Here is a 125,878-nt window from a genome sequence, read left to right as displayed (position 1 = left end):
CAGGACGTGATTCACCTGCTCCCGAGCAGCCAGCGCGGCGCTACCTGTGCCCATAGCACATCGGGATGCAAACAGTGTTCTACTTTTATTAATTTTTTTAAGCTGGGTATTTCTGCGTGTGCTTCGTGAGCGTGCATGCATGCATGCATCCGTGCGCGCGCGCCCGCATCTGTATCTGTAAGCACAACGTGACTGCGGACAGCATACTGCTTGCTGCGAGATTAAATACTGCCGCCGCCTTGGCAGCTCTGCCGTTTTGTGTCATGACCGTGCTTCTATCAGGTGAGGAGATACTAGTGCTCAGTTAATCTGCTTTCTCTGCAGTTACCACATAGGAAAAGAAGGAGTAGGGGCAAGATTACAGGGCTGCTAGGTCTTTTCCTCTGTGGAAAAGGCTCTGGAGAGATGAAGTCATCGAGAAGTTCTTTTTATGGAGACGTAGAGGTTTGGCCTGTTTCCTGGTGGGAGAAGAAAGGAAGGGCTTTCCCTTGCAGCACACAAGTGTCGGGAGGATACACGCCCCTCCGTTGCTCCTGGGTTAGCTCTTCCTCTGGCTCCGTCAGTGTACTCTGTCATCACAGGAGTGAGGCATAAAAAAACAGCTTAAAATTGTTAGCTTTTTCTGCAGTTTCTCCACTGCAATTGGGAGGGTGAATCCTCCTTCATGCCTGTCCTCTCTCTGCCCAACTTGTACCCCCCCCCCCCCAGGCCCACTGCAGCCGACTTATTTATCTTCTGAAAAGAGCAGGGTTTGCCCAGTAAAAATTCTACAACACATTGCTACACAGAGACCGGATCTTGTATTGTCTTGTGCAAAAACCAAACTTGGTTCAGAGTGAGTTTTATCAGATTAAAGCAGAAATAAAAAGGCTCCCCCAAAATCCATGAGAAGGTCAGTTTTTCATCTGGTGTTTATAGATCAGTTTCTATCCTAATTTCTTAGTGTAAGATTTGGGGTGGAAAAAAAAGAATTAAAATCTAATACAAGTTGCACCTAACTTAAAGATATTAAGACTTTTTCTGACCTTAAATGGTGTTATTTTTCATGACATGGCTGAGTATGGGTTCAGCTGTAGCACACAGCCTAACATCATTTTGTATTAAAGACAAAAGTTACTTCTATTGACCTACAAACAAATTACTGTGACAAATACCAGTATTCTGAGCATCTGGTTGTATGCTCTGCATAACCCATTTCAGTGGATGAACTTAAATGCCCGAAGAAGAGAGCTGGGAAACAGAAAGAGGTGAAGTTGCATGTGTGTAAGCTCTGCCTGTAGACCTGCTCCCGTTCCGAGCCCTGGGGCTTGTTTAGCCGCAGGATGTACTTCTGCTTTTCTTGGAGGTATTTACAGCAGTCTCTGCTACCGTGACAAGTGATTATTTCACCATTTTACCAACTTTATAGCAGACTGGTAATTAGCGGTGAAATTTTTCATCCTTGCAGATCAGCCTGGTGGAAAAGAAACACCTTTTTTAAAAGAACCACATCATCACAGCTTTTAATCAAGTAATATTAATTTTATCCACTTCATTTTATGATGGTGTTGATAAAGGAATGTCTGCAAAACAGATTACTCTTTCAGAAAGCCATTAATTTTTTTTTAACTGTTAGAGGCCATTGGTCATGTGTGGTAAGAGCCAGTAACAGTGTTTTTTTTAATCCACTAACTTGCACTTGCCAAAATCGGTGGAAGGAGAATTGAATCCCTCTAGATGCTCTTTAAGGAAGAGCTGTACTCCATGCAAATACTAATGGGGCAAACACATCAGAAATTAATTTCACCAGCGATGAAAATGAGCCAATTTGCTTAAGTGACTGACTAAACGCACTGTTGTTAATCTGTAGCTGCAAAAGAAACATCCAAGTGTGTTGCATAACTACCTAGAATGAAAATGAAGGCTATATATGAAACGGAAAAGACCAGAAACCATTCAGTCACCTTGACAGTTCTTTCTACCTGAAGGATTGTAAATTAATCCCCACAAAGGATTCCTGGGGAGGCATGTCCAGCCAGAGACTTGCCCGCTGGCAAAGCAGAGTGAAGGCGCTCCAATTTCAGAATTTCTTCCTTCCATTTTGCATGAGAGGCGTAAAATGTGGTTACACACAAATTATGTCATTGAAAGGGTCTGTGCAATACGGATTTTTAAGTGATGGCATTTTTGTGCATGTGAAGCACTGACAGAGAGCCTTCTGCTGCTTACCGGTCAAATTGTTACCTAAAGGTGTCAGTGAGTGGGTTCCATACCAGAGCCACTGGGTCCCAGAGCCAAAGGTTTGTAGTCGGTGAGATGTATTCTACTGAACCAATTCATTTGTACGCGCATACATGGTGCTTGCTACATTCTGTAGCACACGATATTGTGTTGTATCATTATCTCATCATAATATAAATACAAATTTTTATGCCTTCTTGTTGTGGTTTTCGGGTTTTTTTAACTTTTCACCATTTGTTTTGTGTGTATAGCGTTTCTTCTCTTTGCAAATCTTTACATATAGGCTTAATGACTATTTCTTAAGGCACTCACTGAATTTTAGCAATTCAAATTAATAGTAGGGTAGGAAGGCGGGAGTGCTATCTAAAGTTCTTTTATATATGTTGGCCCAATGCAACCCCAATAGTCATTAACGTTATTTGTCTCTAACCATGGGTGCTGTATAAATTTCCACTATTACATTTCTCAAATCAAACCAACCTGTAAAACAAAGTGCAAATTGAAATGCATTAGTGTCTGTTCTAAGTAATTATACTTGAAATCATTCCAGCTCTGTACAAGATAGGAAAAAAAAAGCGTTAAAAGGCAGCCTACAAGTTCTGCATGTGTATTTTGTTGAATATGAAAGTCACATCACAAGTGATGTACAGCCAGACAAAAATGAGCATTTTAGTTTGTTACTAGGAGAGATGAGAGGAAGGACAGAACTGAAATGCTTTTGCAAATTGCATCGTTATACTCTCAACTGTAATGTGTGACATCCACTGGTTTTTGTTTCAGTTTGTCATGCGTGTTGCACTTAAATACAGCGATGCCTTAAAAAATATAGAAATAGTAGTTTTAAGCTGAAATCGTGGCAAGTAGCTTGTCGATTTGTTTATGTTTGATTCAGATAAGCTGAGCTGCTTAATCAGTAAAAATATTCATGCACAAAGCAAATTATTTTTTTTATCACGGCTTTCTTTGAAATTACTACTATCACAGAATAAGCATAAAATACAATCCAGCACATTACTAACTTATTAGAAATTAATCTCCAACAGGAAAAAAGCTGTAATAAACTTTTAGCAGTGCTATATTTGGGGACAGCACCACTTTTCTGAGCACAAGAAAGAATTGCATGGGGTAATAGAATTATGACAAATGCAGTGGCACTATTTTTGTAAAACCTGTACAGTTGATGACCTGTACAGCTTCTTTTATGACATTTTTAATGTTGTGATTTGTTTATAAGAAAAGTAAGTTTCCCCATTTTGCTAATGATAGATGTTTCAAATTTAATATTAGAACTCCAGAAGCTTGCCTTGCCTATCAGGATGAAAATGTTTTGTCAAAGCCTATTTAAATGGAAAAGAGCCTTGAATTATAACTAAATTCAAGATGATATAACCATCAGCTTCCTCTAGAAGAGGTAGTTTAAAGTGGTTTCAATGGCAAAGTTCTCAGTTATTATTATTCTAGAAACCATGAATTACCCAGTGTTTTTAAGGACCATGGCATGGCAAGAAAGGTATGATTATGGTGTGGCGGACGGCAGAGCAATGGAGGGCTGGCATTACTGCTGTCAGAAGAGCTGTGTTTGGAAGAGCGGAGATTGCTGCTGGTAGGAGGCCAATTTCCTTTTGCCCGCTATGATTTTACGCTCCCCAGGCTGAGGAGGCAGCTCTGTAAAAGCCCCCCGAATGGTTGGTCTCCTGTGTCACTGCGGTGCAAAGGAACCACTGCCCCGCTGGGGAGGAGCCGGTGGGAGATTGATGGGAGAGGGGGAGCAGAGCAAGGAAGCGGGAGGGATCAGGCTGGTCCTTCACAGTCCCTGCCGATGCCCCTGCTGAGTCCTAGCGTACATTCCCACACTAAGGTTCAATTTCTTACGAACAAAACCCATTTGCCAACAGCCAGGCTGATCAGCCCCGCTCGGGGTTTTAATCCAGAATAGGGTCATAGGACTAGACATACAATTTTCTAGGAAAAAAATAACCTTGTGCATCATTGTGTCTTAATACGTTAGTAGTTAGCCCAAACACGTAGGCGCTTCTTTTATATTTATGGCATTGAATCCAACAAAGCTGAAGAAAACTAATCACTTTGACCTGCTTTTCTGGGAATACAAGGTCTCAGAATGAAATCTACTGTTCCTCTAGAGAGAAGATACATGTGCTTGTGAGAGAAAGCAAGCTGGTGCCAAATTCCTGTCTTCTAACTTAGTTATAATAAAAGTTCACATGGCACTTTAAAAGCTGTGCTTAATTCAGAATATAAATTTGCTTAAAGCAATGAATTACCTTTTAGGACAAGGTGTTTCCAAAGAGTGGTTGCTACTCCAGCAATCTGCAGCAGGGACCACTAACATCCTGCTGCTGCTAGCAGATGTGCAGTATGATGCAAAATGAAAAACCTTCTATACAGTTACAGTTCACCACCTAAAAACTTATTTCTGTGTCTTCTCGTGTGTTTTTTTTTTTCCACACAACAAAACAAAACCAAACCAAACCCTAAAGCAGTAATAAGCAAACCATTTTTATAAGAGGTTTTTACCTGCAGATGTATCCCAGTGGGAGGGTTTATACTGGCCAGCTGCAATGCCTATATGGTGGCAACTGCACGCCTTAGCTGTTTTTTACAGCCTTGGCCAATGGGTAACCGACAGCTTCTCTCTGAGGTATCAGTCACAACAACATCATATTTTGCAGTGGAACAAACGCAACATGGCATTGATGGAATAGTGCAGAGCTTGCAGACATCTTTCCAGAAACATCCATGTCTTAATCTGCTGGAATCCACCATAAAACGGCTTGTAAAGGCAACATGCTATCTAAGCAACCTCTCCGGTTCTCAGACACAGATGCAAAACAACTGCTCCTAGAATGGAAAAAAAGGGTAAGGTAAGCCTTTAATTATGTTTTGACTAAACACAACCAAGAAAAAATGAATCGGAGAAAAACAATCTTGATCCATAAGGAACTGCAAAAGCAAACACTGAAGCACATGGGGCTGCAGTTGGGTGGGGAAAGGGGCTGTAAGAAATTTCAAAGATATGTTTGCAGCTCGTTTGTAGGGGAAGGCTGTTGTTTAATCTCTGCCCTTAAAGCCGATCGATGGTCTAACAAATGAAAATTTGTTTCACATTAGAGGCTTGTTCTTTCAAAATAAGAGTTTTAAGTGCACAATGTTCTGCCCTAAAATATTTCAATTCTAGCCTGAATTCCTATGCCAGCGGGGATTATGAGATCATACTGTCTGTCAACTCCTCTTTCGTCCATCTGTTCCCCTCCTCCTTTCCTTGATAACTTTTGAACCTTCAGGCTAATTTTCACCAAATTTGACAAAGCAGAGATAGGATGGAGGCTGCAACAATAATCCGTGGTGAAAACTTCCAGGAAAATTCCATGTCTGAGTAGAAAGAGAAATAAATTATTTCCTGCACTGCCCATGCCCAAAGGCTGGTCCAGTTGAGCTCTTCACTGTTTTTGAGCAGTGGCTACTGGCCAGCACGCATGTAGCTCCAAACCAGCTACAGGATGAGCATATAGTCCTGCTTGCCCAGCTAAACAGATGGGGATGTAGGTTTTGTGAAAGGCCACGAGGGAGGTGGGACATCGTATGCGTGTGAGTCTGCAAAGAGAGAGAGGAACCGGTCACACAGGGAACTGAAGGCATTAGTTGCAGCAATCCAGATAGACAATTTGATAGCCAAAAGACAGACAATCTTTTATCAGATGTGTCTTCTTTCGCCTAGGATGAGTTGCTCTCAGGACAGGAGAATTTTAGAAAGTTTTCTAGGTGTTTAAAATTTGCTTTTACTCAGGTTTTTTTTTACATGAGTAACACTGATATTTATGAAATTTGAAAAAAACAATACTGTGAAGCACAAGCCTCCAAAATACTACTGTAGGACAAGTTGATTTTAGTAACTGACTGAACTGAAACAGCATAGTCTTATGAAATAAGCTAGTGAATGCTTTTGTTCCTTCCTCATCGGAAAGACGCAATGAACTTTATCTGCAAGGTGATTTGAAAACTTCAGCTAGCCAAAATTGCAGCTGCATATCAGGCTGTAATCTGATGGGGAGGAATTCAACACTACAGCCTTTTTACCCATGAGAACCCACTGCCAGGTCAGGGTTTAATTTAAAAGTGTCTTGCACAGACCACATTATACGAGAAATCAACATAATGCACTTTGCAGGCCATACAGGTGCTGATTTTGATCTAGAAAACCTTATGTGAGTTAGTCTTAGCTGTGCTGAGCTGCAAGGTTGCTCATTTCCCCGTGTTGATTCATTTCAACAATTGCATTAAGTGAGATTAGAGAAGCTGCACATTTAGGACGTGTAGTAGGAGGGCTCAGCCACCCACATACAGACTGGGTCAATGTCTCATCAGGGTGAAATGTGCAGATAACATTTCTGGATGCAATAAATGATTTCTTTCTAGAATAACTGGCCTTAGAAACCACAAGAAAAAAAACGCCATTCTGAATTTAGTCTTCAGCAGTGCAGAGGATCTAATTCAAGAGCTATTAGTGGGTGAGCTGCTCCATAGTGGCAACCACAATATAATTAAGCTTAACACTGTAAGAAGAGAGCAAGACAAATAAAGCAAATGGATACTCAGTTTAAAGAAAATGACCTATGCAAAAATGGGGAAAAATGCCTGAAAACTTAAAATGAGCAGTTCAAAAGCAAGAAGCCTACAAACACCCAGAAGGCTTAAAAAACAGCGTACTAGAAGCCCAGGTAAAATGTCTGGCACAAATAGAAAATGGTGGCCCAAACCTCCCCCCTGCACAACTCAATGAGAAAGTTAAGGAGGCTATCACAAGGCAAGTAAGGAAGCCCAGAAAAACGTGGCACGCAAAGCATAAACAGGAAACGAAGACGGCTAAACTTGAGGAGCGGCTGATAAAGGATGCTCAAAGCCTTAAGTGAAAAGTTTACATGATGCTCGACCCAGAACCAGTCCTCGCAATGTGGAAGAGGTCCCGCAATCATTGCCGAGAGCTTTCTGGTGGCTCCGTGGGCACCAGCAGCCACCAAACAGCCAAGAAAACAGGGAGCATCGTAAGGAAAGGCGTTAGAAAGAAGGGTTTTGTAGAAAACCTTGAGGTCCATGTGCAGTCTTGTCTCGGCACCTTAAGCAAGGCGCGGCGATGGTACAGAGGAGGGCAACTGAAATCGTTGAGGGAACGGAGCGCTTGCTTTAGAGGCCAAATTTTGGAGCTCTCCAAACTGGGGAAGACAAAGCTGGAGGGAAATGTACTGGTGGTTTCTAAATTGCTATGAAGGCCACAGGTAAGGTAAATGCAGAGGTGGTATTCAGCAAATCCTGCAATGCTAGAGCTCGGGGTCATTTGATGGGATTAGGAGAGGGTTAAAAAACAACTAAGAAAGTGCTTTTTTAAGCAGCAGCTAGTGATGTTTTGGAATTTGTTGCCTTGAGAAGTTTTGGGGAGTTATGAGCAGGTTCAAAAAGGCATTAGGCAAATTCATGGACATAAAGTCCATGAGAAAATACTAAAAGGACTAAGCAGTGATGAATCACGAATACAGCAACTGTGGACACAGGACTGGTAGAAGTGGCCACCATTAGCCCCGTCTCTCAGCTTCGGGGAGGCCGGTGGCCACACGCATCTGAGTCCCGGTTTTGGTCAAAGCTACGTCAAATCGTAGTCAGGTCTCCCCCACCCTCTCCCTCCCGGGAGCAACGGGCCCCAGAAAAATGACAGGCTACGGCGGAGGGGAGCGGAGGGAAGGCAAGAACTCGGGACCACCGCGCCTCAGCCGACCGACCCTGAGGTGAGGGACGACCCTGAGGTGAGGGACGGCCCTGAGCTGAGGGACGGCCCCGCCGCCCAGACCCCGCCCCCGCTCCCAGTGCAGAGCCCCGCCCCGCCTCGCCGCTGGTCGCCCGCCCGAGTGACGTCACTGGTCAGCGGGCCGGCGCCGGCCAACCTCCCCCCCCCCGCCCCCCGCGCAGGCCCCCTCGTCCCCTGTTAGCGCGAGGCGGGCGCCTCTGCGGGAGGAGGGAGGGGCGAGGAGCACGCGCGCAGGCGCAGTCGGCGGGCGAGCGGCGGCGGCGGCGGCGCTGTGCGGCGGGGAGGCCGCGCGAGAGTAGCGCGTGGCGGGCGTTTCGAGCCGTTGGCGCCCTAACGGCCGGCGGCCCCGCCCCCCTCCGCGCGGGGCTCGGGCCCGGCTCCCTCTCCCTGGGGCGGGAACGCTGCCGACGCGCTTCCTCGGTCTTCCCGCCATTTTCTGCGTCTCTCCCCCTCCCCTCCGAGCAGTGGCTGAGGCAGAGCGCTGTGGTGAGTATCGGGCGGTGTGGGACAGGGGCTCGCCCGCGCCGGGGGCGGAGGGGACAGCCTCTCCCCTCCGTCTCCTCGTCCTGCCCTGTCCTGCTCCGGGGCGGCTCTTGGCCGAGACCCATTTGGGGGGCTGCAGGCAGCAGCCGCCCCGGAGTTGGGACGTGGCCGGCGGGCGTTTGGGCTCATCGGCGCTGGGAGAAAGCCCCCGAGGGCCCCGCTCGTGAGGGCGGGGCGGGATGTGGTGATCGGGCGTCCCCGCGCTGCGGACGGGGATGGCGGGTAGCTCCCTCAGGGGTCCGAAGATGCTGTCGGTGGCGTCTGATGGCGGCTTGAGCGGCAGCGGCAGCGTGCCTTAATGGCCTGCGTACACGTACATAAAGATATGTGCGCTCCCTTTTATTTATTTACTTTGACGACAGCCCTTTTTTAGCATGGAAGGCAGAGGGCAGTTGGAAGGCTGCCTTGTGACATGAAATTTGCATAACAAAGTCTATTCCTTATATAATCTGTAACTCTAAGCTAAATCAAATGCACACAGAATTTTAAAAGGATATGTTTACTTGTTCAGCACACATGCCCTCCAGGCCGGCTGGTAAAGGGGGATGTTCTGGTGGAATGTATGTTCTAGAAACAAAGTATTAAGTAATACTAAACTAAAAAAAAACCCAAACAAACCAACCCTGGGTATTACCAGAGTATTGCAGAGAAGGCCTCCTGGCTTTATTGGTAATTTGTCCCATTTGCTGTCTGTTGCGCACACTTTAGGATCCCAAAGCTGATTATTTGTTTGCTGGGAAACAGCAAAACAGCAAATTCCTTTTTCTTGTAACTTTAAGTTGTGACTATTTTCACAGGAGTATTTACACTGATTGTAACTTAATTTTATTTTTTTATAATCCGTCAAAAATACATGATTATGTTGAGATATTTTTTTGTTAAAGGATTTCTTGTTCCATTTTCAGAGGAAACTTTAAAACTAAGGTTTAGAAGACAAGATTCTGCTTGCTGCTGTGCTGAAGTAAAAAAAATCTTTATAAGCAAGATCTTGAAGTGCAGTGTAACATCACTGTAGTTTTGTGTTTAGGACAAGCTGAAAGCTCCTCTCATTTTGGAGGAATTAAAATGATTGTGGGTGGGTTTTTTTGTTTAATGTGAGGAAAACTGTATAAGTAAATCACTTTTGCAGGCCAATGAAGTGCTCAATATTTATACCTGTTGCTTTTAAATTAATAGTAGTATTCTATTTTATTAGTAAATTTATGTGAATTAAGGAAAAACGTGCTTGCAAAGATAAGGGATTTAATTGGTGTAAAAATACGTGTCCTGATTTGGTGAACAAAATATATTAAGATATCCCTGAAATAAAAATTGTTTTCTAGTCTTTGAATAGCCACTCTAATCCAGAACAGCATTCAGTTTTCTGGTGTGATCTGACACTTCCTTTTTCCTGTGCAGACTCTTTTTGTTAAAATACAGAATATTCATTTAAAATGACAAAAAAATTACAACTGGAATAATACCCCAGATTTTTTCATGTATTTGGATCTTTTCTGCTTACAAAAAATATTTTAACCATGAGCTGTGGAAATGATTTTGTGGAAACTCTTAAGAAAATTGGATATCCAAAAGTTGATGAGCTTAATGGAGAAGATTTTGATTGGCTGTTTGAGTCTTTGGAAGACAATTCATTTCTGGAGTGGTTTTGTGGAAATGTAAATGAACAGCATGTGGTATCTGAAAAAGAACTGCAAGATTTTGATAATCTTCTTCAGTCTGGTAAGCCCATTTTGGAAGGAAATGCACTGGATGAAGTCCTTAAAACGTTGAAGCCCATGGATTCAAAGAACAGTAGCCAAGAGGAGGAGGAGGAACTGAAGAAATTAGAGGATGAGCTTCAAACTCTTCAGAAGTTAAAAAACCTTCAAATTCATCGGCATAATAAGCTTCAAATGATGGTTTCTGCAAACAGCCATATGTTACAAACATTAAAAAGCAGAGAGGAAGCAGCACATAAAGATTTGAAAGAAGGACTAGAAGTGTTTACTGCAGCAAATGCTAAGCTTAATAATGAACTGCTGTCTCTTACGGATGCAGCTGAGAAATTGGCCTCTTCCTTCACTGCTTCAGATTCAGAACAAGGGCCAGGCCTACATCCAGTATTTTTTTCCCAACTTTCTTTGGACAAGTATTTGTCTCAGGAAGAACAAAGCACTGCAGCAGTTACCTCATACATAAAAAACCATTTTTATCAAGGTATGTCTGAATGGGTTGAAAATTCACATGAAGGCAGCTTTCAGCTTGCAGATATAAGCAAGGAAGTTGCTTGTGACAAGACTAATGAAGTTTGCGAAGATAGTCAAGAGATGGCCAGGCTCCAGACAGCATATATTTGTGCTCAACATCAGCTAATTCAGATGCAAGCTAAAGAGGAGAGCATGGATTCGGCTATAAAATGCGCGGAGAGCATGCTGCAGTCCTTAGACAACAAGGTAAGCCACAAAAGGTAGAAGGTAGTAGAGTTTTAAACAGGCAGGTGTGTTCAACTGGATCTAGTAAAAGGAATTGCTGAGTTATTGTTATTTCAACTATTTTTACATAGAGAAATTGTACTTTTATGAAGTTTTAGTCTTGCTCACAAAACTCCTTTTGTGAAGTAGCTCCAGTTTTTATAGTTAGAAATTCTTCAGTATGGCAGAGTATCTTTAATTCTACTTTCCAGAATTCTACTACCTTAAAAAACCTGGAACTTAGTAGTACCTTTCTAGTTTAGTTTAACTTCGAAATTTCGAATTATAACTGGATCTCAGTTCTTTGTACAACAAAAAAAGCTTAACTTCGGTTGAAATTTTGTGGTATTGAGGAGCTAATATGATAAATGTATTCCTGTTTATATTCTGTAGCATAACCTTAAAGTTTTAGTTCACTGACTCTTTTGAAACTCAAGTATTTGTAAATGAATCTGATAGTTGAAGCCCCAGAAATCTCTTAACAAGTGAGTGACAGGCAGATATGGCTACTAGAATTTAAGAATGTGAAGAAATCATAACAGAAGGAAAAATAATAGCTTATGCCAGTCATGGAATAACTTGCGGCATCATGTCAGTTTGTATATTTTCGTTTATGGATGACTAGCATATACGACTTGATTGATTAGAGTCATTTGAAAAAGATTGATTCTGATAGCAGTGTTGATAGTCATCTGACTGAATATATAAAATTATGTTTGCATGTGAGATTTCAGTTAGACATGCTTGAAAGCTGGTTGCTGAGTAGAATACAGCTCTTCTATTTTTAACACAATAAACTGTTTCCTGGCCCTGCAATAGAATGAAATTACTATTTATTCAGACATGTGTATTTGATATCTACTTTACAACATAAGGCAAACACAGATTTACAAACTTCTGTAAAACTGCTTGTGGAGTTTTCATTTAATTTTGTAGATACAAAAGATGCAGTGATTTTAATGTACCATGTATATGTGAATCTTCTGTGAACTGAAGAAATGTGTTAGGGAAGTGGCTTGGCGGAAACCATGAAGAAATTGACAAATACTTTGTTTTATGCAGGATATTGGAAAACAAGAAAACCTTGATGCTAAAATATCTAGTTTAAATTATGAAATTTCAACAATTAAACAAGATATAACTCAGATAAACAATGAAGAGCTCCTTCCCCTTCTGAAAGAGAATGCACGACTTTTGAGCGTGCCAGTGGTGAAAGCGTACCTGGATCATCAGATTGCTCAGCAGGACCATTATGCTTCAAGACAAGATGAAATATGCAGGCATTTGGTAAGACAGAAAGCATCATTTGAACTTATTGAGCTAGCCCATGAAATGGAGTTGAAGAAACATAAGGAGATCTGCTGTCGACTTGAGAATTTGGTAGAATCTCTGAAACAGAGCAATAATGAGTTGCAACAGAGACTACAGGTGATAACTGAGCGAACTCAGCATGCGAAGCCAAGAAACATTATTAGTTCAAAAGATGGTTTCTCTTGCAGGTAAGTGTTATAGTCACTATTGAACTTTGACTTACTTTGAGATAATACTGGGGAGATAAAGGCTTAGCTTGCCTAAGCCTTTTCTGTTGCTAAGTTCTTAGTTACTCACTAAAGCTAGTTAGTATTTTGAATTCTCCAGAACCGAAGCCTTCACGATACGAGACTTGCCTCTTGCTTATCCTTTGAAATTCTTTTCAGGTTTGCCTGAGGAAAAACTGTTCAGTTATCCGTCTTGTTAATATTGCTGAAGCATTCCTAAGCAATATCCAGAATATAATGAACGTTTAAAGCCAAACCTGTCTTATGGTGCCCTGATCTAAGGCCTCTTGAAAGTTATTCTATAACTATAGATGTAGAGAGCTGTTAGTAACAGTGATTTGCCAGATCATATGCATGGCCTCATCAGCTTAGCCTGCAAAATCCCCCGTGTGGTAGAGAAGAGGAATGACTTCTTCAATATATGAAACATGTTTAGCTCATTTTTACTGCTTGATTTGCCATTTGCTTCAGTGTCTTGTCACCCATGTAGAGGTCTGGTTTTTCATCATTTAAGTAATTAAGTCTCCTTGTAGCTCAGATGATACAGTAGGAATGTGTGCTGTGTTGGCTGTCACTTCAAGACTCTACACCTTTTGATGAGGTGTATTGTATAATTATAGGTGTGTTAATGTCAGACTTTTCCTCCTTCTTCAAAATGGTGCTTTAAGTGTTTTTTAATAATTGTTAAGTGGTAGCTGAGTATGGTGTTGCACAGTGAATAACTGCAAGAATTAGGCAGTGTTAATTTCACTCCTGTTGTGTATTTACATTCGCAACTTGTAACATTTTTAAACTCAGTTACTTTTGAAATATAGCTCTTCCTCTTATTAAAGCCAATCTGATTCTATATTGGGGCTCAAAGAAAGATTTTAATATGCAGAGGTGGTAGTAGCAACCGAGCAAAGTTATCTGTAATTGTATGAGACTCTTCCTGATGCAGTGTAAGGGTACAGTTTGGTACAGCGGGTATTGCTGCCTTTTGCATGACTCGTAACTAATTGGAGAATTCTTAGCAGTCTCTTCATAGATAGAAAATGGGAAATGCTCTAGTAAGCTTGAAAAGGTTATAAAGATTGCTCTTCTCATTGGTCATTGAAGTCTGCTGTTTTTCAGCACTTAAAAAAAATTGTATCTTTGCAGTCCTTGAAATGTTGGCAAATAGTTGGCAAAAGCACATTGTCCAATTCTATTTGCACTCATTGTGTACTTGCTAACTGTTACTTTGGTATTTCATTGCTGTTAATTTAATATTGAAATATTTTAGAGTCCTATTAATCACATACCAGCTATATATGGATAGAATCACAAGATCAGTGGGAGATACAGTAGTGTAGTAAGAGTACCCTGAGCAGTACTGTCCTTTACTAGTCCTCTGACTTCTCAACATGAACATCTTCTCTTGATTAATAATAACAGGAGTGCTTAGGAAACTTAAAAATGCTTCTGTGTCTAACTTCATTTGTTACAGGCTATATCAGCTTCTGGAAGGAGAAAATAAAAAACAACAATTGTTTAAAACGTACGAAAGCCTGGAGCAGATGGCTCAGAAGTTAAAGCAGGACTGTGCTACAGTACAAGATCAGATAGCAGCATCTTCTCAAGAACAGTCTCTCCTTTTGTCCAAGCTAAAAAGTGATGTAGATAGCCTTCATGATGTTCTGTATTGTGGAGGAAATCAAATACAGCTCAGTAGTCGGGTAAGCCCTTATCTGGTTATTGCATTAACGTGTGTCATTTTTTTACTGAGAGAAATGTCGTATGAAGGCTGTAGACAGACAAACTGGCTCCCACGTCAGCAACAGATTTATTAGCATAATCATGATGGGCTCAGTATTTACATTGTTCTTAGCAAATGTTAGATTTTATAAATGTTGGCAGGTGATAATTTTTTGTTTCTGAGCAAATCGTTGCATCTAACCTTTAATTTCTTTCAAAGGCATATATAGTCATGTATTACTAGTAAGTTTATGGTGTGGGAAATATGTCATTTGGATATGGTGTCACTGGAAAATTTGCTTAAATTTCCCTTTTTTTGAGACGGGCTTTTTTCCCCATTACCTGTAATACCTGAATAGTACGGTTTGGCCCCTTAAAAAGCCTGGCCATGGGTGGCTCACTTGGACAAAATAAGAATATCAGAATTTTGAAGGACAGTTGTAGTAAGACAGTCCTGCTACAGAGCTCCCAGGTGTTGGGTTTAGAGCCTCTTTTAAATGGGAATAGAGATCGTAAAATGCAATTTGTTATACTTTTAAAATAATTGTATCTCAAAAGTGGATTGAGGGATGTCTTCTGTTACATAATACTTCCTTGGTTAACTACATGAAAATATATTTAACACTTCCATCTGTGAAGTGAATTTGCAACATACAGAAGAGTTTTTAATAAAAATGAAACTTTGTAATTGGAACAATATGTATTTAGGGATTACACGTTATTAAATCATTCAAATAGCTTTCTGTTGATTCTAGTTACCTCTTAAACCATAGTGACATCTCTTTCTATTGCTACTGTTTATCAAGAAAAGTAATTCCTTTAATAAGGAGATAATGTGCAAGTAGATGACTAGCCTGCTTACACTGAACTATCATAGGACTGATAGTTGGGAAGATTGTAGCTGTTAATTAATGATTTAATTTTAAAATTAAATTGGCTTTGTTGTGGTGTTTTTGTTCCCTTTTAAGATTTGACTAGATACGAAAACTTGTAATTGAGTGAAAATGTCATTCAACCGTCTATCTCATTGAGGGCCAGATTTTTATGTTCTTAACTCATCTGGTTTAGTAAACAAGTAAATGAAATTACATTTTCATAACCTGATGCAAGTACCATTACAGGGAGCTCAAAAGTTACATAGGTGGAATGGAGTCACTTATCACCTGTCTTTCTGTTCAAAAGAAACTGGCTTCCAAAAGCAAAAAACTTTTATATTTCTAGTTCAGCTAGTGTATTAACAATATAAAGGTAATAATTTTTTGTCTTGTATTTTTTGTTAGGAACTTACTGAGCAGTTTCATCAACTGGAAGTTGATTTAAATAAACTAAATCAACTCCTTATGGATTTGATTGCTGACGTGAAGTCAAAGAGAAACTTTTTAGAGTCCAATAAGCTGCATCAGATGGAAAGAAACTTGTATGTGTATTTTTTCAAAGATGAAGACCGCTTGAAAGAGATGGTGGAAGAGCTTGAGCAGCAGTCTGAAGCTAAAGCTAGTGGTCTGGAAGATTCGAATTTCACCACCAGTGGAGTTCTTAATGTTTAAACTTCAATGTACTTTTAAGAAAGGAAAGCATGTTAATGTAAACTGTCTACAGGTTTATGGAATGATAAGTATTAGCTTATCAAGGCTAACATTTTTCTATCATTGCAATGTTATGTTTAGCTGCCACGATTACCAAGTTTGGATTGTATGCTGTTCTATGGCTTTTGGCATCTGCCTGGCAAGTTCAAATCTCAGTTTTGTCAAAGTTCTTTGATATGAAGTAATATGTTGGTTATTTGAATGAATTACATTCAGGCTGTTCTTCTGCTAGCCCGTATGTTGATTTCCACTGCACACAGCATAGCACAAAAAGGAACATTTCCTACCCTTGAGATAAGTTTTCTTGCATGCTAAGAACCTTTGATACGTGAACTGAAAAATAAATGTGGAGAAGGCATTCCAGATTTTGGAACATGAATGTAATGTGTTCCTTCTGAAGAGGAGAGTTCTCCAAGGCAGATATTCCGTGATTGTTTCCCTTAGAGTTCTCCAAAGAAGATTTGGTTTTGTTAAAAATTTGTTGGAATATGTACCAGAATCTGTCTCAAGTACGAAGACCATCTGTTTTAAGACCATTCTGGTATCTCTTAATTTAACTTACAGCCTATCTTCTCCTTTGAAACCAGTCTATACTTACACTGCGCTCTTCAAAGAAAAAGAATTTTAAATTTACTGTTTGGACTTCTGAGTTTGCTCTATAATTTATAATGATAGGCATTTCAATTCAGAGTCCTGATGCTTTCATACTTCTGCTTTCATATCTATTGTTATACAGTTTATCAAATTTTTATATAGCTTCCTAATACACCAATGGAACTAAATAGGCTTTTATAGTATGATAACGTCCAGTCTTTTATATTTTGATGGGATCATCTGTGCTTCCTTTCAAGCATTGTACATATGGCTGAAGGTTAATAAATTAGCTTTAACTTCAGTAACAGTAGTGTTAAACCTATTTTAATGGCAGACTTTTAACTTACGTGAGTATAACTTATTTTTAAATGTTTAAATTTTTTTAACTTACTGGTTGGATGTCTTTATATCTGGATTTCATGCTGCTTTACTCTATACTTTGTGTTTATTATTAAATGCCAAACACTGTAAATTCAGTTCAGTGTTGTCAGTATTTATGGTGAATCTGTGTGTTGGTTTTGGGTGTATTCTCATGCATAGTGTCTTGTTTATATTTAGTCTGCTAGGTTCTCATTTTGATATGCCCCTGAGGCTTTAAGGCTGCTGCTTCCCACCTTGAGAAGTCAGGGAGTGTTTTTGCCCTGTGTAGGAAAGAAGCGTTACTCTTAATTATAAAAGTTAGGAGGAGTTGTGCATGGAGAAAGATTATACTTCTGACTCCTGGAATATCAGGGAAAAGAAAGCCATTCTGCCTCTCTCTCCCTTTTGCATGCTTACTATAGAATTTGAGCTAGATAGGTATAGCCAATACTAATGCAGCCTGATGGATGCTCCTCGTTGAATCTGGACACAAATTTTTGTACTTGTAAGTATTCAAACTTGCAATCTGCCTATGGTCTTGAGCTAAGAAAAATATTTCCATCTAAGCGGAGGAAATGAGTTTAACCATCAAGTAAACAATGACTTGAAAGTCTACTCATGCACTGGATTTAGTGGAAGAAGACCAGAGTAACAGGACTCCAGTTATTACCTTGCGTAGGAATAATTTACTTAACACCAGTTTTTGGTAGAGCAATTGACTTGTACAGCTTGAATCCTTTTAAGTGTTTTGAAAATGTTGGTTATTTATCTTGAGTTTGTGGTAAGTTTTATGCATTGTTCTGGTCTCACTACATAAAGTCAACAAAGGCATCAGTATGGACACCGTTGTTTATAATTCTCCCATATGCATTGTATCTAGGGGTTCCCCGAGTATTTTGTACGTATTATAGAATATGGCTACAGGTCAACTGGAAAAGCATCTGCTTTTCAAAAAAGGATGAAATTTAGAACACCAATAGGTGCAGTCAAAGCTTGTTGAGACTTTAGATGTTGCTGACCTGTTTCTTAAATTGACAAACTATACTAACTCTTTTAATGTTGTTAGTATTTAATAGTACTTGAGTACATCAATTATACAAAGTTTAAGGAGTGAAGGTCTTTTATGATATGTATTTTCTGAAACAACACATCACTAATGTTTGTATATCATGGTAGTAATACTTGTTTCTTTCATCTTGTGTTGGCACTATTTTGGTAGTTACTTGAAAGGGTTTTCTCTTGATAAAATCTGAGCACCAATAACAGTAAATGTATGCATATGCTAGATATAGCCTAGTTTAAAGATGTTGAGGGAGGAAGTATTTCAGACATAAAGGATAATTCTTGTTTTATTTGTCAGATTTTTTTATTAGAAGTCAGCTTTACTTAGTAGGACTGCTTAATTTTTTATTAGTGTATTAAAACAGTATTTCAAAGAAGTTTCACTTGGTGGGTTTTGTAAATTACTACAATTCGCTAATTTTTATTTACAATACTTTGATAGGCATGTCAGGAAGGAAATGTAATTTTCTGTCTGGAATGAATGGCTCAATATGTTCACTATATTTTGTCTTTAATTTCAACAGAATCTAAGTGTTGATTGTTCTGTGGCTCTGATATGCACAATTTGTGTGTGTTCTTTGTTTAGGTTTAATCTTAAAAATGGAATGGTACACATCATACATAGGATGTGAGGCTGCTAAAGTACCCTTATCTGATATCGCTCAGAGGATTATGACAGCTTTGCAGTCTATTCCTGTAGAAGTTCAGACTAGCAGAAAGAATTACCAGAGTGAGTAAATGTTAGCATATTTAAGTGTTTCTATTTTCAGTTGAAAAACTGAAACCCAAACAAACAAAACAATATCAAACCTCTAGTCCCTCTTTAAAAAGAAAAAAAAGATGAGAGTTTAAGTTTCCAGGTTTAGAAAAGGAATTAAGCTGTAACTCTGGCATTTGCTGGGACTTTTCAGATTAAATAACTCTATGTGAGTGCAAGGAACTAGGATATTACCAGTACCCTCAATTTAATTGTGGTGTTTTTTTTTTTTATTTCCTGTTCCTGCTATGTAGTATAGAAGTAGATGAGAATTTCAAACTAATTAACCAATACTGTAAATTAAATGTATATGTTAACTTGACTCTGGACTGGTTATTTAAAGATCACTAGAGGTATTGGGAATTTGCCAGAAGGCCTGTGAACTCTCCAGACTCAAGTCTGTCCTTTAAACACATGTTCATTAGCAACTCACTCCTTGTGAAATTCTAGGGGGAAAAGTGAAAACTCCCAGTGGTAGAGCAAATTAGGTAATGTTAAAAGTGCCTCAGCAGATCTTTGACTGTTGAGCAAATCTTAACTCAGAATGTTGTGGATACCAGGGAGGTTTTGCAAGATGGAATTTTTATTGTTAATTCTGTGCATTTCATAGTTTGCCAGTCTTGTAGCTCTGTAAAGAAGCAGATAACGGAGTTTTGCTCAATTTCAGTGGTCTGTTTTTTCCTGAGAACTAGTTCCTGGAACATTATCTGGTTGATGGGATTGAAATCTAGCATTTGTTCTTGTGTGCATGGTGTTTGTTGCAGCCTCAGTTTTGTGTAAATAAGAGTTCAGGCTCTTCTTTCAGTAGTAACGTATTGGATCAGTGGAGCCTTATGGTGTAGCCGTGAAAAGGGTAGTAGTTCATTGCTGTGTAAATCAGTGATTCACATTTGAAGAAATATGGGATGGGTTCATTCTTAAATGGTACATTTGGACCAAACCCCAGATTATTTTAAAGAAAATTGGATCTCTTTTCTGCCTCAGTTTAATTGCCATTCTACTTCTCTTGCTACCTTGTCATTTTCCCTTCCTTAATTTTCCTGTGTAATGTCTTCTGTCTTAGACTGGGGAACTCTGTGCTGTGCAATGTATGTATCATGTTATGTTGTCCACTCTTGATCCATTCACTCTCTGTCAAGCTGTAAAATTACAGATTCTCTTTTTTTTAAAAACACCATGAAGGTACCTGGTATCTTTAGCCAAATGACCTTGCTGTCTTCTTTGTAGTGCTGCTAAATCCTTATTCACTGGGGAGCGAAAGAGCACTATAAGCATTAGTGGTAGCAGGTCACATGACTCACTTTTCTTGCTCTTGTTTTCCATGTAGTAATTACTCACAATTGTTTCTAGTGTACAGGCTTAAGAACAAATTTATTTGAATTGCTTTTAGGAAATTGCTGGTATATATAGCCTTAGCTGGTTAGGGTGGATCTGCAGAGAAGAAAAAGTTTGCCTCCCTTAAAAAAACCAAACCCAAAACCTGTCATGTTAGTTGGTCTGTTTCAAACTGTATTGAACTGTACTTTAGTGATAGAACTCTAAAGACTAAATTGTACTTAATGGAAAAACTGTCTTTAGAAGGTAAATACTGGGTTCAAATAGGACAAATATCTGTGATGTTGAACTAGTGGGTGAAATTCTGTGGTTATCCTGGCAGCAGAACTTGTAATGGTTCTATCTAGCCTTAAGGAGTTTGAAGGCAAGGATGGGTTTCTACTGCCATCTGGTGATACTTTTTCATAAACCAGCAATTTGAGGTTGCATAGCTCTTTACATAGCTGTCATACTGAATACTGTGTGCTGAAGGAGAGAAATGTAATCCTCATCATCATCTCTGAAGGGTGAATTTGTCAAGAAAAAGTATCTAGCTGTGAAACAATTAAAAGCACTGAATGTAAACTCAGTTACTGTCATTCTTAAGTTATAATTCTATTGTTGTAGGAAGTGTCAAGCAAACAAAACCTAAAATGTTTGAAGCTACAAATAGAGCTATGTCATATTTGCTATTGTAACAGCTCAGGTTAGAAGTCTGAGCTGGAGATAAGTAACTGATTGTAGACATACACCAACATGAATCTGCATGTAATACTGTGAAGTAATAAGCTTAGTTTCTTCTGGAGACTAAGCTAGTTAGTCTTTGAAAATGCATTTTTAGTATTTTAAATACAGGGTCCTGGTTTGCCTAGACAAAATTTTTTTAAAACAGTTTCAGTAAATAGAAATAGATCACCTTATGCTTTGTTTGACATTGGTCATCAGCACATTAGATTCAGAAAGTGTCCTGCTGCTGGTAATGCAAATTTCATAGTTAAATAACAGCAACGGAGCGTTGTACTCGGTATAGACCAGGAGTTAGAAGGGGACAAAATACATATTTGGCCCATGAGGTGTCTTTTGGCTGGGCAGTAAAAGAATCTAGAGATAAAGGAATGCTAACTAATTGCAAACTCTGGAGAGACCTGTGCTTCAGTGGAGTTCTCTCTTTCCCTGTTCCTCTTCCTGTTTCCCTACAAACCTACTGCGTTTGTAATTATTGGTAGCCTGTTGCCCCTTGTTCTTTTATTCCAGTCTTCTCTTACTTCTCCTGTTGGGGCTACTGGGCAGTATAGAGGGCAGAAAAGAGAAGGTATGTCCTAACTGTTTCATTTAGCATGGTGCAGAGTCCTGAGGTGCGTTTACAAAACCTTCCTTAAACTGCAGCATCTGTCTGCTTTCAGAGCTTTAGGCAAATACCACTGGTAGTTCAGTGGTGGGCCCCGGCTAATGGCTCTGGGCCTGGCTAGTGGCACAGAGCTCTGTCTTAGACCCAGCACTGACAGCCATCCTGCTTCTTGTGGTGCTACTCATTACCTTACCTTTCTGTCAATTTGATAGGTCTGACTTCTCCTTGCTATCTGTTCTTGTCTGGTCTTACAATACCCGTTCTATCATGAGGATGAACAATGTGAAAAAACCTCTGCAGATGAAGCATGGTCAGTTCTCTGTAGGGCATGATATGCTAAAGCTGTATATGCAAATAGTGTTTTACTGAAGAAAATTATTGTGGAATAATACTGCCTAATTCCAAGAAAACAGTTAAACTGTGTGAAGTGTGTAGAGTTTGGGGTTTTTCTTTGTTTTGTTTCTTTTTTTTTCTTCTCGCCCGTGCCCCCAGCTTTATTTTGACCAAGATGGGATGTGTTTTCGTGAAAGAAGGAAATATGCATATTTATAGTATTATAGTAATACCTCTTCTGAATACCATGCAAAATGTTTGTCTGCTTTTTAGCAAATTTGAATTAATTTTTTCTTAATGCGGACAGAGCATGCTTTTGCATATGCATATTTAGGAATCTGCAGGGCCCTTTTAAGCATGAATGATATTAATTTGAGGAAAATGGTTGTCATGGAAAATTTTATTGCAGTTGTTTTAGGTTTGGTAAAAGTGTCAGTATTGTAACACTGTATGTAACCTAAGTTATGTGTACTGTTCTCAGATTCATTTGTATTGTAAAATGTTTCCCATTCTTTTTTTAAAGGTGTAGAGAAGACAAAGGAAAATAAACTAGGTGATAAGGATGCACATCTGAAAAATGAAAAGGCAAGCGTATTGTAAGATTGAAGATCACTAAAAGCAGTCTTTTTATAGCAGGTTTGAAGTTGTTATAGACTGGCTCTTTCATAACAAGCTTTATCACAATATATTGCATACACTTATAGTTCAGATAACTTTCCTCTGTCTTATTTTGCACTTGGCATCTATTCACCTATGAGGGTCTTGGACCCACTTTCTATAAAAGTTAGACTTTTGTGACAGATTGATCAGAAATAAACGAGGTTGCCATGTTTAGATGGTTACCAGGTTTAAAAATGTTCTCAAACTTCTGTCACTGAACAATCAATCACTAGCACATAATCATAAAGTGAGCTGATTCATATGAAAAATTACTTTGTATTAGGAATTTTAATTTTTGGTTTAATCATCTCTTTGAATTTGGTGTAATGTGCATGTGAGTGAGTGCCAGTGCAAGACTGGAATGGATAACTGTGGCAGCCGCAACTCAGGCTGTGGTTGTAAGATCCATTGAGTTGATCAATGAGTTGTGGATACTGCAAGTGTACTCCTGTCCTAGCTGCATATTTCACAGCCTTCCTTACTCTGACTCTGGTGCATGTTGCACACTTCAGCAAGTCCATTCAGGTTGCTCAAGATTCAGTAAACTGGTTTCTTTTGTGGGGTGGGATAGTTTCCTACAAATTAAATTGGCTCATAGGCATGCAGCTGTGGGTACACATGGATAGTAATGGAACCCCTTTTTGTGATGATGAAGCGCTAATTTTGACTCTCTGCATCTAGTGAAATTTTCCTACATCCACATAAATTTTGAAACTACATCCTGGGAATTGTTTTCTCTACTTCCAGCCATGTCATTACTTCTAGTAGAAGATCAATTCTTCCTGGAAGCTGCTGCTTCTCTCTGTGGTTAGTTGTAGTTCTGACTTGATAATTAAATTGCTTTGTTCTTATTTTTGAACCTTTAAAAGAGAATTGCTTATTCCTGATTCTATAATTACTTGACTATCCTAATTCAAATTCTGCTGTATTAAACAATAAAATTATTTGCAGTTTGACTGGAGAATACACTTGAGTGACTTAGTTGTCTTCCTATGGCTCTTAAACATTTGGGCCTTCTGTGATACTATTTTTCCACTTATGGTAACTTTTTATAGTGTTCATTTTTTGATTAGCATTGCCTAAGTCCAGTTATTTTGTCTTCGTTCAGAACAACCGCCATTCGTTTTGGTAGTAGCAAAAGCTTAATTAGCTCCCTTTTTCCATTTACTTAGAACCCGTTAATTGTACTTTTGCTGTAGAGTTGATCCTGTGAAGTATGATCTCAAGCAGTCTAAGCCTTTTTCATCTTTTGACTCCATAGATCTGAGGTTTGGGAATACAGGAACTGCATTGAGGAATATTGCAAAACCAGGGAGAAAAAAAATCACTAGCTTTGTCGTTCTGGCTTGCTCGATCAATACAGATTGAGTAGAGATGGATGATATCCTTTGATCAATGAAAGTTGTTGTCTTGGGAAATGGATGGGAGCCCTGCACAGCAGTAACTTGTGGTTCTTTTGAAGTGAGAAGGCCTTAGTTTTTGGAATGGTAGTGACTGCAGAGGTACTGAAGGAGACTGGCTGTGCTACAAGAGCAGAAAATGTAGCAATTATGAGAGGCTTCAGTTACTTTTCAATGGAGTGGGTGAATATTATGCTTATGCATGATGCTGAGACTAAAAATTAGGAGACAACTGCGTTGTGGAATGGTTAGAGAACTCGCAAGAGAAATTGGTTTTTATTTGTTTCTGTGTGAGATCAGGTTCAAAATCTTTCTGCTGGAAGATGCTCTGACAGGGTCTATAATCTTTCGAAGGCGTTAAAAGATAGATTAGTCAATACAGGAATGCTTCATTTAAAAAATGGAAATTACATAAAAAGGAAGGAGCTTTTAAAAGAAAATATATGGAATTTCCCCTCCAAAACTGAAACATTTGTGGGTAGTATAGGGATTTATTCAAATCAGAATATTGGATACTTAAAATGAATACTAAAATCTGTCCGGGAAAAAGAAGTATGGCTAAGCAACAGTATGGAGACTACTAAAAAATGTCATCATGCAAAAAGCTGAACTTACCAGAGCGTATTCTTTTATAGTTGCCTCATTTGAGTAAGTTAAATGTCAATATACAATAGTATAGTCCAAATAAACTTTGAGAAACAGCTTGCAAATGCATCACTAATAATACATAATTTTTTTAAATGCCTCAGGAGTCAAAAGCTTGCCAGGTCCTGTAAGACCTGTTGCTGATCAAGGCATAAGAGGAGTATTGAGGGAAGATACAACTCTGTATATCTGTAAATAGTTAAACACACATTTGCCTTGGGGAATCTTGGAAAGGTTGCTGGTTGCCATTCTAGAGTCCTTGTTTATGAAATCAAGACAGAGGATCTATCTCGGCTGAAGAGGTTGTAGAAGAAACTAGCAAAATAAACAGTAAGGAAATACTAGGGCCAGGAGCATATCAAGGAAATTTCTGAAGGAAATCAAGGATGAAGGAGTAGAATCATAACATTACCATGCAACTTCTTGTTTAATGCTATTTAATAGCATGCTGTTGTAAAGGGATCCTGGGACTATCTGGAGTAGGAAAGCTGTTCTGGGCTTAGTGGATTAAACAGAATAGAATATAATACATATTAATACACCTGATAATACTTCAGTGCAACTTTCATATATATTTTTGTTATGTTTTACAATCTTGTAGGTTGTTTGAAGAAAATGGAGAGATCCAGTTAACTTAGTGTACTTTTTTTTCCAAAGCAGTCATTATGGTCCCTTGCCAAAAGTTCTTTAATAAACTAAGCTGTCATAAAAAAGCTCTGAATATTGAAGCTAAAGAGGGAAATGAATGGTCGCTTCTCTCTTCAGACAAAGGTCACTAATAACCTAGTCACTATGGAAGACAGGCTATCGGACTAGATGCATCTTACAGTTGTTAACGTGCCATTTTTAGTGTTGGACTAAGACTACAAAAAACAGTGGTTTTGGATGTAAGCAATATAAATCAACAAAATAATGTTTACTGATAAATACTTGAATTTTGTTTTATGTAATGTTGTTCCCCTAAACTGACTCTGTTTTGTTAGCATCGACATTTTTTTCATAGAATATCACTTCCTTCAAAGCTTATCTAAATTAACTCATGTGCATTTATTTTTATTTCTCCTAATAAGTTGGAACAATTGGTTCACTAAAAAATCTCCAATTTTTCCAGGAGATCCATGATTCCACAATTGCCTTATTAAAAACATCTGCCAGCCCTGAAAAAAGTACTGCTGGTGAGATAGTCAGGACAGTACATACCGATGAAATACTTTGCTGTCAAGATGCCAAAATAGTGAGCGATTACCAGGATTTAGACTTGCCAACATGGGGATATAGAGAAAGAAATCTTTCAGTAGAAGCAAAAAACCTGAAGGATGGTGAAAAGAATATAGCTACTCCCCTTAAAAGAAAGCAAGATGTGCCTACATGTTGTTCAGAGAAAACAAGAAGATTACCTGTAAAGACATATGCTTCTTCACATGAAAGAAGATACAACTGTACTTCTGGACAAACAGAGTCTTCTAAAAATTATCCTTGTGATATCAGGAGTCTGGGATGTGAAGAAAAAAGAGAATTGCTTGCAACTATAGAACAGGCAAAGGCTTTTGTAACTACTATGATATTTCAAGATGGTTCTTCACAGCTCAACTCGGAGCAGGTTAGTGAATGATGTGTTTTGCTTAAGAGTCAGTTTTGTAGAACCATTTGAACTGTGCATATGACTGATAAACACAAAACCATGTTCATTGGGAGCCTAGAACCTGGACCAGTTTTGTGGTAAACGTTAATGCTTCTGACTACGTTTTATTTTTAGTTACCAAGTAAAACTTAAAAAAATGAAACCACTTGGGCTAAACAGGCATTTGTATACTTAAAGTGAGACTGTTTGAATTAGAATATTTTTTCCTGCTTTTTACTATGTCTGTCACTGTGGATTTTTGTTTCAAGGCTGAAACACTTGCATGTTCCTCTACCGTGTTAATGGCGTATGCAATAACTCTAGCGTACATAATAGGTTTCATATTGTAAAATATTTGGGACATTTTCTTTATGGGATTGCATAAAATCTGTCAGAAGAAACACTTGTAATTAACAGGTCTTAACCTCATCAGTAAAAGGAGTTGTTGTGTTACTGAAGAATGGGACTGATCACCCTTGCCCTCCCAGTTACTCTTCAACTGACTATACTTGGAATGCTGCTAATGAAAATGATAAATTAATTTATGTAAAAACTGAATGGTCATCTCTTTGGGAACAAGAACAACAGGACCACAAGAAATTTGCTTGGTAAGAGTATGTAGGAAAAAATACAGTTTTGCTTTACGTATGCTTTTAGCAACAGTGACGTTGGTTACATGCCATAGCCTTAATCTCCTTACATGTCAAGCTCATTGAATTTCGTATTAGCTGTATTAGTTCTGTGTCAAGCCTGGGATTAATATAAACCAAATAAGTATAGTCTATTCCTTTGGGCTCAGCAGATCACTAACTGCAGCCCTGCAGAACTAGGTTGGGATTCTGGTACGAGCTGTTTACATTCACCTAGAAATCCTTTACGAATAGCTTACAGCTATATGGCACCAAAAAATATGATTCATCCAGGTTTATCTTTTTTGTATCTTATCTTCCATTTCCTGAACTGCATTTCTTATCTAGTACGTTTTTGATGGACGTTAATATGGTGAACATCCTTTTTGAGCTCTGCTAATATTTTTAATTTTTTGAGCACATCAGGCTTTTTTAGTGTCTTTTGAGATCCTGAATGAAGTTTTCCTAATATTCAGTAATAATGTTACATGAAAATTACAAGATAATTTTTTAAAGTAAATGCTTTATGTGTCTGTCTAATAGTTGGACTAAATTTAAGAAAAAGTTGGATTATGTTTTAAACTTCCAGTTAGTATAACCAAGATCCTTTTTTATTCCTTACTATTAACTTTGAAATAGTATCCCATTAAGGGAGAAATGAGAACTGAATCTGATTCTTAGATATTAATAGTCGCATGTTAAAACTTCATTAGAATGTTTTACAACTTCCAGTAATAACTGCTTTATTGTAAACTGCTGAGTTTGGGTTATTAAATCACAAAGCATTCATTTTAAAGTTGTTGGACTTGGTTGTTAGTTGCATCTCTGCCACTGCTCCACTGTGACTTGAAACAAATCACTTCACTTACCTGTACTTCTCCAGCTGTAATATCAGTGTTATATGACAACTAGTTTAATAACTAGCTGTTGGTTTGAATACAGGTTGTTCTGAATTGAGAATAACATATCAATAAAGCATGTACATATTAACAGTAAAAATGCAATAATAAACAAGTTGAATAAGTGTATTAGCATTTAGATGAAACCTATAGGTAATTATTTGTTGTAAGAGCGGTGCACTTGTTTAATAGTGGATCTACACTGTATACAATGATACCTTATGATCTACACAACTTCTAATATGTCCAAAAACTTGGTACTGTGGTTTCACACCACCAGAGATAAATGTGAAAGCTCTATAAAAAATTACTATTTTTCTATATTGCCCAAAATAGAGCTTATAAAAAAAAAATGTCACAAATAATTAGTAAAATCTATATACTAATATATGTAATTGGTAAAATCTATTTAAAATCGTATGGATGTGGGAACTATAGAGATTTTCAAAAAGCATGGAAAAATGTGTCAAAGATGAAGCATTCTAGATTTAAATAGCATATTAACACTAGGCGATTATGGCAATTTAGATTGTCTAGTAACTTTTAAATCATGATTTTACAATACTATATTAACTCAGAAGCTTCTGTGGTCTTACTTGGGTATATTAAAGTATTACAGGGATGCCAGTTGCTGTTTTGGATTAAGATTGCATTTAATTTTGAGTGTCACCTAAGGATTTGTTTTCTTTATGAATACATGATAAGGTATATCTGCTAGGATGTTCAGTTTATTACAGAATGAAGCTTCAGGTGTTATTGAATTGACAATTTAATATTCAAATACAGTATTCTATTCTTACAGGAATAAAGAAATGTTAACTGTTTATTTTTAGGTGCTAATTAAATGTATAAAGTAAATAGATTCACTAAATCTAGTAGCAATATATTGTGTGTTAACGAACTACTTTTGTGCAGGCGAGTGTTGTTTCAAATGCTACATTGCAAAGTTCCGATTATTTGCTTCAACGCAAAAGATTTCCTGAGGACTTTACTTCAAGTTTATGGTAATGAAATTAGCTGGAAACAAGGTAACTATCTAATCTAATCTAATCTGTGATCTAATCCTAAAATATCTGTGCTTGTGATGTTTCTGTTAAAATCACTAGGTGTAGAAGTAACTAGATTGGTGGTTAAGTAATATATTGGAAAACAGAGTTTTAGTACCATGCAAAAGAATACCCTTCATGGGGAAGGTTGTGACCAGAGGCTTGGCATGTCAAGATGATGTATTTCTTCTCAGAGTAGGAATCAAATCATTGAATAATTTAAGGATAGCTTCCAGTGGGAACAAAAGCTTTCAACTCAGTCCTGACTATAGCTGAAAAGGTCAAAATGCTTCATGTTTCATGTTCCCTAGAAAAACTTTCTCTGCTCAAGAGAAAAGGCTAAAATAAATTCCCGTGGTGCTCATAGTTGTGAGAATTAGGAATCACTTGAATGGGTCCTTGGTTTTTTGACAGGAACAAATAAGACTCTTTTGTATGGATTTAAAAGCAACTACAAACGGAAGATATAAGATGTAAATGTTTTTTTTTTTCCTTGGTTCTACATATTGGATTATTGCTGAGTGAATTACAAAAATAAGTGTTGACCATTCAGAAAGGACCTCGTCTATGGAGAGTCTTCAGCTTGTGTTCAGCATCTGAAAAGTTTCATGAGTAAATCACAGTAAACTGATGATGATTTAGAACCTGGTGGGAAGATCTACACAAAAGACACTTAGCCCTGGGAATGGGAAGGGGGGGGTGGGGAGAAGCATCGTGATGGTACTGGCACTAGTGACAGTTTTATAACCTGTACACACAGGAAATACTAGATCTAGGTTAGATCCTATCTGATGCATAGGATTTGAATCTGAAGTTGCTAGTATCCAAAAGCATTCTTGTCTAGCTTTTTTTAAACTTTGGAAGTTGATGCTTCCTCACCCATTATTTCTGCTATGGTAAAAACCAAAACAAAACCCTTGCCTTTTTTAATGTAAAAAAAATTACATCATGGTAAATCAAGCAAACGCTGAAATTTCTGTCTATGTCATATTGACTGCAATCACTTGAATGACAGCACTTGTTCTCAAAATAGTGTACTAACCAGTGGAATACATACAGATAAAATAGCCCTGACTAGTAAAATATGGCATGCTTTGCCATTGGGATCCAGTAATGTTTCAGAGTAGAAGGACAGGACTTGAGTACAATTTCACAATCTTGAGGAAAGTATGCTTTTATCAGCACAGATTCTTCACTTCATCCCAGCTTGACCCTGGTTTTGCTTCACTCCTTTCAGCTTTGCTCTGTCTTGGTTCCGTATGTGCTGCCTCCTCAGCTTGAAGGTGTCATCCTTGTTCCAAGACTGAATTGGTGGCTATAACTCATTACTGCTACCCTCACCTTTGGTGAAAATTTTAGTTGGGAAGGAAGGGATGGATGGATGGATGGATGGGGGTTTGATTCTTTATCCTTTTTCAGCTAGAGACTCTCGTGCTTATTGTAAATAGAGATATGAGAAAAGGATCTTTTGAGGTATCTCAGAGACTATTTGGTAACAGGATTCTCTTCTTCCATGTATCCTTGGTAAGATGTAGTTGTTATTACTAGAAAAATCAGTGCTCATTTCATGCAGTCTTCACATGAGCTTGTGAATGTCCAGCATCTCACCAGGCAGAGCCTTCCTGTGGCCTCTGGGCATTTTCCAACAGCCATCAGCTGCCAAGTGTTACTGCCCATCAGTGAGGCTGAGTTGCTTAGTCTCCTCTTCACAATCATTTGAGTTCATGGCAAATATGTCCGTTACAGTTGTCAAAGTTTCATTTAATTCCTGTAGGGATTACTTCCTGCTGAAAGAGCAATGGAAATCCCTTGGACACATCCAAAGTATAGTTTTGGAGTGGATGCGGTTTGTCATACTTTCTTAAGCTGCACAATTCCAAAGCTGAGACTGTCCTTCCAGTCACAGAAAGACTCTCTTAGTAGTACTATCAGGAGGGTATACTTGAGATAATTTCTGAGGCTGTTCCTTAGCATCTGTTAGTTTTTGAGGTGAATAGCTGTTTGCATTCAGAGAAAAGGATGGCAAGCTACGTAAAATCCTGGTATGAGACCACGCAGAGGAAGTATCCTTCAGTTATCTGGCCACTCCAGCAGAGCTCAAGCTGATTCAGGGACAAGATGCGTCCTTCCCTAACATCTGTTGAGCAGACACATGAAGCTCTTTTCAGCACCCGTTATATCAGTGGAAGTTAACAAGCCTGGTTCTCTTTAGAATAGTCCTGCAGCTGTAATTTGCATTAGGGACGTTAAAGTTTGCTTCCAGGTAACTGAGCCTGTAAGGTTGCATAGCATGGAGTTCTCTATAAATATACCTGTGGATTGTCATTTGAACTTACTTGGGGGTTACTGAAGAGGATACTTAGATCTGTCTTTGAATACATCACAAAGCATTCTAGTTACTAGTTTCTCTCTCCTCTTCTTTGTAGTACTACAGTACATATGTTGAGACTGTAGTTAAAAGGGAAAAAACCCAGCACTAGGCTTGCTCCATCCTATGTATCTATGTGAACATGAGAGAAAGTGCAGTGTAAGCACATATGATCCTATAGGACAAAAAGTTCTGATTTTGGGGAACAGTGCATTGTGTACCCATATGTGAATTCATATATACATTAAGGATCTCAGAAGTCTGATTGTGAGGAAGTAAATCTTCTCTCCCCTGACCCCCAATAGCGATCTTGTGCATATCAATCAAGTTAACAGCAACAACAAAACTGTACCAGAGGGAGACACTCACAAGAAAAACTTCAGTTTGAAATTTTCCAGTGATAAAAAAGAGAGGCCTTTACAGTCGATCTTAAGAATCAAAGGTTTACTTACGTTTTGAAACTTGGGGAAAAAAACGCCACAAACAAACCCAAAAAACAAACCCACAAAAAAGCCCTGTTCAAAAATATTCAGTATTGAACTTACTCCTATGTAGTCATGATACTGACCATTTGTTACAGCTGTGAATTCAATGTTTAACATTTTCATAGGGTAAATGCTTGTCTATTTATGATGTGCATCTACAGGAAAGATGGGCAAAACGTTAGAGATATTTCTCAGCATGGGAGATAATTTAAATATTTTGATTGTCAGAAATAACTTATTTTTGTAGTTGCTGATAGTGTTGTGTTAGATCCAAGGATTGCAGCGTGGCTGATAAACCCCAGCGACACAGTTCCCTCTTTTGAATGTTTAATACAGAAGTATTTTGAAAAGCCTTTTTCTGTGGGAACAATAAATGCAGATACAGACACTTTGAGAAATGCATCAGTAAGTAGTTTGTTTTAAATTGTTTCTGGTTGGGTTAAAAGGGGAAGGAAATGATGAAAGAATTGCTTTTGCTTACAAAATATTGCAAAAAAAAGACAGATAATGCTTTTCTGATGGAAGAAAATTATTATATTAATACTGCTTTTTGGAAATTGAATTTTAAAGAAAGGGGAGAAGGGAAGGGTTCACTGCATTCTACCAAGATGGGATCATATTCTCCAGGAACAGTTGAAAAATTGTGCTTCAAAACTGTAAAGTTCAGTAACAATATTAATTAATGTATAATCTTTGTGTATAATCTAATGTATAATCTGATCTTTTTTCTTTCCACCTCCCTGCAAACTGATTTCCAGCTTTCCTTTCCAAAATGTCTAGTGCCTTTTTCTCTAATTCCTGTGAACTTGTAGCCTGTATTTAGTTAATTATTATAAACAATTTTGCTGAATTTCACAGCTGGTAAGGATACCACATCATAGGCTGAGGAACATTAGGGAGTCAAATGTGAATCTTCAAGCATGTGTATAAAAAAATCTGTGAATTTTTATTCTCGGTAAGAGAGAATGTCTGATGAACTTCTTGAGACGTTATTCCCAGCACTATAGAAATGTCTTACTGTCTGTTGAAACTTATTTACTGAATGTTACAAAATTTTGGTATTTGTATTTTGGGGCATGGTGATCTACTCTGGACACAGCCTTCAGAAGTTGTTTGAATGATAAAAATAGGTGTGCAGCAACCTAAATGATGGCTTTTTTGGAAACCTTGAACTTTTCAGAGGCCTTGCTTGTTCAGACACAAGTATTGTAGCGTGATTGTAATAGGGCTTCTAGGATACAAATCCACAGATGTCAAGTGGGCTTAGAGCATGGGCAGAGGTCAGTAGTATCAGCACATACCCATCAGCATAGACGTTTCTGAGAAAACCAGAGTCAGTTTCCTTTAAAACACTAGCTGTAAACTGCAGTTGTTCAGAAGCTACTTCATGAATTAAGCTGTTAGTGTAGGGAATGGACAGGCAAACAGGCAGAAGCTATAAACTTGTTGGTTATTTCTATATGTGATATCCCCTCCTGTGAGTCAGCATCCTTAATCTTCTCTCTTTCCTTAGCTTGACTCTGCCTTTTGTTCTTCATATATCATATTCTTAGTTACCATTTCTCAATTTTGTCATCCTGACTCCCAGCTCCCAGTTAAATATTGAAGTCTTACTTCCTTCCTGCCCTACTTCAGGTCTAGTTTGCTTCCTTGCCCAAACCATCTCCAGTGCCTTTATGCTGACTTGTTCACCCAAGTCCTGGTTAATGGCTCCCTCTAACATCCTGTGATTATTCCCCTCCATTCCTTATGCAATTAATTTGTTCTCTGGACTCTCCCACTTTCTTTTTGGCTTCTCTGTTTGCTCAGTGAGTCCCAGTTCTTCCTAAGAGTCCTAGATCTTTGCCAGATTTCTCTCTTCAGCCTTCTTTCTCTGACTTTACTGGTAGGTTCCTAACAGTTGTCTGTACTCCCAGAGGGATCCATGCCAGGTGATCTATCATGTCTTGTGCCCCACTACTTCAGTTAAGCTCCCTCTGTATCGTACTAGTCTTGTCCACCTGGCCTAGTACTTAGAAGAATGATTGCTATTTTATTCTGTAGCCCACCTCTCACCCACACACCTCTCTAGCACAGAATATACACTACTTGCTGCTTGTCTGTGTATTTGATGCTGTGCCAAAAGGCTCAGTAAAAGGGGTCACAGTCCATATACCTTGAAACCTTTGCCGAAAGAAACAGGTGCTAAACATTGTACTGCCTTGTTGTTGCTGCATTTGCTGATGAGGAATCTTGGTGTCAATTGAAGCCTGTCGTTGGGCTTACTTCCACCTCCAGAATGGGATCAAGTAAGCTGTCTGTTGCTGAAAGTGTAGTATTTCACAGACAGCTCATTTGTTCCAGAACCAGTGGGTATGGACGAGGTTTCTTGGAGACAGGTTGATGGCTTTTCACTGGAGTATGGGCCTGCTTAAATTAATCTGTCTGGGGTAGAGGGAAGTCCTCACTGATAGGACTAGACTGTTATAAAAGAAGGACGACTACCAGTGGATCTAGATACTTCAGCTTTGAAGAGAGCCCTCTGCATCCTACCTTCAAGGGCCTACTGTTTCTCAGTCTTGCAGTCTTCAAGTCTGCTGTAGGCCGAGGGGAAGCCTGTACAGTAGGTGTCCGTATTGTCTACTCACAAATGACCAACACAAACAACGCTGAAGTTGTATAGGCTAATAGCCCTTGAGCAGATGGGGAATCTGCATGGGCTGTCAGTGGAATTGATTACCCCTTTTAACTCTTTTCTGCTGCTGGGGCTTTGCCAGGACATGCTTCCCACTAACAAACATCAGATTACCTAGAATCTGTTCAGTTTTATCTGCTGTTATCTAGAGTCATATGGTCATTTCAAGATGAAAAGAACTATGGTCCAGGCTTAAGCGCGCTCTGAGTGACTGCAACACTAGTGCCCCTTTGTTTTGTGGTATGTGGTAGGAAAATACGTCTGCAGCAAAGATTATTGCAAAACTCGGGTAATTCTGTTTTTAGCATGAAACATAACTTCTTGTAACTAATAGGTGTCTCCCACGCTTCTGTTATGCTCAGCAATTCTCTTATCTTAAAATTAGTTGGACCAATATGATATAGTTCCCATGATGTTTCTTTCCCAGCTGTGTACCAGAATGCATGCCTGTGTAGCAATAATGTGTTACAATTTGTCCTAATAAAAACTAATTTTCAGTCAGTTCTGGTTCTGTTGTGTTTGTACAGCAACAAGTAATTTGGATTCCTTCTGCATTCTGTTTGGATCAAATAATGGATGAAGCATTGCTTTTGTCAGTCTGCATCTGCTGTAATGCTTTGGTTCCAGACTTCTGTTTTTCTTCAAATAATGGGCCTGTTTTGCAAATAGTAGGCCAAAATTGTGAGTTTTGTGTACAAGGCAGATTTTTATACACTGTTTGGAGGATGGGTTATGTTTACCTGTTGATTTACAGCTGACTTTCACTGTCAGGACACAGGATCAAGTGTTTAGATGTACTGGTGTCTCAGTCCGTGCCTACCCTCACTCCCTAGAAACACAGGCAGGCGGTTCTGAGAGTCATCATGAAGATAAGGAGGAGATAATGGCATCTAGCTCAGGGAGTAATTCCTGCAAAAGACCCTGTTCAGATGGGAAAAGGTGTCCAGAGATACCTTCTCACAAACTCAGAAGGGTCCTTACCTCCCTGAAGAGAGAGGAAGATCCTCCTCTGTCTGTTAATTTTAATATGAATTTAATTTTTTTTTCTTTTAGAAAAATCCTTAATTTGGAGATCTATTTAGACTATATAGAACCTTCTTTAGGAAGGATTTTGAAGATTTCCCAACCACTTTGATTATTCTAACCTGCTTTTGCTTCAAAAGAACTACCGTTCTGGCTGGACATATTAAAAGCCCCAGAGGAATATATTTCTTTTGGAGCAGATTTTTTCTCCCAACTGTAGGTATTTTGTGAGAGCAGTAAGGTAAGAAACCTATAGAATAGCGGCAGGTCTGTAGCAGAAAGAGAGACTTCTGCAGCTCATAGCATGAGACCCCCTCTTGGTGTTCTATCAGCTCCAAGATAGGAATGCAAATAATAAAGTGAGTGTAGAATACTTAGGATTCCTTTAAAATACACATAGGGTGTATGATAAACCTGAAGATAGATTGCCTACAAGATGCCTAAGAAACCTTCTCGGTGCTTTTTCAATTGAGAAGCTTTCCATGTGATTTCACGGCCATTTGGTTTCCTGTCAATATATTCTTTTTTTAAAAAACTTTTTTACTGTTCTTGACAGAAAGATGTAATTCACTTGGGAAGCAGATTTTAAATTTCTTTTCAGCACTACCTATGCGTATTAATTTAGTAGAAATTATCTCGGAATACCCTGTTCACCAAGAATTTAGCCAAATGTAGGTCAGTCTCCAGCAATGTGGCTATTGAGAAAGAAAGAGCGAGTGTTAACAGATCGTCTTCTAAAGTGGTTAGGGTTCTGTTGGCCTCAAAACTGATCTCTGCTCTGATGAGTCCTCCATGTGATGTACATTATAGTCATGTTGTCAAACATAAAATAGTAAGCTTAAGCATCCTGCAGTTCTACTTGCTATTGGGTTTTTTTTGGTTTTTTTTTTGTTTGTTTGTTTTTTTTCCCCAAACTATCATGGACAGAAATCTACAATCTGTACTGCACTCTGTCTGGGATATTTATCTTCTATTCTGGGTTTCTGTGCTTGCTCAAAATTCCATAGTCTTATGGAGTTTAATGAAGGTTTTCCCTGTCAGACTTCTATCATCAGTCTTTCCTTTCAGGGATTTTTTTCCTTCTTTTTTCCTTCCCATTTATTATATAAAACCAGAACTATACTAGAATCTTTCTTAGAAGTCTTAATTACCCTTTAAAATAATGCCTTATGTCAAATGAATCTCATCTACCTTTTTGGATAGTCAGATGCTGAGCTCAGGGTATGGAACTCTAGAGGATCTCACTAAATTGAGCAAGCATGAATTGAAAGTAATGCATGCAGAGTAGTTTCAATTTAAGAAGAGATCTTGGAATTATTGTTGCCAGTTTTATGTTGGTTCAATGTGTAGCAGCTGCCAAAAAGCCAACAAAATATAGGCACCATAAGGAAAGGTATTGATAACAAGAAAAGGAACATGATTTTTTTGCCATAGAAAACCTTGGTGCACCCACGTCTTGCAGACTGTTCAGTTTTGGTCTCTGCGTTTCAAGAAAGGTACAGTGGGATTCTAAATGATCAGAGGATGGAACAGCTGCTTTATAAAGAGGATGTGGAAATATTTGTTGTTATTTAAGATGGAGACGGAAAGACTGAAGGGCACTGTACTAGCAGTTATCTAAATTATTATGAAGACAGTGGATAAAGTGAATGCAGTGGTACTATTTGGCAAATCCTGCAGTACTAGAACTGTGAGTCATTTGATGAAACTAGGAGGAGATGGGGAGATGGTGTTAAAAACTGATAAATTTTTTTTTTTTTAATGTGGTTAGCTATGAAATCTGCAATCTAGAGATAAACAAGAAAATGTTAAACATATTTTTAAAGCAATCAAAACCTGGACTGTCCCTTAGAGATGCTAGTCTTAACTTCATGAAAAAATTTTGTAGTCTGCAGATTAAGCAGGTTCCATTAAGCCAATTGTTCTACACCTAGTGCACATGAAAATAATTTATATAAGATTCTCTTTATAAAAACTTTTATGTTCTCCTCCTGCAACTTAATCAGGTTTATTTAGTTTAGAAGAATAATCTCTTTCTCTGTAGGTCATGTTTTCTAAACTTACTATTATTTTTGGTTCTCCTCTTTAGCCTATGTGACATTTCTTAATGTTTGTCTTGAAGTATTGTGGCCAAGTTCAGAAGTATTTATCAACACAGAGTAAATGCCTCTTTTTACACAAATAACCCTTAGTTTAATTTCACTGGTTTACGTAAAAAACTAAGAACAATCATAACATGTCATACTTAATTCCATGTAACCTGATTTCCTGCCTTCAACACAGACCAGTATGTGATTATTGGGGAAGAGTACATGGACAGGCAAGCGCGTAACTTTAGTCCTCAGGAATGCCGTCCAAGGTTCTATAGTTTGTGGTCCAGGAATTTTATGGGACAGTGCTAGTGTTTTTGCACTTAATGGCTTGGATGTAAAATTCTTCCATAATTTTGATTGTTCAGCCATCATTGAAGACACAGGCTGCAAGAAAGAAAATCTACGTCTGCAGCATTTTTCACATTCCCATCTTTCCTCACAGGAATTTAATAATGAAAAGCAGCATTTTATTGTTTACATTTTGTGTATTAGCCTGATAAACAAATTCAATAGGTTGACATTAAGTTTATTTTTAGTGACCATGTTCTTGGAGCTAAGGATTATATTCTCAGTGTCTGTATGCCTTTCAAAATGGTCTTCTAGCCAACTGAATGAGGTGGCATGGCTCTGTGTAGAACACCACTGGAACAGAAGGGAAGGAACTGAATAGTTCAGGCACAGAAGAGTGGCAGTACTGATAGGAGAAAGAAAATCGGAAGGAATTTTTCCTCATTTTACAAGTAGTAGTAGAATTCTGACTTCAGGTCAAAGGCAGTCTAGTGATACTGTTTCTCCATACTAGGTCTGTGGAAAATGTAAATAAAGGAACAGGTAAAATCTTGAATATTCATGATCTGTACTCCTCTGTTCATGAATTCTGCTTGCCAGAGGTCTAAGAACATTACTCAAATGTTAAATATAATAGGAGACATACAGAAAAATATCTTGATATAGCTTAATCCCTTTTAAAATAGATAGTATTCTGACTATTTTTATGTTAGCATTAAAACTTGTTTGGTTTTTTTTAGATTTATTTATATCAGTATCAAAATGTAGGTGTGAACTTGGAGAAGCTTTATAATGTAATGATGGACCTTGCTCATGACTTACAGGTAAGATATAAAAAATAGTTATTCAGATGTAACTTTGGAAGTATTGTCATGAATTTAAGAGAGTGAATGATGTGCTTCTCATTCAAATCAGAATCTCTACTTGAGTTAAATAGAAGGCTTCAATCCTTAATGGTTTACAGTGCTGGTCAACATTTAAAATAAAGTTGCCCATCAAATTTGCCATTTTTTCCAGAAGGAGGAAATGGTTAGTCTCAAGGTTAATCTTTAGAAGAAGCTTTTCCTCTGCAACAGTTAACCAAATATTTAAATGAAGATTCTAAGAACAGGAAATGTTCAGAATATTATGACTTTTCTTTTAGTATTTTAAAGCTATATGAAACAGTCTAAAAAGTGTTAACAGAGTTAAAACAGAGTGTCACTGGGTTTTTTCAATGTATTCCTTGGGTACAAAAACTCTCAGCATATCTTTTGCTCTAGGCTGTATTAGGCAAACACCAGTCAAAGCCTGGAACAGGCTTCCTAGAGAGGTGATTGATGCCCCAAGCCTGTCAGTGTTTAAGAGGCATTTGGACAATGCCCTTCATAACATGCTTTAACTTTTGGTCAGCCTTGAAGTGGTCAGGCAGTTGGACTAGATGATCGTTGTAGGTCCCTTCCAAGTGATCTAATTTATTCTATTTTAGCCCTTATTGCAGTTCGGAATGCATCTTAAGAAGTCTTTTAGTCTTTTAGTGGTTTTTTGTGTGTGTTTGTTTTCTCCCTGTAATCATATACCTGGAAAAGTGTCAGAATTTAGGGGTATGCTCAGGTTCTGGTGGAAGGTACATCATAGAATCCTAGGAGTTTTCTGTGAAATGGATGGTAGGAAGTGTAGGGCTTAGACCATTAGTTGATGGAGCTGTATTGATCTGGATATCTAAGTGGCCCAGCAGTATGATGAAACAATCTGTGAAGGAAGGCAACAGCGAAACACCAAAGGCACAGAAATACCAAATGCACAGAAACACTGAGAGCCAGCCTACTGGAGGAGTTTTTAGACAAGTGTTGCTGACCGATTGCTTCAGTGGTTAGAGGAAAAAACAGACTTCCTGTTCTTTGTAACTAAATTGGGTACATACCTGTATCATCTTTTATTTTCTTCCTAATGAAAACAAAGTTATGAATTCTGAATGGTTGCTTAATTATTCAAGTGAATAAAGAAAAAGGGATAACTGTATGTCCTGTTATAATGGATCTTGCTCTAAAAAGAAACCATTTAGAAAAGTGAGGTATGTATATTTCTTTATTACTATTCCTGTACAAAATGATTACTATTACAAAATGTGTTACTATTCCCCACAAAATGGAGTGATAATGGGCTACAGTATTTAGTTGCTGTAATTCACACTAAGTAGTATTTCATTCCACGAACAGTGTTGCCATATGAAAAGGGATTATACAGAAAGTGAAATACTGCTTACTGGAAAATAGATCCACGTAATGATACTACTATATGTTTTAAGATTAAAATTGGCTGATACTGAAGAATTTATTTGTATCTTGCTTTACAGGTTCAAGGTTTGTGGAAATTATTTTGCACATTAGAGCTTCCACTTATCAAAATTCTGGCAGGTATGAAAGTTCAGTTCAAAATAAGAATCTTCACTATTTTCACACAGCTACTGACTATGCTCAAGTAGAATGTTATACCTCAGAATAATAAATGTTATCTTAGCCTTGTAACAGCTGTGTGAGTCTAAGTTTCCATTTTACAGTCTATGAAGCATGTAAGATCGAAATTGTCAACTGTAAGTGTTCTCAGTACATAATTGTATTTACAGTGATGGAAACACACAAAATACATGTGAACAAACAAGAACTGAAAAAAACATCAGAGATTCTGGGGGTAAATTTTGTCTTTATTTTTTCTTTTGGAAATTTTATAGCATCATCTTTCTGCTTTTACTGAGGATAAGTGACTAAAAAGAGGAGGAATCTTTTTGTTTTGTCATGTTTTACATAACAGTTTGGCATTTCTAGTATTTTTATTATTATAAATATAACTAGTGATATTTACATTTTAGGATACTTCCATGTTTATTTAGGCAAGCAAAAAAGAGACATTTGCTTCATTAGCCTTGCTGCAGAAATGAGATTGCTTTGCAAAATGCACAGGTCCTTTTGGGTTATGTGTTGTAGAGTAAAAATTGTAATGACTCTTTCTGAATGTACAGTTATCAGTAACCATCCTTCTGAGAAGTGATAGATATTTCTATCTCTCTTTATAAATAAAACAGTCTTTAAGACTTAAGTGTTCTGAGAGTTCTAAGTTTGCCATTTCCCCATTGATAAAAATAGCTACAAGAGAATCCTATTTTGTGGCATAAAATGCGACTAGATAATCATAGTGGTCTGACAGATTATTGATTTACCAGAATAATTTGCACAGCTCTGTTTCTCACAGATCTCTTTAGTCTTCAGTAGCCTAAATTATTTTCCCACAAATTTTGGTACTTTTTAGTATAGTAAATCCCCTTCCCACATCATGAAGAGATATAGATTAAAGAGTATATAAGCAGTCTACTAAACCAGATGTTGATAGCCAGCAATGATTGCACATTATCAAGTACCATATTTTTAAATAGAAGTCCAATATACTCATTAACCTAGGAAGTAGCAGATATTGAAGAAAATAATGATGTAAACAGAATAATTCTGATGTACTAATTTATAGTTGCGACTCAAAGAGCTTGAACAGGAAGCTCATCAAGTTGCTGGAGAACGATTCCTTTTGACCAGCAGTAGTCAGCTCAGAGAGGTAATATTTATACTAGTATTATTATGTAAGTTCTGTAAACTGTTATTGATACAGAAGTATTATGAAGCATATAAAATTGTCCTTACAATTTCAGAATTCTTTTTCTTTGTTATTAATTATCTTATTTTCTGATTTTAATGGAGGACATCTGGCAATGTTGGGTAATCTGTATTTGAATGTATTTATATAAATTATGCATTTGATTTTAGTAAATATACTACTTAATAGCTCAAAAATAAAGATTTGATCTTTTCAATTCTGTGTTAGTTCTCTTTACTACGGTATGCTCTATTTTCCTTGAAATCCATTTTCTTGACTTAAGTTCAGGCACCAAATAATTTTCCTTTCTGTTTCAGCACTTGAAACACTGAAACATTTCTCTTGTGTGTTTTTTCTTACTGTAGGTACTATTTGAAAAGTTAAAACTGCATGCACTGTGTGAGAAAGTTCATAGAACTGAAATACAACAACTTGTGTCCACTTCAGAAGTTGTGGTGAGATGGGGAGGGGTTTAAAAACCATCTGCATGATTTAGCAAAACTCCTAAGATATATTCCAGTGAAATTGTCATTTATCTAAAGTTTTGCTAACAATCTTGATTTATTTTTGTATTGTACTAATCACACTTGATTTTCTTATGCCAGAAATGAAAGTTGCACTCTGTGATGGGGAGAAACAAACTAGCTACTGAAGCTAAACTTTAGCTATAAACTAGGGTTAAAAACTTTAGTACCAGCACGTGTGTATGGCCATCTTCCTCAAAGGAGGGAGGCTTTCTTACTGGTCAGATTTTGATAGCTCAGTATGACTGACTGGTTGGGTGAAAGAGACCACTGGTGAAAGAAAAGAACATTAATGTAAAATCTGCTGGTGAAGGAAATAGCAACCCAGACTTTCTCTTTGCCATCAGGAGATTTGGGGTAAAACCATGTTGTCATCCTTTTATGGACCATTAACTCATTCATTCATGCTAGTTAAACGGGTCTGTAGGAAATTATTTGATACCTGTGGTTTGAATTGGGAGTTGTCACTTTCTTTGTATGGTCCAGTGTTTTACTTGTTGTGTACATGAATTTTCCTCAGGCTTTTTATTTTTCCCTCTGTGGTGGAGATGCTTTTTTCAGTAAGAGCAGTTGCATTTGGAGTCAGATCTGCAAGATCTTGATAGAATCTTGTTCCCTTAGAGCAATAATGACCAAAGAGTTTCGATACTTTGATACATCTGTACAAGAGATGAAACGTATCTTCAGATTCAGTGGAATAAATACTGCACATATGAAGCTTCTCCAGTTCTTCTGTTAGTGTTGGAGCAGATAATTTTCAGCAATGCAGACATTCATGTGTGATCCCACACAAGTGCAGAAACCTGCCAAAAACATTTGTCTAAAAATGACGAAGTCAAGACCAAACTGCAGGCTTCTTGGTAACTTGAGGCAAATATGGAAGCCCCTTCCTTTTCATAGAATAATAGAATCATTTAGGTTAGAAAAGACATTTAAGATCATCAAGTCCAACTGTTAACCTAATGCTGCCAAGCCCACCGCTAAACCATGTCCCTAAGCACCACATCTACATGTCTTTTAAATACCTCCAGGGATGGTGACTCAATCACTTCCCTGGGCAGCCTGTTCCAATGCTTGACAACCCTTTTGGTGAATAATTTTCCCTAATATCCAGTCTAAACCTCCCCTGGCACAACTTGAGGCCATTTGCTCTTGTCCTGTCACTTGTTACTTATGAAAAGAGACCAACACCCACCTCGCTACAACCTCCTTTCAGGAGTAGTTGTAGAGAGCAATAAGGTCTCCCCTCAGCCTCCTTTTCTCCAGACTGAACAACCCCAGTTCCCTCAGCCGCTCCTCACAGGACTTGTTCTCCAGACCCTTCACCAGCTTTGTTGCCTTTCTCTGGACATGCTCCAGCACCTCAATGTCTTTCTTGTTGTGAGGGGCCCAAAACTGAACACAGTATTCAAGATGTGGCCTCACCAGTGCCGAGTACAAAGGGACAATCACTCCCCTAGTCCTGCTGGCCACACGATTTCTGATGCAGGCCAGGATGCTGTTGGCCTTCTTGGCCACCTGGCCACACTGTCAGCTGATATTCAGCTGGCTGTTGACCAACACTCCCAGGTCATTTTCTGCAGGGCAGCTTTCCAGCCACTCTTCCCCAAGCCTGTGGTGTGGCATGGGGTTGCTGTGACCCAAGCGCAGGACCTGGTGCTTGGCCGTGTTGAATCTCGTACGACTGGCCTTGGCCCATCGATCTAGCCATCCAGATCCCTCTGTAGAGCCTTTCTGTCCTCAAGCAGATCAACACTCCCACCCAACTTGGTGTCATCTACAAGCTTACTGAGGGTGCATTCGATCCCCTTGTCCAGATCATCAATAGATCATTTTGTTAAGATAATAATAGTAATGGAATTCCCTCTTAGAAGAGAAGAAGCCTCTGTGTAGCTGCACCAGTTTCTGATTTGGTGCCACAATGGTACTGCTCTAGTTTATATGGGAGTCAAATTAAAGTACACAACTCATTGCTGAGAATGAATACCTCTTGGGAAGATAGAAAGGTAGTATTTTTTTCTCATGTGTGGAAGAGGAAATTCAACTTTTGGGCCAAGTGCTTGAACTACCAGATACAACCTCTGAGGTAATGTCAACAGTATAACCATAAAAATCACACACTACTCAAGGAGAAGGAGGTTTCATAGATCAAATATGTAATATTGAAGAGTGACAGAGAGCCTTGGGAGATGGGAGGGATCAGTGAAATAAGAGTGCATGTCATCTTTTTGTGGGAACATAATAGTTATTGCAGTTATCAAAGCAATGCTTTTATCTAGTCCAGTACTCTCTTTCCAACAACTGCTCTGAGACTTGGTTATTTAGAGAATGGTATGCTGAAACCTTCCAACAGATAAGTACTAGATAATTAATACGTTGTCTCTCCCTGGTAGCAAGAAAAAAACTTATGCTTTTAAATCTCCATTTTGGTACAGTTGTACCTATTTTTTACCCTGAACTGTTGTAGTTCCAGATATTTTTGTTGTACTTATAAATATCCAATCTCTATTTTAATAATGTCATTCTTTTTCTTAACAAAATGTTATGGCAATTTGCAATCAAAATAATTGGAAACGTGCTTTATTTTACTGCTTTTGGATTTGACAATTTCAATTTTTCTGAAAGGTGTCCTGGAACTTGTATTAGGGGATGAACAGGATAAATTTACCTGTTTGGATTTTGTGTGTTTGTGTATAAATATGTATATATGTATTATTTTGTATGCTTTTATCATGTTCTCTCTTGCATTGATGCTGTCTAGCACAAAAAGTAAACAAAGGACCATAAATAAGCACACCCCTCCCCCCCCCCCCCCATGCCCGTGTTTTCAAAGTTGTTGTGGAAAAGTTTTTATGTCTGCATGTCTTTTTGTCCCTGTCTGGGACAGGAAGGGAAATGAAACAGGAAGGGGTAATCTCCAGCCCTCCTGCTGAAAGCAGGAAAGAATGAAGGCTTCATTGGGCCTAGGGTGAGATTGCTTGAAAGACTTTATTCTTTAGCCAGTATTTTGTCCATTTAGCTTGGCAAGAAAATTTCTTCCTCCAAAACTTATTCTGGTAAGATTGTTAAATAATATTACTTAACAGAAAAGGATACCAATAATTCACATTCTTTATTTTGCAGCTAAATAAGTTGCAAGATCTTCATCCTTTGCCTAAGATAATTTTAGAATACCGTCAGGTGAGCTGTTATTTTTCACATAATGTAGTTGCACTGAAGCAAAGTTAGCAAGAAAGATAACCTATTCACAGCTAAATACATTTTAAAAAGTTGGCTCTAATGTAAGTTCATTCAAATATTCATTTACATTTTGAAGTTGTAGGTATTCTTAGGAGGTTTTAGATTTAATATTCTTCTGTTTTGCACTTTGTTAGGTTATAGCTAGCAAACAACTCTTGCAAAAACAATTGAAAAACTTCACTGCTAAATTTGTCTAGTGCTATAAAGCACACTCTTAGGGCAAAACGTTGGGTTTTTGAGTTCTGAAGAAATACTCTGCAGAAAGTGAAGGAGATAACTAGTTATGGGGTTTTTTAGGTGACAAGGCTCCTGAAAATCCAAAATGACCTAGTTAGTCTGCTTTCACACTTAATGTTTGGATTTTCAGTGGATGAGTTTCCAAGATTAAAAAAAAAAAAAAAAAAGTTTGGGGTTTTGTGTGTGTGTGGCTTTTTTGTGTAGTTTATTGACCTGGGGATAAGATGTAAAAGAATAAATTCCAGTAGTTCATTTACTAGTATCTGCAAAGACCTGGCTTTAGGGTATAACTGAGCTCTTACCTAATTTATGCTAATAGGTCAAGCTATTAGTGAGTATACATCCATTACGTACTAAGATAAAAGTGTCTTTTAAAAAAAGTCTACAAAACAAGTTAATATGCATTTGGAAATTAAGGTCTTTAATTTGAAAAGTCTCTTATTTTTATAAATAAGCATTTATTTAAACTTTTATGTAATTTAGGTTCATAAGATGAAATCAACTTACGTGGATGGACTACAAATGTGCATGAGAAAGGTAGAAGTATAAAAAGTAGCCTTTAAAATGTGGTATTTCAAATAAATCATAAAAGGATTTTTACTTTACTTGACTACAGGGATTTATTTCCTCTACATGGAATCAGACAGGAACTGTGACCGGCAGACTTTCAGCCAAACATCCAGTAAGCGAGCCTATTAGAAGAATTATGTTTTAATTAGAATTAAAAATTAATATTGTTTATATAAAATATATAATATTTTTAACACACAAAATGTTGTTTTCATCTAAGTCTAGCAGTTGCCATATTGTATGTAAATGGTGGACAGAAAAAGCTTATTAAATGGGTGGTTTACTCTAGAAGATTTAGTCTTATTAATATTTTCTGTTATCTGTGGATCAGAATTTAATATTATTACCTGAAGTTTACCTGAAGTAGAGGGCTAGAATTGTGAGCCATGCATGAACCCTCTAGACTTCCTGGTGTTCGTGAATCACTCCTTGTAAAAGATTGGTGAGCCCTGGAAGGTACCCTGGGGATTATGGAAAAAAAGGAAGCTCTTTTCTTCCAGAATTTGGCTTCAGGTCTCATAGCAGCAAAGGGCTAAGCTGGCTATGCTGTTGCTCGGAAGTCTTGCCAGATGCTTATATGGCTGTGACACTTGGGCTCTTTGTGCTGCTTCTCTTTTCTTTGGCTATAATGATCTCAATGTACATGCTTGTGGCTGGAATGTGTTTTATTTTACTTTCTGGACTGCTAAAGACTTGGGTGTTTTTTGCCAAAGTGGCCTTTTTAAGGGCATATTTGAATGTATTTTATTATAACATTTTACTTGGGGTTTAGGTAACATACTGACCTTTGACTGTAGGGACTGGTGAGACCTTTTGCGTTCCACTTCTGTCACAGCCTGTAGCTGCGTGGATAAGTGTGCAGGACCTGGTATGGGAGGAGACAGGGTTGCAGACTGCTTCAGGGACTCAAGTCAAGGCATAGGTGGGGGAATAGCAGTAGAAAAGTAGTGACTACCTACCTGTGGAAATGTTCTGTTTGGTTTAATCATGGCCTTTCTTAGCAAAGACCTGACCTCTGGCCCTGTGGGAGAGGGGGAATAGATGCAGAAGTGAGACTTGGTTTATGAAGACTAGAAGGAATCCATGAGGCTGTTGTCCTTTTAACTTGTGCCCAAAAGTATTGTCAGTTCTTATCCATGCATATTTGAGTGCTGTTTATCTCTCCATGTCTCATACTAGCCTTAAGCTTCATGGGTACCAATGTCATTAGAAGCTTTCTGAAGTTTTGGGAGAAAGGCCATGGTCTTCTACAGCTCTATGTAGGAGTAGAGAGGTTAGACAACAGTTATGTTGTGACCACTTTGCATGGGTGGGCTCATGTGGCACCTTGCAAGTCCTGACCGGTATGGTGACTTTTAGAGTTCTGGCAGAAACCTGTCCTGGGAGGTTTTCATCCTCACAATACTGGTGACTTCCTTAGCTCTTCTTTTACTAGTCTTCACAGTTCAGATTTCATTTATATCTTCCTACCCTCATGGTACATATTTCCATACAATTTGTCATCAAACAATTTATAGGAAGTGTTTGTGCTTTTTGTTGAGTTAAAAACAGTGTCTAGGATTCTGAATTAACAATGGGATGGAGGAGTGTTACTGCTGCTCCCGCATCTCATGCACCCGGATGGGGGAAAGTGATGGGAGAGAATGGAAAAGATGATCATGAAGGTCACAGTTTGCTAAATATTCTGGTGGGATGCACAGGCCTTTACAAGTCAGAGCTGAACAGACAGCTGTCTTGAACAACCGTGTACAACACAAGGTGACCTTTGGCTCATCATGCTAAAAATGACACATGAAATCTACTTTTCTTAAAGCTTGTTTTTCTCCAAAATAATGCTGCTAAAGTTAGCATCCAGGGTTGTCTATGGCTGGCTTTTCCTCATAAGGAAAAACATTGACATTGCTTTTTTTGTGCGAAATGTTATGGAACTTATACCATCTGTTTCTGAATCATTTATTGATATGGAATATATACTGCAGTGCCCAGTCACTTTACTAAATGTGAAAGGATTGGGAAGGTTCTTGCCAGAAATCATAAATATTGTAGGTATTTTTGCAGTTATGTCCTGGTTTCGGCAGGGATAGAGTTAATTGTCTTCCTAGTAGCTGGTATAGTGCTATGTTTTGGGTTCAGTGTGAGAAGAATGTTGATAACACACTGATGTTTTCAGTTGTTGCTAAGTAATGTTTAGTCTAAAGCCAGGGATTTTTCAGCTTCTCATGCCCAGCCAGCGAGAAGGCTGGAGGGGCACAAGAAGTTGGGAGGGGACACAGCCAGGACAGCTGACACACACTGGCCAAAGGGGTATTCCAGACCATGTGACATCATGCCCAGTATATGAACTGGGGGGAGTGGGGGGGGGGGGGTTGCCACTCGGGGACTAACTGGGTGTCGGTTGGCAGATGGTGAGTGAGCAATTGCACTGTGCATCACCTGCATATTCCAATCCTTTTATTATTATTGTCATTTCATTAGTGTTATTATTAGCATTGTTAGTTTCTTCCTTTCTGTTCTATTAAACAGAACAAGTTTTACTTTATTTTTTTCTCCGATTTTCTCCCCCATCCCACTGGGTGGGGGGGGGAAGTGAGTGAGCAGCTGCATGGTGCTTAGTTGCTGGCTGGCGTTTAAACCATGACAAGCTACTATGATGTTATATCAAATTTTAGCTGAGTATTTGTTGAGGTAGTTTATTTTTAACTTTGTTTTAAAACACTTCAAGGAGTGATTAAAACAAAAGATAAGTGTAAATCAGATAAAGTGAGAATTCAGATAGGAGGGATTTACTCAGTTTTAAGGGGAAATGACCAGACATTAGGTAAAGAGCAGGATTTCTTTTTCAGATAAACTCTTCTGTGATCTTTCAGACAAATCCACATCTGATGTAAGGATGATGTATATTTTTGGCTTTATGTGGGTTTCTCTCAATAGATAAGCTTATTCACATGAATTTTTATGACTTCTGTGTTGCAGCAACTTAAAGGGGGTTTCTTGGTAGAACTTTACTTCAGTGTCTCTCCATGTATACATCTGTTTTAGTTTAACTGTGCACTCCGTTTCTTCTCATTTGGTTTCTTCTACAATATGTGTGCTGCATAATTAATGCATTTTTCCCAAATAACAGTGTGTTATATAATAACATAGTACATCGTTAAATAGGGACACATTTGATATTGTAGTCTCCTGCTATAGCATTGTAACTGTCTATTTGCTACTCCATGAGAATCTGCATGTCTGAAACCTAAAAGTAAATGTATAAACCGTGAAAATCTTCAGTCAAACTATTTTGTCATATATCCATAGGCTAGTTATTTTTTCCACTCTATGATGGATTGCTTCTGACTATTAGGGGAAGTTAATTAGGTTTATTATTTGAATATGTTATTTTTAATTAATTTTTGTATAAATATATTAGTCTTGTCTACATTAGGATACTTTATTATATTGCGTATAGATAACTTTCTTATTAAATATATTTATTACATTCATAAAGACTTGTTATGTTCTCCAAACCTACCTTGAAATACCACTTTCAGCCTCTCACCTTGTAAAGCAAAAATAAGTCATGACAGAGGTAGAAAGGCATAAAGCCAATTAAGATCAAGCCTCTTTCAGAATGAGCAGAGAGAAATCCTAACTCGACATATAAAGATTGCATATAATTGGATGTTATAATTTGGTTTAAGGTGCAAACTTCAGTGCTAGAATCAGATATTCTGTATTAAGATCTCTTTCCTCCAGTCTTCTGCAGCAGAGGCAACTGAAATGCTACTAATGAGTTTACGCTTCTATACTTTAGAAGGTGTTTGTATCATTGAACTAAAAAGCATAAATTGGTGGGCTTCAGGGGGCATTTCCTTCCTTTTAGTAACAAAAAGTTATGCTGAAGTTAAGTGAAATTTTTTACCTTCTTAGACCAAGTGAAAAAAAATAATGAAAGCATTCCTATTTCTCCCCAGGAAAAATGCTTTTACCAGCTTGTCCAAAAAGGCAAAGCAGCATGTTAGCCTTTAATTTAGAAAGCAAGAGTGTAATTTGAAAAAGAAACTAATTAGGGTGTGTGGAATGTTAATGTGCTCAAAGGAGGACTATAAAAAAACTGAAATATTGAATATACCTCAGTCTCTCCAACAGATGTAAGTAATATTTTCTGATAGTGAATGCATGATAGAGAGTTGTATGCTTGTCTATTAGAAAATGTGTGTTACTAATACTGTTTGGAGTATGAATAATAAATGACCCATCTGGTTTTCATTCTAATGGGAGAGACAATCTCTTGAAGTAGACACCTCTCTGAACAATTGCCATCAAAAATAAGTCTTTTCTGTCAATTAACTTAGCAAACCACTTTTTCTGATTATCCACAGTGTATTACTTCCCTTCCGGGCTGTCTTCTGGAGTGAATGAACTAATTCTCTCTGAGATAAAACTCAAATGTACTTTTGGAATAGTTTTGGGATCATTTATGAACAGCGTGGATGAGATGCTGCCTGTTTGCTTCCCTTTTGTAACACTATCCCAATAGGTTTTACATCCTCAACATACCCACATGCGCACACCAAGCAGGGTGGACTGTTAGAATCATGCCATCAAAACTATTGTGACAGTTCTCCAATTTCAGGCATTTTTGTCCCTGGCCTTGTTAAGGCTATGGGCTCATCTGTGATACTACCAATACTCTTTCTGAAAGTTTATAGTCACAACTGGATTCCAGCACAAACAGGATGTTCTACAAGGTATTTCAACAGTGGTGAGCTGCTGTACAAATTTGAAGTGTGCTGTTTTTCCCCTGTCCCTTTCCTTCACAGCTTTTAGAAGGCTTTGGCAGAGCTGATGCAATGTAAGGAACCAGACACCAAGTCTGGGAGCAGGGATGTGATCACATCTTCCCTTTTTTTTTTTTTTTTTTTTTTTTTTTTTTTCCAGAAATGAACCAATGCCCTTGGCTGCTTTTGAAACTGCACTATTAGGAATATAACTTTTGTAAACTAGTTTTCATACACTGTCCTACTGAAATGAATGTTGACTTAAAATGGACAGACAGTATGGATCTTACATTTGCATTGATCTTACTTGAGTGTGTTTTGTTTTTTTTTTTTTTTTTAAAAGTATGTTTATTGGAAAGCACTGGGGATAGAGACAAGTCAGACATGTTACAGTTCATATAAAACATCTTGTCAAAAGTCTTCTATAACATTATCTAGGGTAACAAAATCATTTATAGGTAAGCATGCTCTGATGTGGGCTTTGCTAAAATAATGGTAGGTTGTCTTAACAGGGGTGAGAATGCCTATGCATTTTCTTGGACCTTTGCATCAAAGCAATTTAGTGTCATATTTTCTAGTCAGTGCAAACAACTATCACTCAGATAAGCTGATATGCTATTAGAGAAAGTCAGAGTGTGCATGCTGTTTGTTGTGGTTGTTCTGTGTTCTGAGAGTACCTCTTGCATTCAGAACGTATTTTTGTGCCATGTTTCTTTTCAGTATATTTATTCCAATACTCAAATCATATGCTGATTATGACTGCACTAATAGCACTAAAATAGTATCTCATTTTATGAGTATTTAGAGTTTTGATGTTTTTACAATCTCTTTTGTTGTTGCTTTATTTTTTTAGAAGTATATTTCAGTGGAGGCTTTGGCATTTAAAGAAACTGTATTTACAACGTTGGAGACAGAAATTTTCTATGTCCTCTCTTTCTTCCTCACTCATCACAGTTTTTGTTTTATGATTTTTTACTTACAAATGAGTGAATGAGCATGTTGACAAGACTTTAGTTCAGTTGCATCCATGATGAAAATTTACACTACGTTAACATTACAATAGGATTTTCTTAGTTATTGGTGTGACAACTACAGTATGAAGAGTTACTGTTAGTCGTATGAGTGTTAACTCATGCCTGATGCCTCAAAACATCATCATGTTGATTTAATATCCAAATACAGAAATAAGGTTTCTGCATCATAGACCTTTGTTCTCTTAGCATCTTGAGTACACATAGTGTCCTTTTCTGTGATATATGCATGTCTTTAGCATTCTCTGTAGTAATGCTCCTCATTTGTATAAATTCATTAATCTCTTGGTGAGTGTGGTGTATCCAATACATGGACTACGTTTTATAGCATAGTGTTTTCCATTTGGCTCAGTAAAGCTTGAAGCATCATCTGGGCTGTAATTCTGTAGTAATAAGAGCAGTACAATCATGTATACGACTTCTATTTGGGATTATCTTTGTATGTATAATTGTTCTGTGTGTTATTTAAAGAAAGATAATGTGTAGCCAGTATAAATCTGCTCCTATGCAGTAATCAACATACAAAATGCTTGCATTTTATTTATGTGAGATAAGATAGGAAGTCTGTCATTATTTATTCTACAAAGTAAACATAAGCACAGAAATATAGAGAGCAATTAAAATTACAGCTCAAAAATGAAAGATTCTGTACAACTCAGAATAATATCAGCTAAAGTATTTTTAGCACATTATGAAATATTGACTGTGGAGGCTGAATTCCTCCTTCACTCTCCGTTAGTTTCTGGCAAAAAGCTCCTCAGAGAAGCTTAGACTTATAGAAATGGGAGGAAAAAAGTTCCTGTAAAATGTTCTTTTGCTAGAAAGATGATGGCACTGCATACTTCCACTTGTTTCATTAAAATTCAAAGATACTATGTATAAATTAAATTGTCAGCACTTGAGTGCCTACTGCTGTTGAGTGGGCTTTGTTAAGGTAGTTGGTTATATGCTGATTCATTTTATGCTTTGAATGGCCTTTGCTAGTGGCATTTTTGGAATGCTGCAGGTAGAAGCCAAAACTATGCACTGGTCATGTTTTAGAAATCCATGCTGGAATATAGCTAGCGCTACTGCCAGGTTATTTTTCTCTAATATGAATGTGACTGGAATCCATAAAAAGAAACAAAATTAGTGTAATCTTTGATCAAAACAAGTGTTTTTTTAGCTATGTAGCTTTCACTACCTTAGAAATTAAATGGTGTTTTAACGTGAAATATAGTAATGTCTATTACTTAAGAGTATTCTGTTACAGAAGATAATCTATACACTATGTTGTGTCTCTTGGAATTGCATTAAGTCTGATTCCATGTAATTTTAGAATAGTTTAAGAGCAATGTTAGCATGGTATTTTGGTTACAAGAAACAAGTAGTGCTATTCACTCGTAGTCTGTCACCATCTTTGTTTTCCGCTGTTTATCCATACAAATTTCAACTCCTGACTGAGCACTTTTCTTATACTTGAGATTGGCATATGCTAGCATCCCCTGAAGTCTCAATGTGGTCACAGTCATTGTACCTCTGTGCTGAGGAGTTTAACAGATCCCATGTCCTACTGAGTTCATTTTCACTGTTCTCATCTGTAAGACAGTTGCTCAGATTGAATCTTCAGCAATGTGCAGAAACGCATGTATGATCTTTATATTAGTTTAAATATTTGTGTGCCTATTTGTTATGAAGTTATCTGTTGGTACCTCTTGTGAGTTGATTAAGATTTTAGAAATTCTGCTTGAAGATTTTTTTTTTATTATTATTCTTCATATGAAGTATTCCATTAGTGGCATTTTTAGATATACACTTTTAGGAAATACTCAAAGCTTGGAGACTTATGTTCCGAGAGGACGATTAAAAAAAAAAATTACAGGCACACAAATTATGTCTTGTCTTTTATAAGCTCTCAAAAGTGAGAGGTGTTAGCATATTCCTCTAATGTCTGAATTCCTTTTTGCAAGGACAAAATATAGTTTAATTCTTATCTCAGCATAGGCTTCACTATGTTTTAACATACAAAAGTATTTAAATAGTTTATTTTGCTACATAGCGTTCTTCTAGTGTACATAGTTGTTCTCCCATTCTGTATCTCAGCAAAAATTACCTCAAAAAATCTGAGAGTTCTGACAAGACAAAAAATGGAGGAGACGGAAATGAAGAATGATAAAAAGAGAATGGATTATAGGGCAAGATCAAAAGTTAGGTACAGCAAAAGAGACGTCTTGTATGGTCCAGTTTTCAGACAGTACTGATTTTCAAAAGCTTTGTCGTTGGCATCCCAAAGAATTTCAGGAAAATTATCTCTCTAGTTCTACATCCCTAGTACATTTAGCTTTCTCTGCTGACAGTTCTTTTTTTTCTGTGTCAGTGAGTGGAAAATTTGCCCATTCTTTATTTCCACAGAATCGTTTCATAAAACCTCAGGAAATTTCACCCAGGGTTTTGAAGATGGAAGCACTGTCTCAGGTTTGGAACAACAACAACAAAAAGTAGTGGTTTGTATAAGGGGCACTGAAGATAGACAGAATAGGACAGAGGTCATCTTGCTGACTCCCACATGGCCTCATTGTCCTTAGTTCTCCTGTACTAGCATGATCATCTGCTCACTGTGGCTCTTAGGAACTTAAAATTAAGGACCACTTCTATCAAATCAAGAATTGTCCTTTCCTCACTGTGAGCAAAGAAAGAGACATTGGTTATTTAGATTTCCTTTAACTCCTTCAATGAGCCTCCTGTTCACAGTCTTTTGTAGCCTTTTAAGAGGAATTCCTTGCTAACATATGCTCAGTAAATTTCTCAGTATGTGAAACAATCTTGTTTGAGATGCTAAATTTTACCCTTTCGTAAAACAACTGTTACATCTTTTCCTTAGAAAGTACATTCCTCCAGTCTGGAGATCTTGTAATTTTTCATGTGTTTAAAGGTCTAGTATTTGTACCTTTGGGCAATATTCCCTTGACACTGTTTACTTGAAAGCTATAATATACAGCTAATATTCAATTAGTGCAATATTTACTAGCTTCAACAAAGCATTGTTCTCTCTATGCCTTAGCACTGTTTTTTTTACCAAAACCAAATCATATCATCTTGGAGTTCATCCCGGAGTTTAGTAGCCTCCCGTGTTAATGAACATTAGTTTAACAGAGCTTATGTTCTGAATATAATTTTCTTTCAGGAAAATGAAATTAAATAAGTAATTGAATTTAGTCAGTTTATATATGGGAAAAAACAAAAGTAGTTTTTGTCTCTTTGAAAGATGCGTACTCACTTGCTGTGCAAAGTTTAGTAATCTGTCAGTATATAACGAAGCATATGGGCTGAACCCATGACTTGACAAAATAATTTGTCACAGAATATGTCAAATTAATAAGTTAGTAAAATTAAATATTTTTTGTTATTTTAAAAATCACTTACCGAGTCCTTTCTCATGTGCTGCTACAACATTACTGCATGAGGTCATCCCCAGGTCTGAATTTCAAAGAGTATGGCAGAAAAAGGATTGGTCATAGGAAATCAAATACACTCTTATTATGGCCAGCTCTCTAAAGTAAGAAGTCAGTGGTTTTGGTTGCCCTTTTCTTATCATAGAATCATAGAATGGTTTGGGTTGGAAGGGACCTTAAAGATCATCTAGTTCCAACCCCCTGCCATGGGCAGGGACACCTTCCACTAGACCAGGTTGCTCAAAGCCCCATCCAACCTGGCCTTGAACACTTCCAGGGAGGGGGCAGCCACAGCCTCTCTGGGCAACCATTGCCAGTGTCTCACCACCCTCCCAGTAAAGAATTTCTTCCTTATATCTAATCTAAATCTTCCCTCTTTCAGAGTAAAACAGTTACCTCTTGTCCTGTCACTACGTGCCCTTGTAAAAAGTCCCTCTCCAGCTTTCCTGTAGGCCCCCTTTAGGTACTGGAAGGCTGCTAGAAGGTCTGCCCAGAGCCTTCTCTTCTCGAGGCTGAACAACCCCAACTCTCTCAGCCTTTCCTCATAGGGGAGGTGCTCCATCCCTCTGATCTTTTTTGTGGCCCTCCTCTGGACCCACTCCAACAGGTCCATGTCTCTCCTGTGCTGAGGACTCCAGAGCTGGATGCAGTATTCCAGCTGGGGTCTCATGAGAGCGGAGTAGAGGGGCAGAATCACCTCCCTCGTCCTGCTGGTCATGTTTCTTTTGATGCAGCCCAAGATACGGTTGGCTTTCTGGGCTGTGAGCACACATTGAGCTTCTTGTCAACCAACACCCCCAAGTCCTTCTCCTCAGGGCTGCTCTCAATCGATTCTTCTTCCCTTGTATTCACTTTGAAAGCTGCTTAAGCTTGTGGGAAGGTGATGAATTACTTCTAAGTCTCCCACTTGACTGACATCTAAAACCTTGATAATTCTGTGCTGCTGGGTAAGGCAAGAGGGGAGTGCATTACCTTTGAATGATTGTTCACTGCTGAAAAACAGTAACTCATACCAAAAATGAAGAAATCCTTTACCAGAAGTCTATGATTCTGTGTTTTTTGACAAGGAAAATAAATGTGTCTAATTTTTAACTAGCCACTAGGTGGCAATTGCAGACAAGTCAAGATTTGCTTAGGAATGCATGTACACATACATACCAGGCTGGTATTGCTATGGTGACCTTGTTCATTTTCTTATTTTCTCTATTTATGGAGCTACATGCTGTATTTTAAAAATTAGATCTTCAGACTGTCCTGGAATTGTGTCTTAAATAGAAGCCACAGAAAATAACTGTTTATTCTTTTATAATAATAAATAGATGTTGCTATGGACAATAATTAAATATGGCAATTTTCCAAAAGAGAAATCAGGAAGGGGTTGTTTGGGGTTTTTTTCTGCTGTGTAATGTCTCACGAGTTAGTTGCCACCAACTTTAGAGGTGCCAGACAAATTGAATAAATTTGCTGATGTGAGTGCCCTCAGGACTGCATTGACTACTTTGGGTGGTGTGCAGTTTTCCTTGCTCTTTCTCCAGCAGCTTTGGGCTTTAACAAAGGAGCAAGCAGAGTATTGATGGTTAAGGAAGTAGCTCACTGAACCTGTTCTTGCATTTCTTCTCAAATTGATTAACTGAGGTGGGACTGCACCTATTGGTAAATTGTGCACTCATAAGTAAACCAAGAAAAGACAACTGAAAAAAAAGGAAAAGGAGTGAGAAAATTTTGAAGCAACAAATAAGCAGGGGAAAAAATCCACTACAAGAATAAAAAGAAAAAAGTAATTAGAGATATAGAATATAAAACTCAAAGGAGTTGTCATCTACCTATCTGTTACCATTGTAATGAAGTCTGGTCTTACAGACCAAAGTATTACTTCTGCTCCAGAAGTAATACAATGCTAGTCATCAAACAGATGCCATGAATTTAAAAGCTTACTTTGTGTTTCATTGTGTATAGCTGAGTTCTTGTTCAAGAACAGTTGTGGCCTAATTATTTTCATAAACTTTCTGGAGAAGATACTAAGAGAAACTCTAGAAACTTTTGGACTTCTAATGCTTCAGTTTTTGCTGGAGTGCTACATTTCATGAGATAATCTAGAATTTCATTGCTCTGAACTTTTTTCAAACAGAAGAGAAAAATCTGTGTTTTTCTCAAGTATTAGGAAAGAATTGATTTCCTGAAGCAAAGGCTATTAGAGTAATTAAATGTGACAGCATCACAGTCCCAGTAAATATTCTTGCTTATAAGAAATGCAACTGGTTTTTGCTATTTCCTGGTATTGGTAGTCACTGTAAAACAATATTTAATTCCTGTATTGTCTTTATTTTGCTCTAGTGTTTGGCACTTTGCCTTGGTGTAACAGCAGGTGGATTAGTCACCACATCAAAGGATATATATATATTATAACTTTACCTGGTCTAACTGCTTCCTTATATCTGTTCAGTCTAACTCCTTGGCTGTTTTTGATCTTCCTTTGTGACACATCCATACTGTATACATTTATGAATGGATACTCTTATCTCAGTAGTAAGTTTTGTCTCTGTTCTATTTTTAAATAAGTCCTTAGATCAGTGCAGGAATTAATCGGAATCAAATGTCCAAAGGCTAGTCTGCAGCCACCTCTGCGCATTCCCATTTATTTCAGTAACTTACTCTTGGTTTTTTTTGGTTTTTTTTCTGTTCCCCTCCCTGCAGTTTGTAGGTCTTCAGACAGTCATATTCCATAGATATTTAAAAATGCACATCTGAGCAGTTAGTAGATTAATGAGCCATTTTCTAGTAAAAAAGAATATACATATGGCTATAGATGCCTTTGTGTATATATATATACACACATCTATTTCTAGGGAGTTACCAGGGTTGACTGAGGTTATTTGCTCAAAAAATAGCAATTTATGGTACTGAAAATGTATATGAAGAGGAAGAGAAAGGTATGGGTTAGCTGAATCAATATAAATAACTGAAAGGGGAATTTAACATAGGAAATGTGATCAACAACCCTACTTGACATAGAGTAGGAAATAATTAAAATGCACCACCAGCCTCTGTGATTAGGTGAAGTCTAACTATACTGACTTCAACGGTAATTTATCCAACATATATCTGTATACTGTAATCCTTTGAAAGAACCAAAATAACGTACTGGTTTTTAACCTAGGAAGGAATTAAAAAATCAATTGTAAATGTAGATGTAGAATTTTGGATACCAAAAATGGAAAACTCAACAGAAAGTGTAGCTGATTGAGAATAAGCTCATCAAACCGGGAACTGTATATTATTTGTTGGATTTTGACTGGGTTTTGTTTTCATTGGTAATTCTAGTCTTGGTTGATACAATGACTTTCCTTATGGATTAGAGCATCCTTTTCGCAAGGCTTGAATGCTTTATGAGAAAGCTGTGTTTGTGAGGCTCGAACAGAGACATCAAGAGTCAATCAATTCCAAGTCTCCTTGCCAAAGTGAAGTCTGTCATTGTTTCCAAATGGCTGTGTATACAGAAGCTAACAGCATAGGCGAGAATCTACACTGTCTTCACCTGAAACGACAGACAAAAGTAGAACAACTTTTAATAGAGGTATTTTCAGAACCAAGAAAACAGATTTCTAACCTGTGCTAAAACACCACAGTAAGGAATGCATCAGGATCATCAGTCAGGATGGATTATAGTGGCAAAAAAATCAGATTATGGAGGTAAGAGGAAAGAAATCGGCAATCTGTTTTTCAACATGTACAGTTTTAATCTAGTGTTCCTAGTGAGATTTTTTTTTTTTTTTCTGCCATGCCTATGCTCCCTTACCCAGCATGATGTTTTCTGAAGAGTTTAACTAAAAAACAGTGATCCAAGAACCATCTAGATGCTGGGAAAATGTGTCAAGCAACTGAAATTGTAAAAGAGGTGATGAATTGATGGAGTGCTAGGTCTCTGTGTGGCAGGTCCACTGGCAAAGAAAGGTGTCAGCTTTGGACACCCAGGAAAAAGACAGTCAGTCTGTGCTTCTCATACCCAAAGTGACTTTAGTGCAGATCATATTCAGTGCTTTTTTCTTTTAAGTGTGGTAACTATATTACAAAATTTAATCTTTAATGATTTAATGCATGTAGGGGGAGGGGTGGGTGGGAAAAGGGGTTTCACTGACAACAAAAAGGTGAAAAAGAAAAGGGTACAGCTGTAAGGTTGTATGTTTTTTTGGCTTTCTACCAGTCATGACCTGAGGTTCAACACGGCCAAGCACCAGGTCCTGCACTTGGGTCACAGCAACCCCATGCCACACCACAGGCTTGGGGAAGAGTGGCTGGAAAGCTGCCCTGCAGAAAATGACCTGGGAGTGTTGGTCAACAGCCAGCTGAATATCAGCTGACAGTGTGGCCAGGTGGCCAAGAAGGCCAACAGCATCCTGGCCTGCATCAGAAATCGTGTGGCCAGCAGGACTAGGGGAGTGATTGTCCCTTTGTACTCGGCACTGGTGAGGCCACATCTTGAATACTGTGTTCAGTTTTGGGCCCCTCACAACAAGAAAGACATTGAGGTGCTGGAGCATGTCCAGAGAAGGGCAACAAAGCTGGTGAAGGGTCTGGAGAACAAGTCCTATGAGGAGCGGCTGAGGGAACTGGGGTTGTTCAGTCTGGAGAAAAGGAGGCTGAGGGGAGACCTTATTGCTCTCTACAACTACCTGAAAGGAGGTTGTAGCGAGGTGGGTGTTGGTCTCTTTTCATAAGTAACAAGTGACAGGACAAGAGCAAATGACCTCAAGTTGTGCCAGGGGAGGTTTAGACTGGATATTAGGGAAAATTATTCACCAAAAGGGTTGTCAAGCATTGGAACAGGCTGCCCAGGGAAGTGGTTGAGTCACCATCCCTGGAGGTATTTAAAAGACATGTAGATGTGGTGCTTAGGGACATGGTTTAGCGGTGGGCTTGGCAGTGTTAGGTTAACAGTTGGACATGATGATCTTAAATGTCTTTTCTAACCTAAATGATTCTATGATTCTATGAAGCCATAAAAAATGGAAATTTCCATTTATACAATCAAGTAGTTCTTATTAATCGTGTTGCAGGTTTACCAAAATTATTTATGAAGCTTGGTTCTACATTTTTGCATGCATTTTTCATAATCAAGACAATACAATTCTTTTTCTCAGCTTGCATTTTAAGACATGATACACCAACTGACTACAATTTCTGCAAAATATTTGTTTCTGTCTTTAATCTTTGAATTTTAATGTTATGCTACAAGTGTACTTTATATATTATTTATATTTTTTTTTAAAAAAAAAATGCTTGGGAATGAAACCAGAGTCTTTTCTATGGCTTTCCACTGCCTCATACCACTGAAGGCTTCAGTTCTATCTCAGTCAGAAATCACGTGAAATAGAGAGAAGATAATGGGTTGGCACTGGGATACATAGATTAATCAGTTACAGTAATGTTATAAAAACAGAATCATAGAATCATAAGATAGTTGAGTTTGGACAGGACTGCTAGAGATTGTCTAGTCCAACCTCCCCTGCTCAAAGCAGGGTCCACCAGACCAGGTTTCTTGGGACCATGTCTAGTCGGAGTTTGAATATCTGCAAGGATGGAGGCTTCACAACCTCTCTGTGTAACCTGTTCCAGTGTTTGACCACTGTCACAGTAGAAAAGTTTTTTCTTATGTTTAAATGGAATTTTCTGTAATTGTTTGTGACCACTGCCTCCTGTCCTGTCATTGGGCACCAGTGAGAAGAATCTGGCTCCCTCTTCTTTACACCCTCTCATCAGGCATTCTGAGCAGAGGGGAAGGATCACCTCTCTTGACCTGCTGGTGACACTCTTCCTGACATAGCCCAGGATGCTGTTGGCCTTCCTTGGTACAAAAGCTCATTGCTGGTTCATGTTCAACTTGTTTTTCACCAGGATCCACAGGTCTTTTTTTGCAAAAAAGCTGCTGTGAACTCTATGACTCTTGAGGTGCCTCTGAATCGCAGAGCAGCCAACTCCTCCCGGTTTTGGATTGTCTGCCATCTTGCTGAGGTTACACTCAGTCCTGTTATCCAGGTCATTAATGGAGGTGTTGAGCAGTATTGGCCACTGGGGTACTTCACTAGCGCCTGGCCTCCAGCTGCTCTTTGTGCCACTCATCAAAACCCTTTGAACCAGGCAATTCAGCCAGTTTTCAGTCCACCTCACTGTCCACTTATCTAGTGTGTACTTCATCAACTTGTCTATGAGGCTTTTATGAGAGATTGTTTTGAAAGCCTTGCTAAAGTCAAGGTAAACAACATCTGCTGCTCTCTATACATCCACCGAGCTAGTCACTTCATCGCAGAAGGCTATCATTGGTTAAGCACGATTTCCCCTTTGTAAATCCATGCTGACTACCCCAGATCATCTTCTTGACTTTAATATGTTTGCAAATGTTTTCCAGGATTATTTGCTCCATCACCTTCCCAGGAATTGAGAGGCTTGATGGCCTGTGGTTTTCTGCATCCTCCTTGCCCTCCTGGAAGAAAGGAGTGACACTTGCTGTCTTCCAGCACTCAGGAACCTCCCCTGATCATCACAGCCTTTCAAACATGATTGAAATTGGGCTCTGGGCTTCATCTATCCCTCTATCCATTGGAACCTCTGGAAATGAATTTTGGATTATGGTGGTTTTTTATGTTTTTTAATTAATTTTTTTTTATCCAGTGCTAGGGTTTTCTTGTTAATTGTCCACTAGAATAGCTTGATTCCCTGTCCCTGCCCCCCTGCCCCAACCAATGAAGAGAAGTCTTAATAGTTAACTTTCCCAACCAGCTTTTCCATCACACTGTTTCAAGTATATTCCTTCTTGTCTGTTGGAGCATAACTGTTCAGAGAGAGCAATTTTGTTTCTCTATAACTTCTGACAAGATGTGGATGCCCTTTTCTAACAATAAGGGATAACAGTCACGTCTCAGATTGGATCTATGAAGGTTTTGCAGAAATATACTTGAAATTAATACATAAAAGCAAAAATACAGGCTGTATTATGTAGTCCAAGGTGGTAATAGTCATTTACCAAAGCCACATCAATCTACTTTTGATACAATAAAACTGTCACCTAGTTGTCAACTCAAGCAGAGGAAAGCTTTCCATTTGGAAGACTCTTCTGAGATTGTCTCCTTATTTCTCCATCCTTTTAAATATCTAAAGTAAATTTATCTCATCAGATTTCATAATCTAAATCTTAGAAAACATCACCTCCAGGGGAGTCTTAGGTCAACTTGTTGTAAGTAAGTTACATACAGATAGATTGAACTACCCACTGGAGATTCCTGTCTTCATCTACTGACTACAGAGGGATTCTAGTCAGCTAGTTTAGACCAGTGACTAGCCTAAAGACGTCTAAAATTAGATGAGAGGAATCTATTAAGCTACTGCAATAGCTTAAAGATGAGCATTACCACTTTGATGTTTCTTGACTTCTTTTCTGAAGATTTATTCAAATTATGAGTTGTTAACTAATTTACAAGTGAAAGTACATTTTGCATTTGCAATTATTTACTAGTGTTTCTCAGAATTATTAGTAACACTTCTAAAATTGCATTAAAAGCAGACTTTCTCCATATGCTGTCAGTGGAAACAAGATAGCAATATAGTGATTTATTTTTACCATTGTAGATAGATTTTGAAATAAATTTTATTTCACTTTGTTCAGGATTTTGAAGCTATTTGAGTTAAGGAACAATAATCAGTTATAGTAACTATAAACAACTCTTTAACCTGTGCTGGAGGTTATCTTATTAAGTACGTGTCAATACCAGTATAGAGCCCAATGAGAAGTCCATACAATGATCTCTACCATTAAAATTATTCAAGTCAGAATTAAAATGTTGTGATTTTGTTCTTTAAATGTGTAAAATTAGGCTCCCACATTCATGTCCAGGTGCATAATAAAGGACTTAATTTTCTAAACTTCTGAGGATCTACTAGCTTCCATGGCCACTTAAACTGCATATTATTCATACGAACAAGCACTGATCTTCCCCAACTTGTTATTGATAGAAATCAATACTTATTGATAGAAATCAATATTTATCAATAGAAATGTTAGTTTTGTGCACAGATTAAATAACCACTTATTTCAAAATATGGTTAGTAGCATTACAATAAGCATTGCCATAACTGTTTTTTTAAATGTTTCTGGAAACTGAAGAATAAAATACTGAAGATGGCAAGTGTTTCTTCTAGCTCAATCTTTGTATTGATGGATTGAGAGCAGTGTTCCTAGTTTATCCATGCTGTGAAAATATTATGTATATTATGTATTAGTTTCCTATCTCTCTCTCCGTATGGTGCTGTGGTGGATGTTCAACTTCAATACATTTAATTGTAGATCTTTAAGGGTGATACTAAGACTAGAAATGACACTGTTGTGTTTTGGGGGTTTTGTTCTTTTACTTCTGCTTTAAATTTCCATAGCTTTTGCAGTCTGATCACATCCCTCTTAAGTTTAAAATAACAAATTTGAGTTCAAAATTACATAGAAAATGATCATTCTGATTTGGAAATTATATAGCACTATTCCCATCTCCTGAATTCACAGTATTACATAATATTAGTATGTTCATCTAATTCCTGAACCACTTGCAAATTAATTGTGTGGAATTAGGAAAATTGAGTTTGATGCACATTATCTCATCACGTGTTACCTTTCTAGATGAAGAGGCATAATGACATAAAATAACAGAAGAAAGCTATCGTGTGTCATCTTTCATGCTTTACTAGAGGTGTATGAACCCAGATCTTTAAAGAAAAATCTTCTATTGTTCCTAGTCCTGCATGTTTGTTGATAAACTTAGTTCTCACTTTTAACCTTGACTGATATGCTGTAGTTAATTAAGAGATCCTTCTTTATTTTATCATGCATTTCAAAAAAGTAGGAGTAGACATTAGAAAAATTTCTAGAGGCTGAAGAAGAATCTGTTCTCTTAGCTTAAGGCAGGGTTCATATGTATTCTTTTCTTGAAAGTAATGCACCATATCTAAAAAATACAGGTTAAAATAAGAAGAAAATTATTTTTAATGGGTTATTAATCATGTTCTATGGTGCATCCAGAGATCAGGATTTGGAAAGGCTGCCAGTGAGAAATTGTTCTTAAAAGCTTCCAATTTTCAAGGAAGAACAAATACTCAAAAGTATCAATAGTTACTCTGAAGACTCCTTTGAAAGGCAAAGTGGTTAATCTTATTTATTATATGGGAAAAACTTGTTGGTGTTAATATCACTCATGATCTTATGCTGCTTATAAACTGTTCATAAACATGTTTTCATAAACTTTAACTTACTAAGCATTTTTATTCTTCTTATTTGTAGAACATTCAAGGTGTCTCTAAACATCCAGTTAGAATTACAATGAAACAGTACATAAAAGGTAAACTATGTTTTTATTAACATGAAAAGGCAATTTTATCTAATTATTTTACTGAGTTATATTATATTTTAAAGCAGACTAATAGCTCCAGCATTAAAGAATAGAATATATTATTAGTGCTTAGTTATACATTATAATTTAAACCAATTACTTCTTGCTGGTTGTTTCTGCAAAAAATCTGCTGTTTCAGCACTAATCTAAATAGTCACAAACTTTTAGATTTGTTTGTTTCCCTCAGCTATCTTACTGTTCCTTTTTCCAGATGAAATTATGCTGCTTAACTCCGTTAAATATCCTGGGGATGATTTTGTGTGCATTCAGCTCATAAGGCTTTTCCTGAGGAGATGTTAAAGCTGGGTCATTTTGATCAAACTCACAACTAAACACCAATAGTCAGATGTGTTGTTTTTGATAACAGAAGCAGATTTAAGGCAGATGATTCAGAGAGGATCAAAGTCAAGTCTAGAAAAGCATGACCCAAGTGATAAAGAGAGAAACCCACAATAGTAGACTCAAATATAAGAGAGAGATTTACCAACATAAACTCTCCTTCTTGAACGCCTGCAGCCATAGCTGGGAAATGCTGCTCATTTGTTGCACTTGGTTCTCAGATAAGGGCAGGCTTGCCTTTTCACAGCTATTCACTCCCTGCGTTTGAAATAATACAGATCATAAAACAGGAGTCTGTTGAAGACAATGTAAAACTTTGACAGCAGTTTTGTTTTATCTGCCTGTTTTGTTGTTATAAGTATTTTTTAAAAGTTATTATAAAAAAATGTGTGAGCAGTGGCTGTGTAAACCTGAGCTGCCATGCATAACTGTGGCACATAGGCCTTTCTGGAAACAGTCCAATCAATTTTGTTAATGATCTTATAATATGTGCTTCTCAAAAACATATTTCTAAGTTTTTCATTCCTGTATCAAGACACTTATTTTTTCCACTTTTATGCTGATCAGATTAATTCTGTTGTATTTCAAACCACCATCCCTTTGTACACCAAGGCAAGTGGTATTCCCAGGATGCACTGAGTTTCTAATACCTTGTTGATGTGTATTATTGCTTTGTGATATTATAGGGGATTTCTGTCATTAGAATTTGGATGCCTATATCAGCTGTATGTTCTCAATATTATATGCCCTTACCACCTGTAACTCAGAATTTGGTTATTAACACATTGCTGTGGTATGTTCGAAGATAAAAAAATATATTTAGTTCATCTCTGTGGACCCTTCCTTATCTGAATGCCTCCTTTATTAAGTGATCTGTGAATAATGTTAGTTATTGTAGATATTTGTTAGCTAGTGTTTTGGGAAGGATTTGGTTTTGATAAAGGAGAAGTACGCAGTACTGCAAAGATGGAAGAGATAAAGACGTTGTCCATGACTGATAGAGTAAAATAATGGTGGCGCTGGCAGTTGGTGCTCTGCTAGGTTGCTTACATTGCCGTTTGTGTGGTTTTGTGTGTTTGGTATGTCATTTACAACCTCCTGTGGTTTGCAACACAATATTTTTGGACTGGGGTTTGGGACTTAAGTGTCTATCTCCTCTCTAGGAAAAGAAGAGGAAATAGTAACTATTTCCCCAAGAACATTGTTTGTTTCAAAAAAAGGATATACGTTTTTAGCAGCAGGTAAGATACTATTTATTATTATTCTTATACATATTAATGTTCGCAGTTCTGTTATCTCTTTTTCCCCTCTCCTTTGGATGACATTATATTTTACAAGGCTGTCAAATCCCTTAGTATCAATTAATGTTGTTATATGATGTATACTCCTTAGTGTGCTTTGGAAGTGGATGATATGTAAGCCTTGTCAGTAGAAACAAAGAGCTAATAAGATTAATTGACACCTGAAGATAATGAAGGAATCGGACAACTTGTGATCTGTAGCTGGAATATAACTTCTTTGGATGAGCTTTTTACAGGCATCTGGTTTTTTTGCATGCAAGGAAATGACTGAACAGTCCAGGCTTACGTTTCAATTTGTGATAATTTGGTTAAAATGCAGGTATATTTTTATTTTAGAGCGATAGATTTATTTTAACACTGTTTACTAGATTTTTCCCATATTGAGTTAAGGATCCTTGCTGACTTATCATCTGAACCAGAACTTTTGAAACTATTCCAAGAACCTGAAACCGCTGATATCTTTTCCACACTGGCTTCTCAGTGGTAAGAGTAAATGTTGCATTTTTTTGATAGTAATTAGACAAAATAGTAAGAATAACTTAAACTATTGTACTACTGTGTAGTGATAACAAAAGACAGTATTTTGCTCCAGTATCTATTGTTAATACTGTTTTAACACTGTGAATTATAATTCCTTTCTGTCTGTCTGAGTCTTTTCTTTTCCACTGCGGTAATTGCTGTATGTCAAAATGTTGCAATCCAACTGACCTGTATGAATGAGCCTTGTGACTAAAGCTGGTGCAATAATATATTGTGAACAGTGTATGCTGATAACTGTCTTACTGTATTACTGTTCACCAATTCTATTTAAAAATCCAGAGCAGCAGTTAAGTAGGTTATCCATCTGAAAAATTGCAGAACAACTTTCTGCAGTAAAAGTACAAGCATTTTTGAAACCTGCTTGGTTATCCAGTAGAAGTATTGGAATCAAATTACGTATGACAAGAAACAGAGAGACTAGAGCTCATGGGATTCTTTTGAACTCATAGGGTTTAGTGCTTCCATCTTGTGATGGATGATTTGATACTCGGACAAAGTAGTGTTTCAGTAATAAAAAAACCTATTTCTTATTTCTATTCCCAAATTATTATTTACTGATCTCTTCAGCATGCAGATAAAAAGATTAACTATCAAAAAGATGGAATATTAGTTACTTAGCTGTTTGAAGGCATTTCTTATTACTGTTTGTATCATCGTGATGCCTAAAAATCTTCCTTGAGACTGGGACTTGCCTCATACTCAGTGCATGAGCATTTGATAATTGACAGGATAGATGTCAAGAAGCTTAGAGTTTGAACAGATAGGTCAGGAAAAGATTGAATAAAATGCTATAACATATAAGTACATTGAACAGAATGATGTCATGTAAATGTCATGCAATTTTCATATTTTCTTTTTGTTCTCTCTCTTTTTTAAATTTTTTATCTCCATTTTTTGTTGGAAGATTGTTAGCTGAAAATGAAAGCAAAAACAGATATGATGAACTCATCAGTCCTGATCTAGCTCAATTCCAATCCTACAGTTTCTAAATTTTTGCAGGCATAGCCTTCCCAACCACAGTATTTCCTCCTCACTGCAATATTTGCTAATATACTCTGAAGTAGTACAAAGAAACAAAATGGAGTTCAAATTATAATTATCCTGCTACCAACAACTGAATCAGTGCTTGAGGCACGTGCGTTCTAGGAGAACACAACTCAAGGTCACAAACATCCCAATGAATGTAGCTATGGAAAGATTGCCTTTCTCTTTAGAGTCACTTAGAAGCTTCTATTGATATTATAATCAACTCTTAGCTCTAACATGATATCACTAGAACCTCGTGATGGAGTTAAATCCTTATTTTAGTTTGGAGGTATATTGCAAATGTATGCATGAAGATGAGTCAAATTTTGTCTCAACTCTGGGCAAGGCTCCAGAAATACCATTCTATTCAGCAACCTCACAGCTCTTGGCAGCCGTCAACCTCTTATAGTTGCTACACAGTAACTTTAAATTTAATGAAATATTACAGGCAAATATTTTTATCAGACAGAAGTGTCATGATGTGTCTACAAAATCATTACATAATGATTCTGCTGACTCTTCTTTTAAGCTTCAGGAAAGCTAATGCTTGGAATTAACTTTCTATTGAATCTATTATATGACTTATTAATTACAGAAACATGAAAGGTGTGTTTTAATCTCATCTAACCTTGGACATCTGTTATATACCTGGAGAAATGCATTTGACCTATTGTTGATGTCCCTTGTGTAATAAGATCAATCACATATTAAAAGTGTTGACTTCACACTGTTGAGAACAAAGTAGGTCTGGGGTGACCAGCTCACATGTAGACATCTGTATTTGTTCTGACAAATTCAGTTCCTCCTATTGGATCAGTTCCTAGTGAACTCACCTTGGGTTTTGGAATTTTGTCCTTGATTTAATTAGTGCCAAAGAGAAGACATAAAATCACAACCTTCACAGATACTTTCCTGTTCCAGATACTTATTCATGTCTCGTAGTCCACTACTAATAAAAAAAAATCTTTAGGGCAAACAATTATTCATTCACTTTATTGTAGTTGATTCCACCAAATTGGTATTAAAAACGAGTTATGAGAAGGAAGAGCAAAATGAACAACAAACCTTTTATCTCCTCTTGGTCTCCTGATTTTCTCTGGGTCTTAATCCTTTAAAATCTGTGCAAGTTATATACGAAGTGACATACCAAATGTTTTATTCTGTTTGAAGGAATTGCACGTTGTTGCTATATGTAAATATTTTCTAACGCATTTTGGACAATTGGAAAACCTTGGCAAAAAAAGGTTTTTTTCTCTAACAGATCTATAAGGAATGAATTAGTTTCTGAAGCTTCCTCTCAGAAGAAAAAAATTAAGTTAGTGTCAGTGTCTGATAGCATTCCAGCTTCTGAATGTATGTCATTTGGTATCTTTTAGCAGGTTTTCTGCATCTAAAAATCCTCAGGCTAATGAATATTAAATCATAAACAGGAAAGAATATATTATTGGACAAAAATCTGAGCCACACCCCAGAGTCCAGCCAAGTTTTATACCAGTTTATTAACTTTTTTTTTTTTCTTTCCTAAGCTTCATGGCTTCTCCACTGAAATGTGGACCTTCGGGCTAAAGCTGAATGTTTAGCCTTCAGGCTAAAGCCTTCTATCTGAAATCCAACCTTTTGAAAAATCTTTACAGGCTTCTTATAGCATTTGGCAACAAATACACGTGGTGGGCAGTTTCTGCAAAGAGGTTAGCTGTATGAGTTTCTGATTGAATTAAGATCTCTTACGTATAAAAGCTTTCCTTTCATAATTTGGTTAGGCATGCTCTACAGTGACGCAGTCTATCTCTGGGACCTTAGAGATGCATCTCTCTGGGAAACCTGTTGGATCCATGTTTCTGTTAAACATCATTTGTATGGAATCTTTACACTGGTCAACAGTGCAGTGTAGAGATGCATAAGTATGTGTCAACCCAAACTGTCTATACATTACAGCAAAAGGCTTAATGGAGGTACTAACTTTCATGCTAAAATTCAGTGTCATGTGCAACACCATATCCAACCCAATAAACCTAGCTGAGAGGCAGTCCTCTCTGCAAGACCAGTCTGTAATCTTGTGCTCATGGCGAGCTTACAGAGATAGCTCGTTTCAGAAGTAACACAGCCTCCACCAGTCTGGGCTTCCCTGCACTATGCTCAACTGTTTGCTGTAGATACTGCTTGCTGTAGATAGTTTTTTAAGTATTGTGTGTTCTGTTTGACAAAACTGTCTTGAAATTGCTCTTCAGAGAAAACTCTCAGAAGCTGGTGTTAACTAGTCACTTAATGTGAGTTTCTGGGTAATGTCATGCCTTGGTCTCATGTGTTTTATCCTTAAAGTGCTTTTTCCACACATGAATAACGTTTGTGGAATTTTATTCCATGGAATTCATGGAATAAAATAAAAATGGCATCTGTTGGCCACTTTGCAATAGATTTGCTTCTCTTGGCTGTTTTTGTCAGTGAAAAGTCCAAGCTCATCTCTACTTTGTACATCCAGTATATTTTCTGGTCATCTAACATAGTTACCCCAGCTAAAACTGAGATGATATAAATGGATTTTAATGTTTGCTTGTATATGCTTAGTACTATTCCTACTCTTATCCTATCCTGTCTGTAATGATGATCATATGCTATTACCAACATTATCTTACACCAAGTACTGTGTTACGGCCTATGAAGAGTAAGCCTTAAATGACAGGTCAACACCTGCTGTTACAAGAACACCAAGAATGCATTACATTAATGACCTACTTGCTACTGAACTCATAGTAAAGTTTCAAGGCTTGCCTAAACTTTTGAAAATTCGTGATATAATGGATTCCAGCTACCTGCAAATTCAACTTGTGTTATATTGTCTTGATGTCCTATGACAGTTACAGTCCTTTGAAGGCCAAATCATCATTCCAGTGCTGAAGATGATGAGAGCTGTCTTGGCAGCTGTCTGACCAACCAAGAGACCTAGCTGCCATAAGACATCGAAATGACAACAAACCTTAGAATGAAATTGCTCTCACTTCTTTAATCTAGCTTTTACACAATAAATGAAAAATAAGTAATTGTATTTAAAATGCTGTTGATGGGCATATCTTAAAATCACGTTCAAAGATAGAGGATGAAAAATAAGTTTAGTCTTTTAGGTTGTCTGCAATTTCTTTCTTAATTAGAGGCACAGTGATTACCAGTCTCTTTCAAACTGTTCATTTGTCACCATTCTCAGTAGGCTGTTGTTCCTCTGTCACAGTATATGCTCATATTGACCATATTGAGTCAAAATCTAGGAAAAGTATCTTGATTTAGCAAAGCACTTAAGCACACCATAAACACGTGATTTTGTCCTACCTGACTGATGCCTACTGTCCTGCCTGAGTGCTTTTCTGAATTGGGGTAGTACTGCTTCAGAGTTCCTATGACTAAAGCATTAAGCTGTACTTAAAATATTTGGATAAGTCCTTTCCCCTGCTTCTTTAGAATCTTCCTTAGAGAACTGGAGATCCCTAGTAGTGATGAGTTCAGCTGCATCCAGCAGAGTATAGGGGTACCCTCCATCAAGGGTCCTGGGCGCAGCCTAGCCATACAAATGCAACTATATTATTTATGGCTCTGGAACTAGCTTAGTCATTTGAATCTTGAAGGTGTTATCACTGTGTTCCAATGTTTAATACAGACATCTCTGATACCTGCAAATTGCATTTACTTCCTATGTTTTAGATTCCTGAACCTCAAATAGAATACAAACCCCAACGTTGGGTTGCCAAGCTCCATGTACAGTGCCAAAGTGTGCATCTCAAAGGGTGAAAAAGGCTATATGCTGACTGCAGAGCCATCTAGGAGAAGTTAATGAGAAAGTCTAATCACAGAAGTTTGCATTTGAACTCCTCTTAGAAAGCTGGAACAGAATCACAAGGACAGCCAGTGATCCAAAGGCTATACCTGAAGATACCTGCTAGATGGGTAGTGTTCTTTGGAAAAAAGCGGGCAGGATTCACTCTTTTCAAGTAGCTGTGGTGCCCAGCTTTTATATAAGAGCTAGGTGCTTGGAGACCTCAGTTCAACATTTTAAATCTTAGAGTGTTCAACCCTACATCTCTCTCCTCCCAGGAAAATACAAATCGAGGTTAGACTTTGTATGTTGCAGCTGATTCTGTTCAGCAAATATTGTAACATTGAAATAATTGGATTTTTTTAGTTGAGAGAAGATATGATTTAGGAAAAACATGCTAAAAGTCTTCAAATATATAAAAGGTTATTGCAGATAATTGGGCAGAGAGTGAACTAAGCGTAATGAATGGGCTTACACTGTTGTAAGAGATGTTTCAGTTAAAGAAATCTTTCGAATACTAAAGGTGTATAAATATGGAGATGGGTTACCTATGAAGGCTGTGGGATTCCCATCACTGGAAGGAATGAGACAATTAGACAAATATTTCCAAGGATAGCTGAGGTGACTTCTTAGTCACCTATGACACTATGATTTTATTGCAGATTGCTTAGAGCATTCAGTTGGAAAAGGGATTTCTTTATTTTGGTCCCATTTGGGGGATTATTTGTTTTTTTACTTAGTGATTGTCTAATTCTGTTTATTAGTAATAGCTACAGGGACAAAAGTCAAGGATTTATGACTCTCACCTGAGTACTCTAAATAGAATAGTGAGTACTTTCATGTTTGCTTTCCTTCTGAACTCATGAATTATGCTTTTTGTTGTTGTTGTTTTGGGGTGGCTTGGGGTTTTGTTTTGGTTTGGTTTGGGTTTTTTTTGTGGTTTGTTGGGTTTTTTTGCACAGTAGTCCCATTTCCATGTGATCTTGGAGGATGCCAAACCTAGCTTGTGGCCTTGCAATTAGAGCATGCTTTAATTGCATGTCACCGGGAGGCAGAGTTGTGGATGTGAATCCCACCAGGTGAAGAGACAACTGAGTTGCTGTCCCTTAGTAGCCAGGCAACTGTTCCAGGGTGGTACCTCCTCCACCTTATACTAAGAAAAAGCCAACAAATCCAAACCTGATAGCGAGAAACTATCAGTGTGAATAATGATGTAATCAGATTACATTTCCTAGATTGGGTCCTACAGGAGTCAAAGAGGAGGTCAGGTGGGCTCAGAGTGGGTCTATGATGAACATGTGCATAATGTAGCATTTTGGGAGCCTCTTGAACTGTCAGGAGGGAAGAGTTCCCTGAGGTACACAGAGAATTCAAGGACATCCAGGATTAAGGAGCCACTTAGTGGAGTGAAAGGGGCCGGTCACAGTTTTGGATATAGGCATCCGCATTAATTTCTTGAATTTTGTCTAGATTTCACAGTTCCTTATGGAATTGCCAGTATAGATTTGTGAGAGGTGGATTTCCACTGAGACTGTGTAATAGAAAACAGGCCAAAAAATAAATGTAAGGTTACTGCTCTGAGGTGAGCATCATCCCAGTGGCCAATTCACTTAAACTAAGTGCGTAGATTGAGCTACAGGTGTCTGCTTTATATTTTAATCTGCAGAAAATTATTACTGGGTTATGCTTTTATCTAGTGAGTGGTTTCTAAGGCACACATTGGCAAGCACCAACAAGATATTGCAGGTATGTTTGCAGCCTCTGATCTTCTTAGTTTCTATTTAGATATGTTTGTGTTATAAATGTCCTAGCAGATTTATGGAAACATTTTGCCCTTTCTAAATTATAACTATGAACTAGAGATGTTAAAACATGTAGACTATATAACCTCATAAACCAAGAGGTTCAGAGGAAAAGACCCTATAAGTAGGTTAGTTCAAATGGATTGAAGTGAAAATCCACTACTTCTATATTCAGAAATTTAGGTATGGGAATACCCAGGTGATTTATAGTCTCTAGGAACAATACTAGCATATGAAACAAAGAACATTCTCTTGACCACATTATCTCTCTGAGATTAAGTCAATGCAAACTTAATCTAGAAACATTATTAAATGTTGTCTTTTCAAGGTAAATATACCTTTTCTGTAGATGATAATTTACTATTTGAGAAGGGGAGAGATTCAGAAGGGTCTTCAGTAAATTGTTTACAGTATGGTCTAATTGCGAGCATAAATCTATTACTACTGTAAACTGTGTATTTTCATTTCTGTGAGAGCAGAAAGGTAATTGTCCCTGTGCACAAACTTTTTCATGCAGTGATAAATTATCTAGGCATTTTCTGTCATACACTCTGTATCATAGGTTGTCTGTTGAGCCAGTGTAGATCCAGTGTAATGAAATCCATGTTGGTCTGTGCCTCAGAAAATTCCCTTTCTAGATAAGACTGTCGGATAGTTGTGACTTAGTATTTTAGCTTTTGTACGCTGTAACTCCTTTCAGTTTGGAAATCATAGTATGTGAATGAGAGAACACACAAAATGTTTGCCCATATGCAATCAATTTTCCTTATATTCTGCAGCTAAAGAATAACAGAGTAGAGAAATTTTAATAATCTCTATTAAAAATATTTATGTAGTACTTTGTAGTACTATGTAGTGGAGGAATATCTCTAATACTGATAGTACTATCTAGTAGAGGAATATCTGTAATACTGTTCAGTATGCAGATGTATTGTATATTAAAAGATAATTACCTCAATAATCTGATAACTGCTGCCATTCCAGTATGAAAACAGGCATTCTCTTTAAACTATCGATTTCTACCTCTGAACTATAATTTAGCCTGTACACATTAACTGCTGATGGTGAATTAAAGTAACAAGGTAATTAGTGGATACTGTTAAGGGTGATATTTACTCTGATTATACCAACGAAAGGACAATTTGTGACAGTTGTGAACAATGCTTACACTCAAGGCTATGCTTGAAAGAAGGCTGGAGAATTTGATAGTGGTCTAGTTGCTCCTGTTTCACTTTGAGATCTGAGTTTTGTAAAATCCAAACCACAAAATATTCCCTTCTCTTTCATCTGTCATCTACTTACTCATATTCATGTTGTTAGTGCCTTCTTTTGTGTGATGATGGACAACAGCATAAATACATGTCCTTCTTCCAGGTAGTGAATTTACCTTCAAGTAAGTACTGGACATAATAATTGTTCACCTGAGTCTATGTGGCTTTCAGAGAGTTAAAAAAAATGGCTGAAGAATAAGAGGACATATCTCGTTATTCCTGTGTAGCAATGGCAGTTAAGGAAGTGTGTAGCTATCATGAAATTCCAAGGGATTTATAAATTATTTACCACTAATCATTTTAAAAAAACATTCTTTTCCATTCTTATAGTGTGGGCTTGGTTGACTGACGGTTTTAAGACATGGAAGGGTCTTTAGCTTACACTATCCTTGCCAGAATCAGAGGAACTTGAGCACCTGATTTCCAATAACCTTGGGAACTGCAGGCTGTTTATAAAATGTGCTGAACATAAAAGTCTGTGTTTTCTCAGCTGTTGTGTATGTGGGATCATGGTAATATCTGTTTTGGTAAGAGACAGACATGCTGATTTTGGAAATTACTCAAGCAAAAGCCTAGAGAGAAACGAAACACAGAACTACTTGGGATTACCATATCGGAAGGACAAAAGTCTTTTTTCTCTCTTTTTTTTTTTTTTTTTTTTTTTTAAAGGTAAGTTCAGCCATATTTGAATAAAAAGACCACAGTCCAGAAGGGTTTGTTTTGTTCTTTGCAGACTGTCTTCCTCCAGGAAGTGGGGAAATTTTCTTTCTTTACCACCTGCCAAGCAGGGGACTCAAGGAACTGATTATATCTAATAATGGCAAGGTGAGCCAAACTGTTGCACACTAGCAGTTGGTCCAGCAGGAACTATGGCAAAATAGGGACTCTTGTTTTTCCAGCCACTTGGCAATTCAGGATACTTCCTGACAATAGCTCTATCTGTTGATATCCTGCTGACTTCTGAAGAACACAGGAAATAAGCAGAAGTATTTTGGATATTCCTGAAATAAATCAAAATAAGTCCTCATGGGCTGAATTATACAAAAAGATAGCGTACTGGGTCTGTTTGAAAAAGATAAGGTCAAGTATGCACAAATGCTTTGTGGTAGGCTGACTAAATATATATACACTTGCCCATACCGGTTTTATACAACCTTGTTTCAAATACATTCTCTGTATCAAATAGATTAAAGATTCATCCTCAGCAACATGCTGTCTTTTTTTTAGGTTACTTCATACAAATGTATGGTATAGCAGACATTGAATTCAGTTAAGCTGCCTACTCCCTTAAATAGCAAGAGCAAAGGCCAGTAAATCAAGAATGAGATAAATAGATTTTTGAGAAGTGAAAACCACATCCATAGCTAAATGTTTTTTAAAGAGATATGAATATTTGTGCTTCTGTGTTAATTTTATGAAAATATCAACAAGCTCTTGAAAGAGTCATTATTAATCAAGAGATATCACCTGGGTGTTTGTTAGGTCATTAAGGAATAATGAAATAATCATGCTTATCCAGGTGGACTTCTACTGAGGAGACAGGAAGAGCTTTTGCTCTCTTCCTGTCACTGTTAGCAGACATATGGTTACACGATACAGCTACAGGGTTACACAGCTCCCTTTCCCCCAGTTAGAGTTCTCTCAATTTTGTTCACTGTCTAAATAATGAGATATACTAGCTTAGGACTCTTAGAACTCCATCAAAAGATTTTTTTTTTTTTTAGGTAGCCCAGGCTATTTCATACACTTCTAATTAGATATTAGAACTTGTAGTCTCTTGGATTTATTTTTCCACTTTTTATGAGCTTAATGTCAAGTCTAAAATGCATTTGGGTTAATTCATTTCACTTCATACATTGCAAAATAATGAAATCTCTTTTTTTTTGGAGTTGCAATGAAAGAAGAGACATTCCGTGCCATTGAGCACATACAAGAACGTGAAACTGTGTTTTGCAGTATTAAGACAAATTACAAACATACCTGCTCTTCACCATGGAGTACTTAAGGTTACTTCTAGAACCCTACCTTTGAAGAGAGTGGAGAAAAGTTTTCATGTGTATTATATGGCACTCCCTTTAAATAACTGTAACTGAATATCCCTGCTGGAGTCTCCATTTAGAAATATATGACTGTGTTGTCATCTTTCAGCTCTGAAGTTTGGCTGTGTAACTCAGCCAGTATTGATTCGCTGTAAATCTGGAGGTCCTAAACTCAGTGCTACCTGCTAGGAGTCTCACTAAGGGTTAATGTAACATTTATTTCATTATCATTGGATTACCTGATTTTGTACTACTGTTACCATTTTTTATTAGTTTAAAGGCTTCTGATTATTTTTCTTTTGTGAAATAGATTCTGAAGAAACAATTTTAGCAGTATTTTTAACTAAATAATTTTTAGTACTTATCCATTGTCTCATTGTTTATGTATCATTTCTATTCTGATCAATATCTAAAATATCTCTTATTTTGTATCTTGTATCTTTCTTTTTTTTATTCAGAGTATTACTGATAAAAAGTGAGGAATCAAGAATTTGTTTAATATCTGCAGTTCAGAGAGAGAGACAATTTCAATTTGAATGAGAAGGCATGCTCTTCCAAATCAAGTCACATTCAGGGGCAGGTGTTCTGTGGCAGAACGTCTAATTGTGGAGATACTACTTGTTATGAGTCTGGTGTTTAATAATAACTTATTTGGTAAAGTACTTGTGAGGCTGTACTGCTTGCAGCTCCTGCAGCTGCATCACTGCAGATTTCTTAGGATTGTTCTTGAGAAATTTTTTAAACCTATGAGGTACTATAGTATAAGCTTGAATTCCTGTGAGAATAAATGTGGTCCCTTATAGTAGGAAAAGGTGCTGACAAGGTGACAGCAGTTATTAAGAAACAGAGAAGCATTCAGAGGAGAAGCTCTCAGAAAAAAATAAGGCAGAATCTCTCACGCTGCTGGTTAGTGCTTTATGCTTGGTTAAGAGTATGCCTAGTCTTACACAGGAATATAAGACTAGCAGGACCTTTTTGGTCATAAAACTGTTGCAGGTGACAATGTCATAAACTCCCTTCCGTACATTGATAGGGTCTCAACTTAGAACTAGTTTTAACCTACATAATGCTATTGAAGAGCTGTTGAATTCCCCATTCCTCTTCTGGCTAGAAAACTCCTTTTACTTTCTACCTTATATTTATTCCTAGAGTTCATATACCCAAATTATTCTTGCCAATGTTGTCCATTAGCTTCATTGGCTCTCCTGGCCCCCCAGTGTTTGCTTTGTATAAATGCTTCAGGAAGGCAATCAACTGTGTTCTCAACCCTCATTCTTTAAGGAACAGGACAAGCTTTCTTAGGGTATTTGTCATAAAAATACCTTAATAAACTAGTGTTAGGAGCAGCTAGTTATGACTACATGGAATTCCATATTCGTTAATCTGTATTTCTTCTTGGCAAGGAAAATGAGCCTCTGTGGCACTGACTGACTGTTTCACTAAACTGCTTTAGTTACCAAAGCTAGCTTTTTTAGCTAGCTCCAAAAACTCTGCACCAGAGCACAGTCTCAGGAATACTTGTATCATGGTCCAGAAACATAACTTTATTTTGAAACAGCCATGAAACTGGGCTAGCAGAATGATGAATGAAACAAAGAAATAATGACTTGAGAGGCTACCTTTATTCTAATAAATTTAGCGCCAGGGATGTTCCTAGTTGCTGGCACTCAAAATCTGGGTTGGTAAATTGGTCCCTGTCATGGTCGTGGCTCTGGACCAAACAGTTCCTGGGCACAGTTCCTGAATTAGCATGGGCCAGGGATTACTTCCACCTGGCTGCTGGATGCAGCACCATGTTTGGATGGTAAGAGAGTTTTGAAGTATGGATTATGTGGTGTTGTTTTCCAGTTAGCCCCAGTGCTGCAGAATATTTATGGGCAGGTTTAATTTCTTAATACTGACTTAATGTCTCTTTTCACATGGTTGTTTTATCTTTTTCTCTATTCAATATTTATGGGCAGGTTTAATTTCTTAATACTGACTTAATGTATCTTTTCACATGGTTGGTTTTTTTTTCTATTCAATATTCTGGTAGCCTGCCACTACCAAATTCGTATTTCCTGAACATGATAACCAAATTATGTTAACTACCCCAGATAAAATCTCACCAGCATATTGTACAGCAGTACTAATATTGTCCTGTAATTGGAAATAGCTCATTTGACGCATCCTGAAATTGCATTTGTTTTTCCACAGCTAAACCACACTGTTTCCTAGTTGTTCCATGATAAATTATTAACATCTTTTCTGTTTCTAATTCCTCATCCCCTACTTTATACACAAATTCTATACTTAATAATTCTTACTTGCAAAAAAAATAGCTTGCAGAAAAGCAATAGTCTCTATTATTCTTTAGACTCTGTGAAAGGGTTTATTTCTCAAGCTGTGCAGCATGTGGGGATAGGTTCACAATTACTGCAGTCTGGAGCGGGGAAGTGGTGTCAGGGTGCTATCTGATTTTGTTCTTCTCTGCTGTTTTGGAGAAGCGTTTGTTACAAAATAGCTTGGAAGACAAGCTCTAAGATCTCTGTATATTCCCTTTCTGTTTCTCTTTTCTGTCCTGTCATTATACTCACTTTGGGATTAGGCAGTCTCTTATATCTGCTTGAAAACATTGTGAAATCAGCTGTAATTGCATCCTCAGGTTATGTCTCTGGTTTTGGCCTAGGAGTATTTAGCCTGGTATGTCATTAATGGTAAAGTTCATTACTTTTAAATTTCTGTAAGGCTAACAGATTAAATCATTGTTCTGAAAAAGCATCATTATTTAAATCACGCTTGTTTACATTAAGCAAAAAGCACTGATTCTAGATTGAGATTTTCATCCCTCTCAATAACCATCACTTGTGAAATATGTCTGTTTCTTAATGAATGATTGTAGTAACTGTTACATTTTTGCATAATAAAAGAACTGTACTAAAGGGTACTCCTCAAAAGATTCTGACAGGAAACACTTGAAAATTGTGGCATTTACAAATTTACAAATATAATGTGCATGATAGCTGTAATAATTTTTGTTTTGCCTTTGGAATACTTTTGTTAGGTAGCTCTGCTTCCACAAATGAAGGTTTAAAAATATATATATGTGTATATATATTAGAACTTTTCTGTTGAGCTATAGGAGACAGATGTAGGTTTTGGCTTGTGATGTTTAATTATTGCAGTATGTTTTTTCAAAGGGCATTCATGTAGTGGTTTAATTAGTTATTGCTTTCTCCGCTTACTCCCTTCTACCCCCTTGTCCCATTCCTCCGCCAAAAAAATAACTCCTGTACATGCTGAAATTTAGCAAAAGGGAGGATGTTCAGTTTGCCTTCTCAGAATCAGAGTTTTAAAACATTTTAAGCTCCGAGTTCAACACCTCATGGGTGTTGGTGTGGAATATTTTAACAGTTTTACTTTTGCAGCAAAGCAGTTGCTATCTGTTTTGAAAGTTCACTTGGAATAGTTGATATTAATGAAATTTAACACTTGTCTTGCTTTGCACTCTGACAGACTGTCTGTATGGTGGCTTATGGAAATTTCACCTTGTAGTTTACAGTCCCTTGGAGAAGTGCAGCTGTGACATTTGTTTAGACTAGCAGATAATAAGGCAGAGGGAATAAAGTCCTCAGGAAGCATAATGGCTTTTGTTTTTAGAAGAGCTAAACAATAGCTTTAAATAAACGAGGTTGTTAACTACAAGGTTAACCAGACAGCTTAATTTTATGTCACGTTAGAAGCTTATTATTATTGCACATTAAATGCTTTCTTACCATTCTAGAATAAATGAAAAATAAAGTTTTGGAATTGTCAGCACCACAACTAACACACAAACTAGTGAAAAAGCAAGCTCTGAGGAGGTTGGGCAGTCCTCAGTTGTTTCGTGGTGTCTGATAACATTTGGGTTTGCTAATTTCACGGAGAGGCTTTCTTGTGTGTGAAAAGCTCTCTCCAAGTAGTCATCTCCTTCTAGAGTGACTTTGATAAAATGCAACATTTTATGAGAACACTCCAGAGCTTAATAAAATGTTTCCGTTGATTTCATTTAACTCAAGTTTAACTTCAGTGTCAAGCTAAATCTTGGTGAAATCAAGAATGCAAAAGCAATTCATTCTTCACTTTTACTTTTGCTTTTAATTCAGTGTGTTCGTAGGCATAATAGAAATTTAAGCTGCAAGAGGTGCTTTAGTGAAGATTGAAAGAGATGGGATATGAAGTATCTCATCCGTCTCTGCAGAGCCCATTTGTTCAAGACCCTCATATATAGCATGACTGATTTCTTCCTATTTTGATTGCCCTGTCAAGATATTTAAAAGTTGGCTTCTTATTTTTTTCTGAACTATGTAGGTGCAGTTTGATATAGTGTGACATCTCCTCTCTTCTTCCCTGCTTGTTTTTCCTGAGCAAACCGTACATTGTTGTAACAATATTGTAGCTCCATGTTTTGTTCCACATAATATCTGAGATGGCAGTTGCATCATCTTTTGATTATATGTTAAGAATCTGTTTCCTGCTGTTTCACTTTTCTGTTATTTGTCTAAAGGCTGCTCTGAAGGTCCATCTATTTTTTTACAAAGTTATGAGACTTCTGACAGGTCCAAGATGGGTAATTATTTGATACTCTGCTACAGCTACCTGTATCATCTCCCAAAATGGCTTTTGTTCCTTCTTAACTATTTGAAGCCTCTTACAGAAAAGCTTGAGTAGTACATGTGATAAATGAAGAACTCTAAGAACATTAATTTACATTTGATCCCTGACATTATTGTTTTATGCAAATGGCCTCTGAACAAATTTTATGTCATCCCAATTTGTATAGATCCCTTAATCTGTTTGTATAAACCCCTTAAACTGTTGATGTTCACATTGGCACCTGAAGCTGGGAGTTAGTTACCCTGACTTCCTTTTATTCTGTGCTCGTAGACCCAAAGACCCTTCAGGAATCACATGACTCAGAAATAAATATCATGTGTCTGTGTCATTCACTCTGTAAGAGAGACTACAGCTGTGAGAAGAAAGCCCTTTTTTTTTGTTCCTGCAGGAGTGAAGGACAAAAAGGGTGAAGGTTGCAGGGTAGGATGTGCTCTTTCAAGCATCTTCATCAATGTCAGGGACTTTCTGTTCTAAGTGACAGATGTCCAGAATTGTGCATTTTTAAAGAAAAATCTCTAAGTGACCTTTTTTGTCAAGAGCACTGAAAATAACTGCTACCTAATTTATCTGTTCAGTATCCAATATCTGGGACATCAACGTGCAGGTAAATATCTTAATAAAGATAATGGATCACTTTACTCCCAAATGAATCTTTCAACAAATTGTTACTGATGATAGCTATAATTTATGACATGACCTTGTTGCAATTTCTTTATCTGGTTTCTTGCTACTTTAAAATGTAGCAACAGAAGACTTCTGGACCACAGAGCAAGCTGCAAAGATATGTTTTTATCTTCTGTAAAATACATGAAAGATAGATATCGTGCTCTTTAAAAGAAGGTTGAGGACTAATGAAATAAATCTTCATGCAATGAACTATAGAGGCTACTCAGACAAAATAAATTATTTTATGATTAACCATTGGAAGGACTTTTAAAATCCTAAAGTGCTTATGGAGTCTTGCAAAAGAGTTTTACAGGGGTTATAAAGCTTTTCCTGGTGCTAAATAGATATAAAACAAATTAAAATGTAGTTTGGTAGGGTGGCATACAAAAAGGGGAAAAGAGACACAATGACGAAAATGTTGCAGAGCTGCCTGTAGTATAGGAAGGATGACATCAAGCTGACAGTGCTGTATTTTTTTCATTCAAAGAAGTTGAACACAACTAAAAGTTTTTATAAAAACCTCTAAACTAAATAAAACATAAATTTAAACTCCGTGAGTGGGAGGTTGTGACCCTTTCTCCTCTGTGTTTAAGTACGTGACCCCTATATTTACATGGGAGATCCATGCCAGAGATTCTCCGTCATGTGCAGTGGCCACTGGAAGACAGCTCTGCCTCTCCCAGTGCCAGGTGGGAATAAATATACATGAAATGGGGACCCTGTGTAGTATAACCCTTTAGATAAGGAGATGTGAGGAATCTGATGTACTACTAACGATATCCCAGTGCCCTAGTTTATTAATTTATTGGTGCATATCCTTGGGTGAAGAGTTTCTTTGAGTTATTCTGTAACCTTATGTCTCACTTATGCAAACCAGGTTACAATAAAAATGGGAATACAAGCATTTGAAGTGCTTAGAAGTGACATAAAGAAATAAAATAAAAAACTTAATATATACTTAGGTTACATCAGAAAGGTCTATCTTTCTATTTTGGTTAGCTATTTCACCTGCTGTTTCCCTTCTGATAAGATGTTAGTCTGCATTTCAGTCTTTGTAGGCGCTTCTTTCCTTTTTTTAGAAAAGTATCTTAACTTTATTTCCACTATTCTGGGCAGTCTAGACAAATTTCATTTTTCATCCTGATGTCTTTATGCTCTTCTTATGAGAAAGACAATCTAGCTACTTTTTGTTTAGAACATAGTTGTGTAGATGCCTCATAGTTATAGAAGGCATATATATGTGGTTATAGATGTGGTTTTCACTGGACATTCTCTATCAAACTATACATTAAAACCATGTATGATAAAAATATCTAGATGGGCTAATTGCGTGTACCTTATGCCTGACTCTTGATTGACATGTGAGGCAAAAGTAGCGATCTATTTTGATATGACAGTGGCTTCAGAGAAACCATTTCCCAACCTCTTCCTTTTCTATATTTTGTAACAGAGATTAGCCAGGCAAAAGTTGTTCCAAGTTTGCTTCCACGTGTTACTGTAAAAATGCCTGAGCCAACGTATGCCTGAGCCTTGTCAGCATTTTCCATTAGTCATGGAATAGCAGCTTTCAGAAACATTGCTTATTCTTGTGCATTGCATTAACAGTGAGCAGACCAGGTTATGTGTAGCCAATCTTTTCCGTATGTTTAGGATGCTCACATACATTGTGGTATATATTCTGCTTGCCTTTAGGTATAATAAAGCCAGTGTAATTGAAAAAGTAAGCTTTCAGAATTTACGTCCTACATGATCTATCCAGTGGCAATACCACTGTAAAACTGAGCTTTTCTAAAGCTTGCAGTTGTCACTAATTACATGAATTGTCTGTACCAGTTTCATATGCCAACACAAAGTTCCAGGCAGAAACTTACAAAATATACAGCCCTCATCTGCTATTAAATAGCAACAGGTGATTAAAAATGAGAGATTTATATAGTTCACTGATGAAATGAAAAAAAGCTGTAAAAGCAGTCAGATGAACGAATGTGTATTCACTCATATATTCACTCATTTATTGGACATTAATGACCATATATAAAATGAATTTAATGGCACTCCATCTCGTTTCCCACATCAACAACTCACAGCTAGGACTTGGATTAATTGGCAGATGCAGGAGAGCGGCCAAGAGCTTTGTGGCTATTATGACTGAGCTTAGCTTGGCTGGAATGTAGTGCAGATCAAGGCAATGCATGTCTGCCAGATATTGTGTTTGAGAAGTTTGTTCTGCCTTTTCCTGTACATAAACAGACGACTTCCGTCACCATAGAACATTTCCCAGAAATGCTGAAATGTCTTATCGCGTTCTTTTAAGACTGATTTCCTTCCATTTCTACCTGTTCTCAAAGTTTTATTTTGGCATTGCTCAAACTTTATGCACTGTAGCCTCTCTGATTTTTTTAGTGTTCATATACTTCATGTTGTGTGTGCTCATTTCTGTATACTAAAATTTGTGTTACTTCTTTCCTTTTAATATTCAGTACAGGTTAAAAACAAATCCATCCAGATCTCTACTCCATATTAAATGTGTTATTCTAGTTTATAGTTAAGCTTTTTTTAAATTACAGATATGATTGCCATATTTTTCTTGGGTATAAAGAAACTTGGTATTAATATGTTTTAAAGACTTAATTAGCAGAAACTCTTTGAGATGTCCATTAGACCCTATTAATATATGAAAACATATAGTGAATTTTGGAGAAATTATAGAAAATATTCAAAATATTATCTCTGAAAAAGTAATAAATTACATATGCCCGTTTTTCAAGTTTCATATCTGCACTGTATGTTTCTTAAAATAATTCGATGTTATCCTTCTTCACTGTTTCGCTGGAAAATTTTTCTCCATTTTTTTCACTCTAAGAATTAGGCAGCTATTCCCTTTTAGGCATACAGCCCAGTTCTTAGTAGAACCACCTTTTTAAAGAGTTTCTGTATCTCTACTCTCACTATGTTTGTCAACTTTTCTACAGTTTTCAGCTGTAAGTTGTTTTGCTGTCCTCACAGACCTTTCCAGATTGTTTAGCTCTGCTAACTCCTTCCAAGGATTATAAGATCTGTTAACCTGAACATATCTTCCAGCACTGAAGTCCATTCTTTATTCGACCTAATAGATGTATATCAAGTAAGGTACTATAAAGCACAGTACTTGCAAAGCAATACTAAATGAAGAAAGGTAGAGGACAAACAAATCAGATGTGGAAATAGACTGAGACAAGTATGCAGGCAAGGACAGGAACGTAGGAGGTGAAATATTGCACATTTGGAGATGGCAAGTCAGGAGGAATTTGAAGATGATGGTAATATTGATTATGAACTTTAGCAAATAGTGTATTTGAGAGAGAGACATGAGAAGTATGTCATAAGATGGAAAAATATATTTCATGCTAGAACTAATAACTGCATTTATATTTCCTGTAGGGCTTCAGAAATTGTGCTATTTCCACAACAAAACCTGCAGCAAATTCTTTCTCTTCGGCTTTTTTTTCTGCATCAATTTCTATAACACTGCATTAACGTTCTTCCTGTTCTTCCAGATGTACATACAGTACTGGGTGAGCTGAAGTCTGCCTCCATGGCACTGTCTGGGCCTAGCCGCTAAGGCCCATTCAGCTTCCTTCTTCAGATTCAAGTTTATTTGAAAACAATGCATCTCAACTATAGATCTATTTTACATCATACCACAATTCAGCGCTGAGTATTTTCATGCATTAGATAGCTTGCTTAGTGATAGTAGCTTAAAAATTTCTTACACAAGTAAGCAGATAACAATGTCTCTTTTTCAATATCATGGTATTCCACGATAAGTCCAAAGCCAAAATAAAAGTTTTACCTTTAAATAGGTTCTCACAGTACCAATTAAAACAAATTAATTATCACAAATATAAAGTTGTTTGTAGAGGAAACAGGCTGAAGAAGGTGGCCCACTGGGGATTTCTAACATGGCTGCTGTGTTTCTGAGAAATTGCACCTCCACCCCACCACAATTTTGTTATTCAAAGGAATAGTCTTCACCTCAAACTGCAGGAATGCCACTCTGTATTACAGAAGGAATCAAGCATCCTAGGTAGAAACCAATCATTGTCAATACAAACAGAAAAAAATGTTTTCATTATTAGAAAAAAAAGGAGTAGTTTTGATTAATGACTTGTGTTTGCTCAAGCACTTGTGATTTATATGGCAATTTCATACTTTATTATTTCAGTGTCTTGAATGCGGTACATAAATTTACAGATATAGAGTGCTAGATGTAATGCCTCTCTGCCAAGTGCTCTCATTTCCCACTGTGACACACTAGGTGTTGACTGACCATTTTGGTTTTACCATTATATTAAAAGAAATATTTGACATAAAGCTCTGCAATTTTAATTGCTTCTCATGTATTTCATGGCTAACCAAAGATCAGGAAATGCTAAGTGACTGTTGGGATTGCCATGATCACATGATGCATGTACAGCTGCACCAATAACTGTGTTAGGCAAGGGTTTTATTGTGATTGCTTATAGTGGAAACACAGGATCTTCCTCCTGACACTGCCTATCATGATTACAGCAATAAGTCTATTTCTGTTTTTCTCAGTCAGCCCTGTCAAGTTGAAGCTTGGATAATGCAAAATCATCCTTGAAATCCTAGCAGTGGGTCTTGCTGTGCACATGATCAAGTTCTAGTGTCTTCTTTTACTGTTAAAGCTTCTCTAGAACCACCAGTCACCCCCAGCAAGACTCTTGCCTTGTGTCTTCCCTGGTACCGTGATCTGAAAAGTATGTATATTCCTCTACAGATCCCCATGACTTCTTACCCACTGTGTTAATTTCTGATACAGCCGTTCTTTTTCAGAGAAGCCAGCAGCTAACATACCCCCTGCTGGGACCCTTTGGCTCTCAGTTGCCTCGAGCCCCAGACTTAAGTAAATCTGCAAGTCAACTCTATTGCTGTACTCCTATTTCTTGCCTTCTTCAGGCCTCTAGTTCAAATTATGCAGTATTAGGAAAGCAGTATTATGTTTTGTATTGTTTCCCTAGTTTCAGCATTCTTCAGTCTTGGTTCTTCATCTCAGAAAAGTCCTCAGGTAAGATCTACTCTCTTATCAGATTCTGTTTTCCCTCCTGGTTCTGGATAGATGCTTTCTCAAGTGTATATGTAGCTTTATGCCAGGTTCTTCAGGAAATTCCTGCAGACTTTCTGCCAGAGGTTGCTTCAGGAAATCCTTAATGATGTCTAGTTTCCTAATTCTGCACTTATTAGCTCCAATTGCCACTTTGTCCTCTTATTCAGGTACATTTGGGAATCTCAACCTACTTCATTCAAAAGAGCCATGAACTTTTGACCTGGCATAACTAAGGCAGCAAACTATAAGTGTCTCCAACTACTGGAACGATTGACTTAAGTGGGAATAGTCTTCATTACAGATGGAAAACGCTATGTAATAGATTATCCAGTTCTTCGTGTTTCTCAGCCTTAAAATGAGCAGTGAAAAGTCTGTTTTATCTTCGAGCAATTAGTAGCATTCAAAGGAATAATGTGAGCTTCTACAAAACCAAAGACTATTTGCCTAATGAAGGTTTGAAATCATATTCAATTTTATTTTTCCTCTTCAAAAAATCTGTACTGCCATAAGGACTTACTTAAATCTGATTGCACTCAAGGTCTACCTGTTTATCATTCAGAGACCCTAATTATACCAGCACTGTGCATAGGCTTGGCTAAAATCAGTGTATCAGCCAAGCAAGCAAAAATTTGTGGCTCTGCTGATTTTCTAGGTGTTTGAATATCATAATAATGGTGAAAGACTCTTCTTCAAGAAGATACACAGAAATATGCCATTTTCTCAAAGCTCGTCAGCCAAAACTTTCATGACAAAGCATCTTTCATGGCAAAAAGCCTTCATAACAAAGCATAGCAAACTTTGCTTTTAAAATTGCAACCAAATCATTATGAACAGACTCATGAGGAGACTTATTCGCAAATTGTGCATATGTCATCAAGTATCTCTGATAGGAATTCATCTCTGTGTTCCAAATACAATTTGTGTAGGTATTTGTTTTCAGAGTGTGAGTACGTGATCAAGATTTTCCCCAATGCACTTCCTTTTAAACCAAATGATCAATATTCTTTGGTGTTTTCAATTGTCAATAATGTCAGCATTCTTTCTGAAGCTACATTTGGATAAGGAGAAGGATAGGTGGCACATACTTCTCAGTTGCAGAGTCTTAGCTTTTTATTTGCAAATTGCTAAATCCATTAGCCTTTTCATAGGACTGTTGGTGAGTGAATGGGAACCAGGAAGGACAATACTGCTGGGAGTAAACTAGCTACACTCTCTAGTTAAGAAACAGCCAGTGCTTCTGTTTTATGAAGCATCTCTATTGTGGAGCTCTGTAAGACATATGGAGAGATTCAGTGCATGCTGTTATCAGTCATTATTCTTGATAAAAGGTTGGATATTCCTATTAGTGAACCCCTGATATAGCCTTTGTTTAAATAAGCTTTAGATCAGACTTAGGCTTTGAGTCTCTATTTATCATGTCTTGAAGAAATGCTGTTGCTGGAAAGATTTAATTTTTCTCATGGGTCAATATTGAATCCTCTTCAACCTAAAGAACTACTAATATAGTAGTAGGACTTTTCCTAGCCAAGAATTTGATTAAAAATAAAAGGAAAGGAGAAGATGAAGGTTAAAATTAAGAGTTTCTTTTACTACGGACTATCACCACTATAAAAAAGTTGTGCATTCCTGGCTGAAGACAAAAGCCCTTAAGTGCTTCTGTTCATATCTTACAAGTATGTAGTTATTAAATGGTTATTGACTTTAATACACTTTCTGTGGGGACAACAACTTAAATTAGTTTTGACTGAAATTGTATGATTTGTTTGTTTGTTTAGGAAGGGGATTCCAAGTGAACAAGTGAAACATGCTGATAGAGAGCAAGCAAAGCGTGTAGTTTACTCAGTGGTTTATGGAGCAGGTAGGCATTTTTAGAAAAAACCCCAGCTACAGTAGATTCATACTTTATACATAATTTATACAAGTAGACTGAATTTCTAAAGGTGAATAAGAGTTTGTCAGAGTATTACATTTTTATTTTTATCAAGGATTTTTAAATGATCTACCTAGTATCAAAATTACCAAATTAATACAGCCACATTGACATGTACAAAGATTGCTCTGATTTTGTATTTATTTGCTGCTGATGTAACTGAAGCATTTGTCTTTATCTAAAATAAGTTTACTTTTTAGTGGATTTTGCATTCTGTCAGTATATAGACAGAGATGAGAATAAATGCAATGAAATTAAAAGAACTTCAGTATTGTCTCAAAACACATTTATAGAACCACAGAATGGCTGAGGTTGGAAGGGACCTCTGGAGGTCACCAGATCCAGCCCCCCTGCTCAAGCAGGGACATCTAGAGCCGATTGCCCAGGACCAGCCGATTGTCCAGACGGCTTTTGAGTATCTCCAAGGATGGAGACTCCACAACCTCTCTGGGCAACCTGTGCCAGTGCTCGGTCACACTCACAGCATAAAAGTGTTTCCTTACTTTAGATCTTAATGTTTGCTGCCATTTCTTCACAACTGCAGAAAACCTGCAAAAATCTGCACTATTACCCATTCTGCCCAAGTCCTTCCCAGGTCCTAGATAAGTCAAGACATTCTGCATACTTTCCAAAACTGCCTACCATTTCTTAAACGATGCCCACCTCTCCTTATGCTTCATACATGTTTAGAAGTACCTTTTCTGGGAAGACAGATGCATAGCAATCATCAGCCTACAAGCTCTTATGAATTTGTTTTAGTGAACAGCTAACTAAACTTTATGTAGGTCTTCTGGAGAAATCCAAAAGCTCTACAGCAGAAGAGTATTTTGAAAACTCATTTAGGAAATGACAGCCCTAGGTTGCAGGCTTTATTTAACTTGGAAGAACTTAAAACTACATCTTGGGTTCCTGGGTGAGAATGCTTTCTAAACCATCTTTTGCAGTGAGTCATCGATAGTCCTTGAACCAAAGGTGGAGTTGGCCAAGGGCATTCAATTTATTGTTTTGGGCATTCAGCTGGGAAGGGGAGAAAAACACTTTGATTTTAGTTCTCCAGAATATCTATTTTATGCATAGGGGTGTAGATTATATACATATATATATAAGAATATATATACACACGTGTATTTTTACATTCAGCTGTATTGCATTTTAAACATCTGTGTTTAAAATCTATATTAAAGAAGCCCAGAACTAGCTCCTTGCAATGTAAATTCAGACCTTCCCATGCTGAGACTGGAATCAAATCTCCTGTTTGCAGCCTGAATGTTTTCATCACTAGATTATTGTACAAAATGTAAGTATTAGCACCCCTGCCCCTTGGTCCGTGCAGGTGCTACACATTTCCTATCTGTTCTCTTCACTCAGGGTGGAACAGACAGATACCTGACTTAATCAGACTGAATCACCACCAGCTGAATGGTCTGTAGTTCTGTACGTAGTCAGTGGGGAAAAGGAAATGCCTCAGTTACTGGGGCTAGAGTCTCCTTCAGTAGAGCCTATGTCTGTGCATGCTATAGAGAACTTAGATGATTAGATTAGGCAGAGTATTGGCATTCCCTCACTTGCTTTGTACCAGGCACTACACATTTCAGTGCAGCAGTGCTTGATTTAAGTATCTCCATTTACTTGTTTGTGCTTTGTCTCCCTCTCTCTCAAATGAGGGCAGCTGAAGCACCTGAAAGATAATAAGATGCTTCAGTTCATTGGCAGTGTGATCAGATCCTAATGAAGACATAACATGGAGTGATATCATTAAAATATTTAGATGGAAACTGGGCCGACAAAAAATAATCGTTAGATACCTGAAATTGATGGACTGAATTCCACCCACAGTTCGTCTCCCTTCAAAAGATGGCTAACTTGTCATTAAGGAGACATTTTGATACAACTGAAGAGTGTGAATAATATTTATTTCACTTCTTTTGGGATTGAAAAATACAGAGGCATTCCCTGAGGAACTTGCCTATATTATGCTTACAGGAGTTAATGAAAATCTTTCATGTAGTAAATAGTAATCTTTTTTTTTCTTTTTGTTTTCTTAGCTTTAGGTTACACTTGGTTCATATTTTCAAGGTCTTTTCTATAATCCTGAAGGATAGAAAGTAGTATAGTAAAGAAAGAAGAGTCTCATTATGTCTAGGAGTTGGTACTTCAATAAATACACCAAATATTGAGAGGGATGACAGTATTATTGTCTTTTCCTTGGTTTGGAGCAATTCAATTCACCTGCTTCTGCCTCAGTCATCTTGTAAAACTAAAGTACAGACAACTTAAACATCTGTAAAATAAGGAGTAATTCCATTCAATGGCAGTATATTCAAGCCCTGAATTGACACAGAGGGGATGTCAAGGTATTTAAATGAAAAGCAGAGAAACTAATGATATTTTCAGTTTTGAAAGATGATATTACAGAATGGAAACACTAAAACTCGTAGGCTGCTGCTAACAATTCCCCTGGCACAGATAACTCAAGGAGAGTGCTCAGGGAAGCTTTAGTCCACTCCCGAGTGCTGCTTTGCATGGCCTATGCTCCAGCATTGTGGAACATGATCTGACACGATTACGAGGCTCTAGATTCCTCTCTTTTTGCTTCCCAGGAACTGCATTTCCCTGGAACCTTTCAGACTTCCTTTCTGATGTTGTGGCTTATTTTTCCTACTATTTTATGCGATACTTCGTTCTGTATATCAGTAGTTCTTTAAATGGATAACATGGACAAACTTAGACGTTACAGTTCTCTAAGGAAGCCACAGCAGTCTCCTAGCTGTTAACAATATGTGCTTTAGCAGATAGATTTGTAATTTGCTGACTCAGGAAGAAAACGCAAATTAATTAGATGTCAAATAAAAGTACAGACCTATAGTAGCTGAGCAAGAGTCATCCTGGATGTCTTGTGAAATTCTTCTTCTAGCACCTTGTCCAGACTGGTGTTCCTGCAGCTCAGTGCAGATCCTGGCATGACTGAAAACAAAATGCTACAGAATTGTTCTGAAATGCACATCAGACTGACAGTGATGGCATTTAGGTGGCTGAAATCTTCTCTCTTTCAAAAATGCTAGATAATTTTTCTTGACAGTATTACTGTCACAATAACTATTCTATGCCTTTGGTGCCTTGAGACATCGCCTCTCAGCTTATGTTATTTGCAGACACAGTGCTGGGTTTGTGTTGCTCTGCAGCTGACATAAATATATCTGTCTTTCAAACCTCATATGACTAATGTTGATGCATGTTTTATTTTTACTGGAACTGTTTGGTTTATAAATGTGTTTAAACTGTAGCTCTTAATTTATATTTTCACACTCTGGAAAACTGTCTTCAGCTTTTTTCCACCTTCTCTATAAATGCTCTTAGATCCAACGTTATATATATTGTGCACCTATATCCTATCCAAAAGCTATTATTCTTTCCTCTCTCTGTTGAAACACTTTTTCTGTTTTTTCTTTTTCCAACCCTTTTATCTCACAACTTGGACCCAGATTTTTACAGGCATTGAGAAGCCGAAGACTGTTCGAAATCCGTGGGACTCAGACTCCTAATGGCCTTTCTAAAATAAGGCTTTGTCTGATTGCTTCAGCAGTTAAGTTTTACTGTGACTTCTATACCAAATCTAAAGAAATTCAACCAGCCACATCGCCATCCTTTTTTAGATCTTCATTCACATTTGTGTGTGTTTGAAATTGATTTCAAATTCTTTATCTGCTCCTCAAAGTTTGCAGATTTCAAGACTGAGCTAGTAAAACGATACTTAAAGTAACAAAGTTATTCTGTGAACAAAAGAGATTTCAACCACATTATAGGTATAAATTATAACTAGGAATTTCTTGATTACATACTTCTTTATATACTTCTTATTAAATATATTCTTAGTCCAGTAACTTCAGTAAAACATTCAAGCTCAAAGTTAAACATTTGCTTTGTTGAAATATGATTGTAGTATATCAGATCCATCGTCCACTAATTGTGAATGTAACAGTGCTATTGTATGTAGTGGATTTCTGTTCTGCTTTATTGCGTAATAACGATAATTTCTTTACCACCAGGTAAAGAACGTCTTGCTGGCTGCCTGGGAATTACTCCTCTTCAAGCCAGCCAATTTATAGAGAGTTTTATGCAAAAATACAAGAAAGTACATGAATTTACAAAGAAAACCATTGAACAATGCCGAAATAAAGGTAATCCAAAGTCTGTAACCATATTTTTGTATACTGATCAGCACTGTGTGACAGTGGTGAAGACAAAGATTCAGCCTGACCCAAATTCAGATAGTTACAGGACAAGAAAAAAGATGGAACATAACTTCTTGATGAATCAGGTTTTTTTCTTTTTTAAACCTAAGAGGAGCTGGTTAAACCTGTCTGCCTTTTCTCAGAAAGATGCTAACAGAACAAGACATCTGTTCTCAGAGTAAACCCTACTTAATGTCAAGTTACACTGCATCATTTTGACATATAATGTACTCCAACACAAAAAAGCCCAAGGAATCTTTTACTTAATAAATATGCTACATGGCTGCTGGACTGTGGCAGCTCAGCCATTTAGTCAAAGGACCAATTTACAGAGCCAATTTTTTTTAACTTATTTTTTTCTTTGCATCAGTCAGACTTTATGTTCCTGAAGTTCAGGTGGTATCTGTGATGACAGATGTGTGCAGAGTGCTTCCTGGAGCCAGCAGCTGCAAACTGTTCTTGCATCAAATTTGTTGCTAGCCTACATATTCATTTATATTTAGTGAATCCTAGGAGTGCGATAATTTGAGGAGAGAAAATATAGCTGCTTGAAATATTGCCTTTTAAAAGCTAATTAGCAGAACTGTCAAAATTGATTTATTTTGTTTCTTAATAGGGTGTACAGTACTAAGACATTTTGTAGAAATAAATAGTAAATTTGCAATATAATATTACCCATCACTGTATGGGTGAGTATCATGACAGAAACATGTAACTGACTTCCAGTCATGAAAATGGGTAGTATTCCTTTTTTGTACTTTGTAGGGCTTAAAAATCTACTTGAAGCATGAACTGTCATTGTGTCACGCAGTTGCATTCCCTTTGTTCATTAATATTACTAAAGAAAAGTGAAGTTACTGAAAATCTATTTTTAGCTATAATTAAGCCCAACATAACATATCTACCAAAATATTACACATTTATTATATATTTTTGATCTATTTAAAATAACATAGCATTCTTTTCTTAAAGGTGAATGAATTTCAATAACCAGACTTCTGCGGTAAAGAATCTGGTTTATGAGTTTAGTAGACAAGCGTGCCATAACTAATGTCCTTGATTGTCGTCAGACCACGCTTGTCTAATTAGTACTTACTCCTCCTCTCACTCCCATTTATCAGCCATTTTTTTAACCATTAATGGTAGAAGAACAATCTGGTTTGGTTGTACAAGCTCAAAAAATCTGCAGCAGGTCAACATAATTTAATATTTTTCTTGTTAATCCACCTCAGATTCCAACTTTCCAACAAAAACATTCCAACCTAGTGAGTTCATTATAAGGTAACTTGTCCTTACTTATCTGCAGTTCAAAGGTGAACAGCACCCACCTGACTAATATTATTTAGGTGTTATGAATGTCTGATACTCTGTGTAGACATGATAAGCATATAAATAATACTAATTTGTGATGAAGATATATTTGTTAGTGTATTAGTATATGTATTATATTGTTGGTTTTTCATGAAATTATCAACATATTAAAAAGACTACATTAAGACCTCATTCAAATATGTATTTGCAGATTAATCTTTGACCACAGAAGCATACTCTGCCACTATTATATGAAAGATGGTATTTGTTTGGGGATGCTAATCAGCTATGAGTGCTGCAAGGGTGATTCTGTTGTGGAGACACACCACACAAGAATAAGGATATTACAGTAAATCTATTTTTCCCTGAGAATCCAATGTTTCAAGAATTCCATCTTTAGATACTGTTCTTCATGGAAAATCTTAGTTAAATTGAGAAGACTGATTTGCCAAAGAATATCCTAACCTCCAGATAATTCAGCTCCTTATTCCAAAACTGGTGCTTTTAGTATCAGCACTCCTGGAAATACACTAATTCACAGAAAGCTGTATTAATTCAGCAGAACCATCTTCATCCTCTGCACATAAGTCTGGGTATGTGTTGTCCATAGTAAGGTCATAACTTTGTGTTTGAAGAGGTCTCCTTACCACATGGTTGCCAAAGAGGAGACGAAACTCTGGCAGTCTGAACTTCCATGGTATCTAATGACAATTCATGGATAGTCAAGATGATCAGAAGTATAATGAAAGATTTTATAAAGTTATATTTTTAACATGGATGCTTTTTCATTTTTCTTAAAATAAGTTTAGTTTTGAAGATAAGCTGAGATAAGGTTTTGTGTGTGTTATTTTGACAAGAGGATCCTCACATCTCTTCCTCTTTCAACTGCTCTCACTTGCCCTCCAGAATAGTTGTTTTGGCAAAATACATCATTAGGCGTAACATAAAGTATTAACTGTGTTTTCATGTGTTTGTTTTAAACCGAAAACCCCCACCACACTAGTGTTAAGGAAGTTTGGCTGTGAAAGGGACACAAAAATACCACATAAAGAAAATGGAAAGAAACTTATAACTTTGGGGTTTTTTCCCCCAAAACTATTTGATAATTTTGAGAGATATTCATTAATGATTTAATTACTCTAAAAATTGATTTTTCTTTGCTATTCCCAAGTAAACTATTCATTGCATGGAAAGCTCTAATTATGGCTGCTAATAGATAGCTAATTCTGCTAGGTATTTATAGTTTCATCTCCCACAGAGAGAGTTTGCTGGTATATCAGTAGGCGTTCCTAATAAAGTACAGCTTTAATGAACAGAAGTTTTCCTTGTGTAACATGTACCCGTTCTCTGAACGAAATAATTCTTAGTCCAAAAATACAATAAGCATTTAAGGTTTAAATAAGAGAAGCTCTGACTATTTTCAGAGGGCAAAATATTAAATTGACTCAGGCAGCACATAATTGCAAAAATCTATATTATCTTCAGAAAGAATTTTTGACATTTAATTTTAATCACTCTAAGAATACTAATTTGTATTTAAATCCTACAAGGTTATGTGGTTTCCATAATGGGACGTAAAAGACCACTGGCTAATATCAATGCACAGGATTACAAACTACGCACTCAAGCGGAGAGGCAGGCTGTCAATTTTGTTGTTCAAGGTAAAATACTGCCTGCCTACCTTCCTACTTACCTACCTATCTCTTTATGTCTGTTTGGCTTTAGTGGACACAACTCTGATAATCTCAGAATGAATGAATATTCTAGTAGTCTACTAGAGTAGACTCCTGAGGCATGAGTTTTACTATAAAAGAGAAGTTTAAATGATGTATTCTATCTATCTTGGAAATTGCCAGTGGACAGTATCATAATAATACTAATAACAGTATCAATGTTCTTATACACTATAGTGCTCTGTGTGGTTAAATATAGGTATAGATACAAACTATGTGTAGAGAGAATACCTAGAATTCAGTGCTTCAGATGTATTGTCTTAAAACATTTTCCTTTCTGTTTCCTGATACTTTGTTACTCCAAAAGGGTTTCTGTGATTATGCTGCTTACAGATTCTAGGTTTTATTTTTCCAGGTAGCTTTAGTTTAAGAAATATACAACATTAAAAGAACCATGCATTGTTATTATTTGTTTTGAAACCCAACTCATTCTTTGTAAGGAAGATTCAAACTAAATTCTCTGGAGGGCAAAAAAAAAGTGTTTTTTCACAGAAAAACATTGCAAATTTGCCATATAGGTTGGAAATGTAAAAATCAGCGTGAAGTGCTCAAATGTTAATCTGATGCATTAACATAGTCTGTTTAAATTGCCTGGGGCTCAGTCGTGTACAGAATTTAGCCACCTAAAGAAAAAAGTAAAAACTGAGCTAGCAGTCCAAGACTGAGATCTCTCCTACCAAGCTACTCCTTCGAAGAATTATTTTTTTAATTGGATGATGCTGACAGGGTTTTTACTAAGTTATATTGGAAGTGTACAATTTATAGGCAAGTAAAAAGTGCTTTCTAGACATGGTGATGGCGTGCTTTTTATGAAGTGATTTTCCTTTTGAAAGGACCATGTGTTTTTTCTCTTTTTTTCCCTCTCCAAATATTATTCATTTTAATGTTTCATTTTCAAAATGACTTAAGTATTTATGTCATGTTTGACACTCCTTATAATCAGTAACTGAATTTAAGTATTGTCTCTACAAGGATATGTACAGAGCTAGAATTCTAATACTCACCCTGTTGCTTGAATAATAGTTGTGCTCAGGTGATGGCTGCCTTGCTGTAGTAGGCACTCAACTGTAGAATTTTAAAATATCTGTATAAAATCTGCAGCAAAGCCTGCACATTCGTAACACTGGGCGTGCCTGCACAACCTTCTCCAGAGACTTGTGTTCGGTTTACCTGGGTTTCCATCCAGCTGGCCAGCAGCCCTCTCCAGTTGAAGGCACAATGCTTGAGCTAATACAGCGAGTCCTGCTGAGTGTACAGTGTAGCTTTAATAAAGCTACACGGCCTTCTGAGCAGCGCTTGCTTATGTCCATCTGTCCAAAGAGCTTGGAGGTGAGGCAAAGCTATCACAGGACTGTCTATGAAACCCTTACTTCTATGTAGCTACAATAAAAAGATGATCATATTTCATTGTCTGTTCAAATAATACTGGAGGCCAAATCTGATGAAAAATAGTGTAACTGTTATTCAAAACATGTAAAATTAGAAGGTGTGATGAAGCATAGATTAAAATGTCTAAAATACTCAGTATTCCCAAATTTTATAAAAAATTTCATTCTAGACTACAATGATCTAACTTCAGGATTTCAGCTATGAGATAATATTTTAAGACTGTAAAAACTTTCTAAATTATGCTAAAACATTTTATCTTAGGGTACTAAACTGCATTTGATGTATGTGTTTTGTAATTATATCTAATAGTCTAATTAATTTAAGGAGTTTGCATTTTTGTTATGGTAGCAGCAACTCATAGCAGAAGACTTCTTCTAATGCATGACACTAGAGAGGCACGCAGAGTTCCAGCTTACAACTGGATTCCCCACAGTTCTTTCACAGTGTTTTTTCTCTTTTTGAATATTTCCCATTTCAATAGTCTTTACTAATGTACAGCATAATATTCTTCAGTTATAATTCAGCCCTACCTAACTGCATAGAGCAAACCATTTATTTTAATTTTTATTATTTATTGATATTTGTGGCAATATCAACCAGAAGGATATAATTATTTTCTTTTAAAATATTTAGTGTACCATAAAAATAATATCTCATAAAAAATCATTTTGAGAATTCTTCCATATTTTGTTATTTTACATTGTTTCATGAAGAATACATATAGAACATATAACATGCTCAATTATATAATTTTATTCTCACAATCACTAAGATGATATTTACCTGACGTTTGCTGAAACATCCTTTCTTACTTTTTATATCAATGTGTCCCTTCTTGTGTTGTCTTGAATCAGTTTGACACATCATTTGAACAGGAAAGCGAGATAGGTATTAGAGGCTAAATTCGCAATTAGACATAGCCATCTCAATAATCAGCTGTGGATCTGCACTTGGTATAGTTAATGAGTAAAACAGCCTCAGTATGGGATTCAAAGGAGGCAGTTTGTCATAGAAAACCATGAAGAAGGAAGAGGTGTTAAGTCTAGCTTCTCGATCTCTTAGATATTCTCTCTTAGCCAAAAGGATCAACCGTGTCCCAGGGTGCATCAAGCACAGCATCGCTAGCTGGTCAAGAGAGGTGATTGTCCCACCCGACACTGCAGTGGTGCAGCCCCACCTCGAGCACTGGGTGCAGTTTTGGGCGCCTCAATATAAGACGGACATCAAACTATTAGACTGTGTCCAGAGGAAAGCGACCAAGATGGTGAAGGGTCTCAAGGGCAAGACCTTACGAGGAGCGGCTGAGGTCACTTGGCTTGTTCAGCTTGGAGAAGAGAAGGCTGAGGGGTGACCTCATCGCAGTCTACAGCTTCCTCAAGGTGGGCGGCAGAGGGGGAGGTGCTGATCTCCTCTCTGGTGACCAGCGATAGGATACGAGGAGATGGAATGAAGCTGCATCAGGGGAAGTTCAGATTGGACATTAAGAAAATGTTCTTCACTGAGAGGGATAGTCGGTCATGGGTTCAGGCTCCCCAGGGAAGTGGTCACAGCACCAAGCCTGTCAGAGTTCAAGGAGCGTCTGGATGACGCTCTTAGTCATATGGTTTAGTTTTGGGTAGTGCTGCCAGGAGCGGGGATTTGGACTTGAGGATCCGTGTGGGTCCCTTCCAACTTGAGATATTCTGTGATTCCATGGTTCTGTGGTTATCTCCCAGCAGAGTACCCTTACCATTTGCCTACCTGGCTGTTCTTTATCCCTACTGTGGAAGTTGAACCATTTGGAAGAAAGAATGGGAGTGTGAAAAGGAAGATGTCTACAGTCTAGTACATTTAGGATATCTGATGGGATGAGGAGAATTATGGCTTCCAATCCATACTTAAAGGATTGTTTCTGAATTTTATCTGATAAATCTTTATGTAAAATGTATTAAACCCCTGTTGCATGGTTCAGAACAGACCCCTTCACCAAACTGCAGGCCTGGAGAATCATTCTGCCTCTTGATCACCAGAAACGCGTAATCTATTATGTAACATGACACTGTTTTATGCACCACTGCTCTTAACGCTGTAATGTAATGAATATACATTACAAACACATGGAAATATGAAAAAGCATAAAATTAAGTTTCCAAATGAAAATGTAGTGCTGAAACAATGTTCTAACCTTTTGTGACATTAAATTTTAATTGATTTATAGGTAAATTTTAATTCCAATTTAGAGTTAGATAATTTCAGACATTTTTTATAAAAAGCAATTTTTCAACTCATGGCTGTGAGTGACAAATTCACCTTTAATTAACACATAATTTCATATTATTATTTTCTGGTTTTAATTAACATGTAATTATTTAGTTTGTTATTTATTAGTCTTATGATCTGTTTCACATATTACATGAATTGAATCTGCCAGTTTTGCAGATTCTTATAATTCAGAATCTTCAGATGTTTTCCATTCCTATGCTATAGTTCCAAGAAGAACATTTTTCTTTTGCATGCTTTAAATTAAAAGCAGATCACTTTCTTTCGTAGGTTCTGCAGCTGATCTTTGTAAAATGGCTATGGTGGAGATTTTTACCTCTGTTGTCATTTCTCCGACTTTAACAGCCAGGTTAGTAATGAATGACTGCAAAACTGTTTGATTTTAAAACAAAAGTAGTTGAAATGAATGTGTTTCTGGCATTTTAAGCAGCTGTAGAAATATCATGTATGCCTCTGCATCTTTTAACAAGCAAGGACTTGTGGGATGGTTTTATACATTCAAAGTTATATCTTTGTGCTTAAATGGTTGGATCTGTAAATCCATCCCAAGGCGATAAAGCGCCCTGGGGCCATTTAAACTCAGTCAGATCTAGTTCAGTGGTAGTTCCGCGTCTTTGAAATCAAGCCCACTGATCATATCCTTCCTGTATTTTAAGTGTATTGTACAATGGGAATTGAACATTCAATGGGCTGGGAAAAAAACAGGAATCAGGAAACCAGTGGTCAAGCAAAATAAATGAACATTTTTTATTCTTGTATAGATGGCTTTCCTTTGCTAAAGAAAAGCTAGGTCATCATGATTCTCTTCTGTTGTGACTGCTCATAGTTGATTAGGAGATCACAGAATGTCCTCAAGATTTCTACACCACTAGCAGAAATAATGAAATCTACTTTTCCTGTAATAAAGGATGGAGAGGATGGTGCAGAGAGTCAGTTAGCATTATTATTTGCTGCAACAGAAAGATACTTTGAAGGCAAACATGCAGAAAAAAACCCCAAACAAATGGAATCTCATCTTATGTAATGCTGTAGTAAACAATCCAGTAGAACATGAGTTTTTGCAGTAGAAGTTCAGATAAAAGCAGAGATAGCAGGTAGCACAGAACATCAGTGTTTCTGTTGTCATCCAGAAGGGGAAATCGTAAAAACTTAGCTGTAGCAATCATGTATTAAGGACTTCAGTGGGAGTTTAGGTCAGTAAAAAGTAACAGGGTTTGGTCTTCCAAACATATTTTGCAATTATGTGTAATATCTAACCCTATAAATACTCTGTGTGTTTGTGTGTGTATCCTTTACACACAGCAGTGTTATTTGATCAATGTTTCAAAATGTAATTTCTAATTACAAATATGAATTGCATGTGTTGAATTCAAAGGTAGAGTCACTCCTATGCCAAAAATAAAACTTGTTCTGAGTAACACTCTCAAGTGTTACTTTTTGAGCAAAATACCATTGAACTATTACCGGAAAAGAAAACAAGTAAGTGGCCTTCTAGTGCAAATCTGAAATGGGATATGGTTCTTTGGTGGAGATACTGCATGTGTCCAGACAATGATACATTTATGTATTAAACATTGGATGATGGACTATAACATATTGCATTGTATATTTTGGGGCAGATTCTCTGTGCTGATTATAATTTTTTCTGCTGCCTGAGTTGTACAAAGGTACTAGAATCTGGCAGCTGTGGCCTGGTTGAAAATTTCTGTAGCAGGTGTAATTCTGAGTTAGATTAGCAATAGAGCAGCTGCCTTCTGGGACAAGCATCCAACAGTCTTTAATGGAGGAGGCAAGTGGAGCTGGTGAGAGGGCAAAGGACATACTCCCTTCTGCAGTTCCTATGTAGCATGCAGACTTTTAGGTTCAATAACTACCTGTTTGTTGTAATTCTGAGAAAACCAAAGCTTTTTGTGACTAATGCTGTGTCTGATAAAGCTCGTGAATATTTTCTTCTCTCAACAGAAAATTTTATTTGGGTTGTCCTTTCTCAAAACTATTTGTTTTAAAGAAGTAGTGTCACCAAATGGCTAAGGAGGTAACAGACATGGGGAAATATTGATTTACATGTTGAATTCCCTTGTGCTGTGGAAGCATAGGGGAATGGCTACACCAGACAACAGAAAAGTATCACTGCCTATCCTTCTTATTCTGTCATAAATGTCACAGCTGGGAAAGACCAAGACTGCAAGGGCATCTAAAAGAGACAGACTGTTTTAAATTGGAATTTTGAACTCCTGCCAGCCATTAACAACTGGATGGCTTTGCTAAAGGAGAGCCTTTTAATAGTCACTAATGGCTCCTTGCTGTAATATTTAGTAGGTACTTACAAGCCAGGCTTGTCAGAAAAGCACAATCAATGCCTTTATAAATTCTGTGAACACTCACCTGGTCGGATGGTGGCATTTGAAAGCATCACTGTTGTCTTGCCAAAGTACAGGACTGAAACTTGAAAATTTGGGTTTCCACTTGTCTGCCAGGTGACATTCAGTTAGTTATTTTTTCAGTGGTCTGTTTCTTGATTTTCTTATCAGTCAAGCCAGGATAATGATCCTAACATCCTTTGTAAAGTGCTTCGAAAATATTGTTAAAAGGAAGTTTATACATAATTGGTGCTGTTGTTGTAACAGTAGGAATGCACAGTAGCTCTTCCAAAATGAGAAATATAATCAATCTCCTATTATCATCACATCAGATCATATTCATTCCAAACATAGCACACTACTATCTTTTCTTCTATCTTCACCCACTTGTAAGTGGGTTTTTTTCTCTGTTAGAACTTCTAACTTTGGAAATGGGGTTTTCACTTTGAACAGCATATCAAAGAGAAATATCTTTTATATATGCTTTAGAAGTGAATATGAACTCACACATTATCCTATTAGGCATAGCCAAGTAGTGGCTAACACTTAACATTTTGTCTTCCTTACCTTGGAAATTAAAAAAAAAAAAAAAAATTAATTCTAGATAAGGTCTGACATTTTTTAGTGTTAGTTTGCAGGTATGTTTGCAGTCTTCTCCACTGACAGCACTGCATTCATTTTTCATGCGTTGTAAGCTGTTCAGCTGTGAGCAAACTCTGACCCAACAGTATGAAACTTCATTTTTGTAGGACTAGTAGTCAGTAGATTCTCAGTTATTGTTTGCACATATGATACTGCATTTGGAAGTCAGGGAAAGGTAATCAAGTTACATTTTCATGATGCTTCATCAGAGAGGCCCTCTTGACGAAACAGTATATTCCACTGTGACTGATCAACGGCTGTTCTGTCAACTAGCAGTCTCATTTTTCTCTTTGTGTTTCTTCATCTTTTAATTCAAATGCCAGCCTAGCAAATTATGCTGTTGACAATAAAAAGTCAGTCAGTTACTGGGAAATAATTTTACAGAAATGGGGAAAAGTAGCATTAAATGCAATACATATGATAAAGAACTGATACTAGTATGGGTTAGCTACTGGCATCAGCGTTAACATCTCTGCATTTTGTGTGGCACTGAGGAGTAATCAAAATGGTTTCTTCAGACTTCTTCCATATTACCTAGGTCCTTTTTAAGGTGCTGTTCTGCTGCTGATGGCCAAGTTGCTTACTGAAAATGTGCTGCTGACATAAATTATTCAAGTGCCAGCTTTTACCTGTCTGATACAATTCACAGAACCTCCACACAATGTTTCCTGCAGGCAGATGATAGCAAAGAAACCTCTGAAGTGAGATCAAGGCATACAGTAGCAGCTGAAAGAAAGATTTATGGAATTCATGAGAGTAGAAAGGTACTCGGTGAACTCAGATGGACAGTTGTAGTTATTTTCAGTGTTTCAAAAATCATTGCAGTGGCAAGACACATGCAAACTTGGTAAGAAAGAAGGATGCTGGCAAATTGTGGAAGAATTGCTGCCTATAGCAATTCTTGTAAAAATTATCACTTCGTAACCTGAAGATGCACTGATGTTACCCAAAGTCTACCTGGTGCTACATGGACCTCTCAGAAAGTCTTTAAAGATGATAATATCCCAACAACATGCAAATTGAATTTAACAAGTCTACAGAACTATTGAGTAATTTGGTGTGAGTCCAGCAATTCTGCTTTCTCACCAATTTATTGTTCCTTCAGCACTGGACCTGTGCCACAAACACACAGCTTTATTTCTCAGCATGACCAGAACGCAGTTAAAGAGACAGGTTCAGCAACAGGCCAGATATAAATGAATGATCTGAAAAGGAGGAGCCACCAGCAAATAAGAGGAAAAGCCATGATCTTATTTTCTTGATCCCAGCTCCTTTTCAGTAGCAGTGGAAGTTCGAGGTTTTGTATGTCCTCCTCAAGGAACAGACACTTTAAAAAACCTAATGATTTTCTGAGTTGTTGAACTGTAAATGCAGCTCGCTTCTACACAGATAGCTAAATTAGTTAGAAACAGCCCTAATCATCCCAGGAACAAGCATTGTGTTATGTGACCTGGATTTTTTTCAGATACAAATCATGTGATAAATCACAAATGATTCATTTGTTGGAAGTGGTCTCAGTTTTAATTAGACACAAGAACCTAGAGGCATTTTCATAAGGTGTGTAGGGATTCAAGCATTAATACTTTATTGACTGCTTACTGTTTCTCAGATTCATAAAAAAGGACATACTAATAAAACCAACTTCTTGATTATGTCATAGCTTCAACCAAATACATTCAGTAAACTGCTTAGTGCTGCTGCCATGTGTGATGATTTTCTTTATTTCTGGACATAGAACTTAGGTCCCTTTATCTGTTTCTTGAGGAACTAAAGAATTGTTTTTACTCATGTTTCTTCTGTAGCAGTTATCCAGAATTTTCAAGTAAATGCTTGTTGCTCCAGTACTCTGCCCACACTTTCCCAGTATATGGTCGCATATCTGCTCTAAAGGATTAACTCTAGCAAGTTTGTCAACTTTATCCTCAGCCTAATACTGGAGAAATAGAATCACAAGGAAAAGATAAAAGCTTTGGATTCTGCTTGAGAGGAAAATAAATTTTTGTTTCACAGACATATGCTTTTGTTTCAGTAGAAGGAAACATCCTAGATCATATTGCTATGTCAGAAATGACTGTGACCTCTCCATAGCTGCTGTCCCACTCCAGTATCTAGCTCTCTGCTTCCCACAGTGGCCAAATAAGTTTGTATTTCTAGGCGTGCTAACTTAGAAAAATCATTACTTTCATCAAGCATTGAAAGCAGTATTTTGCATGTATCCACAAGATGGTGAACTATTACCTGAAAACTTCGTGCATAGCGAGCCAGATCAAGTCAGAATCATTCATTCTGTATAGAAAGAGCTAAATATATTTAATATGCTTAAATACCACAGCCAAAAAGGACATTCATGATGTAGCAGGTTTTTCAGGGTTCCTTTATGTCAGTCGTTCAACACAAATAAATACTTTTCATTTATAAAAACCTTTGTAGGTCACCTTTTAGATTGGTATGTTTTGAAACACTTTGAGTACATGCAAAAATTCTACTCTCTGTAATTAACCATCTGTTGAGTTTCCTACTCTTCATGATGTAGCTGCTGAGAAAACAAATTTCACAAGTTAGCTGAATTTTTACAGTTAAAATGTTAAAATGTCAAAATATCTTGGTCTTTATTATGGAAACACTGAAAGAGGTAACTTAAAGTTAATGCAGGTAACATCTATGCGGGCATGATATATCTTAAGCTATAGCTTTTATACTACCAAATTAGAAATCCTTATAGATGCAGCTTCAAAAGAAACTTGAAAAATCTACAAAATGTTACAAAATTATCATAACCTTGTTCCTTAGTTATATGACAACTTAATAGGCATTCTTTCCACTGGAATCTGTGTACTTTTATGGGGAAACTGTGATGCAATTAAGTAACAGGTAGTATTAGTAGTATCAGAAAAAAAATAATACAGTTTTAGTGTAAGGAACATAATGATTTCTAAAAGGAATTGGATCCAACATCCATCTGGTCCATTATCACTGAGTGTGGCCAGTAGCAGATGCTTCAGGAAGAAGGTGTAAGATTTGTAGCAGGATAGCCTGTCTGTCTGCAGATTTTCATCTTGCTGTGATTGTGGGGATGAGTCTAAGTTCTGAAACAGAAGATTTAAAATTCTTCCCCCAAAATCATTGTATGTCATCATTTCTAAATGTTCTTGAAATCCATACAAGTGTTTGTTACGTGAGCAACCATTCTGGCTTTTTCTGGCAATGTGTTTCATTATATGCCTTTTAAACCACTATTTTATTTTATTAAATATGAATTTATTAAGTGTGAAAATTTATCAAAATTTCAAGTCATTAAGTTCTTGTTTTTTAGTTACAGAACATAAACCATCTTTCCTTTTATTATTTTTTTTCATATTTCCCCATTTATCTGATTTCAAAATATCTTATTCTTTTTATAATTTTTTTCTAACCACTTAACAGCTTTTATGGTCTTTTGGGAATTTTTTTAAACTTATCATTATATACAAAGCTTTTAACCATGTACTCTCCTATCTGCAATTTTGAAGTCTCCCATTATGCATTTAGAGGATTCAAATTCAAAATGAATAAATGTGATGTTACTAGTTGGATGATTATTTTATTCATCAAAAAAGGGGATAACATAGGATGACAGACAAGGATATTAATATTTGGGATACAAAATCTGATAGTGTTGTATCAGAAAATGGTATTAATTTCAATGATCAGGGAGATAGTGCTTTTTTAAATAAGAAGAAAACCATATGTGAATAGAAGATGATGGATTTTTTAAACTATTTCTAGAGTGTTTATTGTGCTACCACGTGATCATTAATACCCTTTTTAAAGTAGTGTGCTTTTAGTAACTTTTTTAATGTTTATACATTTTTTTACTGTACCTATATAAAAAGTTAACTATTAACATTGTCTTGTGTTCTTAAGTAATGCATTATAGGGTTTTTTTTTTAAGTTTAACTAGAATTTTTACTCAAACAAATAAGCTATGATGGATTTCAAATAACTTATCTTTTTTGCTCTTTCTCCAAAGAGAATCCTTTGGCTTTAGAAAATCTCTTGTTTAGTTATGATTTAATTCTCAGTGTGTCTTCAAATTAGAAATAAAATGTGTAATTTTTCATGGAAGTTTTACATTTGAGTACTCTAGCTTAGAATCAGACAACCTGATGGTGCCACACCATTTTTTTTTCTGAGATGTGGAGCTAACCAACAGGAAGCATCTTAAACTATTTTAGTCTGGGCTCTCAGCCTGGTTCTTAGTCAGAATAAGGTGCCCTGAATTCCTTATAGAATCATAGAATCAATTAGATTGGAAAAGACCCTTAAGATCATAGATCTGTATTATGCATGACAATCGGACCCTCTTATTTAAAGCTTTCCAGTTACCCAATTTTAAACCTTACTTTAATTTATTTTCTGTTCAAACTCCTGAACCAGCTAGCTCGATGTAGTATGTGAGCTCCTCTCAGATATTCTTTGAGCAATATACTTAGCACCTTACAGGTATGGCTTAGCTTGTCTCATTCCCGTCCTTTGTGCTGCCTGTGCTTAGTTAGACCTCCCGTGGGAGTGTCAGGGGCTGTGGCGAGGGAAGCGAGCAGAGACAGCAATTGAGATTGAGGTGAGTTTTGAGGGGTCTGGAATGGGCATGTGGTGGGTCCAGATTGCTTGCTATTAAACGATGGAGTAAATTAACCAACAGTTAGTCTGTAAGAATTCATTGCTGGTTTATATTTTGCATTATCTTCATGCAGACTGGTCTGGAAAACTAGACCATGTTATGCTTTGGGTGTGTCATTAACAGCAGTAAAAATTTCCCTGGTGATACAAAAATGTACAGAAGGCTGTTCTCTGTCTAACTTCAGGTATCCAATGTAGGTAGCTGTTATAGGAGGTGGTACCCCCACAAAGTCAATGCATAGAGTTGGGGTTTTCCAGATGTCAGTTCGGAACATCTAAGTCAGAGCCTACATTTGTCCCTTGACTATAGAAGGAGCATGAATTTAATTAGATTGAGCATCTCATGGCACATTGTAACAGCCTGAAACACTGCACATGGCTGTTAAAAAACAGCTTCCAAGAAAGAATACTATGACGATCTTGTCTTTTTTCCCCCTATCCTACACTGGCCTCTTCTACAGGATATTCCTACAATAGAGTCTGCAGCATGTCATGCCACAGCGCTCTCATTTGCAGTTTAGACAAAATGTTGTTTCCTTTAATGGTAAAAAAATACAGTTGCTCACCAATAAGGTAATAGCTGTTTTGTTGAAGTCAGTTCAATAGTGTACTTATTTCTAGGCAACACATTTGAAGCAGTCATGGAAAAACTTGCAATTCTGTACTTTAGAACAGAGAGGTCCAGATCTGGAATATATTGCTTTACAGTAACAAACAAAATCCTCATTTGTTCTTATATTAGACAAACTGGCTTGGTACTAGGAAAAAATATACTATAAGGAGGCAATATGGCCTCATAAATAGAATACTATGAAAAAAAATCTTGATGATAGTTTAATTTGTTTTGGCATATATAAGTCAATAATATGATTATGATATAGTAATGATAACTGGGTGGAACCATTAAAGGCCTGAGAATTTTAGTCTCTGTGTTGTTTTATAGGAAACTGGATGAATAATGAATGTAGTGTTGAAGAGAAAGATTTTCTTTTTAAAATTCTATAGTGCAGCATAATAGTTTAAGAAGGATATTGTGTGCTGGGCACTCTAAACTGATGTCAAAAGCCATGTTCAGGCTGGCAATCACAGTAATACTTCTGCATTTGAAGGTGCAGGTTGTAGCAGTATCTCCATTCCACACCACAGACGTACTCAGATGCAGGTCATGTTTCTCAGTAAAAAGAAATCATGTGTGTACTCATCAAAAATGGTGCCTAATCTGTAGGCAATCAAGAAAATAGTTAATAAAATATTAGCTTGTAAATCAAAGGTATTCTTATCATCTGTAGAACAACAAAAATACTAGTCTCTGCCTGGTTTGCCGTTTCTAATCTAGTTTACCGTACCTTTTAGCAAGAGAGAATGAGAGAAGCTTGCTATTTCAATATTCCTTCAAAGTGAGGATGATTCAATTAAGCTATTAAGCAAAAGTATAGGGTTTTTTTCAAACTTCTTTCACTCAAGGTGTGCAACGGGTGGGTGGGTGCATGCACTGGAACAGTGAAAGCTATGAATTTTGAATGTATAAATTGCTTTGATTTTTTCTTTCATCGGTATTGATGTCAAATTGAACGCTTCCTTCTGTGGAACAGCATATTGCATGCAAGTATTATTACTTTAACAACCCTGAAAAAATTCAGGTGGCCTTGTACTGTAAACCTGCGAGAGTAGAACCCATTAAGTTGGTGTGAGATTGATAAGAAAAAGAGATAAGAGATCATTACAAAAAATCTAACTTGTTTGATGAACATTAAGGAGAAAATAATGTATACTATTCCATTTCTTGGAATCAAGCTAGGAAATCATGTTTAGCATTAATTAAAACTTACGTAATGTCTTTCATTTGAAAAGAGAAGTGTATTAGAAATACTTATTTCTTAGATCTCGCATCTCCGAGATAAATATTATCCCCATTTTCTAATTGAATGTGTATTGCTTAGCAGGAGAGTAGCAGAGCTAGACAGAGAACCAGCAATGCTCACTTCTAGTTCTGTATTTTAGCAGACAGAATGTTGTCCTGAACTTCAAATTAATCACTAGATGTTTAAGATGGGGTAGATGTAATTCTGCAACTCTGTGCAGTTCCTCAGTTAACTGGCAATATAACGGAGCCAATAGGCTGTGCTACTCAGGATGATAAGCATTGAGAAACAGGGTCATTTAGCCCAGATGGAAAGCCAAGCTAAAATAGCTGTGCTGCTTTCAGTGGATGAACTGGAGCATGTAGAGTTGTGTCAAGTCTGTATTGTGCTGTCCAGACAGAAATTTTGAGTTCAGTTCACATTGCTTCCACAGGTTTTCTGACTCACATAAGGTAGCACTGATCTCTGGTCCAACCCTGCTCCTCCTGAACTCAGTTTTACTTTTAGCATGGAGATGAGGTGATCAGCTGATCCAATGCTGAGTGGTTTTGAAAATCCAATTCTTTTTCCTCCATTCTTAAATCCTGATAAATTTATGATAAAATTTTTAATGTATGTTGTAAGTTCTTCTAAGAAAGGACGTTTCCTTACCTTCAAATATTCAGAATATATGGTGCTCTAATCCTGACTGAAGGCATGAGACACTACTCTGGTAAAAATAATAACCAGTCTATCACATTTTTATTGCACTGGTTTAATCAATGCAATTATTTTCACTTATTCCATTGATTCACAGTATATTCATATTTAATGTTCACAGTTCTTTCTGATTTATATCTTTTTCCATGTAATTTCAATGATTACGAGGAATCTCTTGCTTTAATTAATTTACTTGCATTGGAAATTACAACTTTTCATGTAACTGTATTCTCTTGCTACAGATGATCCTGGTCTTTTCATCTATTTCTTTTTGTATCCTGTGTCCCAATTTCCTATTAGAAATATGTTAATCTGTTTCACTCTGCTTCTGACTGTGTTGTAAGTGACTAATAATTTAAGATCTATTATTAGAGCTCACCACACTGTTAGTCAATGTCACATTGTAATTTAAGGCACTGTGAAACTATCTTAGGATATTTTCCTGAAAGCTGTGAGAAGTTATAAGTAGTAACCATATTGATGTTTCGGCCATTTGTAAGGAATTATTTACTTGAATAACTGCTAGGTATTAAGAAAAGTCTAAAATGGACATTTAATTTAAATATTATGTACAAATTGCAAAGCAATTTGGAAATAGATGGTACAGTTTCATGACTTGGACTCCCAGCTACAATAATTAAAGAAGTAATAAAATAAACCTAGTAGGAATACAGTCTAATCAGATATGCAGTATTTTTTCTTCCTGAGTGAGAACTACACTCAGGGATTATATGTGCTAGATTATTCTGCCATGGACTTGATTCATTCAAATATATTTATTATTTCCTTTGTGAAAGTACTTTTGCACCCAAACCATCAATTTAGGGTCCTATTCCTGTAAGCACTGAACAGTTAAGTCACAGTCCATATGCAAGAGACCTATCAATACAGAACTAATACAGACAAAGAGAAAAACAAAGCAGCAGTATAAGCTCATTACAAAACAGCTCTAACTGAAGAACTCAGGTACATGTAGTTGCATGGCTTTCAAGATGTTACTGCTTTCAGCTGTACACTCTGTCCCTATGAAGGCAACTGTCCTGATAGCAGAGGCAACAGATCAGGTTGTGTGTCTGTGCCTACATTTTCATTCTTCAAACCACTTGCTTGGTCAGCATGAGGACACCTACTTTGCACTTAAGTGAAAAGATTATTTTCTGGAAAGGACTCAAGTCGCTGGCCAACTAAGAGTGAATATTGGTATACCGGTGAGCCAAGTACTCTTACTATTGACCTAATTTGCGTTAGTAAAACTGCCCATTTGCAACCACATTTATTCCGGCTCAACTTGAAAAAAACAAGCTATATTAACAAAACATAGCCTGTCTCTATAATTTCTTGCCATTTTCTGCAAATTACGTTGGTTTTAAGTAATACCTTGTCACATCATCAAATCCTTGAATGACATTTATAAGCTAGCAAGCGCAGTTTGGGTTTACGACCATGGCCTTTATGTTTTCAGAATACATGGAGTGGCAATCCTTTTAACTCCATTAATGATTTTTTCATTTTCTTAGGATGTTTATTTTCACTTTAACATATCCATTGTACATGTGACCCTTAGCTGATGATATGAATGGAAAGCACTGTTAGAAATTTCTTGCATTTGTTATCTAAAGTCTCTGAAATTTTTCAGGTTAATTGCCCAGATTCATGACGAGTTGTTGTTTGAAGTAGAAGATTCCCAAATCCAGGAATTTTCAGGTAAATACAATCTCTCTTGCTCTTTCTCCCTTACCCCCTTTTTTTTCCCTATAATGTGTCATTTCTCAGAGGGTAGAGAATTAATGTAACAGGAAGAAGCACACTGATTCTCATGATTAAGAAAATGTATACTAAGCAGATTTTTCTGAATGTTTTCCACCACTGGCTCTTATGTAGATAAAATGTGATATACTCCTCATCTGGAGTTCATCAACATGCTTATTTGTATTTAGTTTTCTCATCAAGATTCCCTCATCCCATGTGTGAATCCTGTAAAGCTAAATAGTAATACTTTCTCCAAGGTTTCAAAGGGTTTTAGAAGGAAATCAGCTTAAAAAGAATGGCTTGGAAAGTAACTTCCTAAATACTTACGACTGGGGCCTGTTACATAAAGTATGAAATTCTTAATGTAAGAATATAATGTACTGTAATTTCCAAGTTAGTTTACTACTTTTTTTATATTAAGAAAGCTTTATGATGGGACTTTCAAGGTTAAGGGTTAGTAGAAGTTTCTGCCTACGTCTTTATCCTCTCATCTGGCTTACTTCCAGACATTATTTCCTAAGCCAGAGTTTGTCTCAGCATCTGGTACAAATTTAGCTAACAAACGAGGGCACATAGGAGGCTGTTGGGTCTCTTCTCCAGTAAGTAGTGGATTTATTCCTGTAGGCACCAACCATTTATTCACAAACTTTGGTCTAGTTTGAAGGTCAACAATACCTTTGGCTAAAACAATTAGAATAATGTTGCAAATATTTTAAATGAACCAATACAAGAAATGTCTTCCATTGTAACCTAAGCATCTAAGAAAAAATTAATTTCACCTCCCTGTGTTGCGTTCATTTAAACAGTATAATTTGCCATATTAGTCTCATTTCATCACTGATACCTCTTGTGAGTATTAGTTCATAATGAGAACATTAAACCTCCATCTAATCAAAACAAAGAACCTGGGAAATATTTAAGTTCAATATATTAGGGGCATTGTAATGAATTAGGTTTATATATTAACATTTGACCTCTAAATACAGGAGTTCAAATCTGGTTTAAATTTAAAAAGCACCATGCAATTTATCAGAGATTGCAGCATCTACTCAGAAAAGGCCAATGTCTAAGAGTGCCATAGTTTCAGAGTTAGAAAGTGTAGTATATTGAATGAAATCTGTAAGACAGCATAGAAGGATTTTTATTATCTTATTTTACATCAATTTGCATTAAGTATAGAGCTAATATTCTACCCAAAAGACAAAAATTATTCATGGTTGTTTATACATATAGAAAATCACAGATTCTACCCTCATCAGGTCAAATTCTGATCTCCGTTACTAGTATGAATTTGTAGTAAATTCAGCAAAATCAATACTTTTCCAGTATAACAGAAAAAACCTCTAGCCATCGTATGAATTATAATTTATCCCACTAGAAAAACATGATGACTAGAGGCTTTTTTCTGAAAACACAAAGAGTCCAGTTCAAATACTCAATATGTGTATGTGTCTGCTCTACACACCACAGTGTAACTAGATCGTGTATCTCCACGTCTAGCTGCAGTGTGCAGAATAAACATACCTGTAAATTCCTTGTTCTACTTCAAAGCTATCACCATGTAATTGAAGCTGCTAAGATGATCTTTAGGAAATGGACCTGGGCAGTCTAGAGGTCTGAGGTACCTTGGAAATTGTCATTGCACTTAACATAGGCTGCCAAGCTTCAGTGTTCAAGATGGAAGTTTGTTTCATTCTGCTGATTGAAGATTGATTTTTAAGTTTGTTTCTACTTCGCCCTAAGAAGCAAAGAAAAGAAGAAAATTCTGCTTTACAATAACTTTCAGATATACTGGCTTACCACAAAACAGAAGAGTGATAAAATGTATTTTCCTTAACACTAAAGACCAACCTAAGACATCCGTTTCCTTCTTCATTTGTTCATTCATTCATTTTCTTCCCCTTTATTCATCACTGGTGAGGCCACACCTGGAGTGCTGCATCCAGTTCTGGGCTGCCCAGTACAAGAGACACATACAAGACTGGAGAAAGTCCAACAAAGTACCACAAAGGTGATGAAAGGACTGGAGCATTTCCTCTATGAGGAAAGGCTGAGAGAGCTGGGACTGTTCAGCCTGGAGAAGAGAAGGCTCAGGGGGATTGTATTAATGTATATACATACCCGAAGGAAGGGGGCATAGAGGATGGAGCCAGGATATTTCCAGTGGTGCCCAGTGACGGGCCCAGAGGCACAGGCACAAAATGAAACACAGGAGGTTCCCTCTGAACATCAGGAAACACTTTTTTACTGTGAGTGTGACCGAGCACTGGCACAGGTTGCCCAGAGAGGTTGTGGAGTCTCCATCCTTGGAGATATTCAAACGCCGTCTGGACACGGTCCTGGGCAACTGGCTCTAGATGTCCCTGCTTGAGCAGGGGGGCTGGACCAGATGACTTCCAGAGGTCTCTTCCAACCTCAGCCATTCTGTGATTCTGTGTTTTGCAAATAGTTTTACTACTGGTAAAAGAACTAATCCAAGTTGTCTTAAAAGTGACTGAAGCTGGCTCTTCCTTCAGTGTCATTAGCGAGGATTTTGCTTGATCTGAATAGGCAGAGAAAGGGTGCATGTGCACTAGTATCTAACTTCCAGTCAGAAGTATGATGATGAAGCACATCTCCCTATTGTCCCCAGTCCATGGTGTGAGCAGTTTTGGTTCACATCACAGAGCAGTCTCAGAGCGGTTGACCTAGATTCCTTTCAGATGAAACTAAATAGGAAGACTGTTTTCTCCTAATCTTTTCCAATTATTTCAGGAGCTGCTAACTAAGATAACAAATTAGGTATGTGAGTTTTAAACAAAAGAAGGAGTGTCAGTAGGATGTGTGCTCCTAATTCACTTTAGTGCTTTGAAAGTCCAAATATCGTTTTCATCCCTTTACCCAAAGTTCTTTCTCCCCTTTTTAAGTCCTTACTCTTCTTACTTTTATTTGCCGATATTCTTTAGCTGTCAGCTTTGTCTTTACATATCTAATAAGCTTTTGTCCATTCAGAAACTTTAAATTACAGAATCTGCTGACTTGCAGTTTCCAGTCTGCAGCTTAATGATCCAGAGAGAAATCTCAGTTGTACAGTCACAAAGCTCAGTAAAGGGAAAGACGTGGACTTAAAGCTAAAGAGTAGTGTTTGATGGTTTTAATGGACTACAGTTCAGCACCGTGTTAGTTTCTTGCATTTAGTGTGATCCAAGAAGCACTGGCCTACTATTCAGTGTGTTTGCATTCTGATTCCAGTCATGCTTCTGATCTACTTTTTCACGAAAGCAACAACAAATATGTGTGTCTCAGTTTTCTTGTTCGCAGAATGGATATGAAATCTTAAAATACTTCTAAGATTTATAAATGAAGAACATAAAGGTAAACAGTATTATTTCAATTAGCTTGTACTACAGAACATAAGCCTTCTCAGCAGCATTTCCCTTATGGAAGTGTCTCTTTTGTATTGTTTTACAACATTAAAATGTGTATTTGCTTCTAAGACTCTCCTGATGGAGGCTGAGAATTGCCACAAGGCAATCATAATGCTGGTATTTTCTCTATTCCTGCTTAGGACTTCATAGGCCACCATAAGAATTTTCAGTACTTTGCAGTATACAGAAATCCAATTTATAGTGCACCTAATAATCTATGCCCAACAGATGATTTTGAATCTCTTGAATTTAATAAACAAGGGGCAAGCAATAAGGTGTTCTTTTTTTCTAATATCTACTTTTGCTCAAAATACTGCATGTAACTTAAGTTAGGTGTTATCTGTATTTTGGAAGAATACCTTCTTCAAACAGAATCCATCACTCACAGTTTACAGTGTGCATATGGTTCACTCTGAATGGACAAGGCAAAACATCATTTATTTATAACAAGGCTTTGAGTGTCCAAGCTTTGACATACTTTGAAATACAATAAAGCATGTACTACTCTGAACTGTGTAATTTTCAACAAAGATATGGCATATTATTTGCCTCAATTCTCTGTTTAGGGCAAGAACAAGACAGCAAGAGAGCTTTTTAAAACTCCTCATTTTCTATTAAAGGGTGCCTGGAGAGATTAAATCAAAACATTTGGCAGAAATTGGTTTGGTTTTGGCAGAAGACTGTCAGCTTTGCCATCAATAATCTGCCTGGTTTCTAGCCAGCTTGCCTGTCTGGCTTCCTCACATCCTGAGCTCTCCAGCAGCCCAGGAAGCAGAAAGGCAGATGATATTTTGGGAATGCTAAAAACTGGGCTCTTGGATCTGAGAGAGCTCAGCATCTCTGAATTCTGAAGTCTGTGTAATCAGGTAGATATACTGTCCCCAAATCAAACTGTGAGTCTGGCTGGGGACTCTGGCAGGGTATTCAGGAATTGCAGAACCCAATTTTTCATTTTGTGGAGACTATTTCTGAGACTACCTCTCCATGCTCTGTTTCAAATGCCTCTTTGCCCTTAGATTATTCTGAATACATTACTGCTAAAAGGCGGAATACACTTTGGGGTGAAGAAATGCAGAATAATTATTTATTTTTTACAGTACAGGGTTACCCGTAGTTACAATTGTAAGATCTGGCTTCTGATGTGTATTCCATATATACCTGGTGGATTTGAAAGGTGAACTTTGCCAATGGTGATTACTGTGGATTGTTCCCTGTCACTATGCTTGCTTAGCTGCATCCATTAGTGAGAAGCACAATTAAATGAAAGACACTTAGTACTTGAAATAACATATTTTTGTAGAAATATGTGTATTCGAGTACTTTGTGTTCAATATCACAGTGCATTAGGGCAATTTTTAAAGGTGGGTTTTTTTAGAACTCATTTATAATCATACATCACTGATAGAATTAAAGAAGTTAATTTCTGCATCCGTTCTTATATTTGGTACATGTAAAAAACACAGTTTTAGACAATTTTTCTGATATTTTACCACGTATAAAATATTTCAGCTGAAGTACTTACTTTAAATGTAAGAACACCAAAAGGACCAGTCAAAGTAAAAAAATCAGAATAAACTAAGCCTATTTATTTTGATATTAAGATCAGTTAAGATTATTACTACCTAAAGAACAGTATCTTAGATTTTTTTAAAATTTGCCACTACAAATTTTTGGCTTATGTACAAATTCCATGAATTTTCATTTTACTCTGCTACAGTTTCCCACTTAATGGGTACTGAGGCAGCTGCATAAAAAAGTGCACATGTTCAAAAGGGGACTCAAGTAACAGAAGGACAAAAGAATGAACTGTCATCACAAGTTAGTGACATTTTCTGTCCTCTGAGCTGCCTTTTTCGAACTTGAAAAACACTGGTGCATAAACTAAAGATGCCTCCAGATAGCTTTCAATTTGCAAAAATCCGTATTCCATAGATCATATGTCTCGCCAGCTTTGACATGTTTCTGGAGTCATAATTTCATAGGTGAGTGAGCTTGAAAAATGTCTTCGGTTCGATAAGGACAAATAAGCTTTTGTTCCACAGTAGATGCGTGTCTTTGCTCCTATTCACAACACTTTCAATAAGCATATTTATTCTGGCCAGTATCAATAAAATCTAATATATGTTAAAACATGTTAAAATTTCAGTTCCTCTGTGATCTCTTTGCTTTGCTGTCACCATTTTTTTTTAATACATAATATTTTAACATGACAAACTTAGCACTTACAAAGCATTCCAGGATGAGTATAATCAACAGATCTCATAATTGCTAACTATGGGTTTTGAAAGATAAGTTGCAAACATTGGGAGAACAGCATTTTACAGATGCCATTGCAGTATATGGCTGGCTGCATAGGAACATTTTAAAATTAATAATTTATGTGCCCTAGATATACTAGATTCTTGACTGAACAGAAATAATCATTATCCCAAAAGCCTCCAATCTAAATCTTAGAAAAGAAGCAAAAAATTAAGAGTGGTGGAGACAGATCTATTTAAACATTGTGGTCACTTTTGTTAGTGACCACACTCTGTAATGTATATGAGATAAAGAAGATGCAGTTGTGTATGTCTGGATTGTTTATTTTGAGCCTTGAGAAAGAGGAGAGTTTTCAAGGAGATTTGAGAGAGTAGTGAGAGAATCAGATATTATATACATAGGACTAAAGGGGACCTCTCCTGCGATTACATACCACCATGCCATATGGTCTCTTTTATAAATGATCATCTCCATATGAAAAATTACTCCCACTGGGAGACTGTTCCAGAATTTCATCTCTCGAAAATCTAGAACTTTAAATTTCCAGCCTAAATGTATTCAGCCAGTTTACCTATTTATTTTTGTGCAAAGGCTGTCATTTAGTTTAAATGCTTCCTTCTTCACTGTTGACTGTCTCAACCGACTACTGAACAGGAATGGTAATCCAGCTGCTTTTTCTTGATATTTCTGTTATTGTTACATATTTATTATTTCATTCAAAATCTGTTGTAAAGTAGATGTGGGCAAATCTTTTGGATACTTGCAAAGGTATGATTTCAGAAGGCTGAAATGCAGGCAAAACAACTTCAGATTGCTTGCAATGAATGGTTTTACTATGCCACCCACCAAACTCTGGGAAGAGATGGAGAAGTCAGTATGACATGGGAAAGAGAACAGGGAGTCAAACTCACACAGAAAAAAATAATGAAGAAAATGGAGCAGACCCATGGAGAGTTTTTTAATGGGTTGTCAAAGTGAATGAGGAACCATTAGGTTTGTTCACTGATGTGGCCACTTTAATCTGTGCTTTTTAAAATTAAGAGCAGTTAAGAATGCAGCAGAATTCTGATTGTGCCAAATGCCTTAATGTGAAAACTGTGTGAACCAACAGAGCAAGGTGTTGCAATCATCGCTGCCATCATGAATCCCCTTTTGGGGATAACAGTTGTATGGGAGAGAACTAGTCAAATTCAGAGGTCTAGAGAACTAGGGGAAAACTGGTCTAACTCAGTGCATATGCAGACAGCACCCTTTATCATACTGCTCACATCTTTCAACCCATGAATCGATGCCGCTGACTCGTGCTCCATCTTTTGTTGCCCGTTGGAGCTCTTTTTGTCAAAAAGACCTATTCCTCCTGTTGCCCTGATGCTCTATTGCTGTTTATTTGTCAAACAGCTCAAAAAATGTTAAGTTGCACAGAGTTGAGCGTGCCCTTCATAAGTGCTTTAGTGGAACATACAGAGCTGAGTGATTCTGCATAAGAAGTGCGGAATCCAGATGTTAGGCTCTCACAAAAGCTTTGTGCAGTCGTAGCCTAGTGGGGAGCTTACCGACGGAAAAAATGTTTACCCAGGGACTGACTGGCAATCCACTTAGCCTTCTGAAGGCACACCACCTGGTTGAAGTGCCCCGACGTCTGCTACATTGCTGACCTCCTGGAGCTGGCAGCTTGTTTAAATTCAGAGTGGGCTTCTCAAGGTGGAGGCAGTCCAACACTCCTCTATTAATAGCCACGTTGACTTGGACTGGATTTTAAATGGATAATTATTTAGGCGAGCACTTCCCCTTTCATAATGTGTGGTTGCAATGTCTGTTTGTTCTCTCCCAAAACAATGCTATATCCTACTCCGGGCCATGAACTACCTCAAATCTAACATAAAGCAAATATATAGGTGTAGCTGTACATAGATGTGTCAACAAATGTCTCGTTTTCCTCAGCCTTGGCACTTCAGCCGCTGATCTTTTGAGTTATTGCATAATTTGGACTTCATGGAAAATCTTATGACAGCTCATTAGCACACAAGTCTGAGTGAGCCAACATGGTCTGAGCACTCCACTTCTGTTGGCAGAAGCTAGTTATCCTCATCGTTATTATCAAGCCAGCCTCAGTGTCACAGATGTGACACAAAACAGTACATACTACTCTTCATTGCTGGCATCATTAGAAAAGGTTTCAGCAGGAGCCAGAGCAACAACCATACGCAGGTTCCTAGAGTTCTTGTTGCTCCTTTGCATCTAACCTCAGCTGCAAAAGAACTGTGATGTGCATCGAGGGATAACTTCAAAGAAAGCTTCTAAGTAATCATGTGGTTTCCGGTCTAGCAGTTATCACCACATATTGCATACCCTGGTATTTCTCAAGTCTGAGGCACATGACAACATGTATTACTTAGTCAGCCATCCTGTCAGAGCAATGGAGGTTGCTCAATAACTTTTATTCTGGGGCTGCCTGGAATTCCTATTTCACTTTCACTAGCCAAAAGTTACTTCTTTTTTAAAAGCTGTTTATCCATTGAATCTCTCTTTGTTTTTTATTAGAACAATATTGTGTTGCAGCAGCTTGTTTGTCAAGCAAAACACTAATTGGCAGGACCATGGATGACATCTCTGATCCCAAATGATTGATTAGGAATAATTATAGATGCACTTTTACAGTAACAGTGAGCATAGTGTTATGACATGATGAGTTGTTAAGTTACATAAATAGTACTGAAGTTTAATTGTTTAGATTCTTGATAGCTCCAGTATAACACAGGGAAGATTTTTTTTTTTAATTGGCTCTGATCTTTTTACTTTGAAGAATAAGATATTTTAGAGAGTTCAGACTTCTAGTATATTTTTTCCTAGCTTATTTTTTTTTAGATTGAGTTTTATGGCTGTACAAGAAAATTAAAATATATAAAATGTCACCAAACATATAGTTAAGAGTACTGAACTTGAAAGCTCAGAAATACAGCACTCAGACATGGTGTACCTCTATATAAAATACATTAGTGCTGTACTTCTGTATTGATGGGATATAGAAGTTAAATAATTCTCCAAATTTCACCCTAAAATCCAATTTAAAATAAGGGATTGAACCTTCCACAAAAGGTAAAATTTAACTTAAAAAGAATATCTGAAGAAATGGTAAATGGTTAAATATTTTTTTTATGTAGAAATGCCAGTATTATGTAACAGAATATAAAGCATGTGATTTTTTTTTTTCCTATATAACAATTCTAACATGGAAAATAAAGCTGTAGGGTTTCAAATTTACCTTACAGCACTGGTAAAAAGAACAATGGAGTCCCTTCAGCAAACCACAGCCTTGGAAGTTCCACTAAAGGTAGGGACAATTCTAGATTTCCATTACCATCTCAGGCATGCTCAGTTTTGTATGTTATTGTCATCATATTAAGAATCTAGAGACAACTATTTTGCCTTTCATTTCAACAGTTTCACTTTCATATTTGCAGGTAATTGCTTTTTTAAATTACTATAAAAATTCTAAAGGAAAATAACTGAAAGAAACTCAACCTCCATTTTGGAAAGTGTGATTGTCTTCTACTCTTTGTCTTAGCAATGTAGTATGGTAATTTCAAAATCTATTTCATTCATTGCCATGGAATTTCTCTTGGGTGTGGTAGAGTGAGAAATATGTGCCTTTAATAGGCTTTCTAAATGTGCCAGGCATTCATTACTGCTGAAAAATTATTGCAAAAGATCTTTCTTCAGTAATTTTCACTTAGAAAATTGGTCTTTTTAACATTTCCATGTGGATGCCTAACACATAAAGCAGACAAAATCATTGGTCACTGTTTAAAGTATAGGACATCATCTACTGGAACAACATCTGTAAAAACTGAGTAGATAGATAGCTACACAACTGTTGTATCTACCTATGTTTTGGACCTAATTGTAAGTATTTTGTAAAATAATTATATTTTTCTCTCTACAAGATGGGTACCCTTCACCCTAGCCTACCACTCAGCTTTTGTTGCTTAATAAAGGGCTATAGTTCCTGGGAATCCCTAAACTTACTAAGTGAGCAACAGTCCAAGGGTTTCCTGTTTCCTAAGAAATGGAGTACTTGGTGTTTCTAGATCACTCATTCAGCAGTATTACTGAACAAGATTTGGGGACAGAAAAAGTTTATTCTATTTATTTCAGAAATGGTTACAACATACAGACTTGCACTAATGGAAACGGTTGGACAAGAAAACTACTAGATAAGTTCTAGCTTATATTTCGTCCTCCAGATCTTCTCTATCTATTTCAGCATCTCAGCCACTTTGTGAGGCTTTCTCTGGAGGTCTTGGAGTTACATATTTCTGGGTCCTTACGAAGCCCATCTTTCCCACAAAAGCTGAGAGAGGATAAGGAGGTGTGTCTGAGATCTAAATTACTCTTTCTCCTTCCCACACTGGAATCCCCCCCTCGCTGTTCACTTAACCCTTGTAAGAACTTGCACTCCTGTTTCCCAGATTTGGTCAAGTGAGACCTTTTGGCCATACTGGGATTATACATTTCTTGCACTGACACTCCCAAGCTTTATAAACTGCACTTCTATAGATTGCTTACATTGTAAGCAATGTTACTTTGCATTGTACACCTGTGCTTGCCTAGCTTCTTCTGTTAGAAATTCCTTGAAAAAAGAACCAAGACTGTTTTTCAAGGTATACTACATCTAAATATTTTTAATGACAGTATTAGACACCTGGCACTTAGGCTGCTGTAAGGTTATTAAAATAATCAAATATGGTGTTACTGATGGTATATAAAGAGAATAGCAACACCATAGTCCTTCCTTGATAGTTTTAGGAGACTGGTTTTGGTAACTTTGTCAGAGACAACATCGTTCATACTTTGCCTGAGGAAGTCATTGCCATGAAATAAAATATGAACAATTTAATAGGTTTCTGAGAAAGACAAATGTTTACGTGGTTAATGAGAGTGTTCATAGTTACATGGGCAGAATATCGTTTTAGTGTTATATATTTCACACTAACCGTTAACTGGCAGAAGGTTTTAATGTCCTTTGGACAAAATGGGACACACCATCTTAGAACACAGTTTCTTTCACCTTTGCCTAAGGTGTCTAGTATCACACTCTGACAAATTCATCTCGATGCATTAGCAAATGGATTCAATATATCGTTCCTATGAGAATAGTAATTCTCTGTTAAACGACAACTACATTTTAATAGGTGAAAAGAAACACATTCTTAGACTATAGGTAGTTGTCTGGGGTTTTCAAAGATTAGGGCGTTTTAATAGGCAGTAGAAGTATTTGGAGATACATGTTTTATTACCCTTGTTTTGGTCTCCTTTTCCTGAGCAAATCACTGTAGAAGTCATGACATACTTTTACTCCTGCTGCACATTAGACTACATGCATCATGAAGATACTTCATCTTCCTCTGAAGAATCACGAATGGATCAATGGCAGGGGCCAGATAGAAAACATAAAGTATCAACAGCTTGATCTCAGCAAAGAAATTGAGAGTGATCTTTTAAAAAAACCTATTTTTGTTCATGTTGTTTACCCTTCTATACAGTAAGAATATGTCTTTTAGGATTAGCGATGTTGAAGATAAAAAGATTTTTGTGAAATGCTCCTGCTCTCCTTCAGCACACGTACTTCAACTAAATATGTATTATGTGCTCTGTTAATATGAATATTATTTTTTTAATATGGAGAAAAAATGTCACTAAAGTAGAGCACACATACAGTCTTAATAGGGAGAGACTTCTTTTTCTTCTTTGAGGAAAAGGATGCTTTATCTTTGAAGTAGTTTCTTTTCCAAAATATAGTCCTTGCTAATGAGGCAGCTTTCATGTCAGAAAATCTACTGTGTAACAGAGCACCAGTAACTGCAAAACAAACTGAAATAAAACCAAAGCAACAACAAAAATACCCTAGAATTGGAAAAGTGGATGGTAAAAACCACCTAGTATCTTTATGCATTACTGACAAATTGCTGATTATAAACACTCTGATTTTGTAGCTCTTTTGAAAAGCGTAATAAGATGAATTTTGCTTTAGCATATTCTTTGCAATTCAGTAACATGTATTTGCAATTTCAAAACTGAAGGTTAGTCTTAAGGTATTTTAATCAAAATTGTAGTGATAATTAAGTATTAATAGACATGAAGAACATTTCATATTGGATAGGCATTTAATCTAGAGCAGTATCAACATCCAAGGGGAAAAGCAAAAATAGTAATCTTGCTATGTGCGATGTGTTTGTTTGTTTAAATTTTTATATTTTTTTTCTGACAGGTTCCCTTGAAAGTGATTCTTACCACTGGGAAATCATGGGGGTGTATGACAGAATTGCAGGAGATGTAAAGCAGTCATCGGGGATGTTATTCAGTACCCGTACACCTCATTGGCCTATGCTGATTCCTCACTGAATCACTAGGCAACAGCGCTGCTGGATCTTTCATAAGCACCTAATACTCTGCATGTGAATTTTTTTACTTCATTTTGTCTGTAGCCCTAGGCAACAGCAGTGAGATAAAACTGGTTTTTACCAGTTCATTGTGTTTCCTTTAGCCAAGGTAACCAGCAGGGAGCTGCTTTTGTTCAGAGCTAAATTACTACATGTAAGAAATGAAGCAAGACAATATTAACCCTTTGGGAACACGACAAATATATTTGAGTTAGATGGATGTTTAAACTTTAATGTTAAATATTTTGTGAAGTGTCTATGTAAAAATACTTCTAATCTGGCACTATTTGAACTGTATCAGCAAGGGCTGAACTGTTGTGTTCAGTTTATTTTATATTTTGTGAGTAGAAGGCAGCTGCTTGGTTTGCATCACGCATTAAATGTCACGTTCCACAGACTTAGAAAAAGAGTTTTTTGGAAATGAAGAGTCTCCACCTTAATTTATATTTAGGATTTTGGAGCAAAACAGGTAAACAAAACTGGATGCCTAAATGCATTAAAAATAACCAGATTGTTTTCAATTCAATTAGTTTCAAACTCAGTTTGTATACTGTAGCGTTAGCATACTTTAGAGGAAGTATTATAGTCTTGCCTGATATATTATTTTTATTACTGATGTAATGCTAAATATTGTTTAAATAAATTTTAGGATTCAGCCTTATACTTTTTAGGATTCAGGCTTCTACTTTAATGTTTGGATTTGTTATTGATATTTTGGTGTTCTGTAGAGTTTATTCTTTAAATGAGTTTGTTTCATAACATTACTGGTTGCTGAATTCTGCCTCCGTGCTTGTGGAATATGAAACTGTCCTCAAAGTCTACTAATTATTTAGAAGTCAAGCACAAAACTTTCAAGAGGCATTCAGTATCTTTCAACATTAGACCTCAAATGATAGAAGTAATATAATTTGAATTTTAAAAGTGCATAGTTACAAATTTTGCAGCAGTTTTAATTTGTATCATTAAACAGTTCTGCATTGTGCTTGAAGGCATTAAACATTGTTTTCTTATGTTGCATATTAATCATACGTAACCTGTCAGCTGAAGTGAGTCAGTCGTTTCTAAAAATTGATTCTTATAGTTATAAAATTAGCAGTGGTCATGTAAGCAAAATCAGAACCTTCTACATAGTAATTGGGGCTTGGCTCTTTGGTTGGAGGAGAGTCCAGCCTGCACCAGGTCATGCAAGCAGAGGGTCTGATTCGACCTTTCCGACAGAGAAGAGGTTGCACGAATTTTCTTCTGCTTTTTCCCATTTTCAAGCCTTCTGTGTTTGCAATGGCACTGAATAAGTGTGAAATGTTCTACTCTCTCATCTGTTTCACTCCTCTTGAAGACCTACTGTTTTCACGAGGCCTGTACTAATTAAGCCTTGCTTCTCTAAGGCTACATTGCTAACCTTACTACTATAGGAAAGAAGTCAACATTTTTTGTATGTTTCCCAACTGATTTCCACCTTGTGTACGTTTCTTAGGATGGATGCTTTTAAACTAGATAGATAGCATATTTTTTCAAGTCCTGAGCAATACTAGGCATACCTTTCAGCCTAACAAAAAACAAGTACACACTTAAGAACATAAAGAATCTTGATCCTGTTCTGAGTTGACATCTGTTCAAATATGAAGCTGCAGAAGAGCAGAAGTCACCATACAGAACAAATTTTCAAACACAGCCCTTCACAAAAGACTGTCAGTCACAGTTCCCCAGACACATGCACTTTGTATAGGTTGTCATACAGTGGGCAAAGTCAGTATTTTGTTCTACTTGTGTCACAGAGAAGGACTGTGAGCTCCTCTGGGCCCCAGGTTTGCCCCTTCTGGTTTTACAACTTTTCTTCCTGGTTTTAAATTTCCAAAGAGTCAGCTAACAAAAGGAAGAGAGCCAAGCAGTAAGAGCACCACTTTATCACACGTGTCCGAGGGCTCATTCTGCATACACTGGTGTGACGGCAAAAGGCAAACTGGCATAATTTTGGAGGATTGTTGATGACCAAGATCTCAAGACTTGGAGCAGTTTGTGTCCCCACAACTTGCAGGATGCATACCATGAACTCAGGATATCTTTCCAGTGCTCCAGATGCTCCAGTAAAGAAACTGTGTTTTCTTCT

At 37.0% G+C, this 125,878-nt stretch overlaps 2 protein-coding genes across 4 annotated transcripts; both read left to right on the top strand.

Moving 5' to 3' along the window:
* Positions 1-8,407: 8,407 nt before the first annotated feature.
* Positions 8,408-16,938, top strand: HAUS3 (HAUS augmin like complex subunit 3). Of its 3 annotated transcripts, none has more exons than XM_030028818.2 (5): positions 8,422-8,521; positions 9,977-11,010; positions 12,091-12,527; positions 14,035-14,263; positions 15,563-16,938. In XM_030028818.2, the coding sequence occupies exons 2-5, from the start codon at positions 10,096-10,098 to the stop codon at positions 15,827-15,829; spliced, it is 1,848 nt and encodes a 615-aa protein (XP_029884678.1). In that variant the 5' UTR covers positions 8,422-8,521; positions 9,977-10,095; the 3' UTR covers positions 15,830-16,938. The 3 variants fall into 3 exon arrangements, with proteins under 3 accessions (XP_040982788.1, XP_029884678.1, XP_029884671.1); XM_030028811.2 differs by having other exon boundaries at positions 8,458-8,521; positions 9,484-11,010; XM_041126854.1 differs by having other exon boundaries at positions 8,408-11,010.
* A 215-nt stretch (positions 16,939-17,153) lies between these two features.
* Positions 17,154-124,739, top strand: POLN (DNA polymerase nu). Its single transcript, XM_030028853.2, has 24 exons — positions 17,154-18,614; positions 22,160-22,221; positions 25,453-25,941; positions 26,380-26,570; positions 28,406-28,518; positions 31,637-31,794; positions 38,223-38,291; positions 39,803-39,863; positions 40,073-40,137; positions 40,966-41,049; positions 41,454-41,543; positions 44,736-44,792; positions 45,573-45,626; positions 45,706-45,771; positions 64,204-64,261; positions 65,815-65,892; positions 66,321-66,435; positions 88,616-88,698; positions 92,817-92,948; positions 95,864-95,974; positions 99,965-100,043; positions 111,553-111,620; positions 120,601-120,662; positions 123,600-124,739. Exons 1-24 carry the CDS (start codon positions 18,485-18,487, stop codon positions 123,666-123,668), a joined length of 2,544 nt encoding a protein of 847 aa, XP_029884713.1. The 5' UTR covers positions 17,154-18,484; the 3' UTR covers positions 123,669-124,739.
* Positions 124,740-125,878: the final 1,139 nt, after the last annotated feature.

The sequence above is a fragment of the Aquila chrysaetos genome, chromosome 1 (genome assembly GCF_900496995.4).
Source record: "Aquila chrysaetos chrysaetos chromosome 1, bAquChr1.4, whole genome shotgun sequence".
Classification (NCBI taxonomy): domain Eukaryota; kingdom Metazoa; phylum Chordata; class Aves; order Accipitriformes; family Accipitridae; genus Aquila; species Aquila chrysaetos.
Note: the sequence above shows the minus strand (reverse complement) of the source record. Positions and strands in the feature narration are given on the sequence as shown.

Coding starts and splice junctions, on each gene's coding strand:
- HAUS3 (XM_041126854.1), top strand. CDS start 10,096: ATGAGCTGTGGAAATGATTTTGTGGAAACTCTTAAGAAAATTGGATAT. Junction 12,528..14,034: donor AAAGATGGTTTCTCTTGCAG/GTAAGTGTTATA, acceptor CATTTGTTACAG/GCTATATCAGCTTCTGGAAG. Junction 14,264..15,562: donor AAATACAGCTCAGTAGTCGG/GTAAGCCCTTAT, acceptor ATTTTTTGTTAG/GAACTTACTGAGCAGTTTCA.
- POLN (XM_030028853.2), top strand. CDS start 18,485: ATGGAATGGTACACATCATACATAGGATGTGAGGCTGCTAAAGTACCC. Junction 18,615..22,159: donor TAGCAGAAAGAATTACCAGA/GTGAGTAAATGT, acceptor CTTTTTTTAAAG/GTGTAGAGAAGACAAAGGAA. Junction 26,571..28,405: donor GACCACAAGAAATTTGCTTG/GTAAGAGTATGT, acceptor ACTTTTGTGCAG/GCGAGTGTTGTTTCAAATGC.